This window comes from Rhineura floridana, chromosome 3 (genome assembly GCF_030035675.1).
Source record: "Rhineura floridana isolate rRhiFlo1 chromosome 3, rRhiFlo1.hap2, whole genome shotgun sequence".
Taxonomy (NCBI): domain Eukaryota; kingdom Metazoa; phylum Chordata; class Lepidosauria; order Squamata; family Rhineuridae; genus Rhineura; species Rhineura floridana.
Window position 1 is genome coordinate 205,844,015 of NC_084482.1, and position 110,178 is coordinate 205,954,192.

Below are 110,178 nucleotides of genomic sequence, written 5' to 3' on the forward strand. Positions count from 1 at the left end.
CCTGCCCTTCAACACAAGGGTCCAGGGTTATAACAAAACACAGTAACACATTGATAACATCTGTTAAAATAATTTACTTTTTTTTAAAATCAGGTAAGTATTCAGAAAAATATTTTCTTTCATTTATTATTGTGTTTAATAACATTACTGCAGCCCTCCAAGGAGCTCAAGGTGGCGTACAAACATGGTTCTCCCCCTCTCCATTTTATCCTCACAACAACCCTGTGAGGTAGGCTAGGTTGAGACAGTGACTTGCCCAAGGCCACCCAGTGAGCTTCATGGCCAAGCAGGGATTTGAACCCTGGTTCCCCAGTCCAACACTCTGACCACTACACACCACCACTTTCCATACTTAATGGCATTTATGCTGCAGTCCTTAACTTGCTTACAAGGGAATGTGTTCCACTAAAGTTGTTACTTTCCATTGAACTCAAGGTTTCCATTTAACTTGGCACTTGTTTTTGTCTAAACTAAGGGTGCTTCCACATTTGAGCATTTTTTAGCAGTTAATCCACTCCCCCCCCTTCAAATTAGACTGGAGTATTTTAATTTATACCCAAGGAGCAACTTCGGTCTTTTGCATCCATACCAGCTGGTGTTCCCTTTTGTATTTGTCCCTGCCCTCTAATTTGTTGATTCTATTATGCCAATTAATTTTATTATTTATTTTTTTCAATTTATATACCGCCCTTAGCAGAATAGCTCTCAGGGCGGTGAACAAACAAGATAAAATACAATATATCATAATAAAAATCATAAAAACATATACAAACAAACAACAAAAAACACTACAAAAACACAATACGACAAAAATTAAAAATACGGATTAAAAGATTAAAATGGTTAAGAAAATTAAAATGCCTGGGAGCATAAAGTTCTTTACCTGGCGCCGAAAAGATAAAAGTGTAGGCGCCAGGCGTACCTCTTTGGGGAGGCTGTTCCACAACTCAGGGGCCACCACAGAAAAGGCCCTAGATCTAGTAACCACCCTCCGGGCTTCCCGATGGGTTGGTACCCAGAGGAGGGCCTTAGATTCTGAACGAAGTGAACGGGTAGGTTCGTATCGAGAGAGGCATTCCACAAGGTATTGAGGTCCCACGCCGTGTAAGGCTTTATAGGTAAGAACCAGCACCTTGAATCTCGCCCGGAAGCAAATAGGAAGCCAGTGCAGACGCGCCAAGACAGGTGTTATATGCGAAGACCGACTGGTCCTCGTCAGTAGTCTGGCAGCTGCGTTCTGCACCAGCTGAAGCTTCCGAATTGTCTTCAGGGGCAGCCCTACGTAGAGCGCATTACAGTAATCCAATCTTGAAGTTACCAGAGCGTGAACAAGTTCCGACAGGGCATGTGAGCAGGAAGCTGTGCGCACACCTTGGTTTTTTTTTTTTTAATTCCCTACCCAGGAAGTGTGCAAAAGCACACAGTCCGGCAATTGTAAATTCTCAGCACACACTTTTCAGATTAACACTGCTGCTCAACAACTGGCACAGTCATTTGTAATGTGGTTTGCTCATATGGTTTTCTAGCTTTGTGCAAATCAGAGGGATCAAAAGATTGTTATGTGCCTCCATTCAGGAGCCCTCCAGAGATACAAACATGGCTGGAACAGGAATGAAAGCACAGAGTGGGTGTGAAAGAGAGTTGCAGGAGCCAAAAGCGAGAGTTGATCCACCCATCAGAAAACACGGAAACATCTGTAACCATGAGTGGAGCAATTTGGAGTCTCATTTCCCCCAATTTACATCGATGACATATTAGAAGAGGCATTAATTCCCTCTTCTCTGACAGGGAAGGAAAGAATGCCTCATCTGCAGAAGAGGAGCCTGGTGGATCAGGCCAATGGCCCATCCATTCCAACATTCTGTTCTCACAGTGGCCAAAAATAACACCCACCACCAAGCCTGTGTGGCATTGTGGTTAGAGTATTAAACCTGGACTTGGGTTCAAATCCCCACTCAGCCATGAAGCTCACTGGGACTGCTTGAGCCGGTCTCTCTCTCTCTCTCAGCCTAACCTACCTTACAGGGTTGTTGAAAGGATAAAAATTAATGGGGAGAGAACCATGTGCCTTGCTTTACATGAGCTCCCTGGAGGAAAGGGTTGAATATAAGTGTAAAACAGAAGATAACAAAGAAGACTTGTTCCCTTGCTTTGCACCATTCGCAAGTCATTCAGATTGTAAGTTTGGTAATAGAGCTACCATCACTACTAGCAACAATCCAAACATCTGGTGAAGGATCTGGAACCCTCCCCCAATGCATAGATAGGAAGCTGCCTTATACCAAGTCACACCATTAGTCCAGCTAGCTCAACACCGTCTACACTAACTGGCAGTTGCTCTCCAAGGATTCAAACTGGAGTCTTTTCTGAACCCTATGTAGAGATGCTGGGGATTGAACCTGGGACCTTCTGCGTGCAAAGCAGATGCTCTACCACTGAGCTATGGCCCATCCCCAATTTGTAGGATTCTTCCAATCACCACCCCAATAGCTATCAACAAGAACATAGCAACTCTTGTTTGGTTAAAATCTATTTAATGCACAACATTTGTGAAACTCTTTCAGTTGGATCCATGAACTTCATAACACTGGTTCCACCTCTCACCCCCAGTAGCTGCAAAGATGTCTTCTTTCTGATGATGCAGTGTTATCAGTTCCCAGGTACAGGAGACCTAAATCTTATAGGAACAGTCAACGTGAGGTTTGCCCCCCAACAAAGGATTTCAAATGACCAATGAAAAATCATGTTAGGCCACAATATGGAGTCTCTCTGGCTTTCAAGAGACCTTGAGAAGAGTAAGAGCCAATGACAGTCCCACCTCTCCACAACATAGTAAAGATCCTTTGACAAACCTTTTCTACATTTATTCACAATATATTTTCAACAAAATGATGGAGAACTAGCAGGAACCTTTCAGACATGCGTTCTTGGTTGCGTACGAAAAGTTGTATTTTTGTCAAAGCCGTTTCAAAATTCCAAGCATTGACGATACAGCATTTTTGACGTAGTTTCTCCACTATGTGAATTCTCCAGATGAAGTAAGTTGTGAACTTTGGCAAAATGTCTTTCCATACTCCCGAGTATTCATATGGTTTCTCCCACATGGGTTTTTTGATGGGAAATAAGAGAGTCACCTCGACCAAAGCACCTTCCACACACTGAACATTTATATGGTTTCTCCCCTGTGTGGATTCTCTGATGGGAAGTAAGGTTGCTGCTTTGACTAAAGCTCTTTCCACACTCCAAGCAGCTATATGGCTTCTCCCCTGTGTGGGTTCTTTGATGTAAGGTAAGATGTGCACTCCGACTGAAAGTCTTTCCACACTCCAAGCATTCAAATGGTTTCTCTCCTGTATGCATTCTCAGATGTGAAGTAAGGTTTCCACTGAAATTAAAGCTTTTTCCACATGCCAGGCATTTATGTGGTTTCTCTCCTGTGTGAATTCTTTGATGTGAAATAAGGTGTTTACTACAATTGAAGCTCTTATCACATTCTAAGCATTTATAAAGTATCTTGCCCGTGTGAACTCTTTGATGCCTAGTAAGATGTGTGCTCCGATTGAAGCTCTTTCCACACTCTAAACATTTATATGGTTTCTCACTTGTGTGCTGCATCCTCTTATGTTGTATAAGTCTTGACTGATCACCAAAGCTCTTGCTACAGCTGGAACATTTAAACAGCTTCTCAGTAATGTGGATTCTTTTATGGGAAATAAGGCGTGTGCTTCGATAGAAGCCCTTTCCACACTCTGAACATTTATATGGTTTCTCCCCTCTGTGAAGTCTTTGATGCAAAATAAGGTAGTCACCTCGACTGAAGCTCTTTCCACACTCAAAGCATCTAAAGGGTTTCTCTCCTGTGTGGGTTCTTTGATGTCTGTTTAGGTCTGATTTACAGCTGAAGTTTTTGCCACACACGGGGCACTTATTCCCAGCATAGTCTTCCACAATAATGTTTTCAACTCTTTCCACAGACACCTCACTTGATTCCTCCACATTCTCAGTCCAGTACACATCTCCTGGAGGAATAAAGAGAGAAATCTTACCCAAGGGAAGTACTGGTTACATGGGACAGTTATTAGCCCAGTCTTTGCCTTTTGACTCCTGTTGGTTCTATGGTAAATTTATAACAAGGGCTGAGAATCTGTGGCCCCCCAGTTGTTGTTGGACTCCAATCAGCCCCACCAAATAGCATAGCCAATGGTCAGGGATAAAGGGAGCTGGAGTCCAGCAACATCTGGAGGGTCATAGGTTCCTCATCCATTTTATCACCTGAAATTAGAGGTGGCTAACCCCCGTCTAGGAGCCTAATCTGCCCCCTGAACATTTTTCTCCGTCCCCACTCCAAGACCAAAGCAATTCTGGAGTCAAAAAGTGGCAAAAAGAAAAAAAATAGAGGAGACACGGCACTCAAGTGGGTGAAGAGATTTAAACCTTTCTGCCCAGCCCAGCAGTAAGTGGGAGCAAGCATCACCCTCCCAATGAGCGACTTCCCATCTTCCTTCTTCAGCTCTATGTCCTTTTCATAGAACTAGAAGAGGAGGTGGGAAAGAGTGTCAGCTTCCATCATTCCTCAGCTCTATGACCTTTTCATAGAACTGACAGAGGAAGTGGGAAAGAGTGTCACTCTTCCAGCTTCCTTCTTCAGCTCTATGTACTTTTGGGGGGAGAAATAGGCAACCACCTTCTCCATCTCATGACCAAGGCTGCAGTGAGTGGGGGTTCAGAGATTTCATGAACCCACACACACCACATTAGCAACCCCTGCATAAATTGTTTAGAGGTGTAAAAAACTATACTAAGCGGTATAATAGTCTTTATAAATACATATAATGAACAACTCTCAGCCAGCTCAGATGGGAAGGAACCATTCTCTTGAGATCTTCCTGGGGAACGCTGCGGCCCGGCTTCCAAAGCGAGGCATTCCTCCACCACGATCCTTCTCACGCCCAAATCTTGTTTAAGGGAGAGAAATGTACACATTTTACTCATTTAAAATATTTATACCTCACCTGCCAAGAGAGCTCAAGGCGGCAAACGGCAGTTAAATTAAAACCATGTTACAAGCAAGAAACATTAATAAATAGCAAGGAATAAAAAAAGAGTATTAAATCAGTGATTTAGGCCTTGTCTGCACTATGCATTTAAAGTAATTTTATACCACTTTAAGAAGTCCTGGCTTCCCCCAAAGTATCCTAGGAACTGTAGTTTGTTAAGGGTGCTGAATATTGTGAGGAGACCGCTATTCACAGGGCTACAACTCCCAGAGTGGTTTAACAATCAGTCAGTCCCTCTGCCTTCTGTCCTCCCAGTCCTAATGGTCACCAACCACTTTGTTGTTGTTATGTGCCTTCAAGTCGATTACAACTTAAGGTGACCCTATGAATCAATGACCTCCAAGAGCATCTGCCGTGAACCACCCTGTTCAGATCTTGTAAGTTCAGATCTGTGGCTTCCTTTATGGAATCAATCCATCTCTTGTTTGGCCTTTCTCTTTTTCTACTCCCTTCAGTTTTTCCCAGCATTATTGTCTTTTCTAGTGAATCGTCTTCTCATTATGTGTCCAAAAAATGATAACCTCAGTTTCATCATTTTAGCTTCTAGTGATAGTTCTGGTTTAATTTGTTCTAACACCCAATTATTTGTCTTTTTCACAGTCCATGGTATGCGCAAAGCTCTCCTCCAACACCGCATTTCAAATGAGTTGATTTTTCTCTTATCCGCTTTTTTCACTGTCCAACTTTCACATCCATACATAGAGATCAGGAATACCATGGTCTGAATGATCCTGACTTTAGTGTTCAGTGATACATCTTTGCATTTGAGGACCTTTTCTAGTTCTTTCCTAGCTGTCCTCCCCAGTCCTAGCCTTCTTCTGATTTCTTGACTATTGTCTCCATTTTGGTTAATGACTGTGCCTAGGTATTGATAATCCTTGACAAGTTCAATGTCCTCATTGTCAACTTTAAAGTTACATAAATCTTTTGTTGCCATTACTTTAGTCTTCTTGACATTTCGCTGTAGTCCTGCTTTTGTGCTTTCCTCTTTAACTTTCATCAGCATTCATTTCACATCCTTACTGGTTTCTGCTAGTAGTATGGTATCATCTGCATATCTTAAATTATTGATATTTCTCCCTCCAATTTTCACACCTCCTTTATCTTGGTCCAATCCATATGATATGTTCTGCGTATAGATTAAACAAGTAGTGTGATAAAATACACCCTGTCTCATACCCTTTCCGACTGGGAACCAATCGGTTTCTCCATATTCTGCCCTTACAATAGCCTCTTGTTCAGGTTGCGCATGAGGACAATCAGATGCTGTGGCACCCCCATTTCTTTTAAAGCATTCCACAGTTTTTCATGATCTACACAGTCATGATCTACACAATCATGAAACACATATAATGCACAGGGTAATTTCTTTCTGAAATTCCTTGGTCCGTTCCATTATCCAAAGTATGCTTGCAATATGATCTCTGGTGCCTCTTCCCTTTCTAAATCCAGCTTGGACGTCTGGCATTTCTCACCCCATATATGGTAAGAGCCTTTACTGTAGAATCTTGAGCATTACTTTACTTGCATGGGATATTAAGGCAATAGTTCTTAATTACTGCATTCCCTGGGATCCCCTTTCTTTGGAATTGGGATGTATATTGAACGCTTCCAGTCTGAGGGCCATTGTTTAGTTTTCCATATTTGCTGATAAATTTTTGTCAAAATTTATTGAGTATTCATTCCGATTTGTTTATGGGGAGTTTAGACCACATCAGTTATTAACTGAGCATTCATTCTTGACTTGTCTATGTGGAGGTTAGATGATGTCAGCTACTTATTGAGCATCCATTTTTGATTTGTTCACAGGGAGATTCAACGATGTGATGTCAAGCAAATGCTCATTCCACGCTTTCCAGTGCATCTTCCCACCAGAGGGCATGCATCTGGTGATGGGCCACAGAGAGAGATCAGATTCTACTGGAGTACCACCCGCCCTGCTGCCCTTCTTGACTGAGTTGAGCTGCTGTGATGTCACAGAATGCTCTCAAACAGCCCACCAGCCAAAGATATCCCTGCATGTGGGATGCTATCAAGAAATAAAAGCGGCATCATAAGAAACAAATTCTAGGACCATCTGTAGAACAGTGGGAGCACTACTGAATTTATCTCCAACCCCCTTTCCTTAGAGAAACCCAAAGACTCCAAAGATTCAGAGCTCCCTAAAAGATGTGAAGGAGGTGCAGAGGAGCTCAGGCCAGGCAAAAACTTGAGCCCACACAAAAAAAGGCATATCCCTCCTTACCAGGCAGGCTGGCCTCTCCATCATCAATTTCCTGCTTGATTACTACGCAAAGGTGCCCCTCTTCAGAGGCCCATGGATCCGAGTGATTTGCACCCTCCTCCTCAAATACCATCTGCAACAGTGGAGAGCAAGCGTTTCAGGAGAAAGCACCCACCTGGTGCCCTTCAGAATGATGTTGTTGGACTCCAACTCCCATCCCAGTCAGCACAGCCAATGGTCAGAAATGAGGGAAGATGTAGTCCAACAACATCGCAAGCAGAGGTGGAGAACCTCAGGCCCAGAGGCCAAATGCGGCCCTCCAGGGCTCTCTATGTGGGCCTCGGGACTCTCCCCAGGCCATACCCCCCATCAGCTCTGTGCTGCACTCTCCTCAAGTGTTTTCCACTTCTCTGGAAAGTGTTGATGACTCTTGTTAGCTCTGATGGATAGACAGAGAGAGAGAGAGAGAGAGAGAGAGAGAGAGTTTATCTCTGGAAACTTCTGACTTTTGTGCGGCTGGGGCATAGGCAACCATACAAATGGGTCACATCCATTGCTCCACCCACTTTGGCCCCACCCACCACTGGTATGTGGCCCCCAGAAGGTTCCTCACTAAGAAATGTGGCTCTTGGTCAGAGAAGATTCCCCACCTTTGATCTAAAGAGCTACAGGGAAGGCAAGGGTTAGGGTTAGAGTGACAAGGCCAAGAGGGGGAGCGTCAGAACTAAAGGCCTGATCCTGTCCCCCACTCTACTTAAAAGCAAGTGCTACTGGGTTACTCCCAGGTAAATTGGGTTAAGACTGCACCCTGAGCGTCACGTTTGTGTTCATCCTCTTGCAAGGAAGGAAAATAGGCCTCGATGGCATTTACTGCAGCAAGAGCTGTTTTAGCAACGACTGAACTGCCTCAGGGCCAAACCTAGGCATGACAGGCTTGTCATGAAGCTCACCCTTGCGCAGCTGTTGTTTTTTAATTCAGTGGCTGGCACAGGCCCTGCCAAGCTGGATTGGGACCACGGCAGTGGGGGATGGATGTTATGCCTTTGCCCTCACTGCAACCGCATTTGGTACACACACCCCCACTGCAAATAAGAGGAGCAGAAGATTGATTCCAATTAGGAACGCAGCAGGGACAAGCTGTTGAAAGCCCCCATGCAGACCTGATTTGGCTCACACACATCCCCACTATTCCACAGTCCACATTTGGTTCACACACAATATGTCACAGTTTGGATTTGGCTCAAACCACCTCCCCACACACACACACACATTATGCCTCACCCCGATTTGACTCACACATATCCCCATCATGCCACAGCCCTGCTTTGGCACAGACACACACACCCCATGATGCCAGAGTTTGGATTTGGCTCCACCCTCCCTCCGGTCCTTTAAAGCTACGTATGAGCAAACCATGCAGCATCACCCCTAGCTTGGCTCTCAGGTAACAGTCCAGGAGACGGAGGCAAAAGGCTCAGCCCAATATGGCCTGAAGCAGTCCTTCTCTGCCCTCCACCTCCCTGGCCCTCTGCCACACACTCACAGCCCAATGAAACAGCCTCACCTGTTTTTCCTCTCTCTCAGCCTCTCGCTGGCTCATCAGGAAATCCTCAGCCAGGGCCACGGCCTGGGAGCAGGTCTCCGGCCCACCATCCCTGACCCAGGTCTGCATTTCCGAGGGAAGGATGGCCAGGAACTGCTCTAGGATCAGCAGATCCAGGATCTGCTCCTTGGAGTACCTCTCCACCTTCAGCCAACCCTGGCAAAGCTCCTGGAGCCGGCTGTAGGCCCCTCTTGGCCCCTCGGCCTCCTGGTAGCAGAAGGACCTGAAGCGTTGACGACTCTTCTCCCTCCTGATGCCACCCCATCGCAAGATGGCTGCCTTCACCTTCCCATAATCCTCTCTGTCTCCAGCCTCCAGCCTGCTAAAGGCCTGCTCTTGTTCTCCACTGAGGGCTGGCAGAAGTCGGGACGCCCATTCTGCCTTGGGCCACCGGAAGGCTTTGGCCACTTGCTCAAAGGAGGCCAGGAAGGCCTTTGCGTCATCCAACAGCCTGGGCTCCTCCGGCAACAGTGGTGTTCTCAACCCTGAGTGGGGTGACTCAGATGTCTTCAAGAACTCCTGTAAATTAAAGATATATTCAAGTCATCAAAGTTGATATGAATGAAAAAGGGAAGCTACTTGAGGATCAAAGCCAGTGTGAAGTAGTGGTTAGAGTGTTGGACTAGGACCTGAACGACTCAAGGTTCAAATCCCCACTGGGTGACTTGGGCCAGTCACTGTCTTCTTTCAGCCTAACCTACCTCACAGAGTTATTGTGAAGATAAAATGGAGAGAGGGGAGAACCATGTACACCATCTTGGATTCCTTGGAGGAAAGGTGGAATATAAATGTAGCCATAATGATAATAATAATGATATTCTCTCTCTCTCTCTCACACACACACACACAATCGCAACAAATTGGTGTCACCTGGTTATCCTGCCCCTTTGCCTCTCGTGGTCTCAGGAGGAAATCCTCGGCCAGGTGCACCACCTGGGAGCAGGTCTCTGGGCCCTGTTCCTTCACCCAGCTCTGGATCTCCAATGGTAGGATGGTCAGGAATTGCTCCAGGATCAACAGCTCCAGGATCTGCTCCTTGGTGTGTGTCTCGACCTTCAGCCACCTGTCGCAAAGTTCCTGGAGCCGACTGTAAGCATCTTTGGGCCCCTCGGCCTCCTGGTAGCAGAAACGCCTGAAGTGTTGACGCTGCTCTTCCTTGCTCATGGCGTCCCCTCGCAAGATGGCTGCCTTTACCTTCCCATAATCCTCTCTGTCTCTGGCCTCTAGGCTGCTGAAAGCCTGCTCGGCTTCCCCGCTGATTGCTGGCAAAAGTCGGGCCGCCCACTCTTCCCAGAGCCACTGACAGGCTTTGGCCACTTGCTCGAAGGAGGCCAAGAAGGCCTTCGCGTCGTCCCATGGCTCCTTTGAGGACAGTGGATTCCCCCAGTCAGACTGAGGTGACTCCGTTTTCTTCAGGAACTCCTGCCATGGGGCTTCCGTAGACTGAAGGGGCTCCTCACCTGGTTCCTGCTTCACCTGTCCTCCTGGAAATCTTTGCCCCAAGTCCTTGATGTTCCCATCCTGGAGGACATCGGTGCCTTTTGCTTTTCCTTCCGATGCCTCCTGTAACGTGTCTCCAGTGGGATCCTGATTCCCCATTTTCATTCTTGAGTGTCTTTACAAAGAGAATGGTGCGTAACAGACAATTCTAGAATAAATGTCATGTGATCAAAACAGGTGTCCTGAGCTTCCGTCTGGAGAAAGAAAAAAGGACAACCAAAAGAAGGAGAAAGAGAATGAATGAAAATTTTCCAGCATTTTAGTGCGAATTCCTCCCAATAAACACATTTTTCTATGCAGTTTTGACCAACGCACACATTTTTTGCAAGCAATCTCTCATAATGCACTTTGTAGGTTATTTTCACTAATATACTCATTTTTATGTACACCTTCCTCTACTCTATGCATTTTTGTAAACAACATTTGGTTGGAGAACTGCATAGCAACATTCGGATAAGTGCGATTTATCTGATATCATTTCTAGTTAAAATGTCTGGTAGCAGGGAAGACTGTTCTCTGCACTGCCTCACTGCACATCCTATTTCATTCATTGATTCCATTGTTACCCTCCATTCTTCCATATAGCTGAAAACGGCATTCATCCCATTCTATCCTCACAACAACCTAATGAGGTAGGTCAGGCGGGAGGGGGGGGAGACGGCTAGCTCAATATTGTCTACACTGACTGCCAATGGCCCTCCGGGGTTTCAGGCAGAGGTCTCTCCCAGCCCTACCTGGAGATGCCAGGGATTGAACCTCAGGCCTTCTACATGCAAAGCAGGTGCCTTCCCACTGGCCTATAGTCTCTTCCCTTCAAGACAAAGTAAGATTCCAGTCCTCATGGTTCCAAATGAAGGGCAGCCAGCGTGGTGTAGTGGTTAAGAGTGTGACACCCTTAACCACTACGCCACCGTCTGTGTCCAGCCGCTATTAAAGAAGACACAAAAGCTTGGTCACTAAAAAAAGTTAGCAACCCTATCAGAGATGCATACCCCAGGCTACATGACATTTGGGTATATATATATTTCCTAAACAAAAACATAACTCTGGGCGCTTCCAAACTGTTGCTTGTTCCAGGTGGGATTCAATCACATACCAGCAAATTCAGGTTATACAATTACAACTGATATGGGGGCACTTCCAGACAACCTACTTATTGAGCATGGCTGCAACCTTTTTCAACCAATGTGCCTCCAGATGCTGTTGGACCACAACTCCCATCAGCCTCAGACAGCATTGCCAATGGTCAGGAAAGATGGGAGTTGTGGTCCAACAACATCTGGAGGCACACTGGTTGGGAAAGGCTGGGTTAGAGTGTCAGACTGGGATCTGGAGGACCCAGCGTGAAGCTCACTAGATTATCTTGCGCCAGTCACCGACTCTCACCTTAACCTACCTCACAGGATTGTTGCGAGGATAAAATCGGGAGGGGGAGAACCCTGTTTGTACGCCACCTTGAGCTCCTTGGCGGAAAAGCGTGACGTAAATGTAACAACAGCAGTAACAGAGGAGCTGTTCCAATAGGAACAGAGAGAGCTGTCTGACACGGAGTCAGCCCATTGGTCCATCTGACTGGCAGGGGCTTTCCAGGGTTTCAGGCAGGGCACATTCCCAGCCCTACTTGGAGATGCCATTGGGGACTGAACTTTTGACACGCAAAGCTGGCGCTCTACCCACTGAGCTACGGCTCTTCCCCCGCAAAAGGGAGGAGGTTTTATCTCGTTTTCCTGATCAAGAAGGTGCTGTAGAAAGGACCCTGATGTACCGGGACCAAAAGAGCCGGGGAAGGAAATGAAGGAGTTGGGGGGTCTCTCTCCTCCGTACCCCCTCCCAATTGCCCCCCTCTCTCCAGCCGCTCCGCGCTCACCGCCTCACCCCCCGAGTCCACACTCTTTTTCCTCCTTTCTGCAGCCGCTGGAAGGCAAGCACAGCCCAAAGCGACCCCCCCCCCCGCATAACAGGCAGGAACACGGGCCCTTCCCTATCGCCTCCCCCTCCTCCTCGTCTCCCTGCGGTCTTTTCTAGGAAGCGAAGCTCGCTTGGTTTAACCCCTTTGAAGCACTTGGGTCTGAAAACGGCCCTAGGCCGCTGGACACGGACCTCTTGCTGACTCCCTTCCCCCTGCACAACTTTGAAAGATACAGAAGACCTCTTGGTTGCCAGGCCCGGCCTCCAAGAGGTGTTCTGTATCTTTAAAAGTTGTGCAAGGGGAAGGAAGAATTCCACCTTGTGGTTTTCCCCATTACAGGGTTGCAAGAACACCTGCACTTGGCTGACCTTCTCTTCTAAAGATACAGGATCAGGCCATGGACCTGACATCTCTATGTGGCAGACCATTTAAGTAGCATCCCCCCCCCGCCTTATCTAGCCATCGTCATGTGCTGTGTCAGATGCTGTGTGGTTTTTAATTGTTTCTATTATTGCTTCTTTCAATTCTTCAGGGGTGGAGCCGTCTGGGGTCGCGAGGGGGGATTGTCATCGTAGACCCCTTGGTTTTCGGGATCAGGATCCCAGCCAGGTCCCTCTGTATGAGCCAATCAGCATCATAAGGGAGCATGTTAGCCCCTGAGAAGAGATCTTGTCCTTTCATGCTGATTGGAACCTACCAGAGTAAACGGAGGTGAGTCAGGTATTTAGAAGACTCTTCTCACTAAGTAACACACAGCCTCCCCTTTCATGCTGATTGGCTCCTAGGGAGGTCTGTTGTAGTGGAGTGTGGATGGATGAAGGAAAGGGGGTGTGATGTGACTATCATGAAGGGACCCTGCACTTCTGAATTTGCACTACACTGCTGATAGTATTATATTACCATGTGAAATCCCATAGAATTCAATTTGTAAGCGTTCTTCAACAGACATGTGGCGGACCACCTGTATGAAGTTCAGGGGGCACAGCTTGGGAGCCCCTGGTGTAAAGGAAGTATCCAAATATCTGAAAGGCTGTCATGTTTTGTTTATTTTTGTCACATTTTTTTATTTGCAGATGTAACAATGAAAGGAAAGAAGAAAACAAAGAAAAATAATGAAATAAAATAAAAAATACTGAAGGTACAAAAAAGAAAAAAGAAAGAAAAATATATATGAACATTAATAATAACAACAATAAACCACCATCAGTTTACATTACAGATACAGTACCCATAGAACTGTAGAATTTGAAGGGACCTATAAGGCCATCCAGTCCAACCCCCTGCTCAATGCGGGAATCCCATCAGAGCATACATCTTGAGTTAAGCATATAAATTAATATAAGCCCTCCAGAGATGTCCAAATAGGTTTCCACTCAAAACTGACATCTATATGAAATACATTCAAATGTCGCCAGGGCAGTGAGGTCTTCAGTCCATTGCATGATGGATGGTGGGTGTTTACCCTTCCAGGCTATGAAGTCTCATAACAACCATAAGGACTTGCAAAGTACACTTTTGTTGTCCGGCTGTTAACCGCCATCTCTCAGGAATGTAATTTAAATGTGCATGAACATCTGCGTATCAAAGATTTTGCCAGTACAAAATCAATACAGCTAACAACTTCAAACTAGAAACTAGACATCACTGGGCAAGCCCTTAGCTGTCATGCAGGCAACGGGAGAAGATCTGGGGTCCTTCCAGCATATTGCTTTTGGAGTGGAGGTTCACCTACAAATCAGCAAATTCAGGTTGCAGATTTATTTATTTATTTATTAATATTTGATTTATATCCTGCCCTTCATAAAAACAAACTTTAAAACACATTCAAACAAAACATCTTTAAAAACATTTCTTAAAAAAAGCTTTCAAAACATCATCTAAGATTAAAAACATTTTAAAACAGAAGGTTTAAGAACATATTAAAAAGCAATTCCAACACAGACACAGATTGGGATAAGGTCTCAACTTAAAAGGCTTGTTGAAAGGAAGGTCTTAATAGGCACCGAAAAGATAACAGAGATGGTGCCTGCCTAATATTTAAGGGGAGGAAATTCCACAGGGTAGGTGCCGCCACACTAAAGGTCCGTTTCCTATATTATACAGGACGGACCTCCTGATAAGATGGTATCTGCAGGAGGCCCTCACCTGCAGAGCGCAGTGATCGACTGGACATATAAGGGATAAGATGGTCTTTCAGGTATCCTCATCCCAAGCTGTATAGGGCTTTGTACACCAAAACTAGAACCTTGAATTTGGCCTGGTAGCAAATGGGCAGCCAGTGCAATTCTTTCAGCAGCGGGGTGACATGTTGGTGATACCCTGCCCCAGTGAGCAGTCTTGCCGCTGCATTTTGCACCAGCTGCAGCTTCCGGACCAACCTCAAGGGCAGCCCCACATAAAGTGCATTACAACAGTAATCCAGCCTGGAGGTTACCAGTGCGTGGTCAACAGTGGTCAGGCTATCCCGGTCCAGAAATGGCTGCAGCTGTCTTAACCAGCCTGGTCCTTTGAAGAAAGGCTGTAGCTTGGTGATAGAATCATAGAATAGTAGAGTTGGAAGGGGCCTATAAGGCCATCAAGTCCAACCCCCTGCTCAATGCAGGAATCCAAATCAAAGCATTCCCGACAGATGACTGTCCAGCTGCCTCTTGAATGCCTCCAGTGTCTGAGAGCCCACTACCTCTCTAGGTAATTGGTACCATTGGCATATGGCTCTAACACTTAGGAAGCTTTTCCTGATGTCCAGTCGAAATATGGCTTCCTGCAACTTGAGCCCATTATTCCGTGTCCTGAACTCTGGGACGATCGAGAAGAGATCCCAGCCCTCCTCTATGTGACAACCTTTCATGTACTTGAAGAGTGCTATCATATCTCCCTTCAGTCCTCTCTTCTCCAGGCTAAACACACCCAGTTCTTTCAGTCTCTCCTCACAGGGCTTTGTTTCCAGTCCCCTGATCATCTTTGTTGCCCTCCTCTGAACCCGTTCCAGTTTGTCTGCATCCTTCTTGAAGTGCGGAGACCAGAACTGGACACAGTATTCAAGATGAGGCCTAACCAGTGCTGAATAGAGGGGAACTAGTACTTCACGCGATTTGGAAACTATACTTCTGTTAATGCAGCCTAATATAGCATTTGCCTTTTTTGCAGCCACATCACTGTTGGCTCATATTCAGCTTGTGATCAACGACAATTCCAAGATCCTTCTCACATGTCGTACTGCTGAGCCAAGTATCCCCCATCTTATAATGTGGATTTGGTTTCTTTTTCCTAAGTGTAGAATTTTGCATTTATCCCTGTTGAATTTCATTCTGTTGTTTTCAGCCCAATGCTCCAGCCCATCAAGGTCCCTTTGAATTTTCTTTCTGTCTTCCACGGTATTAGCTATGCCCCCCAATTTTGTATCATCTGCAAATTTGATAAGAATGCTTTGTACCTCCTCATCCCAGTCGTTAATCAAAATGTTAAAGAGCACTGGGCCCAGGACCGAGCCCTGTGGTACCCCACTCGTTACTTCCGCCCAGTGTGAGAAGGAAACATCTATAAGCACTCTTTGAGTACGATTCTGGATCCACCTGTGGATCCACCTGATAGTTGTTCCATCCAGCCCACATTTAGTTAGCTTGCTAATCAGAATATCATGGGGCACTTTGTCAAAAGCTTTGCTGAAGTCGAGATATATTGTGTCCACAGCATTCCCACAATCTACAAGGGAGGTTACCCGATCAAAAAATGAGATGAGATTAGTTTGGCAGGATTTGTTCTTCATAAATCCGTGTTGGCTCCTAGTAATCACTGCATTGCTTTCAAGGTGCTTACAGATTGACTGCTTTATAAAATGCTCCAGTGTTTTTCCAGGGATTGATGTTAGGCTGACTGGTCTGTAGTTCCCCGGTTCCTCCTTCTTGCCCTTTTTGAAGATAGGGACAACATTAGCCTCCTCCAGTCATCCGGCATTTCACCAGTCCTCCATGATTTCGCAAAGATAATAGACAGCAGTTCTGAGAGTTCTTCAGCCAGTTCCTTCAATACTCTAGGATGCAGTTTATTGGGCTGTGGAGATTTGAACTCATTCAAAGTGATTAGGTATTCCTTGACCATTTGTCTATCAATCTCAAGCTCCAATCCTGCCCCTTCTACTTCATGTTTCCCGGGAGGGTCATAGACCCTTTTTTGGGAGAAGACTGAGCCAAAGTAGGAATTGAGCACTTCTGCCTTTTCTTTGTCATCTGTTATCATTTTGCCATCCTCATTGAGTAGCTGTGCCACCATTTCTTTTCTCTGACTTTTACTATGGACATACCTGAAGAAAGCTTTCTTGTTGCTTTTAGCATCCCTCGCTAGCCTCAGCTCATTCTCAGCTTTAGCCTTCCTGACACCATCCCGGCAATTCCGTGATACCTGCCTGTACTTTTCCTTTGTGGCCTTCTTTCCACTTCCTGTATGTGTCCATTTTTGTCTCAGGTCATCTCTAAGCTTTTTGTGAAGCCACATTGGCTTCTTCTGTTGTTTCCCCCCTTTTTTCCTTGTTGGAATTGCTTGCCATTGCGCTTTTAAAATTTCCTTTTTTAGAAACTCCCACCCATCTTGGACTCCTTTTCTCATTAGGATGGCTGGCCATGGAACCGTACTTACAATTGTTCTGAGTTTATGATAATCAGCTTTCCTGAAGTCCAGGGTGCGCGTATGGCTACTCTCAGCTTTCGCTTCTGTTAAAATCAAGAATTCAAGTATGGTGTGGTCACTTTTCCCCAGAGTTCCCGTAACTGCCACTTCACCAAACCATCTCTATTGGTTAGAATCAAGTCCAGGATAGCTGATCCTCTGGTTGCTTCCTCTACTTTCTGTAGGAGGAAGTTATCTCCAACACAAGTGAGAAATTTCTTGGAGGGGCCGTGTTTGGCAGAATTTGTCTCCCGACAGATATCGGGATAATTGAAATCCCCCATTACTACTACATCATGCCTCCTTGAAACATTGGCAATTTGCTTTCCAAAAGTTACATTCTCGTCTTCTCCTTGATTGGGTGGTCGGTAGTAGACTCCAAGCACCACATTCCTTTTATTACTTGACCCATTAATTTTAATCCAGATACTCTCGGTGGAGCTACCAAGTTCATCTACCTGTCCAGGGATATATATTTTTAACATATAGTGCAACTCCACCTCCCTTTTTATTCCATCTGTTCTTGAACAAGTTGTATCATTCAATTGCTGTATTCCAGTCATGGGAGTCATCCCACCAAGTTTCAGTTATACCTATCAAGTTGTAATTGCCCTCCTGTATTAAGAGTTCAAGTTTGTCCTGCTTGTTTCCCATGCTCTCCGCATTAGTATACAGACATCAAAGACCATGTGATTTATGGCTTGGCTTCCTTACTACATTTTTCTGAGGACTGTTACTGGGCCCTATTAGAGCCGATCTCTCTGGTCCCGCTACTGTGCATAAGCCTTCATCAGTCGTTACCACCAAGTTTACATCTCACTCCCCTTTAGGATTCAGTTTAAAGCCCTCCTGATGAACTTCTCCATGCTGTGGCCAAACACATTCTTCCCAGTCCTTGTGAGATGCAACCCATCACTTGCCAGCAGTCCATCTTCCAGGAACCATAGCCCATGGTCCCAGAATCCAAATCTCTCACATCTGCACCACCTTCGTAGCCATTCATTCACCCGGAGTATTTTTCTTTCCCTTTCTACTCCTCTTCTAAGTACTGGAAGGATGGATGAAAAAACTATCTGGGCCCCAAAGTCCTTGCGTTTCCTTCCCAGAGCTTCAAAGTCTGATGTGATTTCTTCATAGCTCTGTTTGGCAGTATCATTTGTTCCTACGTGGATGAGGAGAAAGGGATACCTGCTGGTGGGCTTGATGAGTGATGGCAACCTTTCCATCACATCTCTAATCCGTCCTCCTGGTAGACAGCATACCTGGCGAGTCCACGGATCTTCTTGGCATACTTGGGTTTCGATCCCTCGCAGTAAGGAGTCTTCCACTACTAGTACTGTTCTCATCTTGTTGTGGGGCGTGGTTTCATTGTCCCTGCTTGATTGAGATTCAGCCTCTTGCTCGTTGTCGCACGGGGTCTCCTGTAATTCTTCCACCACAGGCTGTTCTCTAGTCTCATCCTCGAGTGGTTGAAAGCGGTTCCATAGCTCCACTGGTGAAGGGTGTCTTCTAGCTCTTCTGCTCCTAACTGTCACCCTTTCCCACGGAGTTTCCTCCACTTCGTTATTCCTCTCCAAAGCAGTCTCCTCTTCTGCTACGACATGCTGTTGCTCCTCCACCTCCACGTCTCTTTGCTGCTGTTGTTCCAGCGTTCTGTCTAAGAACTCTTCATCTTCTCTTATAGTCTTCAGTGTAGCCATCCGCCATTCCAGGCCTCTCACCTTCTTTCAACAGTGCCACGAGCTTGCACTTGTTGCACGTGTACGCCATGTTGTTCTCAGGCAAGAAAACAAACATGGCACACACCTTGCAGGTCACAACCACTGGAGAATCCTTCCTGTTCATACTCTCATCTACCTTTTGTTTCTTTCTAACTACTTGTTTTAGAGTGTGTTAGAGTGGCCTATGCTTTGTCCTGTCCTACTTCAGGGTAAACTTGAGAGTCCCACTGGAGTAATTTGTTTGGTTTGTTGTTGTTTTTAGGGACCTCCTCCTTGACCTCCCCTGTCGAGCTCCTTTGTCAAACTCCTATTTTCCCTCCCTGCTCGCTCGCTCTCTGAAAGCTGGGTTGCTTTTATGTCCTCACCTGTAGATCAACTGAGACAGCTCCCTCTGCTCTGCTCTGTTAGGAGTCAGGAAGCAGACTGAGAGTCCCAGCACACACAGCTGCTGCTTGTTGCTCTCAGCAGTTCTCAGGCCACATCCTTCATCCAATAGCCAATAGAGCACCTGCTTTGCACGCAGAAGGCCCCAGGTTCAATCCCCGTCATCTCCAGGTAGGCATGGGAAAGCCTCCCTGCCTGAAATGCCGGAGAGCAGCTGCCAATCAGTGTAGACAGTATTGAGCTAAATGTACCAGTGGTCTGACTCAGGATAAGTCAGCTTCTTATGTTCCTCTCCTGGTTACATTTACTGAGAAATGAACCCATGGTGGGATTTAATATAGCTCACAAGAGCAACATTGAGGTTCCTCGGATCGCCCTGGGCTCTAACATTATGAGAGAGAAACTTCTCCATTGGCATAGTGGTAAATTTTGAAGAGCAAGAACTCATAACAACAGCCTCCATAGCAAAGGGCCCAGTTCATTAGGATCAGCATGACTACAATCTGATGCATCATTTCCTGGGCATAAGCAGTGGATGGCACATGTCAGCGGCAGTTACTTTTGACTGCAGAGGTTCAACTTGTAAATCGCACAGAGCTTTAAGAAAAGGTCTTCAGCCAGGTGAAGTGCCAACTTTAGCTTTTAGTTAGAAATGCAAAAAAAAAAATATTGCAAGGAAGTGCTACCTTATAAATTGGAGAGAGTGAAGATGGAACCCCACAAAAGGAAAGGAAAGGAGTGTCCAGCCTCTGATTGACAAGTTCAATGTGAAAGAAGACTGGGAGAGGATGTTACAGGAGATGGGCAAAAATACTTTTGAGAGGCATGTGTGGGTCGAAAGGGAAAAATATAAAAGGGACGAGGAAATTCTGCCTAAAGCAGTAGTTGCCAACCTTTATGAGTACAAGACCCCCTTTGTAAGCTCAAAAGATTTTGAGACCCCCCCAATTGTAATTTTAGTCTCTGTTAATTGAAAAAATGGTGTGTGGTAAAATCACATCTCCAAATATCCCGTTCCATAAAGCTCCCTGCGGACAGAGAGGTGTTGCTTTCTTTTCTTAATGCAAAGGTCCAATCAAATTGGCATACCGTCCCCCCCCCCCAGTCTGAAGATGTACAGTCCTGTCTCCCAACACCAGTGGTTACAGTGTTGGACTAAAATCCAGGTTCAAATCCCCACCCAGCCATGAAGCCCACTGGATGACCTTGGGCCAGACACAGACTCTCAGCCTGACCTTTCTCATAGTGTTGGTGTAAGAATAAAATGGAAAGGGGGGGAACCATGTGCACCGCCTTGAGCAACGTGGAGGAAAGGAGGGGTATAAATGCAATAATAATTAAATAAATAAATACATTTCAGCTGCAGTATGTGGACCTCAGCCTCTGCTGAGCTTTAAAAAAATAACAATAATAATAATAATAATAATAATAAAGACGCAGCAATGTGGTCATGGTGGGGATGCTAGATTGTAAAGACAAAAGGGTGCATAGGTTGAGGAGGGGGGTTAGTGCTTTCAGGCCTTGGAATGATCAGAATTGATAACTTAGGTACGGTGCACTTGAGGAATGAGAGTGGAGCAGAAGACAGATTGGCACATGCACACACAGAAATGCACCCGACCCTCCTGCAAGTATCTGCAGTGCATGCATTTGGGCAACTGCTGCAGCATCTTGGAGTGAGAGGTTGAGGGGGCAGAATGTAGGTGGAAGAAAGAGGGGACACTGACACACACAGTGCTGGGGGGCGAGCAAGTCCTGAGCATCCTCATTGCTCCTTGGCTTCGTCTGGACCAAAGGCGAGATCTGGGCAGCCTCGCAAATAAGAATAATTTTTAAAAGGAGGTGGCAGCAAAGCAGGGGTCAAGAAAGGCCGGCCGGCCGGCTGCCAGTAAGGAAGGAGGAAAGCAGCCTCTCCTTGCGGCCTTGCTTCTTTTTGCTTCAAGAAAAGCCCTCTCCTCTCGTTCTGAGCAAGAGCAGCAGCAGCAGCAGCAGTGTGAGGAGACGGGAGTTGGGATAGTAATCCCCTCTTCTTCCTGGTAGCACCTCCCTCAGCCTCCTTTGGCATCTGCCATGTGTGGTATAGGCAGATGCCTGCCCTGGGTGCGCCTGAAAGATGCTCTGGTGCTTCAGCAAAATCCTCCTGTCTTGTTTGGAACAAGGGGGAGGTGTCATCTGCAGTGGTGAGCAGACAGCGTCTAGGTAGTGAAGACTTTAAAAAATCAAGGAATAATTCATTTCTTTACTGTTTGTGGCCCCCTCTGGATTACTTTGCAGCCCCCCTGGTGGTCACGGCTCCCAGGTTGGGAACCACAGGCCTAAAGTGAGGAGGCTGTCACAATACCTCCAAAGCAAACATCTGCATTTAGCTCGAGAAAAGCTCAGTTGTGGAACTTCCTTGCCAAGGAAACTGCTGTGGCAAAGAATTTATCCATTTTGCGACTGGTAGGCCTCAGTAATTTTCAGCCATTTCAAGCAGGACCCCCTGTTCCATGCTGCTCCATGCCAAACGTGAAAGCCTCATTATTGCCTCATTTGATTGCCAGAGCAAGGAACGTTGTCAATTACCCTGGTGCTCCAATGGATGATGCCATCATTCCTGCTCTGAAAAAGTCCCAGAGTTGTGCACCCCTACATGCCCGCTCCACCCCAACTCTTTATATGATTTTACATTTACCCAATTAAGTGATATAAAGGCTAAATAAAAATCAAATATTCATGGTGAAGGGCGATAGCTCAGTGGCAGTGCACCTGTTTTGCATGCAGAAGATCCCAGGTTCATTCCTGACGTCCCCAGGTAGGGCTGGGAATGTCCTGTGCCTGAAATCCTGGAGAGCTGCTATCAGTCAGTGTTGACAATACTGAGCCAGATAGATCAATGGGTCTGACGGTAGAAGGCAGCTTCCTACACTAATCTGGGTTCATTTTACACCCTGGTACATAAAGCTGAACCAGTGACAAAGACAGCACACCCAAAATTGCAACTGAAACAAACGTTTTATTGATATACAATGCTCAACACAGGATTAGTAGGAAGTGGGGGGAATCATTGGTCCATGATACAGGAACAGTAAAGCATGAATCCAGACAGTTCAATGCAACAAAGACAGAATAATACAGAACTGAGGAAATAAAACCAATGATCACATACAGAAAGAAATCGTTAAAACAGTGGCATAACAATGGATCGACTCATCCAGCTGAAGCAACTCATCAAAGCAGCCTGAATGAGAATCCTTAAAGCTGCCCCTCCATACCAAAAAATTCCCTCCAGCCCATCTAGTTGAAAACATCCTAAATCAGTGTGGCCTAGTGGTTAGTGTTGGACTAGGATTCAAATCCCCCATTCAGCCATGACGCTCGCTGGGTGACCTTAGGCCAATGCCGGTCTCTCAGCCTAACCCACCTCATATGGTTGTTGTGAGGATAAAATGGAGAAGATGGAGAACCCTGTCTGTGTGACACCTTGAACTCCTTGGAGAAAAGGCAAGATACAAATGTAATAATAATTTTCCTAGCTGTTCCACACTGCCCACCATTCCAGAATAGAGTTCAGAGCAATGGGTCCCTGGATTCCCGCAACAGAGCTAAAACAGGGAGGGAGGGAGGAGCTAGCAAAACAATGGGAAAGGCAAATAGAGAAGCAAATCCTTGGACAACTTGGTTGATACTGGAGAGAAAAGCTGTAGCTTCATTCTCAATCTTTCAGCCTCCATTTTAAATCTTTCAGCCTCCAAGACTCGCTGCTTCTTTCTCCTCAGACTCCATTCTCAATCTCACCATCTCAATCTCTCGATCCTTATCTTTTTCCTCACGTTCCCATCTTAACTTCTCTCTTAAATACTCCACATAGGCAGGATTACTTGAGCACCCTTCTGAGGTCTCTTCTCTTACAGGCTCTTGGGTTTGGACCAATGTATGTCAACCTTTGCAGTACTCCACTGCCCACACACCTCTTTCCATTTGGCGACTGCCAGATGGCCGCCCAGTGGCTCCCAGGTCTATGATCCGACATATTCCCCAAGTGGCGCATGAGTAGGCCACATGGGGAAAGGAGGGATAGCAACACAAGTAATGAAACATTGGTATGCGCCTGGGATCCATCTGGAAGCAGCACATGTATGTACACAGTGCAGGGTTTGCGCCCAGTTTGGAAATAAACCGAGACGAAAAATGAGTGCACTCCCGTGGGTTGATGGCCCATTTGAAAATGTGCAAATTGATTATATAGAAATGTCTCCTCCATGCCAAGGGTACAAATACTACCTGACAGTAGTTGATGTATTCTCAGGCTGGATTGAATGTTTCCCCACAAAACGTGCCACTGCCAAGGCCTTTTCCGGGAAGTAGTACTACGTTTTGGCATACCCTTAACAATTGAGGCACACATTTTAAAGGTGAAGTAATGCAGAAGCTTTGCAAGGTGTTGCATAAAAACCAGAGGTTTCATACCCCCTACCATCCTCAGAGCTGTGGTCATATGGAACGCCGGAACGGTCTGGTGAAGGAAAAGCTTCACAAGATATGCCTAGACTTTGGCCCCACTTGGGTGGAAGCCCTGCCTTTGGCATTAATGCATTTGCAGAACACACCTAATAAGAAACATGGTTTCACACCTTTTGAAATTTTGTTTGGGTACCCACTGAGGTTGGGTATGGTACCAGCTGGAACTTGGAAAGTCAGTCCAAGTACATTGTCTGAATTGAATACCCAGGTAATTAATTATGTTTTACAGTTGTCACGTGTGGCAAAATCTCTTCATACACAGGTTAAAGAGGCTCAGCCCCTCTCCATGGATGTTCCTTGTCATGAACTAAAAGAGCGAGATTATGTGTGGGTAGCAGTATTTCGTAAAGGTAACACCTTAACACCAACCTGGGAAGGGCCTTTTCAAGTCCTTTTGGTTACCAATACAGCTGTTAAGGTAAAGGAGAAGGAGGCCTGGCTTCATGCATCACATATGAAAAAGGCAGCACATCGGACTCCCCCCGAACCATGGGACCCTGATGTTTTGTTTCCTCTAAAGGAGGTACCTTTACAGGACCTAGCAAAGCTGGCTGAAGACTATCCTGAGAAAGAACGCAAGAAGGCGGTGGAGATATGTGAGTTTACTAAATTGCAAGCCTCTGATTCCTCCACATATTCTGCAGATTGTTTTCCAGATGAAACAGATGCCGAAATTGCAGAACAACTGAGGAAGGCTTCTCAACAGAGGAAAGCATTGACCCTGGTTTGATTTCCCAGGTAAGGGCAACAGGAGTGTTCCCTGATCCCTTTGGACAAGCCCTAGAGGATTTGACAGACTCCTGCCCTGATGATCTGGAACCAGGCCTGGCGGCTTTCCAACAACAATATAATCAAGAACGTGCCTTGGAAGATCTCCTCACAAGCTCCCATAACGAGTTTCGAGACCGCTATCATTTACGCTCACGCCAGCAGAAGAAGAAACCTAACAAAAGTCACTCGGGGGAAGGAGGGCAGTGAAACGTTTGTGCGTTTTGTCTTCTTCCTTTTCTTCATGGATGAGATTTCCCGAGAGGACGCCACAGTAGTGATAAGACTTTTTGTTTCTAAATACTTACTGCCATTTTTTATTATTTGGATGTACTGTGACTTACCTCATTTCTAATAGTATATCACTTAGTTTGATGTTTGCTTTACAGACTTTGCTACTAGTATTTGATAGTTCTTACCAGTGTCAAACACCCAAGACAGCATCAAGACGAGGAGGAGAATTGTGTCGCCATTACTTCTACGAGTACTGCTGGGTCAAATATGATGTTGACCATTTGGAGAGAATAAGACTGTTTCCCCGGTCAGCTACATATACTGCATATTCTGATCTAAAAGTGCGAGAGTTCATTAACTTTGTTACTCAAAAAGAACCAAAAGGGACTTGGTACTGGGATACGGACTTGAGTGTATCAGACACCTTGGTGGAAGTAGGAAGTGAAAATTTGTTAAAAGAAGCATTTGTAAAGAATCCCACTGTCGTACAAATAGTAGGTTGTAATTGTTGGACTGCATTATGGGGGTAAATGTGAATCAAGGGGGTAAATGTGAATCAAGCCAGAAATGTTGTCTGGGTCATGGTTCTGTTATACTTGTCAGTTTCACACCAAGCATGCATTTGCCCACAATGGTCCCCACATGGGGAACGGTCACCTATTCAAACATGGATATACTAATAAGTATAACAAAGATCCGACAGTATGATCCCAACTCGGAGTGTGAACACAAAGAAGCTGTAGTATGGGTAGGAAATAAAGGACCATGGTGTTTTGAGCCAGAAAAAGGTGATGAAAAGAGGCTTGTTGAGGACTATAAGCAACATCTCAAAGTACTCGATGTTGCTGATAGGGAATATCAAAAGAAAACAGAAAAGTTGATAAGGCTGGAAAAATTCCTGTTGAAACAGAGAACAGATGGCAGAGAAACAGGAGAAATAAAACACCTGTTGGAAAAGGCCATTGCAACTATAGCTTATCATGGGAATTAACTGATTGCTGGATTTGTGATCACTCTGGTCGAGGAAGTGAACTCCCAGCCTTAGTGGGACTTCCAGTAGAAGAAAAGATAGCCCTCCCATATGCTAAACTACAGTTAAATAGGCCTGATGAATTGTATCTCCCAACAGTTAAGAAAGGGTTACATCATCTACTTTGCTTAGAAAATAAATGGAAGGATGAGGAAGGAGGTGTGGATCTAGGATGGTTAGATAAAGAGGAGTGTAATCATACCTGGAGCTGGGATCATGACGCAGGGAAATGGAAGGCCTCAGAGGAAAGTAATGTGAAAATGGTTACATGGGTTCAACCTGTGGAACCTTTAGAGTCAACAGAGAGACAAGAGGAAAGTATTACTGGGAGTTTGGAAGGAGTGGAATTAACAGAAAATTTGGTGTGCCAACTTAACACAGATAAATGTGTTTGCAATAATTCATTAAGACAGTTTCCCTGAAGTCATTTAAATGTTGTTTCAAATGCAGACTGCCAAGGTCTACAGCTGAGAGGGAAACTGAGGACAGAGGAAATAAAACTTGTGAACCTTTGCATATCAGTTTACAAGAATCACCAAGAGTGTTTGTGCTATGTGGAACAAAGGCATATAAACAAATCCCTTTTAATTGGAGTGGACAATGTGCCCTAGCATATGTGGTACCAGATGTGGAAATACATCAAAATTTAGACAGTGCACATGTCCGAAATTGCTGTCAGGAAAGCGACTAGAAAGGCCAAGCCAAGTGCGACCACAGAGATAGGAATAGCAGCAGGTAACAAGATAGGGGATGGTGAGAGAGGCATAATAAATTCGTTGTTATTTCTAAATCCAGCTTGGACGTCTGATATTTCTCGCTCCATATATGAAGCCTGCTCCACGAGCTAGAGGGAGCCCCAGCTGACAAAGCATCAAGGCCCCAGCTGACAAAGCGTCAAAGCGAGTTAAGCAGCAGAGTGAAAAGAGGGTAAGTAGCTCCCATTTATTCCATTATTGAATTGAAGTAAAACAGCTCAGAGCAATAAGGGCAGCCCAAGGTCACCCTGAGCTAGGAGCCAAATCCTGAAAGAACCTATATCTTAGGAGACAGATCCTAGGAGAAGGAAGCCTATAGAAAGCTAGTTTTCAACACCACCCTAGCAGGAAAGCTTCAGGGGACACTGTAAACAAGGCTAAATTCCAGTCGGAGAGTAGGGGATAAAGGAAACTCCACCGATACATACAGGGAGAGAGTCAGCTCAGTCCTTGCTAAAAAGGGCAGCTTCAGCCTTCCTGAAACACAACCACAAGCTCTGTTTCCCTAGGTTAAAGAAAGGTCAGGCTGTTCTAGGTGGGAAAACAACAAACACAAAAGACTTGCCTGGAAGGCGCAGCCCCTTGCTTAGATTAAAAGCAGCCAAAAGCTTAAACAGCCCCGCCCCTCGCTCAGGAAGGAAGCCTGCCTTCCTGCCTTCAAAGGAAGGAAGCCTGAGATAATCCTAAAGAGTTAAGCCCCAGCTGATAGCCATCAGCCTCAAGTAACACATCATTGGCTGGCAGCAGTAGCTGGGAGGAACCAGCCACACATATAAAGTCAGAGCACCCTAGCAAGGGAGCCTGCTCCACGAGCTAGAGGGAGCCCCAGCTGACGAAGCGTCAAGGCGAGTTAAGCAGCAGAGCAAGTTCGGCAGCAGGGCGAGGAAGCCAGGGCCCCCCACTCTGCCCGTCTGTTCCCTGACCTCAACTAAACCGCAGTCTCCAACCCATTGACGTAATAAACCTTAAACAAAACTATGCAGGTAAGAAGCCAGCAGGGGTGTGGGGGCTTTCTGGTGTTTTGCACTGCCTGCAGCATGTACGACTATCTGCCTGTTGGACAGAAGTCGTGGGTGTGCTCTCGGTGCAATGAGCTCCTGGGTCTCCGGAAACGACTTCATTTCCTTGAGGCCAAGGTGGCGGACCTGGAAAAGCTGAGAGAGGCAGAGAGGTGTGTGGAGGAGGCCTTCAGGGACGTTATAGCTGTGTCCCACTCCAACGATGATAGCTCTCCTGCTATCATGGAGAACGATGGTCTCGGGGAAAGAGAGCATCCAGCTGAGGAAGAGGGAAACAATCCCTTAGAAGGGACCCATTCCTTGGGGGATGAGCAGCTATCCTCTCGTGTCGAGGATATATTTCCAGGGGATGGAGGGATCCTTGTAGTGGGTGATTCGATCATTAGGAACATAGACAGTGGGGTGTGTGATGGGCGTGTAGACCGCAAGGTGTTTTGCCTGCCTGGTGCGAAGGTTGCGGATATCGCCCGTCCTTTAGATAGTTTGGTAGACAGTGCTGGGAAGGAGTCAGTGGTTGTGGTGCATGTTGGCACCAACAACATGGGGAAATGCAGCCGTGAGGTCCTGGAAGCAAAATTTAGGTTGCTAGGTAGGATGCTGAAAGCCAGGACCTCCAAGGTGGCTTTCTCTGAAATGCTACCAGTTCCACGCGCAGGACCAGCCAGACAGGCCCAGCTTTGCAGTCTCAATGCATGGATGAGACGATGGTGTCGGGTGGAAGGGTTTGGATTTGTTAGGCACTGGGGAACATTTTGGGACAGGCTGGGCCTGTACAAAAGGGACGGGCTCCACTTGAACCAGAATGGAACCAGACTGCTGGCACTTAAAATTAAAAAGGTAGCAGAGCAGCTTTTAAACTGACTGAGGGGGGAAACCCGACAGGAGCTGAGAAAGGTCAGGTTCGGAATAAACCTTCCCCCTGGGATAAAAACCAAAGAAATGATGAAATTTTAAAAGGGGTAGGCCTAGAAGTAGGCATTGTGAGAGCAGGGGCACAGGATATAAATTCAGAAGAGCAAAATTACCACAGGCCAAACCACAAGTGCCAAAGACACTTGAAGAGAGACACTGCTTACAAGTGCCTGTACGCTAATGCTAGGAGCCTCCGAACCAAGATGGGAGAACTGGAGTGCTTGGTCTTAGAGGAGAGCATTGATATAGTGAGCATAACGGAGACCTGGTGGAATGGAGAAAATGAGTATGTGCCTCACATGAGTAGAAGAGCAAAACTGTAGTTATGGGGTTAATCCAGCCAGGGAGAGCACCAAGGACGTTGGCAGGCAGCTGTGCCCAGCGAGGCCAGTCTTATCTACAAAAGGCTGGAGAGAAACAGAAAGAAGCTCTGTGGGGAAAGAAGTTCTTGCTAGGTGTTGTAATCGTGGAGGGAAAAGTCTTGTATGCTGTTTTGCTACTTTAATGTCCAAAGTAAAGGACTCTTAAACAAGTGCTCTGTCTGCGCTTGGATTTCTTGAACGTCTTGCTGTTCACCTGTAAAGAGCCGGACACGCAATACCACACACACCAACAAGTACTGGACTGTACTTCAGATGTCAGTCATACTGAGCAAATGACCGTTGTTATTCATTTTGTGTCATATCAAGAAGATTCGGTGCTTGTTGAAGAACATTTTCTTGGTTTCTTGCCAATAAATAATTCAACTGGTGAGGGTTTATGTGGTACAGTTGTCAACAAATTGAACTCATGGAATCTTAATATTGATGACATAAGGGGCCAGGGGTACGACAATGGTGCTAACATGAGAGGGAAGAACAACAGGCTGCAGCAGCACATTTTAAACAGGAATCCTCATGCTTTTTATGTACCATGCGCAGCTCACAGCCTAAATTTAGTATTGAATGACACTGCCAGAGTAAACCCTGAAACAGTAAGTTTCTTTGGAACGGTTCAAGAAATGTATAAGTTTTTCTCTGCATCAGTGAAGCATTGGGGAGTTCTTAAGAAGCATATTTCTTCCTTGACATTAAAACCTATTGTGGAAACTCGATGGGAAAGCCACACTGATGCTTTGCAACCTCTCAGGCACCAAACTGGGGGAATATATGACTCTTTATATGACATATTTAGCGATGAAAATTACAATAAAGAAACGCGATATGAAGCACAGATTTTGTGCACCAAACTGACAGATTTTCAATTTTTGTGCTCCCTTATCCTGTGGCATGATTTATTAAATCATATTAATCCTGTCAGTAAGATTCTACAAAATGCCAATGAAAATATTGCTGTTGCTTTGACGGCCATCAAACATTTAAAATCATTTGTTTTCAAGTACCACACTAATTCTAGCTTTGAGTTATTGCTTCAAACTGCTAGACAACTTTGCCAAGATCTGGAAGGAGAACCTGAGTTCAAAACAACTGCTCAACTTCATCGAAGAAAAAAGAGTACGCAATTCCAGTATGAACGTGCAGATGAATCGCTAAAATCACCAAAAGATAAATTTCGAGTGAATTTTTTCTATACAGTTCTGGATATTGTGATGGCTTCACTCAATGAACGATTTGAGCAGTTAGAACTGTATAACAACAGGTTGAGTTTTTGTATCATATAAATCAACTTACGGATATAAATAAAGAAGAACTTCAACAGAATTGCAGTGATTTGCAAATCCATCTGTCGGATGGTGACAAAAGAGACATAAATGGAACTGAATTATTCGATGAACTCGCCGCCTTTAAAGATCTGTTTAAATCTGAATTGTGTCAATTTCGTAATCCTTATGAAACTCTAAAATTTATTCAGACCAATCATCTGTCATTCCCGAATATGAGTATTGCACTTAGAATTTTACTGACACTTCCAGTGAGCGTGGCAAGTGGTGAGAGATCTTTTTCTAGATTAAAAATAATTAAAAATTATTTACGGTCAAGTATTTCACAAGATAGACTTGTAAACCTTGCTATGATTGCAAATGAGAATGATGTGTGTTCTCAATTAAACATTAGTGAACTAATTCATAAGTTCGCAAACATGAAAGCACGTAAGGCTAAATTCGTGTAACTAGAAGCTAAAATGATTAAATAACATTTTCCTACTCCATAAGTATTTTCTTATTTGTCCTTATTTGCCTTGTTACATTTTTTATAACATTTGAATTGAAAAATGAACAAAAAAATTTATAAAAGGTAAGGGTGCCGATTTATAATTTGCAGGGGGGCACCAAACATGCCAGCCCCAGCCCTGGGTATAACACAAAATACCACAGTTTTGTGAGGGCCCTATTCCCTGGATTGGGAATAGCACATATAGAGATGGCCCTGGTGAATATCTCCACCCAAATAGATGTAAGTTTTAATTTAGTAACAGATTCTATTCAGAACTTACAAAAGGAGGTGGAATCTTTATCACAAATGGTGGTACAGAACCGTATGGCATTGGACATATTAACTATGCAGCAGGGTGGGGTCTGTACACTTATAAACACTTCATGTTGTTCATAAATCAAAGTGGGCAAATAAAAAAGGACATAGTAAAATTTTATTAAAGTGTTTCATGCAGTGGCTCAGGCCAGGGAAAACTGGCTGGGGGACTGGTCTTTCGGATTAGGTTCATGGTTCTCTGCTTTAATACAGAAGATAGTCACTGCAATGGTGTTCCTAGCAGCACTGATATTGGGAATTTATCTAGGGTTTAAATGCTGTGTATGTATTACACATCGTTTTGACGATGAAATGAAAAATCCACAAAAGAGACAGGTGATGTTAAATACTCTGAAAGTAATAGAGAAAAGATATTTGTGAGCCATTTTGTAGGTTCAAAGGAGGGAAATGTGGCGGAAATTATTGATTCAGGCCAGGGCTGTGGAGTCAGAGTCATGGAGTCGGAAGCAATTTTGGGTGGAGTCGGAGTCGGTAGAAATGTACAGACTCTGACTTCAAAATAAATGTAGATTGACAATTTTTTTAAAATATAAATTCAAAATGTCAAATAAGCTTCCCATGAAGTCAGCTGTAGTTGAGCATTTCACCATAACTCAAGATGGAAAACATTTTGTGTGTCAGTGTATGACCCAGGACCCAGATGAAGACAAATGCTGTGATGCCAAGATCAGCGCATATTCAGGCAGCGATAAAAACGCTCATACGAGAGCTTCCAATTTAAAAAGACATTTACAGCCCTTTCCAGGGCTGTGGAGTTGGAAGCAATTTTGGGTGGAGTCGGAGTGGGACAGTAGAAAAATAGAGAAGTCGGAGTCAGACTCTTGGCGTACCGACTCCACAGCCCTGGTTCAGGCTTCTTTGAGATCTCCAAAATGGCTGGGCCTGAACATTGGTCTCGGGGTTGTGCTGATGCAGGAAAGGAAAGGCATCAAGCATCCTATTGCCTACCTGAGCTGTAAGCTGACAGCGAGGGAACAAAACTACTCGTCAGTGCAGAAGGAGTGTTTGGCGGTTGTGTGGGGCCTGAGCAAGCTGCGTCCCTAAATGTGGGGAAGAAAGTTCACCGTGATCACAGATCATCATGCGCTGATGTGGCTGGACACCATGAAGAACAACAACACCATACTTCAGATATGGTTGTGGGCGCTGCAAGAGTATCAAGTGACTTTCGCATAACACGTCGTATTATTCCTGGGTACAGGAAATAATACTATGCTTTTATTAAAGGAGGGGGGAGGGTGAAGAGGAGGGGGTGGCACGGAGAGGCCCTAGGGTGGTCACCTAGGAGGCCTGCAGCTTTCAAGAAAGGCCCACCCTGGAACAGCCTTGCTGGGTGGGCCGCCGCCACCACGTTCGGCTGTTTGGTTGCGGGGAGGCTGGTGCAAACAGCTGCACAGCAAGTGGCAGAAGACAAGTTTGTGTTTGACTTGCCTCACTATGAAAGCATCAACCACATGGTGGTCTTCATGCTGGGGACCATTCATTTTCCAGAGGGAATGGGTGGATCTGTCTACTTCTGCTATCCCGACGAGAATAGGGTGGCAGTGTGGCAGCTCCTGGGTTTTGTAACAAATGAAAAACCAAGTGCCATCTTCAAAATTCCCAGTCTAAAATCTGGAAAAGGCAGCCATCATCTGTTTGGAGTTATGAATATTCCCCCAATGCCATCTGTACCCCAGATTGGGATTTCTGTGGAGCTGCTAGAACTCCTGTAGCAAGTGCCACTATATCATCAGTCAATTCGTTCACAGAGTTCACTCAAAAGATGCTAGACAATTTTTATAACTTCGCTTCATCCTTTGCTGTCACTCAGGCCCAAATGACACCCAACCCATCTGAAGCTTTCATTCCTGCAAATGTAGTTTTGAAATGGTACGGGAATTTCCAAAGACGATTAAGTCAGAATCCTTTCTTTTGGAAAACATAATCTCAAGCAAAGTTCTTTGCGTGCTAGCAAATGGTCACGACTCAAAGATACAGGGGGGTTGTGGCCTGCAAGTGCAGGAGGAGACTAAGGCGCAGTCTCAAGGTAATATTGTTAACAGGGAGTGTCTGGTGGTGCTGCCTAGCAATGGGAACTTGGGAGATCTTTGCTAGAGCTGATGAGAGAACCGTTAAGAGACCAGGACCATGTGGTGGGACCGTGACAAGGTGGTGACCACAGGAAGGGATCCTGACAAGTGGTGGCAGGAGGTGGGATCCTGACAAGTGGTGACAGTTGCGGTGGGATACGAACAAGAAAGAGTTCCTAGAAAGTGGTGTGATTGTGAAGGGAATAACTAATAAAGATAACTTGTGAGTGTGTGGTAAAGTGTGTGAGCTCTGAGAAACATGGCTGGGTTCTTAAAAATGAAGAGAGAAGAGCTGGTGGAGAAATGTATAGCTTTTCATTCACCTCATGAGGGTGTTGTGGAAATTATTGGTTCAGGCTTCTCTGAGCTCTCCAAAACGGCTAGGCCTCAACATTGTTATGCATATTGCTGAAACTGCGCTTATAAGGCTGTGAAAGGAAGTAGGGCAAGAGTTATAAGCATGTGCGAAGTGTTTGCTAACAAGGCCACATATTATCAAGGGAGGGATAAAGGAAATAAGGAGGGGGAATTGGAGTAGGGAAGGAACGGAAGAGTTATCTTCAGTACCGCCCCTAGGCACTGGGAAGCGGGGCAGTTGCCCCCGGCCCCACGCTTTGGGGCCCCCGCGCTTGGCGATCTGCACATATAGAGTGAGAAGCCAAAAGTTACGTTTGTGTGTGTATGTTGTGAGTGAGAGAGTGTTTGGGACTGGTTGTGTTTTAGGCTTGCCAGGTCTCCGGGAAAAGAGGGCCGTCTCCGGCCTCCGGCTGTACTTCAGTTAAAAAGGTGGATCTCCGGCTTTTTATTGGCCCCCTCAGCCACGCATGCGTGATTGACCACGCATACGTTGGGCTGTGGCTGGCCGACTTCTGCTCTTTATCATTCAGGCAGGCAGGACTTGAGCAGCCGCCACAGTGAGGGACCTCTCCAGCAGCAGCCCCTGCCCGCTCCCGCCACCACCCACAGAACATACAGGCTGAGGTGAGGCACGTGAGGGTGATCTGATGGCCCATGGGTGGGTGGAGGCGAGCGGTGGCAGCGGAGGCTAGGCTGGGCCAGCCTGGCTTCCTCAGTCCCTCTTAGCCCCGGCCCGGTCCGGAGCCAGTTCCCCTGGGGCTCAGGCTGCTGCAATCTCTGGTTGGGGGGGGCATCACAGCCACTACCGCGCCCAGCGTCTCAAGACGGAGCCCACGCGGCCTGCTGTCAGCCTCAGCAGGAGCCGTGGAGAGCAGGCCGGGCCGGCTCCTTAGCCCCGGAGCCGGTTCCCCTGCTCCGAAAAGGACGGCCACCGGCTTCACCCCTCCTGCTGTGGGTGCCGCTGGGGGGGCCCATCGCGGCCGCTGCCCCCCAGCGGCGCCCACAGCAGGAGGGGTGAAGCCGGCGGCCGTCCTTTTCGGAGCAGGGGAACCGGCTCCGGGGCTAAGGAGCCGGCCCGGCCTGCCCTCCACGGCTCCTGCTGAGGCTGATAGGCTGCGTAGGCCCCGTCTCCTAGCAACCGCTGCCGAGATGGGGCCCACGCGGCCTGCTGTCAAGAAATTTTTTTAGTTTTTTTTACATCAGTTCCAAAGTTCAGATCAATTCCTCGCAAATCTCATGTTTTAATTTTTTTAGTACAAAACTATTTTGCAACTGGGACTTGTACAATTGCCAGTGAGCTCTTTCCCCCCAAATGCTCTTTTTTTGTACAAAAAAAATGATGTATGGATTTACCTAATCTCCTCAGAAGAAATTTTGCTCCAAGGGGAGGGGAAAGTTTATTTTAGAATCGACTCTCGTGTGTGTGTGTGTGTGTGTGTGTGTTTAAAAGCTTTTTATAATAGAGTTTTATTGTTTTTATGTTGTATTTTTGTATACTCTAGAGTTTTAAATATTAAGCAGTTTAGCAACACTTTAAAATAAAATAAATCAAACTAAAATGAACATCCCAAATTAATGCACAAATGCAAATTTCTCTAACATTCCCAGTTACACCATGCCTTCTCCTCAGTCTTGGCAACATATGCAGGATGGCAGATAATGGGGGCAGTTATATTTAATTTTCCTCCTCCTGCTGAAATCAATGAAAGGGAAGTTCCTTATGGGGAAAAGTTCTGCTGTTGACATGGATGAAGATTCACTGGTATAGGATCTGGTTTAAGTGGGCTGCTTTTCTGTGCTGCCCATATCTTCCCCCTTTGTCAGCAGCTCTGTGAGCATATCTTCACCAGTTGAATGGCTCTGTCAGCAGGGTTTTCCACAAGTATATCAGGGGAATTCTGCTGGTATGCGCTATTCTGGCAGCATATCTCAAGATCTGCCTGCATAGTAAGGCTTCTACTACTTCCTAAAGCTGCACAGTTGGAGGATACCGAGAACAGGATTGTGTCCTTAAAAACCTGGCTCCAGACCCTTGTTCAAAATCCTGTATACTAATAGCAAATTCATTCTCTGACTGTACATATAAATAAAACATCATGCACACACACAATGGAGCCTGCCCTACAGTGAAAGCACCTTGTTCATTCTTTCTGTTTTTCTTTTATAAAGAGTAATACTGTTTATAATGGTTGAAAACATCCCTTGGATGTCATCCACTTCTCTTTTGTAAGAGAGATAAATGTCTAAAACCAGCTGCAATTTCATTGCTTCAGTGGGTCTCTACTCTAGTTGGGACTAGCAATTGGATTATGATCAGCAGATTGATTGGTGATGTAACCTGCCTTTGTTCTCTTAAAGATAGTGTTTGTTAATAAAAAAATTGTTTGTAACCTGGTGCTATTGGTTTTATTTCTGTCACATTTTTACCTTTACCTTAATACTAGAGGTAATTGTATAATTGTGATTGCCAACTGCTTGCCTAGAATGCCCTCCCTTGTCCTTAACATGGCTGCAACTGTATCTACTCAGAAGTAAGTCCTATTTAGTTCAGATCTTGTAAGTTCAGGTCTGTGGCTTCCTTTATGGAATCAATCCATCTCTTGTTTGGCCTTCCTCTTTTTGTACTCCCTTCTGTTTTTCCCAGCATTATTGTCTTTTCTAGTGAATCATGTCTTCTCATGATGTGTCCAAAGTATGATAACCTCAGTTTCATCATTTTAGCTTCTAGTGATAGTTCTGGTTTAATTTGTTCGGACACCCAATTATTTGTCTGTTTTGCCTAGAATGTCCTCCCTTGTCCTTAACATGGCTGCAACCGTATCTACTCAGAAGTAAGTCCTATTGAGTTCTATGGGGCTTAGTTCCTTAATAAGCATGTTTACAGTTGCTGCCTTCAGGGGCATCTATCTGTGCTCCCATCTAACATCTCTGCAACACTAAACTCCTTTCTTCCAATAATGGCCAAGTCTGAGGGCACGTAAACCCTTCTTGCCAGAAGCAAGTAAACTAGAAGGCATCAGAACTGCACCTCCCAAGAAATGTCCCTAATGTCCTAGTAAGAGTTCTACCCAGAAGTTGAAGGGTTACGCTGACCTTTTGGTATGTGTTGCTGTGGTTGGTATGGTATTGCATTTAGGGAAGCATCACTGTCTTTTTTCATTTTCTGTTTGCATTTCATGTACCTTTGACCCTCCTCCCTTACATCCATAGAAGCAACAACAGTGGTTCCATGTGGTCAACTAACCCCCTAAAACCCATTGATGATGTGCCTTGTTGGTTGCATGATGGTTTGTTTTTTGCCCACTAATGGTAAAAGAGAATTCACATATTTGAAAGTGTGGCTGCAGTTGTTGTTCCCAAGCTGCTGCCTGTGAAGGTAGACCAAACCATGGGTGTTTTCTCTCTGTCAATTATTACTCACTGGAATTGGATTGGCTGTCCAAGTGAGTTTATAGCACCCCACAGAGTAGACAGAAAGGGTAGACAATCTTCTTTCTCTTACACATTTCTCAGACCTCTTTCTGAAGTGAAGGCTCAAATCTGTAAAGAAGTTTGGAGCAGCCACATTAAAAGATAAGGCCAGGGCATTCCATGCAGGGGGTTGTCAACCCTGCTTGGATATGGACGTCTTTGCAGAGGATCCCTAGTCAAGCATTACTAACAGCACAATCCAAACTATATCTACTCAGAAGTAAGTCCTGTTGAGTTCTATGGGGCCTAGTTCCTTAATAAGCATGTTTATAATTGCTGCCTTCAGGAGCATCCATCTGTGCTCCCATCTAACATCTCTGCAACACTAAGCTCCTTTCTTTCTATAATGGCCTGGCCTGAGGGCACGTAAACCCTTCTTGCCAGAAGCAAGTAAGCCAGATTAAATGTTCCCTAAAGGCATTGAACTGTGACCTGGCAGACCAGGGTTTGAATCCCTACACAGCCATGAAGCTCACTGGGTGACCTTGGGCCAGTCACTGCCTGTCAGACTCAGAGGAAGGCAATAGTAAACCACCTCTGTCTGAATACTGCTTACCATGAAGACCCTATCTGGGATCAACTTGAAGGCAGTCCATTTCCATTTTGCATCACCCTAAGCTTGTGAGAAAGAATGACCTTGTCACTTCAGATGGACCTAGGAACACCCTATTTTAGGTAAGATTTCTATTTTAATCTCCAGAGAATTTTTTTTTGAATGGTATGCTCCAAGCAACTGTGGTTGATACAATGTATCATGTTTAATGATGTCACTAGGGCCCGCCCTGTGATGTCACTAGGGCCCGCCCCATGACATCACTAAGACCCGCCCCGTGATGTCACTAAGACCCGCCCCGTGATGTCACTAAGACCCGCCCTGTGACGTCACTAGGGCCCACCCCGTGACGTCACTAGGGCCCACCCCCATTTTCTCAGGTTTTTGGATGGCTCCGACCTGGCAACCCTATTGTGTTTCCACTTGTTTTCTCCCCTACCGAGCTTTTGGTTTTTGACTGGGGCGTTTTGGGGAGTTGTTTTTGTCTTCCCTATTGGTTTTTCCGCCCTCCCTTCCCTTGCCCTTTCTGTGCTGGGGGCAGCATCAGGCAGAGAAATTTTTCCTCCTCCCAGCCCCGCATGTCGTCACTTTTACTCAGGCTGCAGGGGCAATTTTGCTTTGTTCTGGCTGCTAGGAGCTTGCGGCTGTGGCTTCCTTTTTGCAGCCTTTGTTGACGGCTCCAGGGGCGTCACTAGGGTGGTGCAGTGGGTGCGGGCTGCACCGGGTGAAACGAGACAGGGTGACACCCAGAGCTGCCCCCCACCCTAGGCACCGCCGCCAGGAAGCGGCAGGTGGAGAGCTGCCCTGCCTACGCTAACAACGTGGAAGGCGGTGGCGCGGCATGCGGGGGAAGAGCAGGAAGCCCGCGCAGCTGTGGAAGGCACGGGGGAAGAGCAGGAAGGAAGCTAACAGGCAGAAAGCTGCCCTGCTCCCACCCCGCGCTAACACGTGGAAGGCGTGGCACAGGCCCCGGGGGAAGAGGAGCAGGAAGCGAAGCGCCCACTCCCAGAAGCTCGCTCATCTTGCTGTGGTGGTTGGCTCTCAGTCCCATTGTGCTGCAGAGTCCTGCGATGCCCGCCGAGCCTTCCTTGAGACTCGAGTAATTGCGGCTGGAAGCCAGCGGCACTCTCGCAATTTGGGTCGCCGGAGGGATCAAAGGAAGAAGGAAGCCTGCACGACAGCTGCTGCTGCTGACACAGCTGCGCCCAGGTAAGCTGAAGCACAGCTTCCGCGAGATGGAAAAGGAACGTTGCGCTCGTTTGGCCCCCTGCTGCTGGCGAGGCCATCCACCATTTACCCCATCCCACATGATTTTTTTTAAAAGCCGAATGTGTATAAAATTCATATTTAATTATTCCTGCACATGGACAACTAGCTTGTCAGGGAGTAGGGCTCTAGCCTAGTTTTCTCCCTGGCTAGCTAGTTTTCTACGAGCAAGGAATTCTTGTTGATTTGTTGATATGAAGGAGCATCATACGTTCTCTTTCGCCTATTAGTCTGAAATAGTACAGTACTTGGGGAGAACTAGTCCTTCATAAGATGACTGGCAGCTGCATTTGAGATAATGTGAGGAGATGCAAAAGTTCTCACTGCAATGTGTACAGCGCTTTTTTAATAAAAAAAATGAGGTGCTGAACACTACTGATACTTATATCTTGATAAAAGTGTCATGGGTAACAGCACAAAATGGCTGCCATGGGCTGGGGCAGCTAAACAGAGGAGGTGATGGTGTTCCATACCAGTGAGTACTGTGTCAGTCACAAAAAAAACACTGAGTATGTATACCTACAGTGGCCCATATACAAATCATTACCTAAGGCTTACCTAAGGCTTAGGGCGTTAAATGCCTTACTGGACCGAAGCCAGATGTAACCCTGTGACCCTGACCTTGCTTAAATCAATGGGAGTTATGCCACACACAAAAGTGTCCATTAGGATTTCAGCATTACAATAGTCACACATCCCTTTTCCAAATGGAGGCTTGCGATCCAGTATAGGAAGTGAAATACGCCCACCACTGTAGCACCATTTTCAAGCTCAAACTAGAGCTTTCACCCAATTCATCTTTTCGTGTGAGTTTAATTCAATTAACTGATAAACGAAATCCATTAAATTTGGACAAATATGCATATTAGTAAAGAACAAAATAATATTTTTTTTAGATGATGCACACATGTCACAGCAGGCATTATCTTAGAAGAGGCATCACCCATCGTCTCTCTCACGCAGGAGGAAATGTCTCTTCTGAGATGGGGTTTACCAAATGCAGGGTTTTTAAAAACTGTATTTGAGATTATTGTTGTTGTTACTACTTTCATACCCTGCTTTTTCTCCAAGGAGCTCAAGGTGGCATACAAATATGGTTCTCCCCCTCACCTACTCTGTGAGGCAGGTTAGGCTGAGAGACAATGACTGGCCTAAGGTCACCTAGTGAACTTCATGGCTGAGCTGGGATTTGAACCCTGGCCTCCCAGGTCCCAGTCTGTAACTCTAACTGCTATACCACAATGACTCTCACAATCTAGAAATGCAAATAATTAAGTGGTATATAAATGTTCTAAATCAATCAATCAATAAATTGATTATTCAGGGGCACTTTTTCAGTCAATCAAAATGTTTTTAACAAATTTAATCCAGAGATTCTCAAACTATGGTCTGTGACCTCCTGGGAGGAACTGCTGACCATTGCCCTATGCGGTGATCTCTGTCACCGCAGCTTCTCAAGGAAGAACCTTACAGACCAGCTCCACATAGACTGGCCATTGGCTCCTCTGGGCAGGATGCAGTATAATGGACCTTTAGTGTAGTGGCACCTCCCCTTTGGAATTCCCTCCCCTTAAATATTAGACAGGCATCATCTGTTATCTTTTCGGCGCCTACTGAAGACCCTCCTGTTTCAACAAGCCTTTCAAGTAGAGACCTTATCCCAGTCTGTGTCTGTGTTGGAATTGTTTTTTAATATGTTGTTAAAGCTTTTCTTTCTCTTTTTTAAAGATGTTTTAAAGCTTTTTAAACAATGTTTTAAAGATGTTTTGTTTTAATATATTTTAAAGTCTTTTTTATGGTGCTTTAAAGTGTTTTTAATGCTTTTGTTTGCCTCCTTGGCTTCCTGCTGGGAGGAAGGGTAGGATATAAATCAAATAATAAATAAATAATAATAAACAAGAGGGTTTCCTGCCTTGGTGGTGAATTGTTTGAGCGACATGGTCTATGTGAACTTTAGTGTCTCTGATCAGCTTTTCTGAACTGTTCTCTGCCTTCTCATGTGCCCTTTGAATCAGGCACCTGGTTGGCCACTGTGATAACAGGATGCGGAACTACATGGGCCACTGGCCTGATCCAGCAGGCTCTTCATATGTTCTTATGTTCTTATTTGCAGAAGAAAGTGGTGGAGAAGCACTAGAACCAGCAGAACAGTGAGTGCTTTTCTACCCTATATCTCAGTGGTAGGCTGAGCATGTGCTTTGCATGCAGAAGGTCCTGGGTTCAATCTTTTGCATGTCCTTGTGAAAGGGAAAAATATTATAGGTTGTTTGTGTGACGATCCCACAGCTGGCTCTGTGTGTGTGTCTGTGTGTGTTTGTGTGGAGTCTTTCCAACAACCCTTTTTATTGTGCAGAGATATTCTATCATGCCACACGGAGTGCATAAATCAACGAGGCCAAGTGGATGCCAGCAAAGGAAAGCAAAAGAGGCAAGAAAAAAAAATCACTCAAGACACTAGCTGGATCCATGCTTCAATATGTCAAAAGACCAGATGATGGCCAGGGTTCATCAAAAGACACTGCTCGTCAGTCTCCAATTGAAAAAGCTGATTCTTCTGATGCTAGTATGCATTCTGCAGAAGAGCAAGGAGTGGAAATGGCAGAAATTGAAGCAGAAGAACAAGGAGTGGAAATGGAAGAATTTGAAGCAGAAGAAAGTGCTGAAAGTGACTCTAGCCATGATACTGTAAATAAGATGACTGACGTTAAGGAGAAAGATTTGCAAATTTTATGTGATGTTTCTTTCTGGGAGATACCAGATCCAGATCATTTTCAAGTTGAAATCATCAAAAGGGGAAGTGCTTCTTTCCAGAACAAAGAAGGGCCTTTCAGTGTTGCGGCAAGGCAAGATGCAAAAGCTAAAAGAGATGTGCGCCAGCTTTCAAAAGAGTGGTTTTACAAGATGATGCCAAACGACAAGAAAATTCTGCGGTCATGGATGGTTTACTCACTCATCAGCGAGAATTTATACTGTTTTTGCTGCCGATTGTTTGCCGATTGTTTGCCGTTAGTGCTACAGATACAACATCCAAATTTGTGACTGGGTTTCAGACGTGGTGGAAACCGAGCCCAAAAGTACATAACCATGAGACATCCGAAGAGCACCTATGTTGCCTTGAAAAGTGGAAAACATTGGCAGCAGGACTTAGGCTGCACAAAACCATTGACGCTGAAACTATTGCTTTGATGGAAATGAAGAAGAAAAAGTGGAGGGACATCTTGCACAGATTGCTTGATATCACATTGTTTCTTGCCAAGCAGAATCCGCATTCCGTGGCCACAAGGAAGATGAATCTTCACTGAATAAAGGGAACTTTCTTGAGATGGTTGAGATGCTTTCAAAATATGATCCAGTGCTGAAAGAGCACCTAATGAGATAAAAGTGGAGCACATGTAAACTTCAAGTATCAGTCTCTTATCTTTCACCAAAAACTCAGAATGAGTTTATAAGTGCCCTGGCAAATCATGTGAAGGAGATGCTTGTGATGGACATAAAGTCTGCGAAGTACTTTGCAATCATGTTTGACAGCACACCTGACATATCACATACTGACCAGATGTCTGAAGTGATCAGACATGTAAAAATCAGAAGTATTTCTAGGATTTTTCCCTTTAAAGGGGAAAAAAGCTGCTGATCTCAGTTCTGACATTCTTAAAAATCTGGAAAGTGATGGACTGGACATAATGATGTGCTGCACTCAAGGTTACGATAATGCTGCCACTATGGCTGGAATCCATGGAGATGTACAAGCCATTTTTAAGGGAAAGAACAAGAAAGCTATTTTTAATGGATGTGTGGAGTATTCGCTTAACTTGTGCGGTCAGCACTCTTTTGCTGAAAATGCATCGTGTGTGACATTTTTTGGAACTCTTGAGAGAATGTTTTCATTCTTTGCTGCTTCCACCCATCGATGGGATGTGTTAATTGACCATACTGGAGTGTCAGTGAAAAGGCTATCAACAACACGCTGGAGTGCTCATCATGCTGCAGTTAAGCCAGTTAAAGAAAAGTTCGGTAAGTTTGTGGCGGCGATTGAAGCTCTTTGTGATCCACATGAAAATTTGGACACAAGAGGTGCAGCACAAGGTCTTTTGCCTGCTGTCTGTGACTTCACTTTTCTGTGATACCTGTACTTCTGGTGTGATGTACTTCAGGAAGTTAATCTTACACAGCAGTACCTGCAGACTAAGGGCTTAACTCTCGACAAGGTGGTGACAAAGCTAGAGGCGCTAAGACTTTTTCTGCACGAGGAGCATAGTCACCTAGTGGAGCATGCAATTGAACAGGTGCTTTTAAAATCAGACGAATATGGAATTGCAGTAGAGAGAAGAGCCAGGTTCAAGAAGAGGATGGCAGGGGAGCAAGCAAGCAATGCTGGACTCACTCTGCAAGAAGAAAATAAGAGGGCGATGCTTGAGTGCATTGATCGCTTTCATTCTGAACTCCAGATCAGATCAAGAGCCATCAAGGAAGTAGCAGCCATGTTTGAGGCTGTTCAAGCAAAGAGTCTCATATCTGCCACTGCAGAAGAGTTAAAGGTGTCCATTCCAAAATTGACCACTTTCTATGATGAGGTATCCGAGAGTGAGCTTTTAATAGAAATACCAAGGCTGAGAAGGCACCTGAAAGCAGCAGAGATTGATCTGGAAGAAGCCAAAGATTGGGCAATATTAGACGTTTTGACATTCATAGCTGAATGGGACTTCGTAGAATCTCTCTGAACCCTTTCACTAAGCCTAAAATTATTTCTGACAATTTGTGTGTCTGTGGCTTCACGTGAGAGGAGCTTTTCAAAGCTGAAACTTATAAAGAAGTATTTGCGATCTACCATGGGACAGTCAAGGCTTTCCAATCTTGCGATATTATCCATTGAAAGTGAGTTGGCGAAGTTTGCAGCTTTGAAGGCCAGGAAAGGAAAGTTCTGATTTAGTCGAGATGTTCACTAAGTGCTGAAATGTTTGTGTATTTGTTCCTGTTTATTTTTTTGGTATTATTTCATTTATGAGTATATTTCCATATGCATTTGTCTACAACTTCTACATTATTTGGGCCGTTATTGATTATGCAAACCTAATCCATTAATGTATCTCATGTAACAGTAAAGTTTAATGTTAAAATGAACATAATTTTGATGTAGTTCTTACACATTTTTACTTCAAATTCTACTGTTTTCTTACAGAACTTTCACTTTAACCACATGAGACTATGTATAAATGTAAATACATTTAGGCTGTGCATATGATATTGTAATTTAAAGGTGTAATTTAAATTTTGCTAGTTGTTTATGTCACTACTATTGCTATTACATTCAGTGATATACGGGAATTACGATTTACCAGTAACATTAGTACAAAAAACATTACTAAGGATTCTGTATGGTCTGGTACGGGAGGAGGTCCATGGGGGTGACACCAACCCTAGTGACTTCACTGGACGGCTCACCAGTCCCTGTTCTTGCCGAGTCCCGCTTACCACTCCTGCCCTTGCCACCAGCTCCCTTTCCTCCAGCTGCGGTGGCGGCTTTGTATTTTTTTGATTGCTAGGGAATCAAGGTTCCTTTTTGCAGCCTTTGTTACCGGATCACCTAGAGCGTTCTGTACTGAGGTTTTCTTCCTCCCGGCTCGCTACTGCGGCTGTCAGGAGTCCAATGCTGTGCCATTGCCTCGACTCCTCCTGACTTGTTTTTACTCTGGCTGTTGGAGTCTACGGCAGTGCCCCCTCCCTGGCTCGCTACTGCGGCCGTAAGGAGGACGCGGTGGCTGCTTTTTGCCTTTTGTTTTTCTTGCGGCGGTGGCTTATTTTCACTTAATTTTAGGAAAATGTAGGTGGTTTTCCCTCCCTGCAAAAAACCATTGGGGGCCTCTGGCAACATTAAGGCTGCCATTGCTCCTTCGTTCTGTGACTGGGCTGCCATTTTATTTTAAATTTTCCCACTCTTTTCAGCTGACGCCATTTTGTTTTGTCCTTTTTCCTGCCTTTTCTGTTTGAGGAACCGTTGGGCTTATCCCCCTTTGGTTTCCTCTCATACTTTCACATCTCCTTGTGTGTGAATGGTTTTCAGGCAGGGAACATTTACACTAGATTGTTCTCCAATTATTATCTAAAGACTAGATTGAACAAGAGGTTCTGGCTGCAAAGGAGACCACCAATACTTTCTACTTTCCGCCGTGTAACTTGGAGTCTGGTAAGAATCCACCACCAGCTGTGAAGAAGGGGAGGAAGCTGCATCTCAGCAGCACCAGTGGCCATTTCTCCGGCTGCACTCCAGTCCAAGAGGACTGCTGACAGGGAGCAGCCTGGAAAAGGAGACTAATGCAGGGCCAGGCCTGACTCAGTCCTGTCAATAAGCAAGCCCTAACCCCTACAATGTTAGTTTTATAGTCTCCGCTGGGCCCCCTCCTTGCTGTGTTTTCGACGGGCCTTGAAGACCTGGCTCTTTAACCAGGCTTGGGAGGGGGGTTAGGCTGGCAGATTGCAGTTCTAAGGGGGGTTAATTTTTTAATGTTCTCTGTTTATGTTTTTATATGGAATGTATTTAGGGTTGCCAGATCTCCAGTTTTCAGTCGGAGTCTTCGGCATAAGGGGGCCCTCTCCGGCCTCCGGCCATATTTAACATAAATAGGTAGATCTCCGGTTTTCAAGTATGCTGCTGAAAGCTCTTCCCACCCGCCTGCCTTTTCCCAGTCAGGCGCAGGCGCAGGAGGAGGAAGCAGCGTCTTCCTGCCCGCCCGCCTTTTCCCAGTCAGGCGCAGGAAAGAAGACAGAGCTGAAGATGACGCCGACGACGCCGTTCCTGCACCCGAAGCGAGGCCGCCCTTGTGGCCCACGTCTACCGCCTCGGCGCCTTCGGACTGCCACTGAGCCCATCCAGCCGCTGCCCCCACAGGGACCCCTCAGCAGCAGCCCCTGCCCGCTGCTGAGCAGACAGCCGCAGCAGCAGCCCTGCCAACCACGAAGCCGCAGGTGGGGGTCCTGAAGCGGAGCCCACAGCCGCTTGGCCTGGGGGCCTCTGGGCAGTGGCATCATTGGGGCGGTGTATGGGGGTGCAGACCGCAGCAGGCCTGGCCAGGTGACACCCATCAGATGGGTGTGGCACCCAGAGCCGCCCCCTCTAGGCACCGGGAAGTGGGGGGCAGCTGTGCTCCTGCGCCTGTCCAGCCGCTGCCCCCACAGGGACCCCCCAGCAGCAGCCCCCGCCCGCTGCCGAGCAGACAGCCGTAGCAGCAGCCCTGCCAACCATGAAGCCGCAGGTGGGGGTCCTGGAGTGGAGCCCGCAGCCGCCTGGCCTGGGGGCCTCTGGGCAGTGGCATCATTGGGGGGATGCGGGGGGTGCAGACCATACCGGGCCCGGGTGACACCCATCAGAGGGGTGGCACCCAGAGCTGCCCCAGCCCTAGGCTACACTGAAATATCTTAGGGAACAATGATCTGTATGAGTGAGTACAGCCCCACTTAATCCACCTTGTCTGACTTTCAGATTGATTGGTGTTGCAAGCTGAGATTCTTCACTAGAAGGTTTTGCCCCCAGAGAGTCTTGTGGCAAACTTCAGAGGCTAACTGATTTCTTTGTTTTCATCTGTTATTTAAATATTTATCTCCCACCCTTCCATCCTCAGTGTGACTCTTGGGACAGCATCTAACAACCATAATAGCATTAGTTTATATTGTAGCTCAAGCTTTTTTTAGACTGAAATCTGGTTCATGAGATGCACTAAGGTTTAAAGCTGCAATAAACCTATTTGAGTTTTTAAGATGCTGCAACAAGCCTTTTTTGTGCATTTGTTTAACAGACTAAGATGGTTAACCCTCTCAAACACCCTTTGCCAATCTAGTGTCCAGATCTTTTGTCCAAAACATTGGGGTGTGTGTGTTGATAACGGCTGCTCTAGAAAGTCTGGGAAGCAATTCCCAAATTTTCATCTGTGTGGGAAACATATGCAGGTGAGTATCCTGGGTTACAGTGCAGTCCTGTACATGTCTACTCAGAAGTAAGTCTCACTAACTTCAATGAGGCTTACTCCCAGATAAATGAGGCACAAGGTTGCAGCCATAGGAAAGGAGTGGGGGTCTAAGAAGGAGGCAGGTAAACTCAGTATCTTAAAGATAAGAGCAAAAAGTGCTGAAATAGAGGAAAGAGGTGCTAGGATCCAGGCTTGGAAGTTTCCATGGGGAAACAGAAGCGCAGTTTAGGAGCCACAGCCCAGAAGGTTGGAACTAGGACTGTTGGTTGTAGGTGGATAGCACATTCGGGTTTTTTTAGTTTGCAATTTAGAACTACTTTAATTTGTTTATTTAGAATATTTCTATCCCGCTGTGTAGCCCAAAGGCGGCTGACAAATGCTTTGCACAATACAATCACATTTGAAAAAAGAATTGCAGGTGTGTTCAGGAATAACATGGTATAAAGTTTATTCAGGTAGTCTTTTTTTGCCCTTGTTCCCTGGTGTTGCTTGTTTCAGAGAGGTAAAAAGTCAAGCCATAGTTTGGTGCAACATAAATGAGCCCTCTTGGCTTTTTCCTCCCCAACTTCCAATTTTGTTGCAAACCACCAAACTATTTTTGTTTATTAATCTTTTTATCCACTTCAGACATAATGGAAAATTGAAAAGTTTGCCACAAAATTAGAAGTTTTAAACATCTCTGATCTACAACTAGGTGGCTGGACAAGGGTTATTCTCCCCCCCCCATATCTAAAAGAGAGGCATATTATTTGAACCTTTATGAAAATGTTTCTGCAAAAAAAAAAAAAAAGTTTGCTTTCCCTGCTGGTAATTTTCCTAATTTGGTAGGTTAAATTAATAATTGTTTCTAGTTGAAAGGACTCTGGCAAACAAAGTAAAGGATTTTTTTTTTTGAGAGGAAGAGATTGGGAAACAAACTCATTAGAAAATATACAAGAACAGAGGTAAAATACTTAAACTGGATTTTTCTCTTACCGAGACTGATGCAGGCAAGAACTGCAACACACAGGACAAGGAGTTTGCCCATTTTGTAGTTGTCGAGAAGGAGGGGGAATGATAGAATATCCAAGAGGAGCAATCCCGATGGCTATGAGTCAGTGAAGGGATTTCTGTGCTATATATATATATACATACATAAATACACATGCCCCACCCATTTGGGGCTCGTTAGCTGGGAGGGTCTCGCAGGAGTAAACAAGCAGCCTTTGAGTGCCATATGATGATCCTCAGAGACACTTTGAGTGAGTCAGAGAGGAAGATATTCACAGAGGGAGAGAGAGGAGCCAACTGTGATGGACACACACTTGGTACTGATGATGCTACTATCTGTGACAGCCATTCCTAAACAGAGTGTCCGCATGTCCTACTTTACAGAAGAGAGTCCTCTATTTGAATGGCTGTCAAGAGGACTGTCCCAATCTTCTGTCTGAAGGAGTCCTCTATTTTGAACAGTTTCTGATCCAAGCCATGTTAAAGTTGAAGAACCGTAAGAATGGAGAACCTGGAAGTTGGCTACCCTGACAGCAGATTGAGCAGGCCCACAGCTCACCTGGTCGCAGCCTTCCCTACAATGGGGAGATGTATTTCTAGATTGTTATTACGTATACAATTGTTTTTAATTGATTTTTATATATGTGATTGCTCTCTCTATATCTTTTTATTGTATTATAAATCCCTTTGGGATGCCTCATGGGAAGCGATTCATAAATGAAATAAATAAGAATATTTATGGGATTTAGATAGGGATTGGGGGAAGATAGACCAAACCATGGGTGTTTTCTCTCTGTCAGTTATTACTCACTAGATTTGGGTTGTCTTTCAAAGTGAGTTTATAGCTACCCACAACAGGGTAGCCAAGAAATTGTAGAGAATCTTCTTAACCATTACTCATTCCTGTCTCTGCAGCGAAGGATAGTCTGAAGAAGTTTGGAGGATCATTTGATTGACATGCGAAGCACAGTCAACAGCACTGTGGTGAGTTTTTGAAATTATTATTACTATGATGATGGAATTCTCACCAGGTAGCCTGATCCTATGCATTCTGCCTTCAGCATATTCTTACTACACTGAGTAACACAACCTAAAAACCACATAGATTCCAATTAATCCAACTACCCAGCTTCAATCCTGAACACATTTACTATGTTACATTAAATGCAATGAGATTTGCAAAGTAATCAAACGTAACTGTGTAATCCTCTATATGTCTGGTCAGCAGTAAGTCTCATTGACTTGGATGGGGCTTTTTGGCAAGTAAGTGAGAGGGCAACCTAAGGATGCAAGCCTAACTCCACTTATTTAGGGGTAAGCCCAACTGAATTCAGCAGGACTTACTTCTGAGTTTAGGATTGTGCTGCCAGTCCGCTATCTCCGTCCTGCCAGTCCACTATCTCCGTCCTGGGCTCCTACTGGGAGAAAGGGCTGGATATAAACCTAATAAATAAAATAAATAAAATAAAATCTCCTCTTCCTACACTCCGTCCAGACTGCGACCAGATGTAGACACTGTGGCAACAACAGCAAGCCAGCTTTGCCATACAGCTTGGTAAAGCTTTCTGGAGAACGTGAAAGTTTGCTTCCTAGTTTGTGACATTTTGGTCGGTCTTAACAAAGGTATTGTTTGGCTGTGGATTTAGGCATTTTTCTTATGAACCCTCTCTTCTTCCTGTACAGGTGCTGTTGTGCTGCACATCTGTTGTTTCAATGCAGCCAGAAGGAGAGAAGCAGAAGAAGAAATATGCAGCATCATTTCAGACTGAATGGTTGCAGAATGATAATTTCAAAGACTGGATCGTAAAAGTAGATGACTCTCTTGTCAGATGTAAGTACTGTAATTCTACTTTCACTGTGAAATATGATGGTGACAAGGCCATTCGGAGACACAAGCAAAATGCTGCACACATTAGAGCCTCAAGAATGGTGAATCAGAGTGCTGCCATGACATCCTTCTTTGCAAAGAAAAGTACACCAGAATTGCTCTGTGTTGCTGCTATAGGTTAGCAGCGTGTATCATGCAGTTATGCACCATCACAGTTACATGAGCACAGATTGTGGAATAAAACTGATTTCTACAATAATCGAGGACTCTGCTCTTGTTAAAAAACTGCACTGTGGAAGAACCAAGCCAGAGTGCATTGCTGAAAACGTGCTTGGACCAAAATCAATAGAAAATGTGGTGCAGGCACTGGGTGGACGTTCCACTAATAAAGTTCCTTTTTCAATTGCCACGGACGCCTCTAACAAAGGCAACCGTAAAATATGTTTCCTGTGGCTGTGCGTTACTTTGATGCTGACCTTGGAGTCCAAGAGAAACTGCTGGACTTCTATGAGTTACCATCAGAGACTGCTGTTGCCATCAGCAATAGCCTTCTGAAGACTGTGACTGATCTGGGATTATCTGCTGAAAATATAGTGGCTTACACAGCAGACAATGCTGCTGTCAATTACGGTGTAAGGAACTCTGTATTCCAGATCCTAAAGGAACAGAAAAGTTCCATTGTGAAGGCAAACTGTTTTTGCCATGTTCTACACAATGCTGCCAGGCATGGCTGGTTTAACAAGAAGTACGATGTTGCGTATCTGGCTCATAAGGTATACACAGAGTTCTCCAGGAGCACCCTTAAAAATGAGAAACTCAGGGAATGCTTTGATGAGCTAGGCATGCAGTACCATGCACTAATTACACATGGAAACACACGGTGGCTCTCTCTTTTCCCAGCTATTGAGCGGCTACTCCAGTTGTGGCCTGCTATAAAATCCTATTTCCTGGAGCTTGGGGAAGAGCAGACCACTGAGATGATATGGAACCCAAGAGCCTGTAAGAGAAGAGCCCCCAAAAGGGTGCTCAAGTAATCCTGCCTATGTGGAGTATTTGAGAAGTTAAGATGGGAACATGAGGAAAAAGATAAGGATAGAGAGATTGAGATGGTGAAACTGAGAATGGAGACTGAGAGATGTAAAATGAAGGCTGAAAGATTTAAAATGGAGGATGAAAGATTTAAAATGGAGTCTGAGGAGAAAGAGAAGCAATGAGTCTTTGAGTCTGGGGAAAAGGAGAAGCAGCGGGTCTTGCAGGCTGAAAGAGTGAGAATGGAGACTGAAAGAGTGAGAATGGAGGCTGAGATAGAAGTGGAAAGGTTAAAATTAGAAAGAGAGAAGTTTCATTCTGAGGAGACAAGGAAAGAGAGGGATGAAGCAAAAATAAAAGTCACTCCAAAAGATTTTGCTGTATATGAGCCTGGACAAGATCCACAAGTTTACCTCACAACATTTGAAAAGGCAGCTCAGATGTGGGGGTTACCTGAAGATAAATATATGCAGTATTTATCAAACTTAATTAAAGGGGAATTGGCTGAGGTGTATCAATATTTCCCCTCAGACAGGCCAGTGACATATGCTGAATTTAAAGAAGAAATGTTCAAAAGATTTATTCTGGAGCCTGATTATTTTAGAAAACTGTTCAGAGGTCTTTTGGGGAGTTGGGGGCAAAATTGATGGACATATTTGAGAAGTGGATGACGAGTGTGAAAGCTCAGCTTGTGGAAGAGGTGAGCCTCATGATATTAGACCAGTTATACCATCAACTGCCACCAGAAATTAGGTTACTGGTTAAAGATCGTTCCCCTAAGTCTGTGCAGGAGGCAGCAGAGCTGGCAGATAATTTTATCTCAAACCGAACGGGTTGGGTGGGAAAGACAACAAGAGATTTTAAAACAAAACCCAATACTAATGGCAGAAGGGATATGGCACCACGGAGAGTAAACCCTCTAATAAAATCAGAAGGACACCGGACACCTCAAATTGGGTCTGTGTATCCTAAAATGGAGGAAAAAATCTGTTTCAAATGTGGTAGGCCAGGTCATCTACGTTTTCAATGGGAAGCTACAAACCCCATCAGTAATCCTGTTCAAGTAAGAACAGTGAAAAATGAGTTGAGAGAAGGGGAAACTAAGAAAATACAATTCTGTCAAATAAGCTGGTCAAATGTACAGGATTTTGAATCAAACTTAAGAGAAGTGTGTGTGCAAGGGGCAAAATATTGGGCTTTGCTGGACACTGGTGCTGCTCAGACCTTGTTGAGGCCAGATTTGGTGAAAGCTGAGGAAATTTTACCTCAGCAAAAACTAGTTATACAAGGTGTGAGAGGTGAGCCAGAGAGCATTCCCATGGCCTTAATAAAATTGAACTGGAGAGGAAAAGAGGAGTCTTATAAAGTGGGTATCAATGCCCAACAGCATGAACCCATAATATTGGGCAGAGATGTAATGGGATCTCAGGGGCAGATTTATGTGGTGACAAGGCAACAGCTTGGCAAAGCTGTAGAAGCCATTTTGTCTGACGCTGAACAGAACAGGGTGGTGCCTATAACTGAGCCTGAGGTTGCCATAGCAACCTCTAGTGAGCCTGGAGAAAATGAGACAATGTTGCCAAGTTTGAATGTGTTTTCTACTGCAGAGGCACAGCAGTTCAGGGATGAATTGGAAATAGCTGACAAGTTTAAAACCAATAAAGGAGCAAGCTCTACCACAAAGAATCCCTTTTACAGAGAGCCTGAGGAATCAAACAGTGTGGGAGAATGGGGTGCTGTATAGATTGTGGCTACCAAAAGGGAGAGATGCAAGTTGTGAACCAGTCAAACAGTTAGTTGTGCCTGCAAATTCAGATACACATTGCTAGTTATGGCACGCTATACCTTGTTCAGGACATCTTGGTATAAAAAAGACAAAGAGGCTAACTGCTCATTATTATTGGCCGAACATTGCCAAAGATGTCAACAAGTACTGTTCCTCATGTACTATATGTCAAAAGGTGGGAAAAAGTGGGGTGAAAACAAAAGCTCAATTGAAACCCCTTCCTATAATAGGATAGCCTTTTTATAGAGTGGGGATAGACATAGTAGGTCCTTTCTCTAAACCCTCAAGGCATGGCCGGAGATACATCTTAGTGGTGGTAGATTTTGCCACAAGGTACCCGGATGCTGAGGCTCTGAGATCAGTAGAAGCTCCTGTAGTGGCAGAGGCTTTACTGAAGATCGTTATGAGGCTGGGTTTTCCCCATGAGGTCCTGAATGATCAAGGCAGTGTGTTTATGGGTGAAGTTATGCAGTGCATGTGGAAGTGTTGTGGGTTGAAACACCTGAAAACAACCACATATCATCCAGCTACCAATGGGTTAACAGAAAGATTTAACAGGGTGCTGAAAGGGATGATAAAAAGTTATATACAAGATCACCCACAGGATTGGGATGAACACTTGGGGTGTTTTTTATCTGTTTATCGAGAAGTTCCACAAGAATCAACTGGGTTCTTGCCTTTTTAATTAATATATGCAAGGAAAGTGAGGGGTCCTTTGGAGTTGTTACAGAATTCGTGGTAAGGGTTCCTGGTGGAATATAAAACATCCGTGGTTGATTATGTGTTAGACTTCCGTAACAAACTAAAAACTATGATGGAAGTGGTACAAAAGAATATGAGCCAAGCTCAACAAAACAGAGTTATTGGTATGACAGGACAGCAAGAGAGTGTGTCTATGAAGTGGCGGATATGGTCATGGCATTTATTCCCAGAAAACATGATAAACTGTAAGCCAGCTGGAAGGGACCATTTGTTGTTAGAGAAATTAGACACATTGACTTATGTCATAACATCAGACAAACTGAAGAAACACAAGGTAGTACATGTGAACATGTTAAAACCCTATCACGCCAGAGATGCAAAGGTTTTACAAGTCACATTGTTCCCTGAAGAGAGTGGTCCTGATTTTCCAGACTTGATGCAAGAGAGCAAGGCAGAGGGTGGTTTAGATCAGTTGGAGTGGTCAGAGGTGGATGAGGAGGTCAAAGAGGGAGTCCTGAGTGTTCTGAGCAAACATAAGGAACTCTTTAATACTAGACCTGGTAGAACCAGTGTTGCGAAACATACTATAGACACTGGCAATCATCCTCCAATAAGATCTACCCCTTATCGTGTGAATGAAAGAATGCTAGATGTGATCAGAAAGGAGAGCGTTCCTGGGTATAACAGAGTTTTATAGAAGGTTCATCAAGAAGTTTGGAAAAAGAGCAACCCCACTGCATGAACTAATGCAAAAGAAGTATGCTAGTGAGCCTGGAGAGAATGAGACAATGTTGCTAAGTTTGAATGTGTTTTCTACTGCAGAGGCACAGCAGTTCAGGGAGGAGTTGGAAATAGATGACAGTTTAAAACCCATAAAGGAACAAGCGCTACCACAAAAAATCCCTTTTACAGAGAGCCTGAGGGATCAAACAGTGTGGGGAAAATGGGGTGCGGTATAGATTGTGGCTGCCAAAAGGAAGAGATATAAGTTGTGAACCTGTCAAACAGTCAGTTGTGCCTAGCAAATTCAGATCCACATTGCTAGTTATGGCACATGATATACCTTGTTCAGGACATCTTGGTATAAAAAAGACAAAGAAGAGGCTAACTGCTCATTATTATTGGCCGAACATTGCCAAAGATGTCAACCAGTACTGTTCCTCATGTGATGTCCCCGTATATATAATACTATAAATATGGTAAGTGCGGGTTTATTAGAGTAAATGAGGTAAGTGGACTGAGTGAGAGGGGGGAGTACAGGGGTTGGAATGTTGATGAGTGTTGTATTATGATTGGCTAAGCGTCTGAAGGTATAAATGAGAGGATGACAGTTGAGAGGGGGGGAGAAGTTGGTTGGTTAAGTTGGTTGGTTTTGGGAGGCTTTTGTTGGGTGGATTGGATTAGGTGGGTAGTGAGGCAGGTTACTGACGACTAGAAACATAAAGAGTAACGCAACTTATGAAACCACATGCTTGTTGACTATATCTTTAAGTAATCTTGTTATTCCCTGTGTATATAAATAAATATTTCTTGGCTGGGTTTACACAGACCAGAAGGGTGGGCAGGGCATATACCAAGGTTCAGAAACAGTATCAATGGTGGCAGTGGTAAAGAGATAGTGTAACATCATCAGGTATCCAGAGCAACCCAGGGCTGTATTCTTTATAGGCACAAAGATACAGGGGGGTTGTGGCCTGCAAGTGCACCCAGACACAAAGTAGCAATAAGCCAGGAGGAGTCTAAGGCACAGTCTCAAGGCAATATTGTTAACAGGGAGTGTCTGGTGGTGCTGCCTAGCAGTGGGATCTTGAGAGATCTTTGCTAGAGCTGGTGAGAGAACCATTAAGAGACCAGGACCCTGAGGTGGGACCATGACAAGGTGGTGACCACAGAAAGGGGCCTGACAAGTGGTGGCAGGAGGTGGGATCCTGACATAGGCCAGCAACATCTGGAGGGCCACAGGCTCCCCGGCCCTGTTCTAGGGGAAAGGATAGCTACTAATGCAGTGCCGCTCATCATCTGCGATTCTGAAGCCTTAGACCAGCTCCCAAACTACAGAAATTAAGCCGAATCGAGACAAAGGGGGCCTGTCAGTTCTGCTCAGAGCTGTGTGAGCAGGGGTGGTCGGTGTGTGGCCACCCAAGGCTGCACATGTGGCCCTCAGCCTTATTTCACATGGCCCTTGGCCTAATTTCATGAGGGTGGCAAGGAGGAAGAAATGGGAGTGAGGAAAGGGCTGCTCTGCTCCCTTTTTACTCTTGCCTCGCCCACCACTGGCTTTGTCTCCGGACAGATTGCCCCTGAGTGAACACGCCCCTTGACAGAGAACCGGTTCCCCATTGCTGGTGTAAACAAAACAGCTTCAGAAATGGTTCCCCATCCCTAAACATGGAACGTTTCATCCTAAAATCAAACTTGATTTGGGCCTGAAATACCAAGCTTTGCGAGCAGACCAGAAATTGGCTGTTTCCGAAAAAAATTACCTCAGTCCCAAACATCATGTTTGGTATTTAAATACGCTTCGCTCCCCTGCATGCCCTGATGAAATAAGGACAACACTGAGATAGAAAACACAGGGTTTTTCTCTCTCTCCTGTGAAATGAGATACCAGATGAGGGGTGGCCAGATTTGGGCCTGTGGACGCATTTGAAAACTGGAGAAACTGTTTCCAGGTAGCACATACACAGATGCGCACACTCTACAACCAAGCACACACTGTAACCTATTCTATTGGCTATGAGTGGTAGCTGGTGTCCTTTGGGACTGGTAGGGCAGAAGGCAGAGAGCCCAACAACAGATGGACACAGAGCCAACCAATTCTAGTTTTGTCCCCAACCTCTTCCCTGCTGAATTCTAAAAAAGCAACACTGAGTTTAGGGTCACATCCACGCCATGCCTTTCAATCACTCTTACCCCACAGGCATGTCCCCCTCCCAAAGAATCCTGCGAACTGTATTTTGTTAAGGGTGCTGGGAACTGTAGCTCTGCGAGAGGTCTCCTCATAACTCTCAGTACCCTTAGCAAACCACAGTTCCCAGGACTCTTTGGGGGAAGCCACGACTGTTAAAGTGGTATAAGAGTGCTTTAAAGGGATGGTGTGGATGTGACCTAAGAAGGAGGAAACTGACAGACAGTGCCATTCCCTGGACTGATTATAAGTCAGGCCAGCAGGTAGGTGGGGAACTGGCTGGGGGCAGGCTGAGATTGGTGGCGCAGGCACCTCATCCGCCCAAATGGACCAGCCTCCAATGCTGGCTACAACAGAAGGGTTCATACAAGCCTAATTTCAGCAGAGGATGCATCTGCACCCACAAGCACCACACTGTCCATCCCTGCAACAGTATTTTTCTGAGCCATATCAGACGTTGCCTGTGACTTCTTTTCGCTGAGGATGCTTAACGACAAACAGGCGTGCGAATGCAGCCCCTCCTTCATGCTAAACGTTTCATACATTTCCTCATCACCACCTTACTTCTTCTTTTGATTAAGCAAAGAGTAGCCCAGAAATGGAGCCTCTTAATCTTATTTCCTATTATGATCTGTTAGGTTTCTTGCCCGTCTCTTATATAAGGACCTAGGGAGGGTTACAACCATCAAAAAATATATACAATGATTAAAACCAATTAAATCAAATTACAGTCAAGAGAAAAAGGTGGGTCCTAAAATATATATAGAGATATAAATCTTAGGTGTCAAAGGCTGGGGTAAAGAGGTGTGTCTTCAGCATCTGACAGACATTACATAACAAAGGTTCCAGGCACACCTGTGAGGGGAAGGAATTCCACAGCTTAGGGGCTGCCACAGAGAAGGCCCTCTCCTAGGCCGCCACCCCCAAACTGCTGAGGGTGGTGGAACTATGAAGAGGCCTCCCTCTGCTGAGCTGAATACCTGAGAGGGTCTGTAAGGAAAGAGGCAGCCTTTCAGATTTTCTTCACGTCTACTGTGGATGCTTGCATGGCCTCTACTCTGTATGGGTCCGCTCATGTTTAATAAGGAGCCACTGCTGACTGAACCGTCTCCAGCAATGGGAGCATCTATATGGCTTCTCCCCCGTGTGGGTTCTCTCATGTCTAATAAGGTCTGACCTCTCAAAGAAGGTTTTCCCACAGGCCGAGCACTGATGTGGTTTCTCCCCTGTGTGCTTCTTTTTATGCTTCATCAGGTTCCAGCTGTAAACGAAGCTCTTTCCGCAGGTGGTGCAAGTATATGGCTTCTCTCCACCATGGGTCCTTTCATGCTTGAGGAGGAGTGAGTTCCGGCTGAAGCACTTTCCACAGGCGGAGCACTGGAAGGGCTTCTTCTCGGCGTGGGGGGGTCTCTCGTGGACAACCTGACAGAAGGCTTTCCCACAATAAGAGTACTTGTGCGGCTTCTCTGTGGTGTGGATTCTCTGAGGTCTCAGAAGTGGCTCCTTGAGGCTGAAGCTTTCCCCATAGTCAGCACCGCCTCGGAATGGTTCCTCTCCATTTTGGATTTTTTCGAATTCGGGAAGAGCGGAGTCCTCGTGCATTGCACAGGCCTGTCCTTGAGGCCCTAAGAGGCAGTCACTGAGGCTTTCATTTGCTGTACCCAGAACGGATTCTCTAATCCGACTTCTCATGTGGCTTTTTCGCTGTTTCTTTGGGCTGTGCTGATTCCCAGTGGTTTTCCCCTCTACCTCAACCTGGGAAACTGTCTGAGTCGCTCTCCTTTGAGACACCCAGTCTGACTTCATCAGCTCGGAATATTCTAGAATCTTCTCTCCACCCTTGCTCAGCTGCATATAACCTTTTGAAATGAAAACAGTGAATGAATTAATAAATAAACAAAGGGATTAAACAAAAATAGAGAAAGAGTAGCAGGTTCCATGTAAAAGTTGTTGCGGGTGTTGTCGTGGTCACATGTACACCTTACATTTAAAGCACTCTTAGTCATGGAGAATCCTGAGACATTTATAGCTTGTTAAGGATGCTAGGAACTGTAGCTCGGTGTGTGTGTGTCTCCTAATCCTCCTAACAACTCTGTGAGGTAGGTTAAGCTGAGAGACAGCGACTGGCCCATGGTCACTCAGTGAGCTTCCTGGCTGAGTGGGGATTTGGACCTCAGTCTCCCAAGTCCTAGGTCCAACACTTTAACCACTACACTATGCTGGCTCTTACAGATCCTTCCTGGCCTGACATCAGCTGTGGCTCCTTCTGTCCCTTAGACAAGCTCAGGGGCTGCTCTGCCCTCAGAATCTCCAGTCTTTGTTTTCTTAGGTCACATCCACACTGTACATTTAAAGCACTCTTATACCATGTTAACACTTCTGGCTTCCCCCCCCAAAAATCCTGGAAGTATAGTTTATTAAGGGTGTACTTAAAATAATCCCAACACACACAGAGAAATATATATGCACACATGCATGGCCAACTGCAAGTGGGGAGGGTAGCGCTGTTAATGGTTAGGTCCTGCTTGCAGACTTCCCACTGAGGCATCTCGTTGGCCATGTGAGAACAGGATGGTGGACTAGGTAGGCCTTTGGCTTGATCCAGCAACAAGGCTCTTCTTCTGATGCACATTCGCCATGTATGCGTGCATATATATTTGTGTGTGTGTATGTGTGTGAGTTGGGTTATTTTATATATAATGGACCCCACAAGCCACAGAATGTCAGGGAATTTAGGCTTACCCAGCAGCTTGGTGTTCAGACCTTGCTTGGCTTCCTCAAGCAGGTGAGTCTGCCCCGGGCTGGAGAGAGACGCCTCTGTCTTTACGGAGCACGCCGTTACCTTCTCAAACTTTGTCAGCTCCTGAAAAAGAAGTGAGGATCCCCTTTAAGAGCAGAGAACCAAGAAAACAGGTAGCACTAGAAAAACCCAAAAACCCAAAAATGAATTATTTATACGTATAAGAATGTTTTTTTTTTTACGTAGCTTAATTAGGTCAAGGTAAAAGCATGTAGATCTGAATATAATAAATTCATTTCTTTTTAGTGGTGTGAGTAGGACTTGTCCTTCCTACTGGATGAGCATTTTAGGTATTCTGTATTGTGCATTGTTTTAAATTTTTCTGGTTTTATTTTAATTTAACTTGTTTTTATCTGTGGCATTTTATCTTGTTAAATCACACTGATACTTTGTTTTTGTATAAAGCGACTAACAAATGTAATTAAAAATAAATACATTAACCATCATCATCTGTAAAAATGTGCTAAGATTAGGAATGGGCAAATCTGTCAGGGTCGGTGCAAACTTTGAAGGACGGCTGGGTTTCATTTAATGTATTGTTTCAAAAAGTGCAAATTAGGTAAGTTTCCCCTTAATTCAACCAAATCAAATTTCTCCCGAATTCCTGGCTAACGTGCAACTTACAAAGTAAGATATCTAGTCTGCTGCATAAGCTCATCAAAGGGTCAATGAACTCAAACATTTGGGAAACTCTGGCCTGGATGAAATGTACCCTTGAATTAATTAATTATTGGATTTATATCCTGCCCTTCATCCCAGCAGGAGCCCAATGGGGATAATGCCTCTTGCTTGCCTGGGTGGAGAGATGTATATGTAGAAACTTCCGACTTAATGCATGCCTAGACTGTAGCCGACTGTATAAAGATAAGAGTTGCATCCATTGCCCCACCCATTGGTGGCATGTGGCCCCTACAAGGTTGCCCACGAGGATATGTGGCCCTCAGTCTGAAAAAAGCTTCCCCACCCTTGATCTACAAGGATGAAACTCTCTCACCTGCTGTTCCCATCTCTTGGCCTCTCGCTGCCTCAGCAGGAAATCTTCGGCCAGAGCCACCGCCTGGGAGCAGGTCTCCGGGCCGCACTCCCTGACCCAGCTCTGGATCTCTGGTGGCAGGACAGCCAGGAACTGCTCCAGGATCAGCAGCTCCAGGATCTGCTCCTTGGTGTGCCTCTCCACTTTCAGCCACCGTGAGCAAAGTTCCTGGAGCCGACTGTAAGCCACTCTAGGCCCCTCGGCCTCCTGGTAGCAGAAGCCCCTGAAGTGCTGACGCAGCTTCTCCCTGCTGATGGCGTCCCCTTGCAAGATGGCCGCCTTCACCTTCCCATAATCCACTCTGTCTCTGGTTTCCAGCCTGCTAAAGGCCCGCTCGGCTTCTCCACGTAGAGCAGGCAGGAGTCGGACCACCCACTCTTCTTTGGACCACCGGCAGGCTTCGGCCACTTGCTCAAAGGAGGCCAGGAAGGCCTTCGCGTCGTCCCACGGGGAGGGCTCCTCCAGGGATGGTGGGACAGCCCAGCCTAACTGAGAAGCCTCCACTCTCTTCAGGAACTCCTGCCACTGGGTTTCCCAGTGCTGAAGTTGCCCCTCGCTCGGTTCCTGTTTGATCTGAGCTTCTGGTATTCTTTGCAGATCTTCTCCGATAATCACGGCCTGGAGGACGTCAGGGACTTTTCTGACACTTCGCAATTTCCCTTCCTGCCTACGTCTTGCTGGCACCCGCTCCTCCATTTTCATCCCAGGCTGTTCTGCCAGGTACGGCCTCTTGTATAGAAACTTCTCTAGAATAAAACAAGAATAAATATGAGCTTCTCAAATGCTGCAATCTTAATAGCAATTCTTTGTAATGCAATTGCTACATGGGTAATTTCTCATTACAAAGAATTACTGTTAAGATTAACTGAAGCATTTTAACTACAAGATAACTTCGAAGCTACACCTTGTAATCGGTATGTGAGTAATATGGGTGTTATGATTTTCCCATACCATGGCTACTGAACTGTATGGTGAATATTTATAAGAATGTATCACTGAATATATATTTGTATGTTTTAACTTTTAGCCCCTGACGAAGGCCAACTTGACGTGGCCGAAACGCGTTGGGCTCGTTTCCTTTCAATAAACGGATTTTGAATACTTTTTACAAGCTATATTTCTTGGCATCTTGGGGTTTTCTCCCCCCCCTTTTTTCCTTTCTTTTAATGAGGACTGAGCATGCTCAGAGGCCACAAAATGCTGACTGACTGTTGTGGGAGGAAATGGAAATGGAATGAAGTGGCTGGATGGAACCCTGAACAGGACAGCTCCAAGCTGCAACATTCTATTGCAGGTCCCAGTTGCAATTCCCTCTGTGCCCTATCTTTGGCACACTTATTGTGCGATTAAAATGGTCATGAAGAAGCAAGACGCCTCTATATGCTTGAGGGATCCCTGAAAATTGTTTTTTGAAAAACACCCCTACATTAGGGGTATTTGAGGTATTTTGCAAAATAGGAAAAATTTTTACCGTACAGGCATGCGCTTGTGTGGAGGAAAGGGGAAGGGACAGGAGCAGAGAATGTGGAAGTTCAGGGTAACATAGGGAGTTGCCTCATACCGAGTCAAGAGCATTGGTCCATCTAGCTCAGTATTATCTACACTGACTGGCAGTGGCTCTCCATGGTTTCAGGCAGGGGTCTCTCCCAGATCTACCTGAAGATGTCGAGCACTTAACCTGGGACCTTCTGCATGCAAAGCAGATACTTCAACACTGATCTGTGGTCTTTTCCCTTAAAGATAAAGTAAGATTCCAGTCCTCATGGTTCTAAATGAGTAGATGTTTAAACAGAAACAAAGGAAGCTGATTGGAATGTAGGAAGCTGCCTTCTGCAGAATCAGACCATTGGTACATCAACCTCAGTATTGTCTACACTGACCGGCAGCAGCTCTCCACGGTTTCAAACAGGGAACATTCCCAGCCCAACCTGGAGATGCAAAGCAGATGCTCTACCACTTAACTACGGCCCTTTCTCCAACCTGCCTGCTCATGGCACTCGCCGCAATCAACCCATGGAGGGAGAAAAGATGCTCTAACGCTCAGGGGAGGAGGGAGCAGGAAACCAAGAGCGAAATGGGGAAGGTGAGGGACAGAGGAAGGGAGGGGTTTGTGTGGGGCCCAAAACACTTTGCTTCGCCAAAGCAACACGGAAGGAAAGGGAGGAATGAGCAGCAGCTGCCTGAGAGTCTTATGAGCGTGATGTTTTGTACATCCCCCTCCCCCCATAGGAACATAGGAAGCTATTCAGTCAGGCCAATCTTCCTTCTAGCTTACCAAGGTTTGGGGCAAGGGGTTTTCCCCAGCCCTACGTGGAGATGCTATTGGGGACTGAACCAGGGACCTTCTGCATGCAAAGCAGATGTGCTACCACTCAGCTACGGCCCTTCCCCATCCAAGGCTATGCATTCTCCTCTCAACAACTCCTCCTTTCCTGCTGAGCTTCAGAGAGGGGAGACGGAGACAGACCATATGGGTGGCTGGCCTCTCCCTCCCTAAATCAGCCTCCCCCAGTCTGGTGTCCCCTGGGTGTCTTTGGGGTGCAACTCCCATCAGCCCCAGCCAGCGCGGGCCAATGGACAATGGGAGTGAAGTCCGGCTATAAAAACCATGGCTAAGGCCACATACACGCCATACATTTAAAGCCCATGACTTCCCCCTAGGAATCCTAGGAACTGTAATTTACCCCACAAAGTGCTACAATTCCAACACTCCTTAACAAACTACAGTTCTCTGGATTCTTTGGGTAAAATTGTGTGCTTGAAATGTGTGGCATGTATGCAGCCTGCTAACGGAGCTAGTGAACAGGAATGATCCACGCTGCAATGTTTTGTTGCAGTTCCCTTTTGTTCCCTTCATTTCCAATGTCCAGGATCTGAGTGATGTATTATTATTATTATTATTATAGTTTCTTAGTCATTTTATACCCCTTAAAAAGTCTCAAAGCAACTTAACAAGATAAAATATAAAGAGAGAAAATTAGTTAAAAGCCAAAACATTTAAGAATGCACAATATAAAATTCCTAAAATGCTCACACACACCCCAAGCAACATAATAAGAAGGGCAAAGCTTTTGTGGTCAAAAGGCACCTATCCATGCACAAGAGGGAGGTGTCAGCAGGGCTTGGGAAAAATCTTTAACTAGGGTGGAGGAGTACCCCTGAAGGTGGATGGGGGAGCCCCCCAAACAGTCCAATGATGACTGAGCATGCTCATTAGCCATGGAATGCTGACTGATTGTGTGGCAGGGGGATGGGATGGAGTGGCTGGAATGCTGACTGATTGTGTGGCAGGGGGATGGGATGGAGTGGCTGGAATGGAGTTCAAGGCAACACTTCACCTTGCAACATTTTGTTGCAGGTCTCAGTCCCTAGGGAAGGGCCACAACTCCATGGCAGAGCATCTGCTTTGCATGCAGAAGGTCCCAAGTTCAGTCCCCAATGGCATCTCCAAGGAGGGCTGGGAAAAGACTCCCTGCCTGAAAACTTGGGCGAGCTGCTGCCAGTCAGTGTGTAGGCAATCTTGAGGCTGATAGACCAACGGTCTGACTCAGTACAAGGCGGCTTCCTATAGACCGCGGGAGTGGGGCGGGCGGCGGGGTGGTCTCTCCATAGGGCGAACTCTCTTCCCCCCTCCTTGTATTGCAAAGCCCTCACCTCTTCCGAAAAGTGGGGGTGGGAGGGAATTATTTCTGTAACGTTGAAGGAAAGGAGTGTGACGATCCTGCTGGGTTCAGAGTCAGACCTCCCTTGAGCAAAGCGGAGGGACCAGAGAAATGGGGGGAGGATTCCGCCGCCCTCCCCCAAGTCTACTGTTCCCCCCCCCCGCAACTCACCTCTCCACGTACTGAGATATTCTTTTTTCCTCCTTTCTCTTCCCCCCCCTTTCTTTTGCTGCAGGGATATTCAAAACCAAACTCCACCCCTAACAGGAAAAGAGCCTTCACTCTAGTTACGTCCAAACCTGCACTTTATTTGGCCTCTCTAGCCAACGGAGCTCTGTCACTTTAACCCTTTGAAACATGTGGAGGCAGAAGGTTGTGGGAAAATGTGCTTTTTTCGTGTGACATGGGGAGCCGGGGAATCGGTTTTTCGGCCGGAGGGCCGCATTCCCTTCTGGGCAACCTTCCAGGGGCCACATGCCAGGGGTGGGCGTGGCCAGAGACAAAGTGGGAGAGGAAAGGGATGTAAAATTTTACCTTTGAGTTTCAGTGAGGGCTGTGGCCCATGCGGAGGAAAGGAACAGGGCAGAAGGCAGGGAACCCAAAAGTAGGCGGAGCCAGAGCTCATGATGGGCGGAGCCAACCAATTCCAATTTTATCCCTGTCCTCCTTCCTGAGGGGCAGCACTGAGGTTGAGATGGAGGAAGCTGATAGGCAATGCTACCCCCCCCCGCCGCCTAGTTATAAGTAAGGCAGCAGGCAGGTGGGGCTGGCTGAGGGCAGACTCACCCTGGTAGGGCCCCTAATGGACTAGTCTCCACTTAAGAGCCAGTGAGGAGGAGCTGAGGCCAGTTAAGAGAGGCCTGAAGGGCTGCATTTGGGTCCAGGGGGTGGAGGTTCCCCACGCCAATGTTAAGTAAAATGCTTACTTTAATTTTAAAGGGAGGGCAGAGACCAAGCAACCTTTTAGGCGCCATCCTCTGGCCAGGAAGTGGTGCCTCCTTACAGGCTTCGCTGTAATTACTCAGTAGAAACAGAAAGCCAGTCTGTATATGCTCAGAGGCAAGCTGTAGGGAACTGACACCAGGTCCAACTATTTGTCCATCTAGTCCTGTATTGTCTACTCTGACTGGCAGCAGCTCCCCAGGGCCTTAGGCAGAGAAGGCTCTTCCCAGTCCCCTCTTACCAGATCCTTTTTAAATGTAGACCCCAAGGACTAGATCTGGGGCCTTCTGTATGCAAAACAGGTGGTCTACCATTCAATTATTATTATTGTTATTAATAGTAATAATAATTATAGCATTTATTAGTCACTTTTCACAAGAAATTACCCAAAGTGATGTACAAAATGATACAAGTATTAAAACCAAATATACATAAAAAGAACAAAATGAAACCCTGGAAGTATGTCCATAACACATTGATAAAAAGGCAGGTCTAGCACAACCCACCACACTAAAAGATAAGGAAGAAAGAGGCCACAAGTATATCTAATACCCTCTAAATTAAAGGGCCAAAAGCCTTGGTGCAAAGAAACATGTCTGCCTGGTGCCTAAAAACGGAAAGTGAAGGCACCAGGCGTGCCTTCCTGGGAGAGCATTCCACGAGCACGGACCCACCACTGAAAAGGCCCTTCCTCATAGGGTTGCCAGGTTCATGGCCTGAGGATGATCCTGTATCTTTAGGAGAACAGAAAGTCAGCCAAGTGCAGGTGTACTTGCAACACTGTAATGGGAAAAACCACAAGGTGGAATTCTCCCTTCCCCCTGCACAACCTTTAAAGATGCAGAAGACCTCTTGGTTGCCAGGCCTAGCCTCCAAGAGGTCTTCTGTGTCTTTAAAAGTTGTGCAGGGGGAAGGGAGAATTTCACCCTGTGGTTTTTCTCATTTTCAGTGTTTTCATTCAGAATGAAATGACCTCAGATAATAAACGCAATGCCAGGTTGGTTCATGTTTTGTCTGTGAAAAATGGGGATTAGGAAAATAGAGGGTGCCTAATACAGAGTACACCTACACCATGATGGAAGGGCCCAGAATTTCTTTTGGCTTAAAAAAATGCTTTCAAAGAAAGAAGAGGAATGACAAGAGCTAGTCCCACTCTCTGAAATACATTTTAACATTTTTATATATATTTGCTGCTCCTGGGCTCCTTTGGGAGGGACAGAAATCTAGGATAGTATCCAGCTGAGTAAGCCCATTAAAATTAATGAACCTAAGTCAATCATATTTATTAATTTCAGTGGGTTTGTTCTGAGTAGGATCAGCATTGGATACAACCCCTAATAGATCAAACAAAAACATATAAAGACTGCATCCTTTGAGAAACCAACTGCAGTTTTATTGTTTAAAAAGCCATCCACAACTGAGCAGCCAAAACCTGCAAGCCATGTGATTTACCCTGTTGCAAAAAGAAAAATCTACCTTCTTCTTAAACTACTCTTAGGTGTAACAAAGGATATTTACATGAAATCGTGCAATCAGAGCAAATGGATTATTTATTGTACGCAGCAAGCTTACTGTGAGCTATTCCCCCCAAAACTTGTTATAGATCAGAGGTAGGAAATCTTTGGTCCGCCCAATGTTGCTGAACTACAGCTCCTATCAGCCTTAGGAAACATGGTCAATGGCCAGGGATGATTCGAGTTGTAGTTCAAAAACATCAGGAGGGTCAAAGGTTCCCCTCCCGTTAAAGATGATGGGCACAACAAAAACTCTCCCAGTTTACATTTAAACTGGTTGGTGGAGAAAACAAGCTTTTTAAGTGTTCCCCTCCGCCCCAGATCATCTGTTTGGCTTTCAGCCCAGTTTGCACGTGCGCACGCACACACAGACACAGAGCTGTATGGTTTCATGAAAGGGCTGATTTATCACAAAAGCTTTTGTTACAATCTGAGCACGTCATTGTATACTGCCTCCGTAAAAACATCTAGTAAGATGGCGGCTAGGATTGCTCTGTGACTACAAAAAGCTGCATTTGTATGCAATCCTTTCATGTGAAATAGGGGGTTGTGTTCCATGGGTGAATTCTCATGTGCTGAACAACACTTGATTTATCACAAAAGCTCTGGCTACATTCTGAACACTGATATGATCTTTACCTGTGTGGATTTTTTGATGAGAAGTAAGGCAGTCCCCCCGACTGAAGCTCTTCCCACATTCGGAGCACTGATATGGTTTATCTCCTGTATGGAGTCTCTGATGCCTAATGAGATCTGAATTCTGACTGAAGCTCTTGTCACACGCCGAGCATTTATATGGCTTCTCCCTCGTATGGATTCTCTGATGCCTAATGAGGCTTGACTGAGCGCTCAAGCTCACACCACAGTCCGAGCAGCTGAATGGTTTCTGCCCTGTGTGCATTCTCAAATGCATATTAAGGATTGATTTGCGAAGGAAACTCTTCCCACAGTTTGAACAGTTATAAAGCTTCTCTCGTCTGTGGATCCTCTGATGTGAAGTAAGGTTTGCCTTGTGGTTGAAGCTCTTTCCACAATCCAGACATTTATGCGGTAGCTCCCCATTGTGGAGTCTCTGATGCTGAGTGAAGCTTTTCCCAAATGTCAAGTTTTTATTTGGTTTCTCCTCTGAGGGTGCACCAAGGCACTTGCTTCTTGTTTCTCTTTGTTTTCCCTGCTGGGTGAGGATTTCATTCAAGTCCTGACAAGTAACAGACCCATCCTTCTTCTCTGCTGCCTTCCCCCTCTGCATCATTGCATCGCCTTGATTAAGGAGATTCTCTTTCAACTCTTCACATCCAGCTCTTTCTAACGACGTCCGATGGAATGATGTCCCATGTAGTTCATCCTCATCCTCAATCTCCCGCAAACCGCCTTCTGGAATAAACAGAGAAACTAGAATTAAATGCTATGAACAATGAAGGAGAGAAAAAAAGAGAGAGAATTGATTCTGTCTTTCCACCACATCCAAAGACTCAGTGGAGAGGCAGAGCCCTGCTATACAGATCAGGAGTGGGGAACTGCGGGCCCTAGGCCAAAAGTGCCCCTCCAGGCCTCTTTATATCACCCTTGGAACTCCCCCCAGGTTCTCTCACTGGCCCTCTGAATGTTTTTGCCTAGGAAGACTTGTGGATTTTAATTCTGATACTGCGTCTTGTCAGAATGGAGAAAGGTGTACAGAAACTAGCACACTCCAAAGGCAAAGTTCACATTCATTGCTCTGCCCACTTTTGCCTCTGGCCCCGCCCAATACTGGCACGTGCCCCTCGGAAGGTTGCCCAGGAGGGAATGGGGCCCCCTCTGCTTAAAAAGGTTCACCACAGAATTACAGTATCGTTAACCAGGGATTGTTGAATAAGCAAAGACATTAGCTGGGACAGTGTGATGACCCTTGGGGCTTGACGTGACCAACTCCATTTCTGAAAGTGAAAAATTCCATCCATCCACAAAGTCAGTTGCTCGAAATTAAGTGTGCATGTAAGATTTGTCTCCTTTGTCAGAGACTTCTCATGAGTAGCTGGTCACATTGTTTCCCACACTGTTCAGGCTCTTGTCCTCTCCCATGGTTGTTTCCCAGCAATTGGCATTCACAAGAACGTCAGAAGAGCCTGGCTGATGGATCAGGCTGAAGACATATCTTGTTCAGCATCCTGCTCCTACAGCAGCCAACCAGATGCCCCAATGTAAAGGCCACAAGCAGGACTCAACAGCACTCTCCCCATTTGTGATTCCCAGCAACTGGCATTCTGAGACATAAAGCCTCTAAGTGTAGGAGTTCCATTTAGCCGACATAAGAAGAGCCCCACTGGATGAGGCCAAAGGCCTGTCTAGTCCAGCATCCAGCTCTCACAGTGGCCAACCAGTTGCCCCAATGGCAAATCCTCAAGCAGAATCTGAGCACAACAGCACTACTCCTCCCCACTTGTGAATCCCAGCAACTGGCATGCAGAGTAGGGATGAGTGAAATCTGCTAGTTTTGGTTTCTCTTCATTTCTCATTCTCCCACTCAAATTCACATTTTGATTGGGGAGGGGTAAATCCTCATGATTATTCATCAGTATTTTGTTGTGAATTTCTCCTAACATGCACATTTTTATACGCAGTTTTCCTAACATACACATTTTTGCAAAGCCATTTTCCCTACTATAATCCATTTTTGTATATCAATAATTTAAGAAATGCAGACGATACCATACTGCTAGCAGAAACCAGTAACGATTTGAAACAAATGCTGATGAAAGTTAAAGAGGAAAGCACAAAAGCAGGACTACAGCTGAACGTCAAGAAGACTAAAGTAATGACAACAGTTTATGTAACTTTAAAGTTGACAATGAAGACATGGAACTTGTCAAGGATGGTCAATACATCGGCATAGTCATTAACCAAAATGGAGACAACAGTCAAAAAATCAGAAGAAGGCTAGGACTGGGAAGGGCAGCTGTGAGAGAACTAGAAAAGGTCCTCAAATGCAATTGAAGACTAAAGTCAGGATCATTCAGACCATGGTATTCCCGATTTCTATGTATGGATGTGAAAGTTGGACAGTGAAAAAGGCGGATAAGAGAAAAATCAACTCGTTTGAAATGTGGTGTTGGAGGACAGCTTTGCAGATACCATGGACTGCGAAAAAGACAAATAATTGGGTGTTAGAACAAATCAAACCAGAACTGTCACAAGAAGCTAAAAAGATGAAACTGAGGCTATCATACTTTGGACACATAATGAGAAGACCTGATTCACTAGAAAAGACAATAATGCTGGGAAAAAGAGAAGAGAGTAGAAAAAGAGGAAGGCCAAACAAGAGATGGATTGATTCCATAAAGGAAGCCACAGACCTGAACTTACAAGATCTGAGCAGGGTGATTCATGACAGATGCTCTTGGAGGTCTCTGGTTCATAGGGTCGCCATAAGTCATAATCGACTTGAAGGCACATAACAACAACAAATGTTACTTCCACTAATATATGCATTTTATGCCCACTATCTTAGTATATGCATTTTTTTACATATTACTCAGCCAGAGTACTGCACTGCAAAATTCAGAGAAACATGAGTTCCGAAGGACAGCTATGTTTCATTTCGCATATTGTTGCGGAAAGTGCAAATGAAGTAGGTGTGCCTTTAAATGTGAACAGAATCAAATTTCTCCCCCGTTCCTCATTCAGAGGCAGATACAGCCTCTGGCAGTAGTGTCACAGCATAGCCATTGTAGAGCCTCTGATCTTGGGGGGGATGGGACAACTTGGAGGAGGGCTCCATCAGCACCATGCCCCACAAGGGTATCCCACAATTCTCAGCCAACAAGAGACCCAAAGCAGCTACCTGCTGATCTCTGTCCTCCCTCAGTACTCTGAGCAAGTGGATCTTCCCTTTCTTCCAGCCAGGAGAGGAGGTCCGGCTTGGGAATCAGAGATCTTTCTTCAAGGGAAAGCAACAAACATCACCATCAATACATTTTTATCCTGCTCTTCCTCCAAGCAGCTCAAGCCACCATACATGGTCCTTCCCATTTTTTTAATCCTCACAACAACCTAAGTTGTTCAGGGGTTTGTGAGTTAACACAAGGACCTTGAACCTGGCTCGGTAGTGGATGGGCAGCCAGTGCAGATGTTTAATGAGTGGTGTCACATGTTGTCTGCCATGTGCCTCCATCAGCAGTCTGGACGCCACATTTTACACCAGCTGAAGGTTTTGAACCAGGGCCAAGGACAGCCTCACATATGAACCAGCCCAGACCCTGTAATGATCATTGGAGGTGCTTCTTCATGTGCCCCCTCCACTGGATGTTCGGAGGGTGGCAACATGAGAAAGGGCCTTTTCAGTAGTGGCCCCCTGGCTGTGGAATGCTGTCCTCAGGGAGGCATGCCTGGTGCCATCTTTGTCCATCTTTAGGCGCTTTTGTTTTCTCCCCCTTTCACCCTTGATGAGTATAGTGTCGGCTACTGATGACCTAGCGGAGCAGAACTTGCATACCTGTCCTTCATTTGTATTTATTTGTATTGATGGTGTTTATTTTAACTGGTTTTTAATTGTCAGAAGTGTTTTTAGGTTTAACTGATTCTGTTGTTTTGGGCTGGTTAATGTAAGTCACTTTGGGGCACCATAGTGAGAAAAGCAACCAACAAATATAATTAAGAATATTAATAAATATATGCTTCTGAACAGCAGTTGCTGGGAATGGTGACAGGAGTTGCTGTTGCGCTCAGGTCCTGCTTTCAGGCTCCCCATTGGGGCATCTGATTGGCCACTGAGAAGAGGATGCTGGACTAGATGGGCCTTTGGCCTGACCCAGCAGCCGGGCTTGTCTTATGTTCTACCTTCTGAATACCAGTTGCTGGAAAGCACCCGGAAACCATCAGCCTTTGGCCTGACCCAGCAGCCAGGCTCTTAGTTGGTTCTTATACAACTGAATGTTTCCCCCACCGTTCAAGCATTCAGCACAGTTTCTTCCCCACGGGGATTCTCTGATGGCTTATGACTGACAGTAAAAGCAATTCCCACACAGTGTTTGTGGGCGTTTCCCTCCTGGCCAAGTACTCTTAGGGCGTCCTAATGGAAGCTTAGTCAATCTGCATTGCAGTTGTTTGGCTTCTTATCAGCATCCATTCCTGTTTCGGGAAGGGCCCATAACTCAGTGGCAAAGCCTCCGCCTTGCATGCAGAAGGTCCCAGGTTCAAACCTCAGCAGCTCCAGGTAGGGCTGGGAATGTCCCCTGCCTGGAGTCCTGGAGAGCTGCTGCCAGTCAGTGCAGACAGTGCTGAGTTAGGTGCTCATTTCTTACCTGCCTGGACTACGGTTTCCTTGGAGGCCTCGTGACCTCCCCCAAAAGGAGTGGCTTCAACTGTCTCCTCCACGGGGTGGGTTTTCTGCTGATGCTCTGCTCTCTCCTGACTTGCCCAGGGATTTTCCAGCTCACAACACTGGGAAAGGTCCTCTTCCACTTTCCAGATTGATATCTCACATGGTCCCACCGGTTCTGAGCCCTCCGGCACTTCCTCCTCCTCACCAGTGATCATCCACTCTTTGTCTACTGGAAAAATAATGAGAGAATCCCAAGCAACTGATTGAGGCCACTTCCAGACAACCTGTTTATTGAACATCCTTCCTGATTTGTTTGCAGGGAGATTAGAGGAGGTTGGCTATTTAATGAGCATTCATTCTGCTTTGTTTTGCAGGGAGGTTAGATGACACTGCATCACAGCAAGTGCCATCTCACACTTTGCTGGGCATGTTGCCGTCACTTCCCTTTACTGCCAAAAAGTCTGATCTTCGGGGGAAAGCGGGTTTGTTGTGCAAGACCTCCCAATCAACTCTAATTGCACAGCCTGTATATTTTTTGATGTTTTCATTATTTGATTGTTTGTGTATTTGCCGCCCTGCGCTCCTTTAGGAGGGAGGGTGAGAGATACATTTAATAAACGAATTAACCTGGATTTGCTGGGATGTGATTTAATCCCACCCGAAAATGGCGACAGTCTAGAAGAGCCCCGGGAAAAACAGAGCCCGGAAATGGGGAATAAAGGCAATTATGGTGACAGAGAACGACATGTTCCTTTCAAAGGTCTTATTGAATGGGAGAAGCATCAAGTTGCCAGACCTCAAGAGAGTACTCAGAGATTATCAATGCATACATTATGAATCCAGACTCTCAGAGTACTGAACATGCACCTCTCGTACTAACCTCGTGTCTTTCCTGAAACTCTGACATGTCCAGCCTGATGTTTTAGCTATGCTAATATCATTTAGTGTTATTATGAGTTTGTATTTTTATCTGTGATTTTGTTCATTTACTGTATTATTGTATGTTGTACACCGCCCAGGGAGCCATTGGCTATGGGCGGTTTATAAATGAAATTAAATAAATAAATAAATAAACAGCACAGCCAGATCTTCCTTTCCATAATAACAATGAAGGCTCAGACGTCTATTACTGTATGCCAGAGATGGGGAAACCTGTGGCTCTCCAGATATTGCTGGACTAAAACTTCCATCACCACGCATGAATGTTGGACCATGCTGACTGAATCCGATGGGGAGTTGGGAGTTTGACAGCATCTGCTGATTTGATATGCATTTTGATAAATTTTATTATGTGAATTCCGTGTGAATTCATTTTTAAGGTTGATTTTATGGGTATTTTTAATTAATGTTTAGTATTTTATGTAAACCACTTCAGAGGTTTTTTGTCAATTAAATTGTCATAGCACTAAGGAGGACCCTTGGCAAGTTTGGAAGGATGATGAGTGGGTTGCAGATGTTTGGGAAGGGGCTGGGGAAATCCTGGGTGAGACATTTCCAGAATCCTCTGGCAGCTCCCTGTCTAGTAAGGTTAACGCTGCCAGTCCCCCTCGCCCCTTGTCTCTGATGACTGAGGAGAAATCCTCCCTGTCATGCAGTCCAGACCTAGCCGATGAGCAAATAGAGCCAGGCAGGAGTGATGAGTTCAGAGGGAGAGCTAACAACCTAGCCAAAGTCACACCGGCTGGAGAAAAGAAGGTCCTGTCTTGCAGCACAAACTAGAAAGTGCCAGAGTAATTAGCGCAAGCAGAATGCCTGCCCACCTCTCTTATATTATATTATAGTGGCTGGACATGAGACGATCATCGCGACAAAGTCTGCTGTTGCCTCCACGTGCCTAGTCTGTCTCTGGGAGATGCCTCGTCTGCTCCTGTTCTGTATCCTGAATTATGTATAAAGTGTGTTATGCCGTATTCCTGTTCTGACTTCTGGAATAAAGCTTCATAGTTTTTAAAATTATTTTTTTAAGTGTTTTTAAATTTGTATATTTGTATATTTATTTTTAATGTTTTAAATTGTTGTAAACTGCCCAGAGAGCTTTGGCTACGGGGCGGTACAAATGTAATAAATAATAATAGAAAATCTAGTCTTCTAGTCCTGATTCTGCTTCTCTGGTTGGGAGCCTGCACATAAATGGTATGTAAATCTTATCAAATAATAATAATAATAAACCCTAGCTATATTGTTGGGAACTTTGTTGTTTTTCTATCTTTCAGTGAGCAAAGAAAATTGGAAAAATAGTTTATATACAGTCCACACACACATGGTTTATGATGATCCTGATAATGTAATATGTATACTTACTTCTGACTCTATTTCACTGTCTTGTTTTAGGCATCTGCTAAAAATGTTTTGGTCCAGGAAGTCTAATTTTGACACGTGATTTTATTGATTTTATTTATCTGGACAATTTATATACCATGAACTCAACATACTAGATAAACAGGAAGGACAAAAAGATACCACAGAATTTCCACATTCTATAAAACACAATTAACAGCTAAACAGAGCAGCCTAGGTAGCACCAAAAATAAACGTTGCACATAAAAATTAGCTACAAAAATACAAGGAAAATTCATAGCAAACACGAAGTCTAAGTGTTTCAGAATTAACAATTTTATTTTATATTTTAAATGTTTTTATGTAGCTTGTCTTTTTATGTTTTTAATTATTATTGGTAGTTTTAGGGTTGTTTCCAATGCTAGTCTTATTCACAGTACATGCACTGAAGTTAATGGACAAGACTAACTTAGATTCATTCCTTTCAATGGGTCTACTCCACTCTAACTAGGACTAGCAGTGGATATATAATACAACCTGTGGGTTATAGCCAGCTAACTCCTACTCATAGTAGACCTATTTAAATTAAAGTTAGTCCTGACCATTAATTTCAATGGGTCTACTCTGTGTAGAATTAGCATTAAACACCACCCATAATAAGTATTTTAGACTATATATTGTAAACCACTTATGAGGTCTTTGGTTCCAGCAAGTGGCATATTTAGATTTATTTAATTAATTAATTTGTTAGCTGCCTAACAAATCAAAGGAAAAAGAAGGTGCCAGGCTTGCCTCCCTGGGGAGAGCATTCCACAGCTGGAGGTGCCACCACTGAAAAGGCCCATTCTAGTGTTGTTACCCTCCAAGCCTCCTGTGGAGGAGGCACATGAAGAAGGCCCTCTGGTGATGAACGCAGGGTCCAAGAGAATATATAAGAACTGGTCACTGCAAGAAAAAACTGCAGAGTGATCAAGAACTCAGGCACACACACACACAAACAGGAATCCACCTTACCCAAAAAGCTAGCACGCCCATCGTCATCTTGCTTGGCTTCCGTGTTCAAGTGCCTGTCCACAGCATCAGACGGAGCCCAGCCTCCCTCCGAGAAACTCACAGCTGCCTCTTCTACGGCTGCCTGCGGTAGCAGAGGGAGACACTTTCTGGGTCAGGTGACAATCCTGCGGATGGGGAAGGATGCTAGCCTATCACTGACTACTAGCCAAAATGGCTCTCTTCTCTCTCCCCTGCCAAAGGCAGTATCTTTCTCTGAATACCAGTTTCTTGGATTCACAAGCAGGGGGAGTAGTGCTGTTGTGCTCAGGTCCTGCTTGGGGCTTCATAGAATAGGAGAGTTGGAAGGGGCCTATAAGGCCATCAAGTCCAACCCCCTGTGCAATGCAGGAATCCAAATCAAAGCATTCCTGACAGATGGCTGTCCAGCTGCCTCCTGAATGCCTCCAGTGTTGCAGAGCCCACCACCTCCCTAGGTAATTGGTTCCATTGTCGTTCTGCTCTAACAGTTGTGAAGTTTTTCCTGATGTCCAGTCGAAATCTGGCTTCCTGCAACTTGAGCCCATTATTCCACGTCCTGCACTCTGGGACGATCGAGAAGAGATCCCGGCCCTCCTCTATGTGACAACCTTTCATGTACTCATGTACCATCTAGTTGGCCACGGTGAGAACAGGATGGCGAATTAGATGGGCCTTTGCCTGATCCAGCAGCCAGGCTCTTCTTAGGTTCTTACGTTATATGCATTCCAGCTGCCCAACGTGACTTGTGTCTCGTGCGTGTGACATTACCAGTTCATTTTATGAAATAAACTGGATTTCTTTTTTTAAAAACCTGAAAAATTGTCTGCAGAAGAACACTGTCATGTATGAAGCGCTGTCCAGCCCATATTACCGCTTGTCAAAATGCAACATCACAAACAGAAAGGCGGTACAGTCAAGTGAAACACAGCCAGGTCAACAGCTTTAGGCCGCATCCTTTAGACCTTGTCTTCCCATAGGAAGAGTCCTGCTGGATCAGGCCAAAGACCCATCTAGTCCAGCCTCCTGTTCTCACTATGGCCAACCAGATGCCTCTAGAAAGCCCACAAGCAGGACCGGAGCTCTCTCCCCACTTGCGATCCCCAGCAACAGGTATTCAGAGGCATTTACTGCCTCCAACAGTGGAGGCAGAATACAGCCATCCTGGCTAATAGCCATTCTCCTCCTCCATAAATTTGTTGTAAGGTAGATGGGGTTCAATCCCTCTCCCATCGCAGGCTCTGTGGTACAGAGGAACAACCCAGAGAAAACAGTCTCACCTGCTTTACCTTTCTCTCGGCCTCTTGCTGCTTCAGCAAGAACTTCTCCACCAGGGCCACCGCCTGGGCACAGGTCTCCGGGTTGTGCTCTCTCACCCAGCTCTGGATCTCCAGCGGCAGGATGGCCAAGAACTGCTCCAGGATCAGCAGCTCCAGGATCTGCTCCTTGGAGTGCCTCTCCACCTTCAGCCACCGACGGCAAAGTTCCTGGAGTCGGCTGTAAACTGCTCTGGGCCCTTCGGCCTCCTGGTAGCAGAAGCGCCTGAAGTGCTGGCGAATCTTCTCCTTGCTGATGGTGTCCCCCCGCAAGATGGCTGCCTTCACTTTCCAATAATCTTCTCTGTCTCTTGTTGCTAATGTGAAAAAGGCCCGCTCGGCTTCTCCGCCGAGGGCTGGAAGGAGTCGGGCCACCCACTCTTCCCTGGGCCACCGGCAGGCTTTGGCCACTTGCTCAAAGGAGGCCAGGAAGCCTTTAGCATCATCCCACGGGGTGGGCTCCTCCTCCCAGCCCAAGCGAGGAGACTCCATTGTCCTTAGGAATGTCTGCCACTGGGCTTCCCAATGTTGGGCTGAGGCATCTTCTGGCTCCTCCTTCACCTGATACAAAACTGACCTTCTGAGGGATTCCCTGGTATCCCCAGAATGCATTGCAACAGGGGATTCACTTTCTCCTTCCATGCCCATCTTGCAACCTACGAGGCCCACATAACCGGCTGCTCCTGTTCCTTCCGATGATTCCCTTTGTGTGCAGCCTGCAGGGTCTCGCTCATCCATTTTCACCAGCAAAGATGGTAGCACACTAGAGAAACTCTTGAATAAACGACAGAGAGCTTAAGGCAGGCGTGACAAGCTTCTGCCTATCTAAAAGATAGCAAAAATGGAAATGGGGGAGAATGAGGCTTAAGGGGGCAAACTGTCCTGGGGTCGCTAAGCCACCCTTCTCTCTTGGCAGGCCTCTGCAGTGGTGGTACGCACCAACAGTGTAGTAGGGCTGAGGACCGCTATTTTTATTTTCCCACAATCCACTGAGCCCTATTATGTCAGGGTGTTGTGGGAAACTAAAATGGCCGCTAGACACAGCCACCTAGTGTTGCTCACAGCACCAGCTTGGGGAGGATGGGAACTAACAGGCAGACATCAGCAGTGGGCTCTCCCAGGCGGCTGGGTTCAGGCAGTTGTCTATGGACATCAGGTGCTGGCACTGTCAAGAATAACTAACTTTGGTCAAGCTGAAATGGGTCAACCAGAGAATTCTGGGAGCCTGTGAATCCCTGGGACACCCTACTGGGGAAGATCCGCGGCTCTAGTGTCAGACAAACAATTTGCAACCTTGCAAGAAGATGCAACTGAACTTTAGCTGTTATCCCTTAGCTGAGATCAAAAGTCAGGAAGAGGGGGTGTTGTAGATCAGGACCCCTGGGTGATGCTGTCTAGCCCCCTTGTCTTCATAGCTTCAAAGGAGTGGATCATGGCAGGGGCGGAATAGGGCTATCCTCCCTGTGGACCAAGAAACTCCATAAAAATGAAGGATATTCCTTCAGTTGTTGTTCCCTATTTCCATCTATCTCGACTCGCCTGAAGTTTTACAGGGAAAAGCCGTTGGGGGACCAGGCTATTCTACTGTGAGTATAGAATCTTAGCTTAGTAAGCTCTTTGTTATATTCTTTTGTCTGTATTGAACCTCTCACCTTTGTTATGCCAATGTATCTCTTGTAGCCAGACTGGGGGCGATTAGCTTTAAGGAAACAATCGCTGCTCTCTTTTTGTATATACCTTTCTTTTCTTTTTAAATAAACTACTTTTTTATAGATGGAGTGTATTGACTTGAAACTAATGATTCTAAATCTAGTCCTTGATCACTGAACACTACTGATTACTATTGATTAATGTGGGTTAATAACCTTAGAACTCTCGTAGCTCTCTGAGATCCCCTTTTCTCAGAGAGGAAGCTGGAAAGAGGGGTGGTGGCAGTCTACCATTGATTTAATCCTGAAGGAGGGATAGTTTGCCTGAGAAGCAGAGACCCAAAGGTGCAGGGACTGTTCTCGGAAGCAAAGAACCCCCCTTGGGGTGCTGAGGGCAAGGGACCCCAGGGGGACAATTCTGTGACAGGCACCAGCCTTGGGGAGAATGAGCACAAAATATATCAAACACTGGTAGTCTGGCACCTTTCTGGCCAAATGATAAAAGAATATGGAAATAGAAATGGACTGCCTTCAAGTCGATCCTGACTTATGGCGACCCTATGAATAGGGTTTTCATGGTAAGTGGTATTCAGAGGTGGTTTACCATTTGCCTTCCTCTGAAGTTGAGAGGCAGTGAGTGGCCTAAGGTCACCCAGTAAGCATATATACACTACAAAAATGTATCACTGACTTTTCATCGATTTGTAAAATGCATACTTTTACATTTCAGCAAAAGACAAGGGTTTTTATTTGAAGAATGAACATAAGAACATAAGAAGAGCCTGCTGGATCAGGCCAGTGGCCCATCTAGTCCAGCATCCTGTTCTCACAGTGGCCAACCAGGTGTCTGGGGGAAGCCTGCAAGCAGGACCCGAGTGCAAGAACACTCTCCCCTCCTGAGGCTTCCAGCAACTGGTTTTCAGAAGCATGCTGCCTCTGACTAGGGTGGCACAGCACAGCCATCACGGCTAGTAGCCATTGATAGCCCTGTCCTCCATGAATTTGTCTAATCTTCTTTTAAAGCCGTCCAAGCTGGTGGCCATTACTGCATCTTGTGGGAGCAAATTCCATAGTTTAACTATGCGCTGAGTAAAGAAGTACTTCCTTTTGTCTGTCCTGAATCTTCCAACATTCAGCTTCTTTGAATGTCCACGAGTTCTAGTATTATGAGAGAGGGAGAAGAACTTTTCTCTATCCACTTTCTCAATGCCATGCATAATTTTATACACTTCTATCATGTCTCCTCTGACCCGCCTTTTCTCTAAACTAAAAAGCCCCAAATGCTGCAACCTTTCCTCGTAAGGGAGTCGCTCCATCCCCTTCATCATTCTGGTTGCCCTCTTCTGAACCTTTTCCAACTCTAGAATATCCTTTTTGAGATGAGGCGACCAGAGCTGTACACAGTATTCCAAATGCGGCCGCACCATAGATTTATACAACAACATTATGATATCGGCTGTTTTATTTTCAATACCTTTCCTAATTATCCCTAGCATGGAATTTGCCTTTTTCACAGCTGCCGCACACTGGGTCGACATTTTCATCGTGCTGTCCACTACAACCCCGAGGTCTCTCTCCTGGTCGGTCACCGCCAGTTCAGACCCCATCAGCGTATATGTGAAATTCAGATTTTTTGCTCCAATATGCATAATTTTACACTTGTTTATATTGAATTGCATTTGCCATTTTTCCGCCCATTCACTCAGTTTGGAGAGATCTTTTTGGAGCTCTTCACAATCCCTTTTTGTTTTAACAACCCTGAACAATTTAGTGTCATCAGCAAACTTGGCCACTTCACTGCTCACTCCTAATTCTAGGTTATTAATTCTAGGTTATTAATTCATTAATGAACAAGTTGAAAAGTACAGGTCCCAATACCGATCCTTGAGGGACTCCACTTTCTACAGCCCTCCATTGGGAGAACTGTCCGTTTATTCCTACTCTCTGCTTTCTGCTTCTTAACCAATTCCTTATCCACAAGAGGACCTCTCCTCTTATTCCATGACTGCTAAGCTTCCTCAGAAGTCTTTGGTGAGGTACCTTGTCAAATGCTTTTTGAAAGTCTAAGTACACTATGTCCACTGGATCACCTCTATCTATATGCTTGTTGACACTCTCAAAGAATTCTAATAGGTTACTGAGACAGGACTTTCCCTTGCAGAAGCCATGCTGGCTCTGCTTCAGCAAGGCTTGTTCTTCTATGTGCTTAGTTAATCTAGCTTTAATCATACTTTCTACCAGTTTTCCAGGGACAGAAGTTAAGCTAACTGGCCTGTAATTTCCGGGATCCCCTCTGGATCCCTTTTTGAAGATTGGCGTTACATTTGCCACTTTCCAGTCCTCAGGCACGGAGCAGGACCCGAGGGACAAGTTACATATTTTAGTTAGCAGATCAGCAATTTCACATTTGAGTTCTTTGAGAACTCTCGGGTGGATGCCATCCGGGCCCGGTGATTTGTCAGTTTTTATATTGTCCATTAAGCCTAGAACTTCCTCTCTCGTTACCACTATTTGTCTCAGTTCCTCAGAATCCCTTCCTGCAAATGTTAGTTCAGGTTCAGGGATCTGCCCTATATCTTCCACTGTGAAGACAGATGCAAAGAATTCATTTAGCTTCTCTGCAATCTCCTTATCGTTCTTTAGGACACCTTTGACTCCCTTATCATCCAAGGGTCCAATCGCCTCCCTAGATGGTCTCCTGCTTTGAATGTATTTATAGAATTTTTTGTTGTTGGTTTTTATGTTCTTAGCAATGTGCTCCTCAAATTCTTTTTTAGCATCCCTTATTGTCTTCTTGCATTTCTTTTGCCAGAGTTTGTGTTCTTTTTTATTTTCTTCATTCGGACAAGACTTCCATTTTCTGAAGGAAGACTTTTTGCCTCTAAGAGCTTCCTTGACTTTGCTCGTTAACCATGCTGGCATCTTCTTGGCCCTGGCGCTACCTTTTCTGATCTGCGGTATGCACTCCAGTTGAGCTTCTAATATAGTGTTTTTAAACAACTTCCAAGCATTTTCGAGTGATGTGACCCTCTGGACTTTGTTTTTCAGCTTTCTTTTGACCAATCCCCTCATTTTTGTGAAGTTTCCTCTTTTGAAGTCAAATGTGACCGTGTTGGATTTTCTTGGCAATTGGCCAGTTACATGTATGTTTAATTTAATAGCACTGTGGTCACTGCTCCCAATCGGTTCAACAACACTTACATCTCGCACCAGGTCCCGGTCCCCACTGAGGATTAAGTCCAGGGTTGCCGTCCCTCTGGTCGGTTCCATGACCAACTGGTCTAGGGAATAGTCATTTAGAATATCTAGAAACTTTGCTTCTTTGTCATGACTGGAACACATATGCGGCCAGTCTATGTCCGGGTAGTTGAAGTCACCCATTACTACCACATTTCCTAGTTTGGATGCTTCCTCAATTTCATATCTCATCTCAAGGTCTCCCTGAGCATTTTGATCAGGGGGACGATAGATCGTTCCCAGTATTAAGTCCCTCCTGGGGCATGGTATCACCACCCACAACGATTCTGTGGAGGAGTCTGCCTCTTTTGGGGTTTCGAGCTTGCTGGATTCAATGCCTTCTTTCACGTATAGAGCGACTCCGCCACCAATACGTCCTTCCCTGTCCTTCCGATATAGTTTATATCCAGGGATAATATCAGAAGAATATCAGAAGAGCCTGGCTGCTGGATCAGGCCAGTGGCCCATCTAGTCCACAATCCTGTTCTCACAGTGACCAACCAAATATCCATGGGAAGCCTGCAAGCAGGAGCCAAGTGCAAGAACAACTCTCTGCCCTGCAGTTTCATCAACTGATGTTCGGAAGCATATTGCCTCCGTCCATGGAGGCAGAGCATAGCCATCATGGCTAGTACCCACTGACAGCTTTATCCTCCATTAATTTGTTTCATCTTTTAAAGCCATCACTGACTCTCATGGGAGCAAATTCCATAGTTTAACTATGCGCTATGTAAAGAAAAATGGAAATGGATGCCTTCAAGTCCATCCCAACTTATGGCGATCCTATGAATAGTAAGCGGTATTCTATGGTAAGCGGTATTCAGAGGTGGTTTATCAAAAAGAAAGTAGAAGTACTTTCTTTTATCTGTCCTGAATCTTCCAACATTTAGCTTCATTGGATGTCCACAAGTTTTAGTGTTATGAGAGAGGGAGAAAAAACTTTCTCTATCCACTTTCTCCATGCCATGCATAATTTTATACATGTCTGTCATGTCGCCTCTGACTCGCCTTTTCTCTAAACTAAAAAGCCCCAAATGCTGCAACCTTTCCTCACAGGGCAGTCGCTCCATCCCCTTGCTCATTCTGGTTTCCCTTTTCTGAAATTTTTCCAACTCTACAATATCATTTTTGAGGTGAGGTGACTAGAACTGTACATGGTATTCCAAATGCAGCTGCACCATAGATTTATAAAATGGCATTATGATATTGTAAGTTTTGTTTTTAATATAATGATCCCTAGCATGGAATTTGCCTTTTTCATAGCTGGGTCGACATCTTCATCGAGCTATCCACTACGACCTCAACGTCGTGTTCCTGGTCAGTCACCGCCAGTTCAGACCCCACGAGTGTATATGCGAGATTAAGACTTTTTTGTTCCAATACTTAATTTTACACTTCTTTACACTGAACTGCATTTGCCATTTTACCATTCATTCAGTTTGGAGAGGTCCTCACGGAGCTCTTTGCAATCCCTTAATTTCGTATCATCAGCAAACTTGGCCACCTCGCTGCTTACCCCTAACTCTAGCTCGTTTATGAACAAGTTAAAAAGTGCAGGTCCCAATGCCAATCCTTGAGGGACTCCGCTTTCTACAGCCCTCCATGGGGAGAACTGTCCATTTATTCCTACTCTCTGCTTTCTGTTTCCTAGCCAGTTCCTGACTCACTTTATTAGTTGTTCTCTGATGCTTCCTCACATCATTGCCATCCAGAGGGGCACTTTTGCACTATAGCACTACAAAAGTGGGACAACTGCCCCAGCCCTTGTTTGTGATATAAAAAATTACAGGATTTTCACAGGAAGCTATGTGGCGTGCGCTGATAGGAAACCAAGCAGCATGTCCACCCTGAAAGATTTGCAGGCCCAAACTGAATTGAAAGCCAGGTGACCTGTAACTGCCTTGATACCAACCTGAGCACAAATAATCATAAATGCACAATAAAAAGGACATCTGGACGGACCTGTATCCCCAAACATCTGGAGGGCACCAGGTTGGAGAAGGGTGTCATATTTAAAGAGAGAAGGCGGCGGCGGGCGGGGGGGGGATCTTAGACCTAATGGGGAAGGGTCATGGCTCAGTGGTAGGGTACATGCTTTGCATGCAAAAAGTCCCAGGTTCAATCTCCGCTACCTCCAGGTAAGGCTGTGAGAGAACGCTTGTCTGCAATCCTGCAGTCACTGCCAGTCAGTGTTGACAATACTGAGCTAGATGGACCAATGGTCTGACTCTGTATAAGGCAGCTTCCTATGACTCTGCTGGGGCCAGATGCCCCTTTGGTTGAAGCAAAGGAAAGGGCTCTTAGCCCCTTGGTGAAGGTTCCCGGGGCTGCTCCCCGCCACCTTTGTTTTTCTTTTTTTATAAAAATGAATCTCTCCCTCTCTCGCCCGCCCCCACGCCCAACTCTCACCTTTTCAATGCACCAAAAAAATCTCCTCTTTCTTCCTGTTTATGCTGCAGACCTTAAATGCAAAACAAAATCCCTCCCCTAACAAGAGAAAAAAGGCTCCACTTTTTCCCCTCAGTGCACACCCCCTTTGCTTTGAATGTCCTGTCTAGGAAAGAAACACTCCCTCAATTTAACCCTTTTAAGTACTTGCAGAGAAATTTTGGAAAAACCTTGCACTTTACAGCAACTGCGCCTTCATTAGGAGGAATCCAGGAGGAGGAATTTTAAAATGTTCCCTTTCACCCAGGTGTTTGATGGTGGAAAGATGTTGTTCCTGGCAACCTTGAAATTATTAGTGGTGTGAGGGTATGTGAAAGGTTTGACAGGTTTTGAAGATGCCCTTAATTCTTTTTTAATGTCTTAAATAGGCTTTTATTTTATTTGTATGTTTTTACTTTGTCATTTGCTGCTTTGGGCTCCGTCGGGAGGAGGGGCAGGATGCAAATGTAATAAATAAATAAATGAACAAACTTACCTAGACAGACAGATAGGCAGACACACACACACACACACACAAGATGAGTTGAGGAATCTCTCCTCCCTTAAGCTTTATCCTCAGGTCTCGAAATTCTGCTCCACACACCCAAATGTCTAAAGAGCTCGCTATGGTTACTTAGGAGCCACACCACACCAGTTCAGAAGTGCACAGTCCCTTCATGAGAGTCACAGCCACGTCCCCTTTCCACTTACCCTCAGCACCCTTGCTCTCTGTTGTCTCCAAGTCCACACTCCACTACAACAAATACCCCTAGGAGCCAATCAGCATGAAAGGGGAGGCAGTGCGTTAGCTACTGAGAAGAGTCTTCTCAGCGTCTGACTCACCTCCTTTCACTCTGATTAGCTTCAATCAGCGCAAAAGGACAAGGAGTCTTCTCAGTGGCTGACACTCTCCCCTTTCATGCTTGGCTCGTACATAAGGACCTGGTGAGGAACCTGCTGCCAAAAAAGGGATCTATGACACACACCCCGACCTTGGACGACTACATCCTTGCACCTCATAGTCAGAGGTAGTGAAAAGCCGTGTTTTCCTAATGGCTTAGGGCCTCTCCAAACTGTTTTTGTTTTGTTTTGTTTTTTGTGGGTGTCTTCTTCAACAATGATGCAATAGTAGTGCATTATACTATAGATTTACACAGGGCTATCGCATCATTCCCCTTTATTAGTCGTTCTGCGATGTTCCCCCAGTGTTACTGCATTGCTGCCATCTCGAGTACGCTATAGTACAACAAAAGCAGGACAAAACATTAAAAAATGGAACATTTGGGGTTTTAAAATTTATTGGGCCATTTACAAGGCCCTTGCCAACTTGAGTCCAGGATACCTCAAGGACCACCTGATCCCTTATATCCCTGCCTGGTCACTGAGATCTTTGGGGGAGCCTCTGTTAGTGGTCCCATGTGGCTCAGATGCACGACTCGTATCCACCAGTAGCCAGCTATTCAGCACTGGGGACCTAATTTTGTGGAACTCCTTCCCAGCTGAGGTCAGACTGGCCCCGTTGAACTTCCAGTGCCTACTAATGTTTTTTTTTAAATTCCAGCAGGCATTTTAACTAAATTCCAACTCTATAGTTTTAACTGGTTTTCATTTTCATTGTATTGAGTAACTTGCACACCGCTTAGAGACTATTGTAATTAAGTGGTATATAAATTGTCAAAATTGTTATTATTAATTTATTACATTTATATCCCACCTTTCTTTTCATGATAGAAACCCAAGGCAGCTTACATATGGTTCTCAGGCAGTATCCCATCCAGACACTGACGGACCAGGCCTGACCCTGCTTAACTTCAGCAGGGAGCTGGCCTTAGAATCATAGAATAGTAGAGTTGGAAGGGGCCTATAAGGCCATCAAGTCCAACCCCCTGCTCAATGCAGGAATCCAAATGCCTTCCGACCATAGCCTGGGTTATTTCAGCAGCAAACTATGGAGACATACACAAACTGGAAACAAATAAATACTACTACTACTACTAATAATGATAAACATTTGTGTAGTGCTTTTGAGTGTTCAAAGCACTTCATATGCATAATCTAGTTGTAATCCTTACAACAACCCTGTAAGGTATATCAGTATAATTATTCCACATAGTGAGGCTGAGAGTGACTTGTCAAAAGCGACTATAATGATTGTATAAGCAATGCCACTAACCACTAATTAACTAATTAACATCTCGTGAGATTCAGATTGGGGGCTTCTTGATTCATAGCTCAGTCTGTTAGCCACTGTGCTACACCATCTCCTAGATATGTGGTGTCTCTCCTCCCCTTATGAGACTTGCTTGGCTCTGTCAAGGTCAGATGTGAGCTTTTTTTCATCAGTAAATTATCAACAGGAACATAGGACGCTGCTTTATACAGAGCCAAACAATTGGTCCATCTAGCTCAATATTGCCAACACTGACTGGCAGCTGCTCTCCAAGGTTTCAGGCAGGGAGTCTTTTCTAGCCTTACCTGGAGACACCCAAGATTGAACCTGGGACCTTTTGCATGCAAAGCAGATGCTCTGCCAGTCAGCTACAAACCTTCCCATTTATTTATTTTATTGTTAGTTATCTCCCACTTTTAACAAATGCAAATTTGCTACAAATACAGAAGCCGGCAGAAAACAGACAGCATGATTAAACAGCAATAGATCAACCATAAAATGTGTTTTGAATCAAAAGGGTTTCAGCAGACCTTAAAAGAAAAAAAAAGAAGGGGAAGGAGGTTGTTGGATCCCACCTTCTTCCTGAAGCTTTTGGCATTAGGAAAACTGAACTGGGGGTGTGGAATCTCCCCCAGCTGAGCATATGACTGTTGAGGGTGGCGGGGTGGGGGGCAGAGAAATCTGAAAACCAGAGGATGGGGAGGGGAATTGGAACGGAGCATCCTAGGAAAAGAGCTCTCCGAACTACATTTTGTTCATTGTGGCAATGAGGATGGGGTGGTAGACTCCATTCTTGTTGCTGCTGTACTTACTGTAACTGCATGAGGAACTATCAGCAAAAGGCTTCTTTGATTGGGGCCAAATCCAAGACATTTAGGAACACAGAAAGGTGCCTGATTCTACCAAATCAAGCCACTGTCTAGCTCAGTATTGTCAACACTGACTAGCAGCAGTTACCTAGACGGGACATCCCTAAGCCTTACCTGGGATTGAACCTGGGACCTTCTGCATGCAAAGCAGGAGTTCTACCACTGAGCTGAGGCTCTTCTTTGTATTTACGATGACTTCATCCAGAGCATTGACAGGAGAGGTAGCATCCTTATACCACTGGCCCATCTAGCTGCCTTGTACCCAAGTAGTACAGTGGCAAATTCAGAAGTGCAGGGTCCCTTCATGTTAGTCGTAGCCAGGCCCGTCCCCCTTTTTTACTGCTGGGTTGAGAATGAGATCCTTGGAATGCCTTCTCCCACAACAGACATCCCTAGGAGCCAATCAGCATGAAAGGCAGAGTGTTAGCTACTGAGAAGAGTCTTCTCAGTGACTGACTCACCTCCTTTCACTCCGGTTGGCTCTGATCAGCAGGAAAGGTCAAGGAAGCATGTTAGAAGATTATTCTCAGTGGCTAAGACACTCCCCTTTCATGCTGATTGGTTCACAGGATGCTAGAGACACAGGGACCCTGCTGGGACCCTGCTCCTAAAAAAAGTAAAGGATCTAAGACCCCTGAGACCCTGGATGACTACACCCCTGCTTATACCACTGCTCCTTAGAGAAGTTGGGGATTGAGCCTGGGACTTTCTACATGCTAAATAGGTGCTCTGCCACTGAGCTATGGCCTCTCTCCAAAGCACTACAAGCACAGGAAGGTGCCTTATACAGAGTCAGATCATTGGCCCATCTAGCTCAGTAATGTCTACACTGAGTGACAGTGGCTGTCCCAGATCTCAGGCATGGACACTCCTAGTCCTACGTGGAAATGCCAGGAGTCAAGAACACAAAAAGAGCCCAGCTGCTGGATCAGGCCTACGGCCCATCTAGCCCAGCATCCTGTTTCTCAGAGTGGCCAACCAGATGCCCCAATGGGAAGCCCGCAAGCAGGACCTGAGCGCAACAGCACCCTCCCCTCCTGTGGTTTCCCGCAACTGGCATTCAGAAGCATCTACTGCCCCTGACCAGAATCTGGATATTCTGTTAGCTGACTGTTGAACTGTGAGCACTGGAGTTCAACGCTGGCTGAAGCTGAACTGTTAACAGGATCCCTGTTGAAGGGAGCACACGTTACCCTGGATACACACTGAGACTCTGGTTTTAAGAAAACAATAGACTGGCATGAACTGAAGGAAAATGCACATTTGATAGGAAAGATCCCTAGTTCTTCTAGGTAACAAGGTAAAGACGCAATGAGACACGCTCGTTCTTGCATCTCAAGAAAAGAGATCCAAAAGGCCTCTTCTCAAGTAGGAGAGAGAGAAATAGGAAGTGAGGTCAGCAACCCTAAGAGCATCAGTCTAGCACTTGAAGGTAGGACCACATAGATTGGAAGGGAAAGGACAGTCTATTTATTTATTTATTATTTATTTTATTATTTGATTTATACCCCACCCTTCCTTCAGGCAGGAGCCCAGGGCGGCAAACAGAAACACTAAAAACACTTTAAAACATAATAAAAAGACCTTAAAATACATTAAGACAAAACAACATTAAAAACATTTTTTAAAAAAACTTTAAAACATCTTATGAAGCAGAGGTTCCTCTCCGTCTACTCTTTCCCATGCAGACACATCAGCCTTTAGTGCAAGCCGAGTTAAACCACAACACTTCCAACATGGGTGCAAAGCAAATGCTCTGCCAGTATGTGGAATAATTCCTTTGGATATTTCAGAGCTCCATAGGCCTAGCCATGCACCCTCTAGAGAGGGCAGTGAGCAGTTTAAAGCTATCGTAACAAATTTATGGAAGATATGGCTACTACATGGTGGCTACATGAAACTTTCCGGATCACAGGGCACATGCTGCTTGGGTACCAGTCACTAGGGAACAACACTGGGAGTGGGCTGTTGTCCTCATGTCCTGCATGTGAGCATCCTGCAGGCATCTGGCTGGACAATGTGGGAAATAGGATGTTGGACTAGATTGTCGTTTGGTCTCATCCAGCAGGGCTTTTTTTATGTTCGTATTCTGAACTGTGCCCAAAAATGGACTGAGAAGCTGTGCATCATAGGTAAGATGTGTTCCCAGCACCAGATCAAAGTTGGTGACGTTGCAGCTGTATTCCTGACGGTCTTCAAAGGCAGCCCTACAAACAGTGCATCACAGTAGTCTTTCCTACAGGTTCCTAAAGCATGGGTAATGGTGACCAGGCTGTCTCTTCCAAGGCAGTGTTTCCCCCTGCCTTGCAGAACAATTGCTTAATTCCTATGCAGATTGAATTCGATTAAAACTCATGCTATTAAACAATTAAAATGTTTTTAATTAGGTGACAAACCCCAGATTATTTTGCTGTCTGAATTGGATTTCAGAGAGTAATTAGTTTGATCATGCTGCATTGGAAATGCAGGTTATAATAATGCTGAAATATGAATTCTGGTTGCTCCAAAACTGAACACTTTTATAATGGAGTGTTTGCATATTCTTTGACAGCCGCATGGAATGAGGTGGATGCTCTGATACAACCTGTGGCTTCTCTCTCCCATGGTCCTTTTCTCACCCATAAGGAGTGAGTTCTGACAAAACCTTTTCTGCAAGTTGGGTTATGTCTCTGGCTTCTGCAACTATGTCATCCAGAAACCTGTAACTTGCGCAGAAGGCCCCTCTAGCCTTCTGTGTCTATGATTTTTCTCCCTGATGGGTTTTTTCATGTCTAATGAGAAATGAATTGCGAGCAAAGCTCTTCTCACAGGTTGAGCAGTGATATGGTTTCTCCCCTGTGTGGATCCTCTCATGCAGGACAAGGTGAGAGCTCTGTGTGAAAGTTTTCCCACAGTAGGAGCATTTGTGTGGCTTCTCCCCCGTATGGATTCTTTTGTGTCTAATAAGATTTGCACTGTGACTAAAGCTCTTCCCACAGTAGGAGCACTTGTGTGGCTTCTCCCCTGTGTGGGTTCTTTCATGTGCGAGAAGATGCGAGTTTCGACTGAAACTCTTCTCACAGACAGAACACTTATACTGTTTCATCAGTATGTGGGCCCTTTGAAGTCTCATAAGGCTGTACTTGTGACTGAGGCGTTTCCGAGGCACAGTGCCCTGGTGTTGCAAATTCTGGGCTTTTTCATGTTTTGGAAGACCTGATCCTTCTTTAAAGGCTTCCCTAGATAGAGTGAGTGACTTCTGGTTCCAATATTCATTGCAGGCATTGCTTTCCTCACCGGAACAGTATTTATAAACCCTAATTCTTTGTTGCCTCTTTGGCTGGCATGGATTCCCGGAAGTGGTTCTCTGTTCGTATCCCTGGAAAGCCATGGCCCTTGTCCAAACACCGCCGTCCTGTTCCACTTGTGAAAGATTTTCCAATACATTATCTTCCTTTTCACATCCACTTGCTTGCCCGTGATCTGTAGGAATGAAAAAGAAAACAAATCCTGCTGTGACTGACAAGCTGATTTAGGGATTAAGCCAGGGGTGGTCAATGAGGGGCCTGTGGGCGCACATGTGTCCACAGAGAACTTTCCTGGAGCTCACAGGGTCCTCTTGCCCTACTGAAATTGGGCTTGATAAAGCATCCTGTTATAGCCAATAGGTTATGGCTTGGTTGTGGCGTGTGGTGCTGATGAGGGTATCTGCAAATGTACCCATGAGCACTCAAAGGTTGGTGACCCCAGGATTAGGCCAAACTGGTGTTGGAGAATAGAAGTTATGTGTCTGCACCGCTAGGCCTAGGAAGCTCTGAAATATACAAAGGAGTTGAATGTTAAGGGAAGTCACCTCAAGCACACTGAGGAAGGACGGTAGCTCAGTGGTAAAGTACATGCTTTGCACGCAGAAGGGCCCAGGTTCATTCCTCAGCATCTACAGGTAGATCTGGGAATGTCTCCTGCATGAAATCCTGAAGAGCCGCTGCCAGTGTAGACAATACTGAGCGAGTTGGACAAATGGTCTGACTGTGCATAAAGCAGCTTCCAGTGTTTCCTATCAGTGCTCTGGATGAAGCCATCTTAAATGTAAGGAAGGGGCTGTAGCTCAGCAGTACAGCACCTGCTTTGCATGCAGAAGGTCCCAGGTTCAATCCCCAATGGCATCTCCAGTTAAAAGGATCAGGCAGGGGTTGATGGGAAATATTCTCTGCCAGAGACCCTAGAGAGCCACTGCCAAAATGGGGCTATATGAAGAATTAGTTTGACTTTGTACAAGGCGCGTGCACCCCCCCCTCTCTCTCTCTCTCACTCTCTTACTTGACTTGCCCATATGCACAGTGGCTATCATATGTGACCCTCACCTGTGAATGTAAGAATCACAAGAAAGTGCTGTGGGTGCCAGTGACAAAATGGCTGCCAAAGAGTGTGTGGCATGACACAAAATGGCCGCCACATCTAAAAGAATGGAATATGAGGCAGTACCACAAAATTCTGTGGGGATGCCTCCTTCTCCATCAGCCCCCCCATCACTGAAAAGCACCTACATCTTCCACCACTGCACTCACTCACAAAGAGAAGCTCTTTGCACCTCTCCTCTGTTCAGAATGGAAAGGGAGGAAGCGTGTCCAGTCCTGACAGCCAATGAAAATGTGGGCAAGTTTAAGGGAACATGTTCAATGTACAAGAGGCTGGGCCAATGCCAACAGGAAGCAGGCAGGAAGAGGAAACAGTCTCAAGTATATTGTGGTTTTTGAGGGGATATTTACTGAAACCTTTTGCAGGGGCCATAGGAGGTACTAATGGGCACACTGGCACCCATGGGCACCATGTTGGTGACCACTGTCCTAGAGAACATAGCCATCATGATTAGTAGCCCATGATAATCAGTGTGGTGTAGTGGTTAGAGTGCTGGACTAGAACCTGGGAGACCAGGGTCCAAATCCCCACTCGGCCATGAAGCTTGCTGGGTGAACTTGGGCTAGTCACCATCTTTCAGCCTAGCCTACCTCACAGGGTTGTTGTGAGAATAAAATGCGGAGTGGGAGAACCATGTACAGCACCTCAAACTCCTTCGAAGAAAGGCAGAATATAAATGTAAAAACGAATCACATAAAAATAAAGCCTCCATGAACTTTTAAAAAGCCATCTAAAGATGTGTCCCATGTCATAGGAGCCCCACTGGCGTCAACCAGAAGTCAGGCATTTAGGGTCACTGCTCCCATGCTGTGGAACACTTTTCTGGCAGAAATTCGGCAGGCATCCTTTCTTTTGACTTTCAGGCACCTCTTGAAGTTATTTTTGTCTTCAAGCCTATGCAGCTGTTTAAAATGTTTTTTTGAGGAGCCAGGCATTTTAATCATTATTTTGTAGTGTTTTTAAATGTTTTAATGCTGTTGTACATCACTCTGATGTTTTGCAAGAGAGTGGTATAGAAATAAAATAAATCAGTATAAGATCAATAAAGAGTGGCTATTGTCAAGGAAAACATACCATTTGTTATTTTACTAAATCTAGAAATTAAAGCACTCATTCAAATTTGAGAAAGGGGGTGGCAAAGAAACTTCTGCCAGCTTTGCTTTTTCACTGGAGCCTTCAAGTATTTAATGGTCTTATTTCTGGTGAGTCAGTAGCCATGCTCTCATGGGATAATAGCATGCCCTGCAGTTAGGGAATTGTGCAGCACTTCGCAAGCATCAGCAATTAGCTGATTGTCGCAGCTTGCAAAGCGCTGTGCCTTTGCCTATACAGTTTGGTTTCGAACTGCACAGGCAAAAACAGGTCACCTGAGGCCAGGCGATTGACAGGTGGGTGACCCCCATCCACTTGTCAAACTTGAGCCATGCAGGAAAGAGATAAAGGTGCGGCCTGCTGGCCAGATTCAGTTTTCCATCCTTTTTAAATCGGATTTTCAATGCCATGTTAAATCGGATTTTCAATGCTTCTGTAAAGCTGCCTAGAGACCCGTTGGCCAGAGGAGGAAGGGCATATAAAGAAAATGATTGTTGCTCTTCATTTTATTACATGATCTAGATAAGAGAGCGATCATCAGTGGAGATTTAAAAAATCTTTCTACTGAACAGGAGACAAATTTAAGTCCAGACCAGACTGTAAGGAGTTAACATGGGGGAGAAAACACCAACAGGGCAGGATGAAATTCAGTGTGAAGAGGTGAACTTTTGTGCAGAAGAGCTTTCAGACATCATGATACTTTTGCTGGGTGCCATTCCAGGGATGTGCCATATAACATAGGGGACAGGAACCTGCGGCCCTCTGGATGTTGTTGCACTACAACTCCCATGATCCCTGACCAACAGCTATGCTGGCTGGGGTGGGTGAAAATTGGGAATCTGACATCTGCCAATATGAGAGCTGATGTTGTGTAGTGGTTAGAGTACCAGACTAGGACCTGGGTGACCAGGGTTCAAATCCTCACTTGCTATAAAGCCCACTGAGTGCCATAAGAACCTAAGAAAAGGCCTGCTGGATGAGACCAGTGGCCTATTTAGTCCAGCATCCTGTTCTCACAGTGGCCAACCAGATGCCCCAATGGGAAACCCACAAGCAGGACCTGAGTGCAAGAGCACACTCCCCTCCTGTGGTTTCCAGCAACTGGTATTCAGAAGCATACTGCCTCTGACAGTGGAGGTAGAACATAGCTATCATGGCTAGTAGCAGTTTAGAGCCTTATCCCTCCAGGAATTTGTCTAATCCTCTGTTAAAGAAATCCAAGTCACAGGCCATTGCTCGGGGGGGGGGGCTCATACAATGGAATGTTCCTCCATGTCCCCACAAAAAAGATCTTAATGCCTGCACATAGAAAACTAGCCTGTCAGGTAAAAACCCTTTCCCCCAACATTCTAGGTTATCTATAAGTTGGATGTTTAAAAAACAAAAACATGCGAACTCACAGCTGCATTCTGAATTGAGACCTCTGTGAGGCCTCATCCTTGTACCTTGTAAAAAAATGGAATTGGACTGCCTTCATGTTGATCCCAACTTATGGTGACCCTATGAATAGGGTTTTCATGGTAAGCAGTATTCAAGGTGGTTTTACCACTGCCTTCCTCTGAGGCTGAGAGGCAGTGACTGGCCCAAGGTTACCCAGGGAGCTTCATGGCTGTGTGGGGATTCGAACCCTGGTCTCCCAGGTTGTAGTCCAACACTCTAACCACTATGCCACACAAGTCCACAAAAGAGTAACTAGCCCGAACATCTATTTATGAGCCTGCCAAGAGGCCAGTAGCCTGCTTTTTCACACTAGCCTTTCAAGAGTTCTCCCCAGCATGGAAACACAGCCTACTAACCCCATTGCGTTCAAGGGGGCTTACTCCCACATAAGGTCACATTCATGCTATCCAGTTAAAGCAGTATTATCCCACTTCAAACAGTCCTCGCTTCCCCCAAAGAATCCTGGGAACTATGGTTTGTCAAAGGTGCTGAGCGTTGTTCGGAGACCCCTCTTCTCACAGAGCTACACTTCCTAGATTGCTTTAACAATTATTTTCCCTTCCAAGGGAACTGTGAAAACTGTAGCTCTGTGAAGGGAATGGGGGAGGCCTCAAGGGAGGGTGGCCTGGAGGAAAAAGCAGACAACATGGTCGTGGGCATCATGGTAACAGGCATGCCTCACATTCTCTCTCTGGCCTAGCCAGAAGCAGCAGGAAAGCCCAAGAGCTTGTATCCCGATTCAGCAGAACTCCTGCATTCTGAAGTGGCATTCCATAAATGACTACCACACTGTGCCAACGAGGACTTCCTTTGGTCCATCCTGAACGTCCTGCCAGGAGTATTTAAAGCGGGGGGGGGACTTTCTTCAGTAAGAGGGCCGCAATCCCTTCTGGGCAACCTTCCGAGGGCCACATCCCTGTGGTGGACGGGCACAGAGGCAAAAGTGGGCGGGGCAACAAGTGTCAATTTTACCTTTGCACAGCAGGCTAGTTTCGACACACACTCACACTCTCCTCTCTGTCCTCAGCCCAAGCAAACAAGAGGCATGATCAGAATTCAAAGGTACATTCCAGCCCTTGGCGTGTGAAGTTGGGGAAGGGCATGGCCAGGAAAGATAGAGAGGCCGGAAAGCTGCATTCGGCCCTTGGGCAAGAGGTTCTCACTCCTTCAGCAAGGCAATGTTGCCGAGAGCCGGTATTGGTGTGGGGAACTTGCAGCCCTCTCCAGCTGTCACTGGACCCCCTAGCTCCCATCATCCCTAACCATTGACCATGCTGGCTGGGGCTGATGGGAATCCACCAACGTCTGGAGTGCCACACCTTTTCCACCCCAGGCTCTCTCTGGTTGCCCCTCCTGATTCACCTTGCAAGAGCAGGGGCAGGAGAATGAAGGAGAGGGAGCTACAGCGGTGGAGGCCTTGCTGGTATGTACATCCTCTATGTACACCGCCCAGACAGCCTTTTTGGCTTAGGGCGGTATATAAATTAAATTAAATAAATAAATAAATTGGGAAAGCTCAGGAAACTGGGTTAACTCCCCACTTCTCCCACCCGCCCCAGTCTCCTAAAAAGACACAACTAATTCCTGACCAAACAAAATATATGAGTAGTTGGGGGTGTATGGAATAAATATTTATTAAAAACAGAACTAAAGTAAAAACAACCAGGACCAGCAACAAAACATTACAGTATAAAATGTTCCTGTTCAATGTTCCAGCCAGCCATGCCCTCTTTCATGGTACTCCATTCCGTCCCTGGCACCTCCAAAAATCAACCACCATTCTGTGCCAATTGACCCTGCTCAGTCCTCATTGAGGTGTTTTGGGGTGTACCCCTCCCACCAAAGTTTCCCCCCATCTTTTTTGCACTTCTGCAATATTTGGGTTCCCCCCACCCCAAACCTAGCCATACTTCCCTTCTTGTGTGTTGAGAGTGCCATTTTGGCTACCTAAGACTGCACACTTGGAGAAGGAGTTCTCTATTATAGCATGCAGGATCAGCACAACCTTTGAAAAGACAAAAAAAGAAGGAAAACTATTTTCTTCAACATTGTGTCCAGTTAGTCAGGCAACTCAGTGCAGGGTGGGGGGCTTGAAAGAGCTATTGTTCTGTTATGCAAAAGATCCCAGGTTCAGTCCCCAACATCTCCAGGCCGGAATGTCCCATGCCTGAAATCCTGGAGAGCTGCTACCAGTCAGTGTAGGTGAAACTGAGCTAGATGTACGAGTGGCCTAGCTCATTCTAAGGCCGTTTCCTACGTTCCCATCAGTGCTGTGGATGAAATCTTAAATATAAGGAAGGGTCATAGCTCAGAGGTACAGCATCTGCTTTGCATTCAGAAAGTCTCCAATTCAATCCTCTGCATCTCCAAGTTGGGCCGGAAATGTTCCAGTCCGGAAACTTTGAAGAGCTGCAGTGAGTCACTGTAGACACAACTGAACTAGGTGGAACAATGGTCTGACGCGGTATAAGGCAGCTTCCTGTGTTTTTTCTCTTTCTCTATCAACCAATTTTTCCCCACCTAGTCCGTTTGTGGAGATGTCTTCTGTCCTGCGAGGGTTTCCTCTGCCGTAGCGGGGAGGCCTCAGGTCACGACAGGGCTCTCCCCGCGGTCCGAGCGCACGTATGGGTCCTCACCTGCGTGGATCCTGCGGTGCCTGCTGAGGCTGAACCGCTGGCGGAATCTCTTCCCACATTCCGAGCACTCGTAGGGCTTCTCCTCCGTGTGAGTCCGCTGGTGGCGATTACGGTCTGAGCTGCAGATGAAGGTCTTCCCGCACTCTGAGCACACATACGGCTTCTCCCCGGTGTGGATCCGTTGGTGAGTGGCCAGCCCCGAACTGTAGAGGAAGCACTTCCCGCACACCAAGCATTTGTGGGGTTTTCCTCTCTTGCACAACCGCTTGTACTTGGCGGTGCAGGAGCTATGGCCGAAGCTCTTCCCATAAGCACCGTAGGCGTTTTGTCTCTTACCAATATGTGCTCTTTGCTGGATGGTGACACCTCCAAGGTCCATGTAACCTTCTCCGGAAGGAGTGGGCCTGCTCACTCTCTCTTCTGGATGGATTTCCTGCTGAACCTGTGCTGTGTATTGATTCTTGGAAGCATCTGCCTGCTTGCAGCCCTGGTCTTCTGCACTTGCTGTTGCTGTACCACATGGCCCCGCTTGTTCTGAATCTTCTGGAGTATGCTTCTCCCCCACTACAGTCAACAACCGTTGACCTCCTGGAGAAACAAGAAAACCCCAATATCACTTACTCCCTGGACTGCAGGGGGACAGGGGACGTAAAAGCAAGAAACAAAGGTGATGAGAATGGGAGGACAGGTTGATGGAAAGTTTCCCCCCATATGAAAATGGGCATCTGATAAAGCAGGTGTGGAAAACCTTTGGCCCTCCAGATGTTGCTGAACTACAATTCCCATTCTCATCGCTGGCCATTGGCCATGCTTGCTGAGGTTGATGGGAGTTGTAGTTCCCATCAGCTACAGCTGAGGTTCCCCACTCCTGCAGTAAAGAAATGCTGTTGTCAGGTGGTATCAATGAAATCTAGCAGAAAACCATGAGGAGTTCTGGCAGAAAACTACATGAGATGCATCAAGACCCCAAGTTGTGGTCAGTATTAACTAAGGAGGGGGAGATACTCGATTTGGTTTGCATTTCAAGGCAAATCTACCTAATTCGCCCTTTTCAAAGCAATATGCAAACCAAAACACAATTTCTTTTGAATTTCTTTTGAAATTTGCACTTCTGCGAATTTTGCAGTGCAGCTCACCAGCCACGTAATGTGTACAAAAGTGCATGTACTAGGCTAAAGTGTGCATAAAAATGTATATACGAGCGATAAAAGCATACAAGAATGCATTACGTTGGGTAATTTTATTTTGCAGAAACATGCACATTAGGCAAACCTGCATTCAAAAATGTGTACACTGGGAGACGTTCGCGCTAAAACGCTAATGCATCTTCATGAGGACTTCTAAAAAAAAACGGTTGTGGAAATGTGGAGAACTGAATTTAAGATTAGAAAAATGAGAAATCGAAATTGACAGATTCACCCATCTCTAGTTTTAACTAAGTACGGTTAGTGAAAACAAGCCAGGATCAAGCGATGTTGCAGCATCGTGGTTTGTTGATACAGGACCTGCTTTGCATGCAAAATGTTCCAAGGTTCAATATCTGGCATCACCAAAAGGAGACGGGAGAGACCTCTCTGTCTGAGACCCTGGAGAGTCGCTGCCAATCAACATACACCGTTCTGTGCTGGATGGACCAGTGGTCTGTCTTGGTGTAAGGCACCTTCTTGTTTCATTCCCCCTATTTCCAATGTTCAGGCTGTGAGTGCCGCTGCTTACATAGCCAAAACAGCACCATCCATACACCAGGAAGGGGCATCATCGGACTTGGAGGAATCCAAAATTTTGCAAAAGTACCAAAAAACTTTAGAAAAGACCCTAAGGGGACGACCCTAAGGACTGAGCATGCACAGTCGCCATGGAACGGCGACAGACTGTTGGAAGGCGGGGAGCAGAAAACTGTAGCAGTATTCCACACTGTAACATTTTGATTCACAATTTGTTTTAGGTCCCACTTGCGTGCTGGTAATCCCATTGCGAACAAACCACAGTTTCCCAAGCTCAGGATAAGGCAGCTTCCTATGAGGGAAATGTCAGCAGAGTTGGGGGAAGCCCAAGGCTTGCAGAAGTACATAAAATATTTGGGGAAGTGGAAAACCAAACATGCCAATGAAGACTCAGCATGCTCAATCAGCACAAAATGCTGACTGTTTGGGGGAAGAGGGGAGGAAAACAGGAGAGGGAATGGAATGGAGTATTGCAGAAGAGAGCAAAGCTAGGTGGCTGGCAGGCAACCTGAACAGGTGCATTCCTCACTACAACGTTTTGTTGCCAGTCCCACTTATTTGTTCCTGTCATGGGTCGAAGCATGTTAGTGAAATAACAAACAGTGTTAGGAGAATCTCAGGGTCAGCTCTGGTGTGTGGGTTGGGGTTTTTTTGCATTTCCCCTCACCCAGAAGGCTGGATGGTGGCCTCCCCCTTTCAAAGACTCTATAGTTTCATAACAGAGATAATAGCTATGGACCACTGTTATGGAAGAGGAAAAGCCACAATCTGGGAAGGAGTCTGGGAGCATCCTAGAACTCAGGCTCAAAAACGTCACATCCCTCCCTTACCAAACAGGAGGGCCTCTCTGTCATCATCTTCCTGCTTGGTCTCCATGCACAGCGGCACCTGCTTGACACCAGACAGAGCTTGGCCTACCACGGAGGCACTCCCAGCTGCATTCTCATATGACACCTGGAACAGCAAAGAGGAATCCTGTCGTGGAAGAGTGGTGGTGCAGCCACTGGTTACTACCCAGATGGTGTTGACCTCCCCCCCCGACAGGGCCTTCTCAGTGGTGACTCCCTGTTTGTGGAATGCCCTCCTTGGTGACGTGCGTCTGTCTCCCTCATTGTTAACATTCAGGAGAAACTTTTAAATGATTCCATCTAGCTACACTGCTCAAAACTCTCTCAGAGGTGTTCTGCACCAGCTGCAACTCCTGAATAGTCTTCAACAGAAGCCCCACATAGAGCACATTAAAGTAGTCTAACCGTCAAGTGATCAGGGCTATGGAGAACTGTGGTTAAGCTACTTCAGTCCAAGAAATACTCCAATACTTTTTCTACACTGGGATGGGCAGGGAAATCAGCCCACCTTCTGTCAGAACCAGCCACAACCAAATATCAGGATGACAAGGGCCTTTACCTCCTTTTCCAGTCTCTCAGCCTCTTGTTGCATCTTCAGGAAATCCTCAGCCAGGGCCACCGCCTGAGTGCAGGACTCAGGACCACGTTCCCTCACCCAGCTCTGGATCTCCAGTGGCAGGATGGTCAGGAACTGCTCCAGGATCAGCAGCTCCAGGATCTGCTCTTTGGAGTGCCTCTCCACCTTCAGCCAACCCTGGCAAAGCTCCTGGAGTCGACTATAAGCCCCTCTTGGCCCCTCGGCCGCCTGGTAGCAGAAGGACCTGAAGCGCTGACGCTGCTCCTCCCTGCTCATGGTGTCCCCTCTCAAGATGGCCATCTTCACCTTCCCATAATCCTCTCTGTCACTTGCATCCAGACCAATAAAGGACCGCTCGGCTTCTCCACTGAGGGCCGGCAGGAGTCGGGCCACCCACTCTTCCCTGGGCCACCGGCAGGCTTTCGCTACTTGCTCGAAGGAGGCCAAAAAGCCCTTTGTGTCCACCCAGGGCATGGACTCCTCTGGCAACTGTGGGATCCCCCAGTCTGAGTGAGGAGACTCCATTTTCCTCAGGAACTCCTGCCACTGGGCTTCCCAATGCTGGAGCAGGCCCTCATCCGGTTCTTGTTTAACCTGGCCTAGAGGTATCCTTTGCAAAAATTGTCTGATACTCCCAGCCTGGTTTCCATGGAGAACTTTTCCTTCTCTGTGTGATTCCGCCCCTGGTGAAAGGCCTGCTGGCCCTTGTTCCGCCATTTTGACTCACAAGCAGCCCCCACAGTATATAAAAGTTTGGGGAGTGAAAAATTCTAGAATAAAAAAGGGGTGTTCAGGAAGCTTCAGTCTTTCAGAAACCAGCACAGTGGGCTCCTCCGTAGGGAAGAGAAATGTAAAGAAGAAAAAAAGAAATCATTTTTACATATAATTGCTGTATCCAAAGTATATGCAAGGCACATAAGATCTGCAACAAAATGTTAATGCATGGAGTACTCCCATTTAGGGTTTCAGGCAGTCATGCCCTCCTCTAGGAGATTCCATTCTGTTCTCCCACCTTCCCCTGGTTTTCAATCCCCTGCCTCAACAGACACGGAATATTCCACGGCCACTCAGCATGCTCAGTCCTCACAAGGCTGTTTTGGGTTGGGATGTCCCCTCGGTGGTTGTTTTCTCTAACAATTTTTTTTTGTACTTATGCAAACTTTCATTCCTTCCTTCATTCACCAAGGTTTGTAGGCGGCTTAATTTTTTTTAAAAAAAAACAACAACCCTCTAATAAATAATCATAAATTTCTTACTTTCAAAAAGCTTTCCAAAATCTTTATCCCAGTTGGTGTCTGTCTTGTATTTGAATTGATTTTACGTATGTGCTGTTGATGGTTTAAGCTGTTATTATAGTTATACTTAAAAAATGTTTTTATACATGTTACTGTTTTATATACGCTTCATTATATTGCAAATTGCGTTGGGATGCCTCAGGAGAAGTAATAAATGAAATTATTATTATTACTACTACTGCTACCACCCATCCTTCACCCTAAGGTCCAAGGGCAGGTTACAACCATTTCAAATACAACATTAAAAGCAGTTCAAAACAAATTTCAAATATTTGGGATTCCTCGAAGCACGCCAATACTTTCCTCTCGTTTCCCAGGTCACATCCACACCATACCCTCAAAGTACATTTCAAAGTACATTCTAAAAGAATCCTCGGACCTGTCACTTATGCAGGCTGCTGGGAATTGTAGCTTTGTGAGGAAACTACAGTTCCCAGGATTCTTTGGGGAACGCCATGTGCTTTAAATGTATGGTGTGGATGTGACCTCAGTGGCTTCATTTTGCTACACGCGGCATTCAGCGCTCGAGTTCGCTACATGTTTAGCCTTCCTTTTTAATAAAAACACTGTGGCATGATTTGGTGGTGGTTGTCTTTCAGTCATCATGCTCCCAGCTGACTCAGTTTTAATGTCCCACAATGCTATAGAGCAATGCTACACTGAGGGAATTGTGGAAAATTAAAACACCACATCCTGCACCCAGCTTCCCAGGGTCAGATCATTTACGCATGATTCTCTACACTGACAGGCAGCAGCTCTCTGGGATTTCAAACAGGGTTCTCTCGGAGTCCTACCTGGAGATGTCAGGGATTGAACCTGCAGCACCAGGCAACACTTGCAACTTCGGGGAAGGGCCAAAGCTCAGAGGCAGAACAAATGCTTTGCATGCATAAGTTCCCAGGTTCAATCACCTGCAGCTCCAAGTCAGGCTAGGAAAGAGCTCCCTGCCTGAAACCCTGGAGAGCCACTACCAGCCGGTGTGGCCAACACTGAGCTCGATGAACCAGTTCCTATGTTGCAAGCCACGCAGGGGTTGTGGAAAGGGAATCCTCTCCTCTCCCCGTCACCACCCGTGGTCTGGTTGGCCACCATGAGAGCACGATGCTGGACTAGGTGGGCCATTGACCTGACCCAGATGCAGGGCTCTTTGTAACGGTGAAATGACCCTCTAGAACAGCCTTTCCCAACTAGTGGGCCACCAGATGTTGTTGGACCACAATTCCCATTTTTCCTGACCATTGGCAATGCTGGCTGAGGCTGATGGGAGTTGTGGTCCAACAACATCTGATGGCCCACTAGTTGGGAAAGGCTGCTCTAGAAGAAACGTGAATTTCTCCTTGAGCTCCTTGGAGGAAAAGGTGGGATATAAACTTAAAAAGCAAGTATGAATACAGGCAGGGTCTTTTGCAGCCCAGTCACTCCTACCAAAAAGTCATCTCTGTGGATGTTCCATTTCTAACTACTACAACTAACTGCTGCCGATAAAACCCGGAGGGGAGGGGGATGCTATCTTGGAGGAGCTCCTTGGAGGAAAAGTGAATAACGCTATGTCGACCTCCCACTAGGATTGCAGCCTCAGTCTGCTGCTGGGACTGCACCTTTCCCTCCCAGATGCATCGCCCCTTCACTCTTTGTACGCTCACCTCGCCACGCCTCCCTTTACATCCGGAGCCTGTTCGCTGACTGAGCTGCAGGGAAGTTCAAACCCGAATCAATTCCATTCACCGCGGGGGGTGGGGAGTATTTTCTCTGTAGTAGGTTATTTATTTATTTATTTTTGGACTCGCCCCCTCCCTTCGCCATCATTCCTACTTCCTCTGTCCTCTCTAGGAATAAAAGGAGCCTTTGTCAGTTTAACCCTCCGATTCCCGAACCAGAAAGGCTCCTGCGTGATCATAAAAGGGAGGTTTGCCCGCTGCGTCTCTGATTGATTGACTGATCTGACCACCTTTACTTCCTGGGGCCCGCTCCAGATGATGGCACAGTTAGGCATTTACAAGGGCTATGGAGACCAGCTGGAGTGCCCATCACCCCAAACTTTTCTCTTTACACAAGAGTGTGAAGAGAGGAGTAGTCCGGCCATGGGGGGGGGGGCTTCCCATTGGGGCATCTGGGTGGCCACTGTGAGAACAGGATGCTGGACTAGATGGCCCATTGGCCTGATCCAACTGCAGGGCTCTTCTAACGGTTTGCTGTTCTTCTCAAAATTGATCAGATGCTGCCTGAGATAATTTGCATGTAGGCAGGGGGGAGAAATGTGCCTTCCCAAGTCAATACAGGAAAGGAACACAGCCGTTCTCCAAAATTTGCACTTCTCTGAATTTCGCAATGCAGTTCTCCAGCCAAGTGTTCAAAAATGCATATACTAAAGTATGCATTAAAATGCTTGTATTATTTTTTACTTATTTATTTATTAAATTTATATTCTGCCCTTCCTCCCAGAAGGAGCCAAGGGCGGCAAATAAAAACACTCAAAACACTCAAAACACCATAAAGACAGACTTTAAAATATATTCAAACAAAACATCTTTAAAAAATCTTTTTAACAAAAGCTTTAAAAACATCTTAAAAAGGAATTCCATCACAGACACAGGTTAGGATAAGGACTCTACTTAAAAGGCTTGTTGAAAGAGGAAGGTCTTCAGTAGGCGCCAAAAAGATAAGAGAGGTGGCACCTGTTTAATATTTAAGGGGAGGTAATTCCAAAGGGTAGGTGCCACTGCACTAAGTTGTGCGGAATGGACCTCCTGATCAGATGGGATCTACAGGAAGCTCTCACCTGCAGAGCTTAGTGATTGACTGGGTATATAAGGGGTAAGATGATATTTCACATATCCTGGCAACCAAGAGGTCTTCTGTATCTTTAAAAGTTGTGCAGGGGGAAGGGAGAATTCCACCTTGTGGTTTTTCCCATTGCGGTGTTGCAAGAACACCTGCACTTGGCTGACTTTCTCTTCTTCTAAAGATACAGGATCAGACTCAGGCCCTGAACCTGGCAACTTTAGTAAGATCAGAGTTCTGGCGAAAGCTCTTCCCACATTCCAGGCATTTGTATGACTTCCCTCCTGTGTGGGTTCTTTCAGGTACAAGGAGATTGCAGCTCCTGCAGGATTTTTTGCCACAGATTGAGCATTCATATGGTTCCTCTCACATGTGGATTCTCTGATGCCTGCTGAGGTTTGACTGGGTACTGTATGCTTTCCCACAGATAGAACACTTGTGTGGTTTCTCACTGCTGTGGATTCTCATGTGAGTGTTGAGGCGTGAGCTTACGCTGAAGCTTTTCCCACATACAGGGCACTGGAAAGGTTTTTCTCTGGTATGGATTCTCTGGTATTTCCTAAAGCATTAACTCACTCTGAAGGTTTTCCCACATTCAGAGCACTCATAGCGTCTCTCACCAGTGTGGATTCTCTAATGACTACTAAGGTAAGAGCTCTGACTTAAGCTCTTCCCACATTCTGAACATCTGTATGGTTTTTCTCCTGTGTGGATCCTGTAATGCATAATGAGCTTAGATGTTTTGCCAAACCTTATCCAACAGACAGAACACTGGTATGGTTTGTCACCCATGTGCCTGCTCTGATGAGTGAAAAGGTCTGACCTCCAACAGAAGCTTTTGCCACACTCTAAACATTTGTATGGCTTCTCCCCTGTGTGGGTTCTCTCATAAACACTGAGGCTTGACCTGACCCGGAAGGCTTTCCTGCAATCCAAGCACACATATGGCTTCTCTCTGGTGTAGATTCTCTGATGAAGGATAAGGAATGAGCTGACCCTATCAAGGTGACTTTTTGCTAAAGCCTTTCCCACAGTCTGAGCACTTGTACATTTTGTCTTGTCTGTGGGTTCTGCTGTGTGTCAGAAGGCCGGATCTTTCACTGAAGGTTTTGCCACAGTCTGAACACTTATGCAGGTTCTTGTCTGTTTGCGTGCTCTGTGGTCTTTTAAGGTCTGGGCTTTGACAAAACAGGTTGCTGGGTGTGATACCCCTGTATTTTGATAACGGTAAATATGGTAAGTGTGAGTTTATTAAAGTATACATGGTAAATAGATTGAGTGAGGGGGGAGTACATGGGCTAGAATGCTGGAGAATGCTGTATGATGATTGGCTGAGCGTTTGGGGGCTGAAGGTATAAATGAGAGGATGACGGTTGGTGGTGGTCGGTTGGTGGTGGAGTTTGGAGTTGGTTGTGGGTTGGATTATATTTGGCTGGTATTAAGGCAGATTATATATGACTGGAAACATAAGGAGTGACACTATATGAAACCATACGCTTGTTAAATATCCCATAAGTAATCTTGTTATTTCCTGGTGTTTATAAATAAACATTTTATTGGTTTACCAAAAGCCTGATCCTTGGCTGGGGCTTTCACAGACCAGAAGGGTGGGCAGGGTAATTACCAAGGTTGGGAAACAGTATCAATGGTGGCAGCAGTGAAGAGTTAGTGTATCATCAAGTATCCAGGGCAACCCAGGGCTGTATGCTTTATTGGCACAAAGATACAGGGGGGTTGTGGCCTGCAAGTGCACCCAGGCACAAAGTAACAATAAGCCAGAAGGGGACTAAGGCAAAGTCCTAAGGCAATATTGTGAAACAGGGAGTGGCTGGTGGTGGTGCCTAGCAGTGGGATCTTGCGAGATCTGTGCTAGAGCCGGTGAGAGAACAAATAAAAAAGAGAAACCTGACAGGAGGGACATGACAGGTGGTGGTCTGAGGTGGGATCCTCACACTGGGTTCTGTGCTTTTCCTTTTTTTATTTTTTGAAGCTGTGTCCTCATTTATGTCCACAGTGAGGATGGGTTGGCTTCCCAGGTGCTTCTCCGATATCCTGCCCGTCTCATAACTTTGAGGAACATCCTGGGCCTCTCTTCCAATCAATATCTCATGTGGTTCCATTTCCTCAGGCTTTGAGAGCTGATACTTCTCATCCTTTTTGCTCTCACTCATCCACACATCATTTGTTGGGGAGAAAAGAAGAAAAGACAAAGTCCTGGACATAGGAGAATCAAAGAAGGCACAATTTAAATCTTGAAGAGTGTTGATTTCTCTTTAGGGTTTGAGCTGTTACTGTGTGCACACCATACATGTAAAGCACACCTAAAGCACATGAGAGAGCCAGTGTGGTGTAGTGGTTAAGGTGTTGGAGTATGACCTGGGAGACCAGGGTTTGAATCCCCACAGCCATGAAGCTCAGTGGGTGACCTTGGGCCAGTCACTGCCTCTTGGCCTCAGAGGGAGGCAATGGTAAACCACCTCTGAATACAGCTTACTATGGAAACCCTATCTGTATGGTCGCCATAAGTCAGAATTGACTTCAAGGCAGTACATTGACATTTTAAAGCACATGGCTTCCGCCAAAGAATCCTGGGAACTGTAGTTTACCCTCTCGCAGAGCTACAATTCCCAGCACCCCTAACAAGCTACAGTTCCCAGGATTCTTTGGGGGAAGCCATGTCCTTTAAATGCAGGGTGTGCATGCAACAGGACAGCTCATACTGGACATCACTTCCTGCAGGGAAGTCTGACGGACAGCATAGACTATGTTGAGTCTGCTGAAAAAGGGGCAATACCCTACAGCAGGGATTCCCAAACTGTGGTTTGTGGACCACCGCTGGCCTGCGACCTTCATTCAGGTGGTCTGCAGTGTGTCTTTGGATGTGTACTGGTTGGATGAAGCTGGGGGGGGGTTAATCTCTCTCAGCTCTGCCCATCAGGTTTCTCGGTGCAGCAGCAGGCTAGACCTGGGGGCCGAGGAGGAGGAGTCGCAGTGATCTACCGAGATACCATCTCCCTGACCAGGTGCCCTGTCCCGCAGTGCTCTGGATTCGAGTGTGTGTATTTGAAGCTGAGCGGCCGGGACAGAATAGGGATTCTGTTGGTGTACCGCCCACCCCGCTGCTCAACAGTCTCCCTTCCTGAGCTAACCGGGGTGGTCTCGGGGTTGTTGTTGGAGTCACCGCGGCTTGTGATGCTGGGGGACTTCAACATTCATGCCGAGGACGCCCTGTCAGGAGTGGCTCAGGACTTCATGTCCTCCATGACAACCATGGGTCTGTCTCAAGTAGTAACTGGCCCCACTCATGCTGCTGGTCACACTTTGGATCTTGTTTTCTGTGTGGAGAAGGATGATGGCGATCTTGGTGTGGAGGATCTTTTTTTGGCTCCCTTGGCATGGACAGATCACTACCTGGTTGGGTTTAGACTCACTGGGACTCAGAACCTCTGCAAGGGTGGGGGACCGATTAGGATGGTCCACCCCAGGAGCCTGATGGACCCAGATAGGTTCCTGAGGACTCTTGGGGATTTTCCTGCCACCTTGGCAGGCGATCCTGTCGAAGCCCTTGGATGAAACGGATTATCTGGATCCATACCAATCGGGTTTCAGGACTGGACATGGAACTGAAACAGCCTTGGTCGCTCTGGTGGATGATATGAGGAGGGCGTTAGATATGGGAGAATTCACCTTTCTTGTCCTCCTGGATCTTTCAGCGGCTTTTGATACCGTTGACCACGGTATCCTGTTGGATCGCCTGGAAGGACTGGGAATAGGAGGCACTGTTCTACGGTGGTTCCGTTCCTTTCTCTCTGACAGGCATCAACAGGTAGCATTGGGAGATGAGGTTTCAGACCCTCAGAACCACAGGGTTCTATCCTCTCTCCCATGCTATTCAACATCTATATGAAGCCGCTGGGATCCATCATCAGGAGATTTGGGCTGCGGTGTCACCAATATGCAGATGACACTCAGCTCTATCTCTCGTTTAAGTCCTCACCAGAGTTGGCTGTGGAGACCATGTCCAAGTGCCTGGAATCCGTGAGTGGATGGATGGGAAGGAACAGTCTGAAGCTAAATCCTGACAAGACCGAGGTGCTGCTTGTGGGAGACAGAGGAAGGTTGGGTCTTGTTGACCTGAGGTTTAATGGGGTACAATTGCCCCTGAAGGACCAGGTCCGCAGCCTTGGGGTTGTTCTTGATTCCAGGCTGTCCATGGAGGCTCAGATTTCAGCAGTGAGCCGGGCAGCCTGGTACCAATTACACCTCATACGTAGGCTGCAACCCTACCTCCCTGTTCATCAGCTCCCACTGGTAGTACATGCCCTGGTCACCTCTCGATTAGACTACTGCAATGCGCTCTACGTGGGGTTACCCTTGAAAACGGTCCGGAAACTTCAACTGGTACAGAATGCAGCGGCTCATTTACTTACAAACAGTCGTCGCCATGATCATATTACGCCAGTATTATTCAATCTACACTGGCTTCCAGTAGTTTTCCGGGCCCAATTCAAGGTGTTGGTGTTAACCTTTAAATCCCTATACGGTTTTGGCCCAGTTTATCTGAAGGAGCACCTCCAGCACCACCAATTATGCCGCCCGACAAGATCAGCCACGCAGGGTCTTCTCTCAATCCCACCAACAAAAGCAGCTAGGTTGGTGGGGACTAGAGAGAGGGCTTTTTCGGTGGCGGCCCCCACTCTCTGGAATTCCCTCCCGTTCGATCTTCTGCATGCCCCTTCCCTGAATACCTTCCGCCGAGCCTTAAAAACGTGGCTGTTTGGACAGGCCTTTGGGACCGCCGGTATGGGCTAATTACATACTGAATGCCCGTTGTGTACTGCTTATGTTGTTATTTTTGTTACTGCTGATTATATTATATTTTATTGTAATTATTGTATTTTATTGTATTTTATTGAAATGTAATATGTACGTCGCCTAGAGTGGCTTCGGCCAGATAGGCGACCTAAAAAATAAATAAATAAATAAATAAAATTTACATTTTACATTTTTTGACCTCTGGAATGAGGAAATGGCCAGAGCGGTGGACACGATCGCTCCTGAGCATCTCCTCTTACGTAGTGGAGCCAAACGTGCCCCTTGGTTCACCAAGGAGCTGGCGGTGATGAAGCAAATAAGACGGAGACTAGAGTGACGCTGGCGGAAGACTCGGAGCGAGTATGACCGAACACGGGCTAGAGCCTATTTGAAGGCCTACTCTGTGGCAGTACGGACAGCAAAGAAATATTTTTTCTCTGCTGCCATTGCATCTGCGGGGAGTCATTCAGTGGAGCTGTTTCGAGTGGTTAGGGGTCTTTTACATTCGGACCACCAAGAGGATAATATACACCACTCAACAACCCGCTGTCAAGAGTTTGCACGACATTTTGCGGGTAAAGTCGCTCAGATTCACTCCGACTTAGACGCTAGGATTGATACAGTCTCAGGGGATGTAACTTTGGCGCCTGCCTGTCCAATATTGATGGATTATTTTCAATTTGTGTAGCCTGAGGATGTAGACAGGATCCTTGGAGAGGTGAGAGCCACCACATGTCTGCTGGACCCTTGCCCTTCCTGGCTTATAAAAAAGGCCAGAGAGGGAGTGGCTGAGTGGGTGAAAGAAGTGGTCAACGCCTCCTTACAACAAGGCAGAATTCCAAGGTGCCTAAAGGAGGCAGTTGTGAGACCTTTATTGAAAAAACCTGCCCTGGACCCCTTAAACATGGATAATTACTGGCCAGTGTCCAATATTCCATTCTTGGGTAAGGTAATAGAGCATGTGGTGGCCTCCCAGCTCCAGAGATTCCTGGATGAAACAGAGTATCTAGATCCATTTCAATCTGGTTTCAGGCCTGGGTATGGGACGGAGACGGCTTTGGTTGCCTTGGTGGACGACCTACGCAGAGAACTGGACAGGGGGAGTGTGTCCTTGTTGGTTCTGCTGGACCTCTCAGCGGCTTTCGATACCATCGACCATGGTATCCTCCTGGACCGCCTAGCTGGGATGGGACTTGGGGGCACTGTTTTGCAGTGGTTCCGGTCATTCCTGGAGGGGCGAACCCAGAAGGTGGTACTGGGGGACTCCTGTTCAACTCCGTGGCCATTGGCCTGTGGAGTCCCTCAGGGTTCAATTTTATCCCCTATGTTATTTAACATCTACATGAAGCCGCTGGGAGAGGTTGTTTGGGCGTTTGGAGTTCGGTGCCACCAGTATGCTGATGACACCCAACTCTATTTCTCCTTGCCACCTTCTTCCAAGGAAGCTGTCTTAGTTTTAAACCGGTGTCTGACATCAGTTGTGGATTGGATGAGGATGAACAAATTGAGGCTTAATCCACACAAGACAGAGGTGCTCCTGGTCAGTCGTAAGGCAGATCAGGGAATGGGGATACAGCCTGTGCTGGATGGGGTTATACTCCCCCTGAAGACACAGGTTCGCAGTTTGGGTGTCCTCCTGGATTCAGCTTTAAATTTGGATTCCCAGGTTTCTGCAGTGGCCAGGAAGACTTTTGCACATTTGAGATTAGTGCGCCAACTTGCGCCCATTCCTTGACCCATCCGATCTGGCCACGATGACACATGCCTTAGTCACATCCCGTTTAGATTACTGTAACGCGCTCTACGTGGGGCTGCCTCTGAAGACTGCTCGGAAACTTCAGCTGGTACAATGTGCTGCAGCCAGAATGCTAACTGGGGCTGATTACAGGGACCATACAACTCCCCTGCTAAAAAAGCTCCACTGGCTGCCAGTTTGTTTCCGGACACAATTCAAAGTGCTGGTGTTGACCTATAAAGCCCTACATGGCTTGGGTCCAGGCTATTTGTCAGACCGTATCGCCCTCTATGTGCCGGCCTGGGCCCTGAGATCTTCAGGAGAGGCCCTGAAGATACCTTCAATACCTTCATCCGCACAAGTACAACTGGTGAGGATACGAGATAGGGCCTTCTCGGTGGCTGCCCCTAGGCTTTGGAATTCCCTCCCTAAGGAGATAAGAATGGCCTCTTCCCTGCAGGCCTTTCGTCGGCAGGTAAAAACTTTTTTATTTCAGCAAGCCTTTGATTCCGAAGGCGGCTAAGTATAGGCCCAAAAGGAGGTCATATTGCTCTTGCTTGTTTATTTTTTAATTATTCTGATTGTATGAGTATAGTTTTTAATATCAGAAACAGTTTAATGCTATTTTAAATTAGAGTTCATTTTTTAATTATATCTGTCTATATTTATTTACTTATGTATTATATGCTTTTAACTTTGGTAGGTTTTAATTGTATCTGTTTTTTATCTGGAAGCCGCCGTGAGTTCCAATTTGGAAAAATGGCGGGGTATAAATAAAGTTAATAATAATAATAATAATAATACTTGAAGATGGAAAATGGCACATCCCTTGCATTACATATCCATACTGATTTTTAATTGTCTAATTAATGCTTCTTTTATTTCTTATGTTGCATTTTATTGCATTGTAATGTGAATCC

The 110,178-nt window shown here is 45.8% G+C and overlaps 2 protein-coding genes, 1 long non-coding RNA gene and 1 pseudogene across 13 annotated transcripts; 2 read left to right on the forward strand and 2 right to left on the reverse strand.

Moving 5' to 3' along the window:
- Positions 1-2,997: 2,997 nt before the first annotated feature.
- On the reverse strand, positions 2,998-82,992 carry LOC133381284 (zinc finger protein 397-like). Of its 8 annotated transcripts, none has more exons than XM_061620198.1 (9): positions 82,861-82,992; positions 75,530-76,339; positions 74,235-74,355; positions 70,924-71,172; positions 66,284-67,018; positions 59,488-60,272; positions 58,436-58,556; positions 47,426-57,552; positions 10,390-10,578 (listed from the first exon to the last, which is right to left on the reverse strand). In XM_061620198.1, the coding sequence occupies exons 2-8, from the start codon at positions 76,301-76,303 to the stop codon at positions 56,747-56,749; spliced, it is 3,591 nt and encodes a 1,196-aa protein (XP_061476182.1). In that variant the 5' UTR covers positions 76,304-76,339; positions 82,861-82,992; the 3' UTR covers positions 10,390-10,578; positions 47,426-56,746. The 8 variants fall into 8 exon arrangements, with proteins under 8 accessions (XP_061476188.1, XP_061476187.1, XP_061476185.1 ...); XM_061620200.1 differs by having other exon boundaries at positions 75,539-76,390; XM_061620199.1 differs by having other exon boundaries at positions 70,924-71,169; positions 75,530-76,390.
- LOC133381333 (uncharacterized) lies at positions 26,407-58,848 on the forward strand. The gene is made up of 4 exons (XR_009761661.1): positions 26,407-26,522; positions 48,356-48,424; positions 49,124-49,271; positions 56,948-58,848. It is a non-coding gene; the product is annotated as an uncharacterized LOC133381333 (long non-coding RNA).
- LOC133381331 (protein Hikeshi-like) lies at positions 32,094-32,744 on the forward strand (annotated as a pseudogene).
- A 4,469-nt stretch (positions 82,993-87,461) lies between the features above and the next one.
- On the reverse strand, positions 87,462-101,709 carry LOC133381313 (zinc finger and SCAN domain-containing protein 16-like). 4 transcript variants are annotated; one of them, XM_061620289.1, is made up of 4 exons: positions 101,571-101,709; positions 98,615-99,437; positions 98,038-98,161; positions 87,462-89,379 (listed from the first exon to the last, which is right to left on the reverse strand). In XM_061620289.1, the coding sequence occupies exons 2-4, from the start codon at positions 99,347-99,349 to the stop codon at positions 88,655-88,657; spliced, it is 1,584 nt and encodes a 527-aa protein (XP_061476273.1). In that variant the 5' UTR covers positions 99,350-99,437; positions 101,571-101,709; the 3' UTR covers positions 87,462-88,654. The 4 variants fall into 4 exon arrangements, with proteins under 4 accessions (XP_061476273.1, XP_061476272.1, XP_061476271.1 ...); XM_061620288.1 differs by having other exon boundaries at positions 98,615-99,460; XM_061620287.1 differs by having other exon boundaries at positions 98,615-99,463.
- Positions 101,710-110,178: the final 8,469 nt, after the last annotated feature.

Excerpts from the sequence above, each read along its gene's own strand:
- LOC133381284 (XM_061620198.1), bottom strand. The coding sequence starts at position 76,303 with ATGGATGAGCGAGACCCTGCAGGCTGCACACAAAGGGAATCATCGGAA. Across the intron at positions 71,173-74,234 it reads TGGGCGTGCTAGCTTTTTGG|TAGACAAAGAGTGGATGATC; the intron begins GTAAGGTGGATT and ends TTATTTTTCCAG. Across the intron at positions 60,273-66,283 it reads TCATCAAAAAATCCACACAG|AGAAGTTTCTATACAAGAGG; the intron begins GTAAAGATCATA and ends GTTTTATTCTAG.
- LOC133381313 (XM_061620289.1), bottom strand. The coding sequence starts at position 99,349 with ATGGCGGAACAAGGGCCAGCAGGCCTTTCACCAGGGGCGGAATCACAC. Across the intron at positions 98,162-98,614 it reads CTGAGAGACTGGAAAAGGAG|GTGTCATATGAGAATGCAGC; the intron begins GTAAAGGCCCTT and ends TTGCTGTTCCAG. Across the intron at positions 89,380-98,037 it reads CAGAGAGGCCCTCCTGTTTG|ATCACGGGCAAGCAAGTGGA; the intron begins GTAAGGGAGGGA and ends TCATTCCTACAG.